At 43.0% G+C, this 144,179-nt stretch overlaps 1 protein-coding gene across 3 annotated transcripts; it reads right to left on the bottom strand.

The window, feature by feature from the left end:
• Positions 1-232: 232 nt before the first annotated feature.
• On the bottom strand, positions 233-58,915 carry faxdc2 (fatty acid hydroxylase domain containing 2). 3 transcript variants are annotated; one of them, XM_045688017.2, is made up of 9 exons: positions 58,632-58,915; positions 11,218-11,294; positions 10,685-10,779; positions 10,384-10,487; positions 9,665-9,786; positions 5,683-5,888; positions 2,390-2,495; positions 2,047-2,213; positions 233-1,449 (listed from the first exon to the last, which is right to left on the bottom strand). In XM_045688017.2, the coding sequence occupies exons 2-9, from the start codon at positions 11,290-11,292 to the stop codon at positions 1,293-1,295; spliced, it is 1,032 nt and encodes a 343-aa protein (XP_045543973.1). In that variant the 5' UTR covers positions 11,293-11,294; positions 58,632-58,915; the 3' UTR covers positions 233-1,292. The 3 variants fall into 3 exon arrangements, with proteins under 3 accessions (XP_045543973.1, XP_013979393.2, XP_045543971.1); XM_014123918.3 differs by lacking the exon at positions 58,632-58,915 and adding an exon at positions 12,786-13,076; XM_045688015.2 differs by lacking the exon at positions 58,632-58,915 and adding an exon at positions 11,740-11,761.
• Between the last annotated feature and the right edge of the window lie 85,264 nt (positions 58,916-144,179).

Below are 144,179 nucleotides of genomic sequence, written 5' to 3' on the forward strand. Positions count from 1 at the left end.
CCTGTAAATCACTCTGGATAAGAGCTTCTGCTAAATTACTCAAAATGTAATCCAGCTTTCTGGAACAGTCCCCTTATCTAGTCACATCACTGATGGATGATATTGTTTTGATGAATACTGTAGCAGACTACTGATTATGTGTGTGAAAGAGTGGAGAGAATGGGAGTAAAAAAGATGATTTACAGATGTGACGATGAATGCTGATTGTGTCAAAGCTTTGAAACAAATGAGATGTTTTTTTGTTAAGGTTTTATTCTGCAACAATGCACAGTTTATGAATTACAGGTCATGTAAAAATCTATACTGATTCCCAAATCTCAACCCAGGAGTCAGACTACAGAACACAACCCTTTAAGGACCAATTTATCAATCAATACAGATTGTACAAATGTTGACAAAGATGGGATGATTGTATGGTTTTCCATAGACCAGAATCCACAAATGTACTAATATAAGGTTTTCTCCAGTTACACAGGAATCACTCAAAAAAATGCATCTTTATTATCAAGTGCCAATTACAGTAATAAAGTGCCATCCAACAATCAGATTATAAAATGTAGGATTTATAATTAAAAAGAGATATGTCCCGTCCTTATCTCCAAGCAGCAAGTTTATACTTAACAGCGGAGAACAAGGTTAGACTGAAAAGGTAGAAAGTGCTACTGCTAGGAACAGTATAACAAGATGAAACAAAAGTCTTCTGATCAAGCAGGTAAAAGTAGTAAATTACCACGATGTGTTTCCAGTGTAATGAGGTGCTTTGTAGAGTCAGGGATATGACGTAGATTCAAAGTAAACAGCATATTGGGTCAACTTCCGCAACAACGAAGAGCGTTGAAGCATGAGGCTAAACTTCTCCCCTGTTTTTGTCCCGCGGCTACCACGTTGTAAGAGCGTGAAGCAAACCCGTGCACATGCGCAGATACTGTGTGTGACTGTGAGAGCAAAGTCTTGCATCTTGCTCATCACAATATCTGCGTTGCTGCTCGTGCATCGTCATTTTGCTGACTCTACCTTTAATAAGAACTCCACTGTCTCTACTACCAAGATTAGAAAGGAACAGTGGGAGAGGAAACATCCCAGTGCCAGACTTGAGGATGGGAATACTGATTGCATCTCTATAATCTCTCCTTTCTCTGTGCACTTGTTCACTTCATCATAGATTTTCCTCTAGCTCATGCTTACACCAATCCAATGCTTTTAACCGTATGGACGAGTGCACACTACAGGAGTAAGGAGAGATTATTGGGATGTAGCTGGATGTCAGAAGTGACGTTTGGGTTTGGGGAGAATCACTGGACCTTCTTGGGGGGGTCTGGGATGCTCTCGGTCAGAGGGGTGAGGCTGAGGAGCAGGGTGTGACGCTCGAAAGCCTTGGTCTTCTTGAAGTTGGCGTCGGTCCCGTGTAACCTGTCCAGAACCCCCAGGACTCCAAAGTTCTGGTTGAACCTGCAGAGATGGAGGGTAGAGTACATAATTACTACAAAATAAGAACAGTACACTGTTTTAACGTTTCCTCCTTTGAATTTGACATGTACATTGCCTGGCTAAAGCCACAGACTCGCTGTGTTTCAGGCAGGCTAACTTGTCCATGGAACAAATCCCAAACCAAACTCCACCCTTTTACACGTATCAACTCCCCTTTTCGGATCGGGAAGGATTACATTTAATAAGCGTAAGCAATATTACAGAAAATTTCGACCTAGCCTTCAGAAGAGATATGTGGAGGAGTTATTACCATACTTTTAAGATCTGCCATGGCCGGCAGAGTCAACAAAGTCCAAAGTACAAACAAAGAACTGGACATGGGTTCACAGTAATACAAATGAATATGCCAAGAACAGTGTGCACTATATCAGTTAACATACCAAAGTCCCCTCTGGGAAAATTAAATAATTCTGTGTATGTCCCAAATGGCACCCTATGCCCTTTAAAGTGCACTACTTTTAACAAAGTCCCATAGGGCTCTGTTCAAAAGTAGTGTGTTACATAGGGAAAAGGGTGCCATTTGGGACGCAAGCCTATCTTGCATAAGACAGGACTCACTTGAGGTGATGGTAGTCATGGAACTCGGGGGAGGGCAGGAAGGGGAGGTGGTAGCCACAGTGGGAGATGGTGGTGCTGACCAGAGCCAGAGCGTACCACAGGGTGGTTGTGACCAGGTGGGAACCCAGGATAACAGGGCCGATCAGGGCAGGCAGCATGTTGGACAGCTGGGGGTGGGGCAGGACCATCAGAAACATGGTTTTACATTGTTTAGAAATACGCTATATGGTTATAAATGATCTGCTTACAAGATTATCCACAATGCAGTGTTTCAAGCTACGGTCCCCTAGTTTGACTTTGAGAGAGAGAAAGAAAGAACAGTGGAAAGGCATAAAGTGCTCACCACGTGCTCCAGAGGATGGGCGTAGAGAGAGACCACTCCGATGGGAGCCGTCCACTCATGGTGCTGCTTGTGGAAATGCTTGTAGAGGGCAGGATGGTGAAACAGCCTGACAGGGAAGGGATCACAAGTTAAATGTCAGATGGTCAAAGATACGGTCAGGGTGAGTTGTATTTTTCACTCTCAGCTCTCTGACCAAAAATATAAAATGCAACATGTAAAGATAATCCATCCACCTGACAGGTTTGGCATATCAGGAAGCGGATTAAACAGCATGATCATTACACAGGTGCACCTTGTGCTGGAGACAAAATCCACTCTAAAATGTGCAGTTTTGTCACACAACACAATGCCACAGATGTCTCAAGTGTTGAGGGAGTGTGCAATTTGCATGCTGACTGCAGGAATGTACCAGAGCCGTTGCCAGATAATTGAATGTTCATTTCTCTACCATAAGCTGCCTGCAATGTCATTTTAGAGAATTTGACAGTACGCCCAACCGGCCTCACAACCGCAGACCACGTGTAACCATGCCAGCCCAGGACCTCCACACCCAGCTTCTTTATCTGCGGGATCGTCTGAGACCAACCACCCGGAGAGCTGATGAAACTGAGGAGTATTTCTGTCTGTAAAACTCATTCTGATTGGCTGGGCCTGGCTCCCCAGTGGGTGGGCCTATGCCCTCCCAGGCCCACCCATGTCTGTGCCCCTGCCGAATGATGTAAAATCTATAGATTAGGGCCTAATGAATTTATTTCAAATGACGGATTTCCTTACGTGAACTGTAACTCAGTAAAATCGTTGAAATTGTTGCATATTGCGTTTAGATTTTTGTTCAGCATAAGTTCTTTGCCACAGCATTGAATGTGCTTGTAACATTTCAATTCCTGCACTAGCACAAAACATAATCCTTTTTGTCGTTCCATATGTTATGTGATAATGCAATATGTTCATGTTGTCCCTTTACTCAGTGCATAGCCAATAAAGCACTAAAATGTAAAAATGGTATGTGTACCTTCTACAGGCTGATAAATTCTAGCTGCCTATTAAACCAGAGGTTGACCCCTCTCTGGTGATAGGGGTCACCAAAAAACAGCACTTAGAAAGCATTTAATACCCTAAGTGATATTTCTGGGGATAAAGCCGATGGCTGTAATTCAGCTATCGGCACTTTAAATTGATAGAGATGTCTTACATACAAATCATTAAAATCCAGACGGAAAATATTTACACAAGAAGCAACCTAATAGAGTTTGACTGTGTAATATTAGGTTGCTTCTTGTGTAAATATTTTCCGTCTGGATTTTAATGATTTGTATGAGCTGGTTCACTCTGGCCTTACAAGATGGCTTATGTTTTGACCTCGGCCCAGGCACTTGGAGGCAGCTGGAGAGTGAACAGTGATAAGGATGAGAATATACAGTACCTAACGAAAATGCACACCCTTTGAATTTTTCCACATTTTGTTGTGTTACAGCTTGAATTTAAAAATGTATTAAAGTTAGATTGTTTGGGGTCACTGGCCTACACACAATACCTGATAATGTGAAAGTGGAATAATGTTTTTCAATGTCATTTTTATTTTTTAAAGCTGAAATGTCTTGAGTCACTAACTATTCAACCCGTTTGTTATGGCAAGCCTAAATAAGTTCAGGAGTAAATATTTGCTTAACAAGTTACATAATAAGTTGCATGGACTCACTCTGTGTGCAATAATAGTGTTTAACATTATTTTTGAATGACTACCTCAACTCTGTACCCCACACACAATTATCTGTAAGATCCCTCTGTCGAGCACTGAATTTCAAACACAGATTCAACCACAAAGACCAGGGAGGTTTTCCAATGCCTCACCAAGAAGGGCATCTATTGGTAGATGGGTAAAACAAGACAAAGCAGACACTGAATATCCCTTTGAGCATGGTGAAGTTATTAATTAGACTTTGAATGGTGTATCAATACACCCAGTCACTACAAGGATATAGGTGTCCTTCCTAACTCAGTTGCCAGGGAAAGAAACCGCTCAGGGATTTTAAAACAGAGTGTAATGGCTGTGATAGGAGAAAACTGAGGACGGATCAACAACATTGTAGTTACTCCACAACACTAACGTAATTAACAGAGTGAAAGAATATATATATATATCCTGCATCCTGTTTGCCGGCAACTATTCACTTTTTGGCCTGAATACAAAGTGTTATTTTTTAGTCAAATCCAGTACAACACATTATGGTGTTCCACTCTTCATATTTTCAAGCATAGTGGTGGCTGGATCATGTTATGGGTATGCTTGTAATCATTAAGGACTGGGGAGTTTCAGGATTAAAGAAAAGGAATGGAGCTTGGCACAGGCAAAATCCTAGAGGAAAACCTGGTTAAGTCTGTTTTCCACCAGACACTAGGAGACAAATTCACTCTTCAGCAGGACAATAACCTAAAACACAAGGCCAAATCTACACTGGAGTTGCTTACCAAGAAGACAGTGAATGTTCCTGAATGGCCGAGTTACAGTTTTGACTTCAAAATCTACTTAAAAATCAATGGCAAGACTTGAAAATGGTGGTCCAGCAATGATCAACAACCAATTTGACAGAGCTTGAAGAATTTTGAAAAGATTAAATGGGCAAGTGAATGCACAATCCAGGTGTGGAAAGCTCTTAGAGACTTACCCAGAAAGACTCACAGCTGTAATCGCTGCCAAAGGTGATTCTACAAAGTATTGACTCAGGGGTGTGAATATTTAGTATATTAGATAATTCTGTATTTCATTTTCAAGAAATCTTCTAAAATGTAAAAAAAAGAAGGGGTATTGTGTGTAGATGGGTGTGAAAAAACAGCCATTTCCTCCATTTTGAATTCAGGCTGCAACAACACAATGTGGAATAAGGCAAGGGGTATTGGGTGTAAATGTGTGTGAAAAAACAGCCTTTCCTCCAGTTTGAATTCAGGCTGCAACAACACAATGTAGAATAAGTCAAGGGGTATTGTGTGTAGACGGGTGAGAAAAAAACAGCCATTTCCTCCATTTTGAATTCAGGCTGCAACAACACAATGTGGAATAAGGCAAGGGGTAGTAATACATTGTGAAGACACCGTCATGAGTATCTTGTCTTTGGAACCTCTCAGAGGAACGTGTCTGTTTCCCCATATGCATATGTCTGTCTATTGTTAATCTATTAAACATCGTAATCGTTCGCTTATCTTTGGGTACAGCATTTTCCACACCAATCAATTATTCCTGACAAGGCCCTGTATTGTATATGAGAAACCATGCTGCCCCCCTCCTCAGCCACTACCTGTGTGAGTAGTAGAACAAAAGCTCCTCCAACACGGCGCAGAAGGCCATCTCCAACAGGCCTCGGTGGAAGGTGGGCAGCTCTGGGCCGCAGGGATTCCCCCTAGAAAACATAACTGCCCAGCACACCACCACCATGGGAGCAGAGATGAAGAGCTGGTTGAGGACCACCGTCTTCACAGCGTGGCGCAGCTTCACTGGGTCAACCTACGGGATGGGGACAGTTTTAGTGGCAAATGTCAGGTCTCCGTTTTCTTCAAGTAATCAATTATCATCACCCATTTCTGCAATCATTAGTCTTCTTGTTTATTGTTCACTTAGTTGAACTTGTTTTGTTTACTTCAAAGTCTTCAATTTCTGATAGTTTTTAAGATGTAAGTAGGGGTCCTATTTCATTTTTTAACATCTTCCTGCGGCTACGCTCGTTTGTTGTGTACTTAGAATATAATTACTCTAGTTAGCACCATCAATCTTTCTTAGGAAACCACAACGTAGCAATAAAGTCATTTGTTGATAGTGTGTTCATCCGTCTGAAAGAATTTGGATGGTGTCCATGACAAATCCACAGATGTACAAATCAAACACCCGCTACATACATCACTGTATAGCTGATTTAGAGAGACCATAGTAACATCATAGTAATGTTAATTCAGAAATATATTTATTCCAAATGAATTAAACAGATCTACGCTTTATAAATCAGATAAAGAGGTTATGTCCAGTTGGTAAGAGCTTGACGCCTTGATAAGTTCCTTTCCTGAGGATGGCTCACCTCTCACAGTTCTGGGTGACTTTAACCTCCCCACGTCTACTTTTGACTCATTCCTCTCTGCCTCCTTTCCACTCCTCTCCTCTTTTGACCTCACCCTCTCACCTTCCCCCCTACTCACAAGGCAGGCAATACGCTTGACCTCATCTTTACTAGATGCTGTTCTTCCACTAATCTCATTGCAACTCCCCTCCAAGTCTCTGACCACTACCTTGTATCCTTTTCCCTCTCGCTCTCATCCAACACTTCTCACTCTGCCCCTACTCGGATGGTATTGCGCCGTCCCAACCTTCGCTCTCTCTCTCCCGCTACTCTCTCCTCTTCCATCCTATCATCTCTTCCCTCTGCTCAAACCTTCTCCAACCTATCTCCTGATTCTGCCTCCTCAACCCTCCTCTCCTCCCTCTCTGCATCCTTTGATTTTCTCTGTCCCCTATCCTCCAGGCCGGCTCGGTCCTCCCCTCCTGCTCCGTGGCTCGACGACTCACTGCGAGCTCACAGAACAGGGCTCCGGGCAGCCGAGCGGAAATGGAGGAAAACTCGCTTCCCTGCGGACCTGGCATCCTTTCACTCCCTCCTCTCTACATTTTCCTCTTCTGTCTCTGCTGCTAAAGCCACCTTCTACCACTCTAAATTCCAAGCATCTGCCTCTAACCCTAGGAAGCTCTTTGCTACCTTCTCCTCCCTCCTGAATCCTCCTCCCCCTCCCCCCCCCCCTCCTCCCTCTCTGCGGATGACTTCGTCAACCATTTTGAAAAGAAGGTTAACGACATCCGATCCTCGTTTGCTAAGTCAAACGACACCGCTGGTCCTGCTCACACTGCCCTACCCTGTGCTTTGACCTCTTTCTCCCCTCTCTCTCCAGATGAAATCTCGCGTCTTGTGACGGCCGGCCGCCCAACAACCTGCCCACTTGACCCTATCCCCTCCTCTCTTCTCCAGACCATTTCCGGAGACCTTCTCCCCTACCTCACCTCGCTCATCAACTCATCCTTGACCGCTGGCTACGTCCCTTCCGTCTTCAAGAGAGCGAGAGTTGCACCCCTTCTGAAAAAACCTACACTCGATCCCTCCGATGTCAACAACTACAGACCAGTATCCCTTCTTTCTTTTCTCTCCAAAACTCTTGAACGTGCCGTCCTTGGCCAGCTCTCTTGCTATCTCTCTCAGAATGACCTTCTTGATCCTAATCAGTCAGGTTTCAAGACTGGGCATTCAACTGAGACTGCTCTTCTCTGTGTCACGGAGTCTCTCCGCACTGCTAAAGCTAACTCTCTCTCCTCTGCTCTCATCCTTCTAGACCTATCTGCTGCCTTTGATACTGTGAACCATCAGATCCTCCTCTCCACCCTCTCCGAGCTGGGCATCTCCGGCGCGGCCCACGCTTGGATTGCGTCCTACCTGACAGGTCGCTCCTACCAGGTGGCGTGGCGAGAATCTGTCTCCGCACCACGTGCTCTCATCACTGGTGTCCCCCAGGGCTCTGTTCTAGGCCCTCTCCTATTCTCGCTATACACCAAGTCTCTTGGCTCTGTCATATCCTCACATGGTCTCTCCTATCATTGCTACGCAGACGACACACAATTAATCTTCTCCTTTCCCCCTTCTGACAACCAGGTGGCGAATCGCATCTCTGCATGTCTGGCAGACATATCAGTGTGGATGACGGATCACCACCTCAAGCTGAACCTCGGCAAGACGGAGCTGCTCTTCCTCCCGGGGAAGGACTGCCCGTTCCATGATCTCGCCATCACCGTTGACAACTCCCTGGTGTCCTCCTCCCAGAGTGCTAAGAACCTTGGAGTGACCCTGGACAACACCCTGTCGTTCTCCACTAACATCAAGGCGGTGACCCGATCCTGTAGGTTCATGCTCTACAACATTTGCAGAGTACGACCCTGCCTCACACAGGAAGCGGCGCAGGTCCTAATCCAGGCACTTGTCCTTTCCCGCCTGGATTACTGCAACTCGCTGTTTGCTGGGCTCCCTGCCTGTGCCATTAAACCCCTACAACTCATCCAGAACGCCGCAGCCCGTCTGGTGTTCAACCTTCCCAAGTTCTCTCACGTCACCCCGCTCCTCCGCTCTCTCCACTGGCTTCCAGTTGAAGCTCGCATCCGTTACAAGACCATGGTGCTTGCCTACGGAGCTGTGAGGGGAACGGCACCTCCGTACCTCCAGGCTCTGATCAGGCCCTACACCCAAACAAGGGCACTGCGTTCATCCACCTCTGGCCTGCTCGCCTCCCTACCTCTGAGGAAGCACAGTTCCCGCTCAGCCCAGTCAAAACTGTTCGCTGCTCTGGCACCCCAATGGTGGAACAAGCTCCCTCACGACGCCAGGACAGCGGAGTCAATCACCACCTTCCGGAGACACCTGAAACCCCACCTCTTCAAGGAATACCTGGGATAGGATAAAGTTATCCTTCTAACCCCCCTAAAAGATTTAGATGCACTATTGTAAGTGGTTGTTCCACTGGATATTATAAGGTGAATGCACCAATTTGTAAGTCGCTCTGGATAAGAGCGTCTGCTAAATGACTTAAATGTAAATGTAAATGGTAAAGTATAGTTATCCTCAGTCCGGTCTCATGTTTTCTGAGCTTTGCACCCTCACATTCAAAAATCATCACTGACCTTTGAAACTCACAGGGCAGTTCTTCAATATCTGGCTACATTATTTGGTGAGTATATCAAGCTGCATTTGGCATATATTATAAACAGGTAATGTTTATGACTGATAAGCGCTTTGAGTAACACAATGTCACTTAAGTATCTAATCTTCCACAGATTGCAGGAAATGGCAGGCTCGGGTAAACACTTTAAGTAACCAGCGGTAGTCAGTAATGGCAGTCGTTCTCTCACTAGTGTCCTGTAAAACAACATCTATTCATCAAACTCAGTAAGAGGACATTGGTCCGATCGACTGATGGACATGCCGTTCATAGAGACCTGAGTTTTTCCTGACTACGGGACCTGAACATGATCAGGAGAGAACCTCCTGGCCCTATTTATGATGACACTGAATTTCACAACACACATGCTAGTACAAACACACACGCACGTGAGAGCACACACACACACAACTCCTTTCACTAGAGTGAAATGTGAGGCTTTCAGAAGGATGATCATTTATTACAGTAGACAGGAAGGGCTCTAATCAGGAAGGTCATGGTGAGATACAGGTGTGTAAAACTGGATTAGACTGACTGTACCGGGTTGTTCTTGTCCACCTGTATTCTGTAACGGGTGATGAAGTTGGGCATTCCAGTGTAATCAACCAGCATGAGCAGAAGATTGGACCCCCAGAAAGCCGCAAAAGGCACAAACATCGCCCCTGTTCAGCACAACCAAAATCAATGCATTACATGCAATACAACAACCGCATCATGTACACATGAACCAATTCAAGATACAGCATGCCCTAACATTGTCTAAGAACAGCTCAGCAGGTTTCACTCAATCAGTACATTAACATCTCATAAAAATGATATAAAACCAAAGATGGTGACTGAAGTGCCAAAACAGTCACTATTTTGCCTTTATAGTGCACTACTTTTGACTAGGGCCCATAGGGCAGTATGTAGGGAATAGGGTGCCATTTCAGACCCAGCCTTTACAAATCACATGACATCATCTCTAGACAGATGTTTGTGCCTAATAATGGACGGAACATAAATATAGTTCACAACTCAATTCTGGGGAGAAGAAGAAAGAAGCCTGAACTTTTTACGTTGTTTGTCTTTCTTATATCACCCAGATATCAGAGCTGTGGAACATCAGAATTCCATGAGAGAGTTGTACTGGGCTGCTCACCACAGTCTATTTCTTCCTGTTCCTTTGTGCAGCATATAATACTTCCTTTAGTTTACGTCGAATGTTATTTCCAGCAGGACACCGGGCTTCAGATCCCACCAGTTACATTGTCTCTTACCGGCATAGAACAAGGCTGTCTCGTGTCCCTCCCACCTCCGGTGTACTTTGGTCCACTGGTTTTGCCAGAAGTCTCCTGATGCTCCCCAAAACCTCTGCAGATGCCTGGGAGGCACAGAGAAAAGGCTATGGTTACAACTAGTCCCACAAATCTGTGGTTGCAATAACAATTCAATATTGTTCTTATTACTCTAAATGGAACTAATTCATATTATTCCAGTGTTCACAGTGTAAATATCGCATTGGTTAATGTTTGCTCTGAAATCATCCCTGTCCCTACAGTGGATGTTTGTTGTTATTACCATGTTAAGGAGTTCCCAAAGGCTGCCAGGACAAAGAGGCCAGATCCAATGATGATAACCGCTTTCATCACTGAGTCCAACAGGCCTCCTTGGGCCTCCAATAGGAAGAGAAAACAACAATTATTTAAAAAATCTGCTCTCTGGCCCAACAGTCTCCACAACTCTTTACTTTTCAAGTCACCTTCTGCAATGATCACTATTCCCTCAACTCACATCATCATGTGTATAAACTGTATCTAGAATTCCCTCTGCACTGGATATAATGAAATGCAGTCCTACAAGTTAGACCTGTACTGACATGTATCCAGAGAAGTACAGTTAAGTAGCATAGGTCACTCCTTTTAGCCTGCTATGTGTCATTGCAAAACAATGGCACATGACACAGAGTACAAGGAGTGAAATGTTAGCTAAACAGACTGCTACCCAGGCTAGAAAGAGACTGTCTATGACTCAGTCTTACTTGTTCAACAAATGAATTGTAAACATCCAGATGTCAATTACACTGCATGATTGAGGGGGGGGGATGTTCTTACCTGTCTTTGACTGCTTGGGTTCCTTTGGACAGGGACCTGAACTTTGCTGTTCATTTGAGTGACTTCGCCCTTCATGTCTTAAAAGAAAACACATTTATTGTATAATGCAGGCTACCATACATGTTTTCTTTTCACAAGCCCTGGCTGGCACTTTTGTATTTTTGCTTTATCAAACTTTATTTGCCACATGTGCCGAATACAACAAGTGTAGACTTTACCATGAAATTATAACTTACAAGCCCCTAACCAACAGTGAAGTTCAAGAAGAAAATATTTACCAAGTAGACTAAAATAAAAAGTAATTATAAAAAGTAGCACAATAAGGAGGCTATATACAGGGTGCACCAGTACTGAGTCAGTGTGCAGGGGTACAGGCTAGTTGAGGTAATCTGTACATGTTAGATCAATTCCAATGTTTTATGATTGATTTATACTGTCCAAAGTCCTGTCTTATCATATGATTTTACAACAATAGATTGTGGCTGGAATGTACAGTTGCAGGTTGATGTATAATCTGATTACCATTCATTTGAGCTCGATTTTCAAACACATTCCTGAGGATAACAAGCAAGATTGGCATGCATTGTAACAAGATTAGTGAAAGCAATCTTACCGACAATGATTGTATAGAAGTGGGCTTCTATATTTTTTAAATGATAACGTGTTCTTATACAAAAGCTTGCAGTAAAAAAATGGCTAAATCCAATCAGGGTATATCTTTTGGATCAACCAGACAACAGTCTATTTACATTGGGCAACAAAAGCAGGCTAGTATAAATTCTGCATGCAAAGCATAGGCCTAACTAACCCAATATGTAGGCCTACTATTTAGGAGCCTAAACATTCCCCATACTTGTTAAGGTCCAAGGAACTTATTCAGTATGTTATTTTCAGAAGTAGACTGGCTCTGACAGCCATCTAAACGTGCATCGATTCTCAGTTGCGATACGGTTCTAGAAACATAAAGCACTTTACTTTCATATCACATCAAAATACACACACTGTAGGCTACACAGTTTTAACCGGCTTTATCACGGTGGCAGCCAACAGCGCTAACACATTTCTGGCAGCCTTCTTTATGTTACACACAGGTGTTTGGCTCGTACTGGATAGTTAATTAGCACAAGTGGTCCCTCCGTCTTCCACACTATAACGTGGAGATCGGCTATGGTCGTGTGGTAACAATAACCCTGTAAAGGTGTGTATCAATTTGAAGGTTTTGTTTTTTGAAAATTGTTTCTCGCTGATATGTTCCCAAAACCGTACCGCAAGCAACGCGTGTTAATATCCAGACCGAGCGTAGGGGCTCTTACAAAAACACTAATTACTGACGCCTTCCTCCAATGATGTGTAATGGAAATGAGAGTCATGATCAAGGAATAAAAATACAGTTTGCTAAATTGACTCAGACTGCCCTATTGGCTGACTATAATTATTTTTTACAGATTGCATAAGGCTCAGTGAAATTGATAGCCTGTAGAATACAGTAAACTCCAGATCAGTATCTAATCCAACGTCAATAGAAGGAGATGAGAGCAATAGGTAGATACCGGTCGCCGACTACTTACTGCTGTAGTTTCCTCGGACGATCGCAATCTACACAACTATGTTTCCAGTCGGTAGGCTATATACAGCCTATTATTTTACATAAAAGTCGCAGCTTCAATTTGATGTATTTACAACCCTATACGACTTATGATTGGTGGATAAATTGTCAGCTGACCATGAAAAAAGCACAAAGCTGCGATCTCCTTTATTTTCGTCTAGGTGATGGCTTTTGTAATCTTCTGTCTTCCACATGTATTCGGGTGAAGGTTGAACGAACTGTTAATGGCCTTTTGTTATCGCCTTTCCCCTCGAACCCTGGCGGGGTTGAGCGGGTGATGTTTATTTTTTTATTCCCTGGGAAACGTTATAGTAGCCTATACTGACTTCGCCTTATCCTCAGGTTAGAATCAAGATTGTGACTGAATTGGGCCACTGTCAATTCCAGATCTTAAATTGATCCGGTGTTTCTGGACCAGGCATGCAAAGGTTTAGTATAGAATAGAAAATAATTGTATTTTTCCTGTGAGGGTAGGTCTCATGTTGACTTTGTTGCACAACATTCAACAAGTGATAACCATAACTTTCTTATACAGGGAAAGGGTCTGAAAAATTCCGAGGTAAAGTTGGTTTCATATTCACACATTTGGACATTCAACAGACATTCGCCAAAAGCCATTTAAAATGGTAAAAATCAATAACTAATTGATTGTCACAGAAACATGAAAATGGATGTGGTTTATTCTATAAATGTCTAGCATACTTTTACAAACGTTGTTTTGAGGAAAATAATCCAGTTTTGACTTGATAGAGGGCATGTAGTTCGTCTAGAGGGCATGTGGTCAAAGTTCTAACGAGTCTGTTCCAGTTTCAACTGTTCTGCCTGCGACTATGGAACCCTGACCTGTTCACTGGACGTGCTACCTGTCCCAGACCTGCTGTTTTCAACTCTCTAGAGACAGCAGGAGCGGTAGAGATACTCTCAATGATCGGCTATGAAAAGCCAACTGACGTTTACTCTTGAGGTGCTGACCTGTTGCACCCTCGACAACTACTGTGATTATTATTATTTGACCATGCTGGTCATTTATGAACATTTGAACATCTTGGCCATGTTCTGTTATAATCTCCACCCGGCACAGCCAGAAGAGGACTGGCCACCCCTCATAGCCTGGTTCCTCTCTAGGTTTCTTCCTAGGTTCTGGCCTTTCTAGGGAGTTTTTCCTAGCCACCGTGCTTCTACACTGTCACGTCCTGACCAGTAAGGGGTCATTTTGTTATTGTAGTATGGTGAGGACGTGGCAGGGGTGTGTTTGCTTTGTGTGTTTAGTGTTTTTTGGGTTATGATCTGTAGTAGAGTTAAAATGGTTATTCCATCAAACTTCAAATTATTAGAATAGTACACAACGCAGAACAGAACAATCAGGTTGAGGGTCAGTGGCCAAAGCCCGCGAACAGGAATATTCCAAGTTCAGACAGAAGGGGGGAGTCAGATTGCTATGATCGCCAGGAACTTTACTTTTGGTTTCTAATTTTAATTGTTGCGCTACTGGTGATGCCTGTTGATGTTAGGTAGGCAGCTACAGTAGCTGAATGATGTTAACATCTTCGGGTTTTGTTTCATTAAATGTATTTTATTTAATCTGGGTGCTTACGTCACCTACTAACACCCTGGTACTACCCGTAGCTCCCGTTCAACTCAGTCTGATAAAACACTGAGAGAGAAAGGTATGTGTTGCAGATTACTCTTTTGTAGAAGTCCGTAATGTGAAATAAATAAAACGTCCCAAGGTTAATGCTGTAGATATTGTTATAAGGGAGTGTGAGACTATTGAAACACGTAACTTTCAGTTTTATTGTTGTTATTAATATAGTTTGCAGAGTGCTAAAAGTGTTGCTAGCTAGCATGCCTTTCTGTGATGCAGACGGCTAGCTGAGCTGCTGACTGGTGATGGTGTTGCATTATGGGAGATGTAGTTTTGGCCCTCTAAGGTCTGAATGGGATAAAGGCGATTTCACGTTGTAACTTGTTTGTGTTGCAGTGCTTTTGTACATGAGTTGTTGTATTTTGGTACTGTCAACACTGAAAGCACCTAGCAATGTATTGGAGATGTGAGACAGGATATGTGTTTTACCTTTCTTCATGCTCCTGTGTAGAACAGCTTGTCAGGTGGTGCATTGGAGACTGATGTGTTCCTGTCCTGTCTTTTCACAATCCTATTGCAGGTATGGTTCTATTGTCTAAGAATTAAGATTATACATTCTTTGTATTAAGGACTGGTTATTATTTTATACTATACATTATGGCTTTATGTATGAGTGTGATTGTGAGAGTCTGAGAAAACACTGAGAGAGAAAGAACAACTTGTCAGGTGGTGCATTGGAGACTGATGTGTTCCTGTCCTGTCTTTTCACAATACTATTGCAGATCAACATAAAAGACAGCCGTGGTGTCACTCTTCATTTCTTCAGATCTATGTTTAGAGGCAGCTGTTCCTCGTTGCCTCTAATTGAAGGTCCTATTTAGTAGGGGTGTTTTTTCCATGGGTTTTGTGGGTAGTTGTTCCGTGTATAGCTGTGAGCCTTACAGGACTGTTTTTCGTCGTTGTTTTTGAAAACGTTTTTTTTTTTTTTTCTTCTAATAAAAGAAGATGAGTATTCATATACCCGCTGCGTTTTGGTCCACTTTTTACGACGAACCTGACAGAACTACCCACCAAACGAGGACCAAGCAGCGGAGAAAGGAGCAGCAAAGGAGCTATAGGGAGTCATAGACCTGGGAGGAGATCCTGGATGGGGCAGGACCATGGCACCAGGCTGGGGAGTACCAACACCCTAAGGAGGATCTGGAGGCAGCCAAGGCGGAGCGGCGCCATTACGAGGCATTATTCGCACGGATTGGCGAGTGCGAGAGGCAGCCCCCCATGCTTATTATGGGGAGCAACGGATCATGAAGGCACCAAGCTATGCGAAAATACGCACCGCAGCTATCATGCCTCAGCACAGCCCAGTTCGCCCTGTGCCAGCACTCCGCCCGTGCCAAGCTATGTTAACAATCCAGCCAGAACGGGTTGTGCAGGTTGTGCGCTCCAGTGTGTAGTCAAGGCCCCGTGTATCCAGTTCCTGTTCCTCGCACTAGCCTTGAGGTGCATGTCACCAGCCTGGCACCTCCAAAGCCAGCCCCACGCACCAGGCCTTTAGTGCGCCTGCCCAGTCCGGTACGTCCTGTTCCTGCTCCTCGCACTAGCCCTGTGGTGCGCGTCCCTAGTCTGGCGGCCTCCAAAGCCGGCCCCACGCACCAGGCCTTTAGGGCGCAGTGCCCCGTCTAGAGCTTCCGGCGCCAGTGCCCCGTCTAGAGCTTCCGGCGACAGTGCCTACAGTCCGGAGCCGCCAGAGTCGCCCGCCAGTCCGGCGCCGCCAGAGTCGCCCGCCAGTCCGGCGCCGCCAGAGTCGCCCACCAGTCCGGCGCCGCCAGAATCACTCCTCAGCCCAGAGCCTTCAGCGGGGGTGGACAGGTTAGGTTGGGGACTAGGGCCGGAACCAGAGCCACCTCCGTAGGGGGGAGTTTGGGGAAGGGGGGGTGTTTGCACAGGAACAGTCGGTGACGGTGGCCACCCTCCCTTCCCTCCCTTTAGTTATTTTTTTTTGGGGGGGGGGTATTGTTGGGGTCTTTTGGTTAAGGTGCATTCGGGGTCTGCACCTTTGGGGGGGGGGGGGGTACTGTCACATCCTGACCAGTAAGGGGTCATTTTGTTATTGAAGTATGGTCAGGACGTGGCAGGGGTGTGTTTGTTTTGTGTGTTTCGGGTTTTTTTGGGTTATGATCTATGTTAATATATTTCTATGTTTGATCTATTTCTATGTTTAGTTTATTGGGCTGACCTTCAATTGGAGGTAGCTGTTCCTCGTTGCCTCTAATTGAAGGTCCTATTTAGTAGGGGTGTTTTTTCCATGGGTTTTGTGGGTAGTTGTTCCGTGTATAGCTGTGAGCCTTACAGGACTGTTTTTCGTCGTTGTTTTTGAAAAAGTGTTTTTTTTTTATTATTATTTTTTTTCTAAGAAAAGAAGATGAGTATTCATATACCCGCTGCGTTTTGGTCCACTTTTTACGACAGACCTGACATACACCTGCATTGGTTGCTGTTTGGGGTTTTAGGCTGGGTTTCTGTACAGCACTTTGAGATATCAGCTGATGTAAGATGGGCTATATAAATACATTTGATTTGATATCTTCTTAGAAGGAGCCTGGCATAAAATTCTGCATCTTCAGTCATATTAAATTAGATTACAGGAAAAAACTATGGGATGAAGGGATCAGGCCTGACTAACAAAGAAGACAGGTGGATGGATCAAGAGGATCAACATGGACATTCCACAGTGAGATAAGGAAAACTAACCATAACATACACTACCGTTGAAAAGTTTGGGGTCACTTAGAAATGTCCTTGTTTTTTGTCCATTAAAATAACATCAAATTGGTCACAAATACAGTGGTGACATTGTTAATGTTATAAATGACTATTGTAGCTGGAAACGGCTGATTTCTTTATGGAGTATCTACATAGGTGTACAGTACAGAGGCCCATTATCAGCAACCATCACTCCTGTGTTCCAATAGCTAATCCAAATGTATTATTTTAAAAGGCTAATTAATCATTCCAAAACCCTTTTGTAATTATGTTAGCACAGCTGAAAACTGTTGTCCTGTTGACCTGATTAACCTCCGTACCTTCAGGCTCTGATCAGGCCCTACACCCAAACAAGGGCACTGCGTTCATCCACCTCTGGCCTGCTCCCCTCCCTACCTCTGAGGAAGCACAGTTCCCGCTCAGCCCAGTCAAAACTGTTCGCTGCTCTGGCACCCCAATGGTGGAACAAGCTCCCTCACGACGCCAGGACAGCGGAGTCAATCACCACCTTCCGGAGACACCTGAAACCCCACCTCTTTAAGGAATACCTGGGATAGGATAAAGTAATCCTTCTAACCCCCCCTTAAAAGATTTAGATGCAGTATTGTAAAGTGGTTGTTCCACTGGATATTATAAGGTGAATGCACCAATTTGTAAGTCGCTCTGGATAAGAGCGTCTGCTAAATGACTTAAATGTTAAATGTAAAGAAGCAATAAAACTGGCCTTTAGACTTGAGTATCTGGAGCATCAGCATTTGTGGGTTCGATTACAGGCTCAAAATGGCCAGAAAACAAAAAGTTCCAAAACGTGTACTGACTGTAATAAACTCCAACGGGTATAAAAACTTGAACAGTCTATCTCCTTCCCCAGTTTCATCAAAAGTTTTGAAATCACACTTTTGCAGATGCATAGGGGTTTGTACCTAATAAAGTGACCACTTGATCTATAGACTTTCCAGAATGTGTTCTGGGAATACCCAGGGTATTAAACATTTGGCTTTAAGTGTTGAACAGTTGAATCTATTACCCCAGGAGATGGTACCATTCAGCTTGTCTGGGAATGACAAAGGACTTCAACAAAGCCAAAATAGCAAATAATTGGAAGTGGCCTCTTTGCTGTTAAATTAGAGACGTATAAATGACTGTTGTGCCTTGTAACTACTTTAAAATGTCCAACTGTTGCACTAAAAATGCAAACATTGATTTTGCATACAATTTAAGATTGTAAACATTGTTCAACTTTATATAAACATTGTCTGACTTCATATAGAACAAATTGCACTTGAAATGAACATTTCTTTAAAGTTATTGCAAATATATGCATATTTTCACTTTTTTTCTGTGACAATCACTGAATTAGTTCACCTGAAATTTTTTCCTCAAAACAAAGGTTGTAAAAGTATGCTAGACATTTATAGAATAAATCATATCTAGTTTGATGTTTCTGTGACAAACGGTGAATTGGTTAATGATTTTTACATTTGTAAATGGCTTTTGGCGAATGTCTGTTGAATGTCTGAATGTGTGAATATAAAACCAACTTTACCTCAGTCTGAAAAATAGGTATATGAGTGGAATTGGTTGCCTTGGCATGAGAGACTGATTAAACAGACTTTCGAACATAATCTATGTGAGAATATCAGGAAATGACAAGTCCTCTGTCTGCCCCAGCTGTCCTACTATGCCAGTTGCATGTGTTTAACTGAAAGTATTGCTTCTCCCAAGAGTTTATGGATTGATGTCAGATGACTATAAATCATCTGTATAACTCAATCTCTGTCATATTATGGAGATGTTTCATATTAGTGATTGAATGCAGTATAATTAAAGTGTACTCGACAAGTTAATATTTGCATTAGGGGAATAAATTATGTAAATGTCAGCATGTATTTGTATACCAGTTGGTAACCCCCGCCAACAAACACTACGTATGTAGTCAGACGTCTTTTAGAGACTGCTGAAAGAACAAAAGGCCACAACTTCTCTTTAAACGTTCACCTGATTAGCTTTGCCTAAATTGCCTTACAGGTAACTTGTCTGCTATATGGCATATTTTAAGTAGAGAAGCTCCAACGCACCTGCTTAATAACCTAATGTACTCTGGAGTGCATTTCACTACTGAAACATTGTACTGCAAGTACTGCAACGTTGTGTAAAATAATAATAACCCAGTCTATATTGGGGAAGACTGGGTTTGGGTGAAAGTTAATTCAATAATATGATGAATGACAGCCAATCTTCCAATTTAGCCAATTAGCACTTGACTTTCACTTTCTAGAATTTCATCTCTGACCTCTAACCCCAGACGGGTCACAGGAAGATCAAGGTCTTGTTCCAGGCAGACTATATTGCAGAAGTGGCATTGCATCAACCAATGATTGGATCAACCAATGGCAGGTGTCTGCAATGTAATCAGCCTAAAACGCAGCCTTCCCAAGTGTCTGGCATTGGGATGGCTGGACTGACTGTTAATATACTTTTGGTAGAAACTAGAAGTAGTATATTTTCTTAACTCTATTTCATGAGGTGTATTGTTGGTTTTAAGGGCTTGAAATTAAGCATTTCATGGTAAGGTTGTGTTGTGTTCGGCGCATGTGACAAATACAATTTGATTTGATTAGAGGAGTTATCAGACAGCACCTGATGTGGAAGTTCACCTCTTGCCTTATAGATTAGATGTCTTATTCAAAAGCCTAGATAATTGAGACTAGATCAGAAGACTGGTGGTGTTTCCAAAAAATCTATAGGAAAGAAGGCCATACCACATCAACCATGTGAAATTCTACAATCCTTTTACAATCCATTTGTTGGATGGTAATCTGCTCTTACCATATTTGTTTTATTAGCACTTATGTATTTGTTAATGCTTTAGTAAGTTTTTTGTGAGGGTCCGTATCAATGTAAGGGAAGACCCCCCTGAAATGGACAAAAATGAATGGGAAGATATTGGCACCGTACGAAACATATACACGATGTACAATACCACTCATTTGGACGCCGTTTCATTCAAAACATATTCCAAATGTCATATGGCAAACGCCAAGTGTCACACAACAAAAATCCAATAGATTGCGAGCGCGCTCCACCGTGAATTTTCTTATTGCAAATGTAACACAAGTCAAGACCCAAGAGTAAAATTTTGAAAATAGGATTTTTTTTACAAAAATGTATCACCCCCTTAAAAAAGTGCTTTCTGGACCGTTTTTCGAAATTCTTTAGATTTTTTTTTTACTTGTCCATAAGGCATATGTTTTGTCCATTTGCAATATGATTTCGTAGGAAGTCAAAAGTCACTTTGTTTTCTATTTTTTTGCCAAATGCCATAAGAAATGTCCAAATGCAATATGAAAGTATTGAATGTGCCAAATCAGGATGTTTTGTCCATTTGCCATGTATGATCATAGGAAGTCAGTTTCCAAACCCAAAAGTCAGTGAACCATGTCCAAATGGCATTTATACTGCCCAAATGATATATAGCCCTATGTTAAGCCATGAATCAACCTAGATGGTCTATTTGTCATGTATGATGAGGGAGAAGTGGGACTCTGTTTTTTAACTATTTTTTGAAAAACGTCCAAAATGACCAGGGGCGCCCCCTATATTGGATGGGCACAGGTGGGGGGTGCTTCCTACCCAATCGTAGACCCATTGCTCCGCCTAAAGGCATTAAAAAACATTTTAAAAATGTGCTTCTGATAACCCATTCCAATCACCAGGTGCACGGCTGTCCATTTGCAATATGTTTCAATGGGCATTTACCATCACGAATTTGACATGCTCAAAAATACTGATTCGCAGTTCATGATTGTTGCCTAATCACACATATGAAGTTGTGGAAAGATCTGACCTTTTTAACCCTTCGAAACAGCCCCTAGGACACCATTTTAAAGCCCTCCTGGTTGACACAGGAAGCTGAAAGTTAACACATATCTTCCTTGGGTTAGGCTCTTATAGAATATTGAGTTTTAAGTCTTTACGTTAACAACTGACTTATTTACAGAGGGTTGAATGAGTGTGTGTTATTTCAGAAAATCACAGAAATCTCGTAGAGCTCCGAAACCCGCCTTAACGGATTCATCTGAACACGCTGCAACTGGATCTGTAATTTTTGGAGATTTAAAAAAAAAAAATTTAACATGAACAATTGTACATTGTACGATTTCTCTTAAATTACGATAGATAAAAATCTGGTTATTTTTTTCCTGACACCGTAGGTTTATGTACTTTGACGTGAAGCGGTCAAATTGGTGCTCTATTTTCATTTTTGACCTTTAACCTCTCTAGGGTATGTGGGACGAAATCGTCCCACCTACTCAACAGCCAGTGGAATCCCGTGGCGCGATATTCAAATACCTTAGAAATGCTATTACTTCAATTTCTCAAACATATGACTATTTTACACCATTTTAAAGACAAGACTCTCATTAATCTAACCACACTGTCCGATTTCAAAAAGGCTTTACAATGAAAGCAAAACATTAGATTATGTCAGCAGAGTACCCAGCCAGAAATAATCAGACACCCATTTTTCAAGCTAACATATAATGTCACATAAACCCAAACCACAGCTAAATGCAGCACTAACCTTTGATGATCTTCATCAGATGACACTCCTAGGACATTATGTTATACAATACATGCATGTTTTGTTCAATCAAGTTCATATTTATATCAAAAAACAGCTTTTTACATTAGCATGTGACGTTCAGAACTAGCATACCCACCGCAAACTTCCGGTGAATTTACTAAATTACTCACGATAAACGTTCACAAAAAACATAACAATTATTTTAAGAATTATAGATACAGAACTCCTTTATGCAATCGCTATGTCCGATTTTAAAATAGCTTTTCGGGCAAAAGCACATTTTGCAATATTCTGAGTAGATAGCTCGCCATCACGGGCTAGCTATTTTGACACCCACCAAGTTTGGCCCTCATCAAACTCAGATTTACTATAAGAAAAATTGGATTACCTTTGCTGTTCTTTGTCAGAATGCACTCCCAGGACTTCTACTTCAATAACAAATGTTGGTTTGGTTCAAAATAATCCATAGTTATGTTCCAATATCCTCTGTTTTGTTTGTACGTTCAAGACACTATCCGAAGGGTGACGCGCCCGACGCGTTTCGTGACAAAAAAACCCCGAAATATTCCATTACCGTACTTCGAAGCATGTCAACCGCTGTTTAAAATAAATTTTTATGCGATTTTTCTCGTAAAAAAGCGTTAATATTCCGACCGGGAAACCCTGTTTTCGTTCAAAGATGAAAAAATAAAAACATGGTGTCGGCTCGTGCACGCGCGCCCCAGTCTCATTGTTCTCTGATCGACCACTATCCAAATGCGCTACTGTTTTTCAGCCTGGGACACCAGAGTCATCATTCAACGTTTTGCCGCCTTCTGAGAGCCTATGGGAGCCGTAGGAAGTGTCACATTACAGCAGAGATCCTCAGTTTTCCATAAAGAGAGTGTAGAAGGCCAAGAAATGGTCAGAGAGGGCACTTCCTGTAAGGAATCTTCTCAGGTTTTTGCCTGCCATATGAGTTCTATTACACTCACAGACACCATTCAAACAGTTTTAGAAACTTTAGGGTGTTTTCTATCCAAATCAAACAATTATATGCATATTCTAGTTTCTGGGCAGTAGTAATAACCAGATTAAATCGGGTACGTTTTTTATCCGGCCGTGCAAATACTGCCCCCTACCCTAGAGAGGTTAATCCCAGAAAAATGGCCTTAACTCAAAAAACGTTGAGGCCTCGACTCCATCTTGTTCGGGGCCAACTGCCCATTATGCCAAACCTATGCTCACCAAGTTTCGTCTTCGAAGTCTTTTCGTTTAGGAGAAAAGGCCACGTCGTGATTGGTGATGTTTTGTACATTTGCAATATGATTCTATTCACCCTCTGGTGGTATTTTCCGGGACAGTGGAAAAATTACCAAAATGTGAAAAATTTATAAAACGGAAACCGAATGTCCAAGAGACTTCGTTCGATGACTTCCCCGAAGATCTGGCCCCGGTGCATGGCCCGCCGCCGTCCGCGAATGTTTATATGGAGCTTCTCATCAATCATACAGCAAATGCCAAAATGTTCCCTTCGTGTATGGAAAAATATACAAGCATTTCCATCACCAGACATTATGCCAATGAAAATGTATATTCATGTAATAATGTACATACCAATGATAATATACACCCTCTCTCTCTCAATGCTGTAATGACTTCTAGTGTGGCAACAGTCTCACTATACCTGCACATGCTCATAAACTCAGCAAAAAAATAAATGTCCCTTTTTCAGGACGCTGTCTTTCATAGATAATTCGTAAAAATCCAAATAACTTCACAGATCTTCATTGTAAAGGGTTTAAAAACTGTTTCCCACGAATGTTCAATGAACCATAAACAATTAATGAACATGCACCTGTGGAACGGTCGTTAAGACACTAACAGCTTACAGATGGTAGGCAATTAAGGTCACAGTTATGAAAACGTAGGACACTAACACTAAAGAGGCTTTTTTACTGACTCTGAAAAACACCAAAAGAAAGATGTCCCCCAGGGTCCCTACTCATCTGCGTGAACGTGCCTTAGGCATGCTGCAAGGAGGCATGAGGACTGCAGATGTGGCCAGGGCAATAAATTGCAATGTCCGTACTGTGAGACACCTAAGACAGCGCTACAGGGAGACAGGATGGACAGCTGATTGTCCTCGCAGTGGCAGACCACGTGTAACAACACCTGCACAGGATCGGTACATCCGAACATCACACCTGCGGGACAGGTACAGGATGGCAACAACAACTTCCCGAGTTATACCGGGAATGCACAATCCCTCCATCAGTGCTCAGACTGTCTGCAATAGGCTGAGAGAGGCTGTAATGATGGCTTGTAGGCCTGTTGTAAGGCAGGTCTTCACCAGATATCACCATTAACAACGTTGCCTATGGGCACAAACCCACCGTCGCTGGACCAGACAGGACTGTCAAAAAGTGCTCTTCACTGACGAGTCGCGGTTTTGTCTCACCAGAGGTGATGGTCGGATTTGCATTTATCGTCGAAGGAATGAGCGTTACACCGAGGCCTGTACTCTGGAGCGGGATCGTCATGGTCTGGGGCGGTGTGTCACAGCATCATCGGACTGAGCTTGTTGTCATTGCTGGCAATCTCAACACTGTGTGTTACAGGGAAGACATCCTCCTCCCTCATGTGGTACCCTTCCTGCAGGCTCATCCTGACATGACCCTCCAGCATGACAATGCCACCAGCCATACTGCTCGTTTTGTGTGTGATTTCCTGCAAGACAGGAATGTCAGTGTTCTGCCATGGCCAGCGAAGAGACTGGATCTCAATCCCATTGAACACGTCTGGGACCTGTTGCATTGGAGGGTGAGGGCTAGGGACATTCCCCCCAGTAAAGTCCTGGAACTTGCAGGTGCCTTGGTGGAAGAGTGGGGTAACATCTCACAGCAAGAACTGGTAAATCTTGTGCAGTCCATGAGGAGGAGATGCACTGCAGTACTTAATGCAGCTGGTGGCCAAAACAGATACTGACTGTTACTTTTGATTTTGACACCCCCCCCCCCCCCCCCCTTTGTTCAGGGACACATTATTCCATTTCTGTTAGTCACATGTCTGTGGAAGTTATTCAGTTTGTCTCAGTTGTTGAATCTTGTTATGTTCATTCAAATATTTACACATGTTAAGTTTGCTGAAAATAAACGCAGTTGACAGTGAGAAGATGTTTCTTGTTTTGCTGAGTTTATGTAGCAGATGGGGATCTGTGAATCTCACTCCTCAGCCTGAAGTGTCTCCACTTGCGCTGGCGAATAGCTAGCTTTTCATAGGCACGACTGGGTAAGATGCTTTAGGGTGACTGCTGTGTGTTTGCTAGGCAGAGTTCCTGGGTTTGAGCCTTGGTATGAGCTGAATCAGGAGGAAGTGGTATGCCTACTCACTAAGCAAGCAGTGTGACATCCTTTACACATTAACATCCAAAATCCAACCTCTGTCAAGATGTTTGATATTAATAAAAAGGGGTTGATAGGCTACTATTGAATGCTGCAGAATCCCTCCCACATCAGTCACACATTTCCTGTAAAACTGCCCTTTTCATCCTGCTGTTGCGCTTGTTTACACTGAGCTGCACTGGAGTAAGCCACAGTGGTGCCGGCACGAGATGTCGGTCGGAAAACGTACCTTAATTTAGGGATGGGATATGCCACTGTTCTTCAAATTTTACCTTTATCCACACTGATACATCGAGAAGATTTTAAATGCTGCTAATTTCCCCGAAAACTGCCCTTTCATCTTCATGCTAGCTAGCAGTATCCACAGCAGCCATTATAGAATGGCAAGTCGCGTTAAACAACAAAGGATCTGATTGGCTGACACTGCCATTCCAAAATTGCTGTGGTGGCTACGACTAGCTAGCATGAGGATGAAAAGGGCAGTTCCAACCTCAGTACAACTCAGTGTAAACAAGCGTAATGGTAGGGTCAGAATCTTCTGGTAAGGGCTTAGGAATAAGGGCATGTGAAATGGAAATGGGTTTCCATGGCTGAGCAGCCGCACACAAGCGTAAGATCACCATGCGCAATGCCAAGCGTATTTGAGATTCTTCGAAGTTGCCACCCTTTGCCTTAATGACAGCTTTGCACACTTTTGGCATTCTCTTAACCAGCTTCATGAAGAATGTTTTCCAACAGTCTTGAAGGAGTTCCCACATATGCTGAGCACTTGTTGGCTGCTTTTCCTTCACTCTGCGGTCCAACTCATCCCAAACCATCTCAGAGTTGGGTTGAGGTCGGGTGATTGTGGAGGCCAGGTCATCTGATGCAGCACTCCATCACTCTCCTTGGTCAAATAGCCCTTACACAGCCTGGAGGTGTGTTTTGTGTCATTGTCCTGTTGAAAAACAAATGATAGTCCCACTAAGTGCAAACCAGATGGGATGGTGTATCGCTGCAGAATGCTGTGGTAGCCATGCTGGTTAAGTGTGCCAGGAATTCTAAATAAATCACAGACAGTGTCACCAGCAAAGCACCCCCACACCATCACACCTCCTCCATGCTTCACGGTGGGAACCACACATATGGCGATCATCCGCTCACCTACTCTGCGTCTCACAAAGACACGGCAGTTGGAACCAAAAATCTAAAATTTGGACTCATCAGACCAAAGGACAGATTACCACCAGTCTAATGTTCATTGCTCGTGTTTCTTGGCCCAAGCAAGTCTCTTCTTCTTATTGGTGTCCTTTAGTAGTGGTTTCTTTGTAGCAGGTCGACCATGAAGACCTGATTCACACAGTCTCGTCTGAATAGTTGATGTTGGGATGTCTTCGTTACTTGAACTCTGTGAAGCATTTATTTGGGCTGCAATTTCTGTGGCTGTTAACTCGAGTGAACTTATCCTCTGCAGCAGAGGTAACTCTGGGTCTTCCTTTCCTGTGGCGGTCATGAGAGCCAGTTTCATCATAGCGCTTGATGGTTTTTGCGACTGCACTTGAAACGTTCAAAGTGCTTTAAATTTCCAGATTGACTGACCTTCATAACTTACAGTAATGATGAACTGTTATTTCTCTTTGCTTATTTGAGCTGTTCTTGCCATAATATGGACTTGGTCTTTTACCAAATACAGCAATCTTCTGTATACCACCCCTACCTTGTCACAACAGCCTTCCCTGTAGCTCAGTTGGTAGAACATGGTGTTTGCAACACCAGGGTTGTGGGTTCGTTTCCCACGGGGGGCCAGCACAGAAAAAAAATGTATGAAATGTATGCATTCACTACTGTAAGTCGCTCTGGATAAGAGCGTCTGCTAAAATGACTAAAATGTAAAAAAATGTAAAAAATGTAAACACAACTGATTAACCTGTTTAGGATAGGGGGCAGTATTTCCACGGCCGGATAAAAAACATACCCGATTTAATCTGGTTATTACTCCTGCCCAGAAACTAGAATATGCATATAATTGTTTGATTTGGATAGAAATCACCCTAAAGTTTCTAAAACTGTTTGAATGGTGTCTGTGAGTATAACAGAACTCATATGGCAGGCCAAAACCTGAGAAGATTGCATACAGGAAGTGCCCTCTCTGACCATTTCTTGGCCTTCTATAGCCTCTTTATGGAAAATAGAGGATCTCTGCTGTAACGTGACATTTTCTAAGGCTCCCATAGGCTCTCAGAAGGCGCCAGAATGGGGAATGATGACTCTGCAGTCCCTGGGCGAAAAACAGTAGCGCATTTGGATAGTGGTCGATCTGAGAACAATGACACGGGCGCGCGTGCACGTGAAGAGTCCATTTTACATTTTCAGTCTTTGAACGAAAACAATGACTCCCGGTCGGAATATTATCGCTATTTTACGAGAAAAATCTCATAAAAATTGATTTTAAACAGCATTTGACATGCTTCGAAGTACGGTAATGGAATATTTCAAATTTTTTTGTCACGATACGTGCCGGCGCGTCACCCTTCGGATAGTGTCTTGAACGCAAGAACAAAACGCCGCTATTTGGATATAACTATGGATTATTTGGAACCAAAACAACATTGGGTATAAACTAGAAGTGCATTCTGGGAGTGCATTCTGACGAAGAACAGCAAAGGTAATCCAATTTTTCTTATAGTAAATCTGAGTTTGGTGAGTGCCAAACTTGGTGGGTGTCAAAATAGCTAGCCATGATGGCCGGGCTATCTACTCAGAATATTGCAAAATGTGCTTTCACCGAAAAGCTATTTTAAAATCTGACACCGCGATTGCACAATGGAGTTCTGTATCTATAATTCTTAAAATAATTGTTATGTTTTTTGTGAACGTTTATCGTGAGTAATTTAGTAAATTCACCGGAAGTTTCGGTGGGTATGCTAGTTCTGAACGTCACATGCTAATGTAAAAAGCTGGTTTTTGATATAAATATGAACTTGATTGAACAAAACATGCATGTATTGTATAACATAATGTCCTAGGAGTGTCATCTGATGAAGATCATCAAAGGTTAGTGCTGCATTTAGCTGTGGTTTTGGTTTTTGTGACATTATATGTTAGCTTGAAAAATGGGTGTGTGATTATTTCTGGCTGGGTACTCTCCTGACATAATCTAATGTTTTGCTTTCATTGTAAAGCCTTTTTGAAATTGGAAAATGTGGTTAGATAAAAGAGAGTCTTGTCTTTAAAATGGTGTAAAATAGTAATATGTTTGAAAAATTGAAGTTTTGGGATTTTTGAGGAGTTTGTAATTCGCGCCACGCCCTATCATTGGATATTGGAGCGGTGTTCCGCGGAACACCTAGATGTAAGAGGTTAATGCTTTTGAGCGAACTTTTAACAAGGCACACCTGTTAATTGAAATGCAGTCCAGGTGACATGAAGCTGGTTGAGAGAATGCCAAGAGTTTGCAAAGCTGTCATCAAGGCAAAGGGTGGTTACTTTGAAGAATCTCAAATATAAAATATATTTAGATTTGTTTATCACTTTTTTGGTTACTACCTGATTCCATATGTGTTATTTCATTGTTTTGAAAATAAAGAAAAACCCTTGAATGAGTAGGTGTTTCCAATCTTTTGACTGGTACTGTATATGCCGTGGCAGAGCCAGGGGAAATTCCCCTTTAAGTAACCATCTGTATTATGTTGCCATACCAAACGTAACATATCATACTCATTTCAGTGTCACGGATTTACATTTACTATCCAGCTAATGACACCAATGGCTCTCAAACTGAACTTGGATCCGCGTTAAGTAGCAATGGTATCTTTTACCACCGTCGTCTTATGACAGATATCACATTTTATTTGTCACATGCTTCGTAAACAGCAGGTGTGTTCTAACAGTGAAATGCTTACTTAAGGGCCCTTCCCAACAATGCAGAGAAAGAAAATAGAGAAATAATAGAAAAGTAAAAAACGTAATAAGAAAAGTAATAATAGATACACAATGAGTAATAATAACTTGGCTATATACAAGGGGTACCAGTACCGAGTCGATGTACATATTAGTATGAGTTAATTGAGGTAGATATGTACATATAACTAGGAATAAAGTAACAGATAGTAAACACTAGCAGCAGCTTATGTGATGAGTTAGTAAAAAAGGATCGAAGCAGATAGGCCAAGTATCTATTTGGCAGTCTTTAGCAGTCTTATGGCTTGTGGTTAGAAGCTGTTCAGGGTCCTGTTGGTTCCTTGGTGCATCTGTACCGCTTGCTGAGCGTTAAGGCATCAGCATGGTTCAGTTCGGCTGGTGCCTTGCGCCTAGTGAACCGTACGAGTGTGCTCGCATACTCCCTTAAAAGACCTTTGGCGTAAAAAACTTGAAAAAAGCGCCAATAGTACTGTACCCATTTTGAGACGCCGTAGCTAGTATATTCTTCCTCAAAATAGTCTGAATTAATCTAAGATAACTAAAGAAATATGTCATTAAAGAAAGGTTAAATAAAAAAATAATTCAGAAGATATCTTTGTCGTGCAATTTTACGTCTGACTAGGATGTTTGGTGCAGTATTTCTCAAGTGAAAAAATGTGCATGAGGACGAGTTGTCTCTCGTTGAATTATAATAGGCACTTCATTGAAGAATCACTACTGTTGACCAATACCCAACGAGTGGGCGTAGACTTGTCATGTGCCCGAACAGCCGAAAAGAACCCTTGCCAAAGTCCAAAATGAACAAAAATGTTGTCATAATATATGCACAAACGGTTCCGAACTGTTTAGGCTGGGAAGCATGCGGATGCCTTTATTAGAGAGAACAGTGTATGAATTGGGTGGCTGGAGTCTTTGACAATTGTAAGGCCTTCCTCTGATCTATGGCCCATGCCAAATCTTTTCAGCCTCCAGAAGGGGAAGAGGCATTGTTGTGCCATGTTCACGCCTGTGTTGGTGTGTTTGGACCATGATAGGTCCTTAGTGATGTGGACACCGAGGAAGCTTTCGACCCGCTCCACTACAGCCCTGTCAATGTGAATGGGGGCGTGCTCGGCCCTCTGTTTCCTGTAGTCCACGATCAGCTCCTTTGCCTTGCTGACGGTGATGGATTGGCACCACACTGCCAGGTCTCTGACCGCCTCCCTATAGGCTCTTATTTGTCATCGGTGATCAGGCATACAGTGCCTTCGGAAAGTATTCAGAATCCTTTACTTTGTTACAGCCTTATTCTAAAATGGATTAAATAAAAAAAATCAATCTACACACAACACCCCATAATGACATAGCGAAAACAGTTTTTTTATGTTGTAAATGTATTACATATGAAAACAGATACCTTATTTACATAAGTATTAAAACTCTTTGATATGAGAATCGAAGTTGAACTCTGGAGCATCCTGTTGAGATGTTCCTACAACTTGATTGGAGTCCACCTGTGGTAAATTCAATTGATTGGACATGATTTTGAAAGGCACACACCTGTCTATATAAGGTCCCACAGTTGACAGTGCATGTCAGAGCAATAACCAAGCCATGAGGTTGAAGGATTGTCTGTAGCACTCGGAGACAGGATTGTGTCGAGTCACATATCTGGGGAAGGGTACAAAAACAATTCTGCAGCATTGAAGGTCCCCAAGAACACAGTGGCCTCCATCATTCTTCAATGGAAGAAGTTTGGAACCACCAAGACTCTTGAGCTGGTCGCCCAGCCAAACTGAGCAATCAGGAGAGAAAGGCCTTGGTCAGGGAGGTCACCAAGAACCCGATGGTCACTCTGACAGAGCTCTAGAGTTCCTCTGTGGAGATGGGAGAACCTACCAGGACAACCATCTCTGCAGCATTCAACCAATCTGGCCTTTATGGTAGCGCATAGATACAGTTGAAGTCAGAAGTTTACATACACTTAGGTTGGATTCATTAAAACTCATTTTTCAACCACTCTACAAATTACTTGTTAACAAACTCTAGTTTTGGCAAGTCAGTTAGGACATTTACTTTGTGCATGACTGTCACGACTTCTGCCGAAGTCGGTTCCTCTCCTTGTTCGGGCGGTGTTCGGCGGTCAACGTCACCGGTCTTCTAGCCATCGCCGATCCATTTTTCATGTTCCATTTGTTTTGTCTGGTTGTCACACTCACCTGGTTTCAATTCCCTAATTACATGTTGTATATGTTCCCTTTGTTTCCCCAATGTCCTTGTCGGGAATTGTTTATTTGTAAGTACGTGTGCTTTATGTGACTGGTGCGATACGGGTTTTGTTGCCCATGTGTTTTTTGTTATTTTTGTATGCCGGTAGTTATGTACATTAAACGGCTCCAGCTATTTACCAAGTTCTGCTCTCCTGCGTTTGACTTCCATGCCACCAGTTACGCACCCCTGACAGAATGAACACCCGACTATGGAGTCAGCGGGAGCAGGTGCCCCTGGTATAGGGGTCGAGGAGCGCATCCAGGAGCAAGTGAACATAATCCAACAGCTCGGCGCCATCATGGATCAAGTTATCCAGACCCTGGACCGTTGGGAGAGACAGGGAAGTCCACCAGCGCGTTCAACAACGCAACCCGAACCTCCACTACTCACTCCTTCTGCAACTGGTCCAAGTGGGATGCATCTCGCCCTTCCCGGGGAGTATGAGGGGACGGAGGCACGGTGCCAGGGTTTCCTGTTACAGCTGGACCTATACCTACGCACCGTTTACCCAGCTCCCTCGGGAAGGGAGAGGGTGTGTCATTTCGTGCCTCACAGGGAGAGCTCTGGAGTGGGCCAACACCGAGTGGGGAGAAGGAGAAGCAGCGTTGGAGGACTTCACCGAGTTCACCCGCCGTTTACAGGCAGTCTTCGACCACCTGCCCGAGGGTAGAGCAGCGGGTGAGCACCTCTTCCAGCTGAGGCAGGAGACGAGGAGCGCCCAGGAGTTTTCCCTAGAGTTTAGGACCCTGGCTGCCGGCGTGGGATGGAACGACAGGGCCCTGATCGACCACTACCGCTGCAGTCTGCGCGAGGACGTCCGTCGGGGGTTGGCCTGCAGAGACACCACCCTCACGTTGGATCAGCTGGTGGACCTGTCCATCCGGCTGGACAACCTGATGGCTACCCGCGGACGTTCGGATCGGGGTCTGGTGGTTCCATCCCCTCGCACCCCCTTTCCTGAACCTATGGAGCTGGGAGGGGCGGTGCGTAGGAAGATCGGAGGGGGTTCCAGTTCGTGCACCATCTGTGGCCGCAGAGGACACACTGCCGGTCGGTGCCGGGTTGGTCCCTCTGGGAGTCGAGGCAGCAGGCAGGGCACTCTGGCGTCATCCCAGGTGAGTCTGCACCACTCTCATCCAGAGTCCTCTGTTGTCCAACTGGTTGTACCTGTTTGTTTTCCTGTTTTTTTCCCCCGCATTCCCAGCGTAAGGCGCTAGTCGATTTAGGCGCAGCTGGGAATTTTATTGACAGAGCGCTCGCTCGTAGTCTTATGATCCCCATTATCCCTGTGGCTAGACCTTTCCCAGTTCACGCTCTGGATAGTTGACCATTGGGGTCCGGGCTAATCAGGGAAGCCACTATCTCCCTGGCCATGGTGACGCAGGGGAGTCACGAGGAGAGAATCAGTCTCTTTCTCATTGACTCCTGCATTTCCCGTGGTACTGGGCCTTCCCTGGTTGGCTCATCATAACCTCTCTATTTCATGGCAACAGAGGGCTCTCAAGGGGTGGTCGCGAGAGAGCTCGGGGAGGTGTGTAGGGGTTTCCGTTGGTACTACCACGGTGGAAAGTCCATACCAGGTCTCCACCGTGCGCATCCCTCCAGAATATGCCGATTTGGCTCTCGCCTTCTGTAAGAAGAAGGTGACTCAATTACCACCCCATCAACGGGGGGATTGTGCGATAAATCTCCTGGTAGACGCTGCACTTCCCAGGAGTCACGTGTATCCCCTGTTGCAAGCAGAGACATTGGCTATGGAGACATATGTCTCTGAATCCCTGTGTCAGGGGTACATTCGGTCATCCACTTCACCCGTCTCCTCTAGTTTCTTTTTTGTGAAGAAGAAGGATGGAGGTTTGCGCCAGTGCATTGATTATCGAGGTCTCAATTAAATCACAGTTAGGTACAGTTACCGCTACCTCTTATCGTCACGGCAAATTGAGTCAATGCACGGGGTGCGCTTCTTCACAAAACTGGATCTCAGGAGCGCATACCACCTGGTGCGTATCCGGGAGGGAGACAAGTGGAAGACGGCGTTTAGTACCATCTCAGGGAATTATGAGTACCTCGTCATGCTGTACGGGTTGATGAATGCTCCATCAGTCTTCCAATCCTTTGTCGATGAGATTTTCAGAGACCTGCACGGGCAGGGTGTAGTGCTGTATATCGATGACATTCTGGTATACTCCGCTCCACACGCCGAGCATGCGTCTTTGGTGCGCAAGGTACTTGGACGACTGTTTGAGCATGACCTGTATGTCAAGGCTGAGAAATGCCTGTTCTTTCAGCAAGCCGTCTCCTTCCTAGGGTATCGCATTTCCACGTCAGGGGTGGAGATGGAGAGTGACCGCATTTCAGCCGTGCGTAATTGGCCGACTCCCACCACGGTAAAGGAGAAGCAGCGATTTTTATGGTTTGTAATTTCTACCGGAGATTCATCCAGGGTTTTGGTCAGGTAGCTGCTCCCATTACCTCACTGCTGAAGGGGGGTCCTGTACGTCTGCAGTGATCAGTTGAGGCGGACAGGGCTTTTGGGCAACTAAGGGCTCTGTTTACTTCGGCGCCCGTGCTGGCCCATCCAGATCCCTCTTTGGAGTTCATAGTGGAGGTGGACGCGTCCGAGGCTGGGATAGGAGCGGTGCTCTCTCAGTGCTCGGGTACGCCACCGAAGCTCCGCCCCTGTGCTTTCTTCTCGAAGAAGCTCAGCCCGGCGGAGCAAAACTATGACGTGGGGGACCAGGAGCTGTTGGCTGTAGTCAAGGCTTTGAAGGCATGGAGACATTGGCTTGAGGGGGCTAAACACCCTTTTCTCATCTGGACTGATGTTAAAGGAATTTTATATCTTGATGATAATAATCAATAATCAATTCGCCTTGACTAATGCCCAAGGTTTGTAAGACAATGGGTTAAAATAATTAGGCAAGGACTCAGCTTTCTGCAAAAGGTTTCTGTAGCTTTATTCAGAGAACGTTCTGCCGTCAGGATAACAAAACAGTCATTATATAGTTCTTGCTTACTTACGCACATGCATTTACACACAATCTGTTGGTGACCTGCAACCCCCATAAACTTCTCACACTGTTTATCACCTTCTGGCTCAGCCTGTTCCTTTCCTTCAAGGTTAGGAACTCTCTGAAGTTTTACTCCCTTGACCATCTGCTTCTCTATCTCTCTATACTAATTGCATACACACATTTCTTTCCCTCTCCAGTGGTTCCTGGACTTTCCGGAACTAATCAGACTAATCAATCCCTACATTGATCATTACATTGATTATTCATTAAACCTGCTGTATGACTAATAATTCATCATGGTTTATTGATTCATTTACATTTATTAGATAATTCTCTTATCAATTGACCACCGTAATCTGGAGTACATCCGGTCAACGAGGAGACTGAACCCTCGCCAGGCAAAGTGGGCCATGTTTTTCACCCGTTTTGTTTTCACCCTTTCCTACAGACCAGGTTCCCAGAACGTTAAGGCAGACACACTGTCCCGGCAGTATGACACAGAGGAGCGGTCCATGGATCCCACTCCCTTACTCCCCACCGCTTGTTTGGTGTCGCCGGTAGTGTGGGGAGCATGGATGCGGACATTGAGCGTGTGTTACTTGCAGAGCCCACTCCCCCTCAGTGTCCAGCTGGGCGTCTGTATGTTCCGTCTGCTGTCCTCGACCGATTGATCTATTGGGCCCACACATCACCCTCCTCTGGTCATCCTTGGATTTGTCGGACAGTGCGCCGTCTTAGTGGGAAGTACTTGGCTAAGGATGTGAGGGTTTATGTTTCCTCCTGTTCGGTGTACGCCCAGTGTAAGGCTCCTAGGCACCTGCCCAGAGGTAAGTTACAACCCTTACCCATTCCACAGTGGCCGTGGTCGCACCTGTCGGTGGATTTCATAACCGATCTTCCACCTTCACAGGGAAACATCCCGATCCTGTCGTCTCCTCCCTTTGCCCGGTCTCCCTATGGCCCTACAGACTGCGGAAGCCCTGTTTTCTCACGTCTTCCGGCACTATGATGTGCCTGAGGATATAGTGTCTGATCGGGGTCCCCAGTTCACTTCGAGGGTCTGGATGGCGTTCATGGAACCTCTGGGGGTCTCAGTCAGCCTTACCTCAGGTTTTCACCCCGAGAGTAACGGGCAGGTGGAAAAAGTTAACCAGAGTGTGGGTAGGTTTCTGAGGTCTTATTGCCAGGACCGGCCGGGGGAGTGGGCAGCGTTCGTGCCTTGGGCAGAGATGGCCCAGAACTCGCTCCGCCACTCCTCCACTAACCTCTCTCCCTTTCAGTGTGTGTTAGGGTATCAGCCAGTTCTGGCTCCTTGGCATCAGAGTCAGACCAAAGCTCCTGCGGTGGATGACTGGTTCCGGCGCGCGGAAGAGACATGGGACGCCGCCCATGTTCATCTTCAGCGCGCCGTGCTGCACCAGAAAGTGGGCGCAGGCCGTCACCGCAGTGAGGCCCCGGTGTTCGCACCGGGCGAACGGGTCTGGCTCTCGACCCGGAACCTGCCCCTCTGCCTGCCCTGTCGCAAGCTTTGTGGGGCCATTTAAAGTCCTGAATAGAGTGAACGAGGTATGTTATAGGTTACAGCTTCCTCCTGATTACCGCATTAACCCCTCGTTCCATGTGTCTCTCCTCAGGCCGGTGGTGGCTGGTCCGCTCCAGGAAGCTGAGGTGCGGGAGGTTCCTCCGCCCCCTCTGGACATCGAGGGGGCCCCGGCGTACTCCGTTCGATCCATCCTAGATTCGAGACGTCGGGCGAGGGGCCTTCAATACCTCGTGGACTGGGAGGGGTATGGTCCGGAGGAGAGATGCTGGGTTCTGGAGGAGGACGTGTTGGACCCTTCTATGCTGCGGGATTTCCACCATCTCCGTCCGGATTGCCCTGCGCCTCGTCCTCCGGGTCGTCCTTGAGTCCGGTGTCGGCGCGCTGCTGGAGCCGGTCGTCAAGCGGGGGTACTGTCACGACTTCTGCCGAAGTCGGTTCCTCACCTTGTTCGGGCGGTGTTCGGGGGTTGACGTCACCAGTCTTCTAGCCATTGCCGATCCATTTTCCATGTTCCATTTGTTTTGTCTGGTTGTCACACTCACCTGGTTTCAATTCCCTAATTACATGTTGTATATTTTCCCTTTGTTTCCCCATGTCCTTGTCGGGAATTGTTTATTGTAAGTACGTGTGCTTTATGTGACTGGTGCGATACGGGGTTTGTTGCCCATGTGTTTTTGTTATTTTTGTATGCCGGTAGTTCTGTACATTAAACGGCTCTGGCTATTTACCAAGTTCTGCTCTCATGCGTTTGACTTCCATGCCACCAGTTACGCGCCCTTGACAATGACACAAGTAATTTTTCTAAAGATTGTTTACCGACAGATTATTTCACTTATAATTCACTGTATCACAATTCCAGTGAGTCAGAAGTTTACATACACGAAGTTGACTGTGCCTTTAAACAGCTGGAAAATTCCAGAAAATGAATTGGGGAAAATCAAAAGAAATCAGCCATGACCTCAGGAAAAAAATTGTAGACCTCCAAAAGTCTGGTTCATCCTTGGGATCAATTTCCAAATGCCTAAAGGTACCACGTTCATCTGTACAAACAATAGTACGCAAGTATAAACATCATGGGACCACGCAGTCATCATACCGCTCAGGAAGGGGACGCGTTCTGTCTCCTAGAGATGAACGTACTTTGGTGCAAAAAGTGCAAATCAATCCCAGAACAACAGCAACGGACCTTATGAAGATGCTGGAGGAAACAGGTACAAAAGTATCTATATCCACAGTAAAACGAGTCCTATATGGACATAACCTGAAAGGCCGCTCAGCAAGGAAGAAGCCACTGCTCCAAAACCACCATAAAAAAGCCAGACTACGGTTTGCAACTGCATATGGGGACAAAGATCGTACTTTTTGGAGAAATGTCCTCTGGTCTGATGAAACAAAAATAGAACCGTTTGGCCATAATGACCATCGTTATGTTTGGAGGAAAAAGGGGGAGGCTTGCAAGCTGAAGAACACCATCCCAACCGTGAAGCACGGGGGTGGCAGCATCATGTTGTGGGGATGCTTTGCTGCAGGAGGGACTGGTGCACTTCACAAAATAGATGGCATCATGAGGAAGAAGAATTATGTGGATAAATTGCAAGCAACATCTCAAGACATCAGTCAGGAAGTTAAAGCTTGGTCGCAAATGGGTCTTCCAAAAGCACAATGACCCCAAGCATACTTCCAAAGTTGTGGCAAAATGGCTTAAGGACAATAAAGTCTAGGTATTGGAGTTGCCATTTCAAAGCCCTGACCTCAATCCTAATGAAAATTTGTGGGCAGAACTGAAAAAGCGTGTGCGAGCAAGGAGGCCTACAAACCTTACTCAGTTGCACTAGCTCTGTCAGGAGGAATGGGCCAAAATTCACCCAACTTATTGTGGGAAGCATGTGGGAGGTTACCTGAAACGTTTGACCAAAGTTAAACAATTTAAAGGCAATGCTACCAAATACTAATTGAGTGTATGTAAACTTCTGAACCACTGGGAATGTGATGAAAGAAATAAAAGCTGAAATAAATAATTCTCTCTACTATTATTCTGACACTTCACATTCTTAAAACAAAGTGGTGATCCTAATTGACCTAAGACAGGACATTTCATTAGTATTAAATGTCAGGTATTGTGAAAAACTGAGTTTAAATGTATTTTGCTAAGGTGTATGTAAACTTCCAACTTCAACTGTATATTCAGCACCCCCAACCCCCGCCCCCCCCCCCGAGAAATAAGACAAAGGAAAACAGAAAGCATTAATGCATAAAACAAAAGACATCAAGGACAACAAAAATCATAACTGCAAGGCCAACTGAATATGTTTCAGTGTATGTATGGCACTATTTACGTACATGTGTGTATGTGTGCATTTGAATGAAAGTTTGTGTATATGCATGTGTACAAACACCTGCACGGCATCAGTCTCAGGCAAACCGGCATTAGCTGTAAAAACACTGCCCCTCAGTGTCATTCAAACACACCTTTTGTTATGTTATTTTTTTTTTACTTTTATCTTTGACCGTCATTCTATCCCCCGCCCAGCAACTCCACTCTCACTTGTCACCAATTCCACATCCCAACCCTCGGGTTCCCTCAGCCCATCCCACATATCTCTGCTGGCCACCCTCTTCGGATTTCTTCGCACCATATATCTTTCAACTATGCTGTGATGTTTAACACTATTTCAACCTATCTAATAGAATTGAATTCACAGATTGCGTGTTGAAGATAAATTATTTTACTAAGACTATTAGTAATTGACTGACCTGGTCTCTCCAGATCTCCCAACAGTACTATTTCTAGGGTACATTTTTGATCAATATTATGCATTTTCAGCCATTCCTGAACCTGAGACCAGAATCAGACTACCTGAGGGCAATACCAAAATAAATGTATTGATTTTGTATCCTCACAACAAAATCTGCAGAGCTTCGATGACTGTATGCCCCAAATATTCAACATTTTGTTGGTGGCAAGAATTCTATATAATAATTTCAGCTGAAAAGCACAAAGTCTTGATTGTTGCGTAATTTTATATATCAACTCATACACCCTGTACCATTGAATCGGTACATCAAAAATCTCTTCCCAACTATTTTGCAATATTTATGGCCGTCAACATCCTGGTCCTCAAATGAAACTGGTACACTTTCCTATTTATGCTATTTTTATTCCTCCGCCAGTTCTGATCCTTTATATTTGGCAGTCAGACCTGTTCCCTATCTCCTCCCGCTGCCACCTGCCTCATCCATTTTTGGGGTAATGCTGTAATCAAATGATTGTACTCTTGGATTGAGCAGACCTACCCGTACAATTCTGATAACTCCATGAAAGACAACTCTACCATTCCAATTTACAACATAATTTAGGAACAAAATACCCTTTTCAAACATTTTTCTATAAATACAGGTCTTTTTTATTAACCAGCACATTTCAGTTCAGCCATAATATTTGTTGTAATATTTGTTCTATCTTTTCAAGGGGATGAAATTGTAGCCACCTCTACAATGCATGTTTGAAAATGAGAGATACTTTGAAAAAATTATAATTTTCAATTAATCAAAAATGAGACATGGCAATCTGCACAAAGGCAAAAAGGCCATTTTTAAACCATGAATGAGCTTTTCTTAGTAAACTACTTTAGAACCATTTAGGGTTCAAGTAAAAGTTTTTATTAAGTGAAGCTTTTATAGAGAGGTTTAGTGCTTTTATATTTAATAATTTCAACCCACCAAATTCATATTCATTATATAAATAGGCACGCTTTATTTTGTCTTGTTTCGTGTCCCAGATGAAGCAAAATATTTTTTACCCATATGATTTGAAAAACGAATCATCAGGAGTAGGCAGCACCATATGTAAGTGAGTAAACTGAGATATGACTAAGGAGTTAATCAAGGCAATTTTTTCATAAATAGACAGGTATTTACCTCCATGGTTGTAGGATCTTGTCTATTTTTACAAGTTTTTTATTGAAATTCATTGTGGATAGCTCATTTATGTATTTTGTGATATGAATACGAAGTATGTCTACTTCACCATCAGACCATTTTATAGGTAAACTGCAGGGTAATGTAAAAGTTGTATTTTTTAAAAGATCCAATACGTAATATTGTACACATATAATTATTAGGTTTTAATCCAGAAAAGTTATCTAGATCTTCAATGAGACATTGTAGGGATCTAACTTGTGGACTTTATATAAAACTTGAGACATCGGCATACATGGACACCTTTGTTTTTAAGCCTTGGATTTCTAATCCTTTAATGTTGTTATTGGATCTGATTTTAATAGCTAGCATTTCGATGGCCATAACTAATTGATATGGTGACATCAGACAGCCTTGTTTAACTCCTCTTGACAATTCAAAACTCTCAGAGAAATAGCCACTATTTACTATTTTACACCTGGTGTTGCTATACATTACTTGTACCCATTTTATAAGAGAATCACCGAAATTGAAAAAAAATCCAGGCATTTATAGATAAAATCCAGTCTTTATCAAAGGCCTTTTCAAAATCTGCTATAAATACCAGGCCTGGCTTCTTAGATGTTTCATTATGCTCTATTATTTTTAGTAATTGTCGTATATTATCTCCAATGTATCGTCCATGTAATAACCTGTCTGATTAGGGTGAACAATACCTGGTAAAACCCTTTTAATTCTGAGTGCTATGCATTTTGCTAGTATTTTTGCATCATAACATTGAAGTGTAAGAGGCCTCCAGTTTTTTAGATAGACTGGATCTTTTATATTTGCCATCTGGGTCTTGTTGTAATAATAGAGAAATCAGACCTTCCTGCTGAGTACCTGACAGACTACCATTTCTATAGTTAAAACAATCTAACAATGGAGTTTGAGTATATGAAAAAAGCCTTGATATACCTCCACTGGTATGCCATTAAGCCCTGGGGTTTTTCCAGACTGAAAGGATTTGATAGCCTTAAAGTTCTTCCTCTGTAATTTGGCCTTCGCACTGATCTTTCTGTACATTTGTTAATTTTACATCTGGAGGAAACCTGACACCATCCCTACAGTAAAGCATGGTGGTGGCAGCATCATGCTGTGGGGATATTTCTCAGCGACAGGGACTGGGAGACTAGTCAGTATCAAGGCAAAGATGAACAGAGCAAAGTACAGAGAGATCCTTGATGAAAACCTGTTCCAGAGCGCTCAGGACCTCATACCAGGGCGAAGGTTCACCTTCCAACAGGACAATGACCCTAAGCACACAGCCAAGAACACTCAGGAATGGCTTCAGAAAAAGTCTCTGAATGTCCTTGAGTGGCCCAGCCAGAGGCCGGACTTGAACCCGATCAAACTTCTCTGGAGAGACCTGAAAATAGCTGTGCAGCAACGCTCCCCATCCAAGCTGACAGAGCTTGAGAAGATCTGCAGAGAAGAATGGGAGAAACTCCCCAAATACCGGTGTGCCAAGCTTGTAGCATCATACCCAAGAAGACTCGATGCTGTAATCGCTGCCAAATGTGCTTCAACAAAGTACTGAGTAAAGGGTCTGAATACTTATGTAAATGTGATATTTCCTTTTTTTCTTTTTAACCTCTTACATCTAGATGTTCCGCTAGCGGAACATCACTCCAATATCCAAAGATAGGGCGTGGCGCGAATTACAAACTCCTCAAAAATCCAAAAACTTCAATTTTTCAAACATATGACTATTTTACACCATTTTAAAGCCAAGACTCTCCTTTATCTAACCACATTGTCCGATTTCAAAAAGGCTTTACAACGAAAGCAAAACATTAGATTGTCAGCAGAGTACCCAGCCAGAAATAATCAGACACCCATTTTTCAAGCTAGCATATAATGTCACAAAAAACAAAACCACAGCTAAATGCAGCACTAACCTTTGATAATCTTCATCAGATGAGACTCCTAGGACATTATGTTATCCTGTTGGGGATAGGGGGCAGTATTTTCACGGCCGGATAAAAAACGTACCTGATTTAATCTGGTTACTACTCCTGCCCAGAAACTAGAACATGCATATAATTATTGGCTTTGGATAGAAAACACCCTAAAGTTTCTAAAACAGTTTGAATGGTTTCTGTGAGTATAACAGAACTCATATGGCAGGCAAAAACCTGAGAAGATTCCTTACAGGAAGTGGCCTGTCTGACAAGTTCTTGTTCTTCTTGGCTCTGTTTATTGAAAACTGAGGATCTTTGCTGTAACGTGACACTTCCTACGGCTCCCATAGGCTCTCAGAACCCGGGAAAATGCTGAATGATGTAATTCCAACCTCTGGCTGAAAAACATTAGCGCGTTTGGATAGTGGCCGGTCAGAGTACCATCAGACAGATGCTCGTGCACGAGTCGACCCCAAGTTTTATTTTCTTTCGTCTTTGAACGTAAACACGCTTTCCCGGTCGGAATATTATCGCTTTTTTACGAGAAAAATTGCATAAAAATTGATTTTAAACAGCGGTTGACATGCTTCGAAGTACGGTAATGGAATATTTAGAAATTTTTTGTCACGAAATGCGAAACCCTTCTTTACCATTCGGATAGTGTCTTGAACGCACAAACAAAACAGGATATTTGAACATAACTATGGATTATTTTGAACCAAACCAACATTTGTTATTGAAGTAGAAGTCCTGGGAGTGCATTCTGACGAAGACAGCAAAGGTAATAACATTTTTCTTATAGTAAATCTGACTTTGGTGAGGGCTAAACTTGGTGGGTGTCTAAATAGCTAGCCCTGTGATGCCGGGCTATCTACTGAGAATATTGCAAAATGTGCTTTCACCGAAAAGCTATTTTAAAATCGGACATAGCGAGTGCATAGAGGAGTTCTGTATCTATAATTCTTAAAATAATTGTTATGTTTTTTGTGAACGTTTATTGTGAGTAATTTAGTAAATTCACTGGAAGTTTGCGGTGTTTTGTTCAATCAAGTTCATATTTATATCAAAAACCAGCTTTTTACATTAGCATGTGACGTTCAGAACTAGCATACCCCCCGCAAACTTCCGGGGAATTTACTAACAATTTACTAAATTACTCACGATAAACGTTCACAAAAAGCATAACAATTATTTATATGCATATTCTAGTTTCTGGGCAGGAGTAATAATCAGATTAAATCGGGTACGTTTTTTATCCGGCCGTGAAAATACTGCCCCCTATCCATAACAAGTTAATCATTGTATCACAATTATGTTTCCATATAGCATTGTTAATCAATGTGTATTATTAGTCATTTAAGGGTGGAATGATAAGATAATGATCTAATGAAGGTAAATGAATCAATAATCCATTATGAATTAGTAGTTATGTAGCATGGATAAAAAACTGTAAGTCAGTGTGCACAACGTTAGTCCCATCAAGTCTAGACATGGGTGTGTGAGATACCGGGAGGAGCCTTCAAGGTTCTCCTAATCTATGGGGAAAGGAACAGGCAGTGCTGGAACAGTGGTAACAGGTCAAGGAAGAGATACTGTTCACCTACTGTCTGTGCGTATGTGTGTGCATAGGTTATCTACTTTTGGGTGTGGATGTGTGTGCGTAAGCGGAGAGAGAATAAAATGAACATCTTTGTGTATGTTGGGCAGAACGTTCCCTGAATAAACTGTACAAGACCTTTTGCAGAAAGCTGAGTCCTTGCCTAATTATGAACCCAGTGTCTTACAAACCCTGGGGATTAGTCAAGGCTTATTGATTGTTAATTTATAGCATTAGGATAGAAAATTCCTTTGACAGTTACTGAATTCATAAAAATATTTGCTGCCAGTGTAGTAAGGTTGGTAATACGAGAGGTCTTCGGACTTACCATGTTTGTATTATTTTCTTTGAAAGAACAACTAGTGGGTTTTGAGTGCTTCTCCTCTATTTGGGAAGTTGGTCTGCCTGCTCCTCAGTCTGAGAGAGATATTCTGAGAGCAAGTTTGTGTCTTCTTCCTCTGTATATAAAAACTGTTTAAAACTGTATAACACAATAGTGTTTTTGGAAAAGTGGTTCATATATCCTAGTCAATAGCGAATGTGGCTATGTATATATTTATTTTGCCGTTAATGTATTGAAGACCTATTTCAGCAAGTTAACCAAGTTTTTGCTGGCTTAACTAGCCATGTTAATGACGAGCTAACTAGCACCATTGGTCACTGCACAACAATGTCACGCTAGTTATTGCCAGCAGGTGATTTGCTAGCAGGTGACTTATTGAAATATTAAGTGAATGTTTATTTTCTTACTACCTTAAAAGGTTTATATGAAAGGGTTGTGCTCTGTATTTATGGATTAATATCACTTCACATTGAGAGTATGTATCACTACTGTTGCTCCTATCTAAAAGATATCTTGTGTCCTACCTAACCAGTGAATGTGTAGCTGTGACCGCCCTGTCAATGCCTGTCATCACTGTTTGATATCTTTTACTGCAGATAAAAACCGAGTCAACCTGAAGTGTGGGTGTACGTGTGCCTTTCTTCTGGGGGGCTATGTGAAGTTGGTTACACAAGTAACAGACACATCTCAACATCAACTGTTCAGAGTAGACTGCGAGAATCAAGCCTTCATGGTCAAATTGCTGCAAAGAAACCACTACTAAAGGACACCAATAAGAGGAAACTGTCAAGAAACACAAGCAATGGACATTAGACTGGTGGAAATCTGTATTTTGGTCTGATCAGTCCAAATTTGAGATTTTTGTGGGTGAACTGATGATCTCCACATGTGGTTTTCACTTTGAAGCATGGAGGAGGAGGTGTGATGGTGTGGGGATGCTTTGCTGGCGACACTGTCTGTGATTTATTTAGAATTCAAGGCACTCTTAACCAGCATGGCTACCACAGCATTCTGCAGAGATACGCCATCCCATGTGGTTTGCGCTTAGTGGGACTATCATTTGTTTTTCAACAGGACAATGACCCAAAACACACCTCCAGGCTGTGTAAGGGCTATTTGACCAAGAATGAGAGTGATGGAGTGCATCATCAGATGACCTAGCCTCCACAATCATCCAACCTCAACCCAATTGAGATGGTTTGGGATGAGTTGGACCGCATGAATGAAGGAAAAGCAGCCAACAAGTGCTCAGCATATGTGGGAATTCCATCAAGGCTGTTGGAAAAGCATTCCTCATGAAGCTGCTTGAGAGAATGCCAAGAGTGTGCAAAGCTGTCATCAAGGCAAAGGGGTTTACTTTGAAGGTTCTAAATTTGTTTAGAACATTGATTTGTTTAACACTTTTTTGGTTACTACAAGATTCCATATGGTTTATTTCATAGTTTTGATGTCTTCACTATTATTCTACATTGTAGAAAATAGTACAAAATAAATAAAACCCTTGAATGTATATGGCGGACCAATCCAAACTCATCTCTCGGCATTTCCATCCCACTCATTATCTCAGCCAATCATGGCTAGCGGGAAGGTTGCTGCCTTCTTCTATGGCTAAACCAATCAGGCTCGTAATTTAACATTTTTATTTGTATTTACAGATGGCATACAAGTTTGTTATTAAGCCAATGTTCCAGAAGGCATTTCTCTTTCTCTCCTGTCTTTCTCCTATCTCTCTCCTGTCTTCCTCTCTCTCTCTCTGTCTCGCTCTCTTTCTCTCATATTCCCCTCTCTCTCCTGTCTTCCACTCTCGCTCCTGTCTCTCTCTCTTTCTCCTGTCTTCCTTACTCTCCAGTCTTCTTCTCAAATTCAAATTGGCATATAAAACATACACCTATCAAGGCAATGAGGACGCAGATAGATAATAACAGGAAAAAGAATAATACTCATTGAGTAGTAACAACTACAGTAAGAAATGAATGAGGACAATAATGAACTAGTGAGAAACACACAGGTAGTAATGTTAATGCTCTGGTTGGTTGTTCCACTGGCTGTCCCTACGGGTGAAACACACAGGTAGTAATGTTAATGCTCTGGTTGGTTGTTCTACAGGCAGTCCCTACGGGTGTGATAGGAAGTTACATATTATGGCACAGAGGTGTTTTTCTCCTAATAGATTTAGGATTTTCTCCTTTTCTGTTTTGGTTTCAAAATGTTTGTATTTGCTCCAAAAATGTTTTGAGTACAGTATACTGCCATCCACTTGGTATAAGTCTATAGTGAATCCCATTCCCAAATCTTCAAAAAATGAACTATAGAGGCATACGTTTTTTAAGTATGGTTTATAAATTATATTAATCCATCCTCAACAATAGGCTAATTACATTTTTGGAGGACCAAAACATTCTGGTGGAAGAACAAAATGGTTTCAGTAAATCCAGAGCCTGTATAGATCATATCTTCTCGGTCTGTACAATAATCAGAAATAGATTACATGAAGAGAAGCCTACTTTTGGATGTTTCATTGATTTCCAGAAAGTTTTTGATTTTGTAAATAGGGATATTTTAGACTATAGTTTGTTAAAGACAGAGGTTGATGGGAAATTGTATCATGCAATCCAGTCTCTTTACAAAGTACCTATTGCTTGTGTCCGTGTTAATGAATATCGTACAGATTGGTTTCTCACACCGTCGGGTGTAAAACAAGGAAATGCCTTTTCACCGACTTTGTTTGCTTTGTTTTTTAAATGATTTGGCAAAATAAAATAAGCAAGATAAATATTGGAGTAAGATATAATGACGAAATGCTAAGTATCCTATAAAAGGCTGATGATATTATTCTGATTGCAGAAACTGAACAAGACCTGCAGAACATGTTATTATGTGCAGTCACTTGGTGTATAAGATGGAGACTCATGATCAACCAGACTAAAACACAGATAATGACATGGTGTAATCAACTGGAGACTCATGATCAACCAGACTAAAACACAGATAATGACTTGGTGTAAAAGATGGAGACTCATGATCAACCAGACAAAAACACAGATAATGACTTGGTGTAAAAGATGGAGACTCATGATTAACCAGAAAAAAGGCAGATAATGACTTGGTGTATAAGATGGAGACTCATGATCAACCAGACAAAAACACAGATAATGACTTGGTGTAAAATATGGAGACTCATTATCAATCAGACTAAAACACAGATACAACTTTGTGTAAAAGATGGAGACTCATGATCAACCAGAGAAAACACAGATAATGACTTAGTGTAAAAGATGGAGACTCATGATTAACCAGACTAAAACACAGATAATGACTTTTAGAAAACCAGCTACTAAGAGAAGTGTTTTGTTTTGGTGAAGACATTCTTGGAGTTTACTAGAAGTTATAAATATTTGGGTCTTTTTATTGATGAACATATTACCTTTCTTTTCAGAACATCTGCCCTGGCCAACTCAGCAAGTAGAGCTCTTGGAGGAGTTATAGGAAAAACACTCAAAGATATTGGTTTTGTTGCGTATTCCAAACTGCATCAGACATGCATGTGTCCTGTTCTGAACTATTCAGCAGGAGTGTGGGGTGCTAAGAGGCATTTTAAAAACAAATATGTCCATAACAGAACAGTACATTACTTTTTAGGTGTCCACATGTTTGCACCTCCGCTTGCAATAACTGGGGACACCGGTGCTGGGATCCCTGTGAGGTGAGATGAAAGGTGTGTATGGTGAGACTTTGGAATAGACTGTTGGATATGCCAACTGACAGAATAGCTAGTAAAGTTTTCAATGGGACAGAGGGAGCCTGGGCAACAGAAATGTCTGACATTATTCAACAGTCTGACTGTGAACATCTCTACGAAAACCAAATTAAGGGAGACATAGATATGATTAGAAAACAACTATTGATGCAATATGAAAAGAAATGGGTGGAGGAGATTAATCATAAACACAAATTGAGAACCTTTTGTTTGATTAAGGGTGAATCTGTGTGTGAGAGAAATATTATGTTTAACCTACCTAAAAGCAAGAGATCGCTATGTGCACAGGTGCGATCAGGGATATTGCCTCTGCGTATTGAAACAGGTAAGATCAGAGATATTGCCTCTGCGTATTGAAACAGGTCAGATCAGGGATATTGCCTCTGCGTATTGAAACAGGTCAGATCAGGGATATTGCCTCTGTGTCTTGAAACAGGTAAGATCAGAGATATTGCCTCTGCGTATTGAAACAGGTCAGATCAGGGATTTCGCCTCTGCGTATTGAAATAGGTCAGATCAGGGATATTGCCTCTGTGTCTTGAAACAGGTAAGATCAGAGATATTGCCTCTGCGTATTGAAACAGGTCAGATCAGGGATATTGCCTCTGCGTATTGAAACGGGTCAGATCAGGGATATTGTCTCTGCGTATTGAAACAGGTCAGATCAGAGATATTGCCTCTGCGTATTGAAACGGGTCAGATCAGGGATATTGCCTCTGCGTATTGAAACGGGTCAGATCAGGGATATTGCCTCTGCATATTGAAACAGGTCAGATCAGGGATATTGCCTCTGTGTCTTGAAACAGGTAAGATCAGAGATATTGCCTCTGCGTATTGAAACGGGTCAGATCAGGGATATTGCCTCTGCGTATTGAAACAGGTAAGATCAGGGATATTGTCTCTGCGTATTGAAACAGGTAAGATCAGAGATATTGCCTCTGTGTCTTGAAACAGGTAAGATCAGAGATATTGCCTCTGCATATTGAAACGGGTCAGATCAGGGATATTGCCTCTGCGTATTGAAACGGGTCAGATCAGGGATATTGTCTCTGCATATTGAAACAGGTCAGATCAGAGATATTGCCTCTGCGAATTGAAACGGGTCAGATCAGGGATATTGCCTCTGCGTATTGAAACGGGTCAGATCAGGGATATTGTCTCTGCGTATTGAAACAGGTAAGATCGGAGATATTGCCTCTGCATATTGAAACAGGTCAGATCAGGGATATTGCCTCTGCGTATTGAAACAGGTCAGATCAGGGATATTGTCTCTGCGTATTGAAACAGGTCAGATCAGGGATATTGCCTCTGCGTATTGAAACAGGTCAGATCAGGGATATTGTCTCTGCGTATTGAAACAGGTCAGATCAGAGATATTGCCTCTGCGTATTGAAACAGGTAAGCTCAGAGATATTGCCTCTGCGTATTGAAACAGGTCAGATCAGGGATATTGCCTCTGCGTATTGAAACAGGTCAGATCAGGGATATTGCCTCTGCGTCTTGAAACAGGTCAGATCAGGGATATTGCCTCTGTGTATTGAAACAGGTCAGATCAGGGATATTGCCTCTGTGTATTGAAACAGGTCAGATCAGTGATATTGCCTCTGCGTATTGAAACAGGTAAGATCAGAGATATTGCCTCTGCGTATTGAAACGGGTCAGATCAGGGATATTTACTCTGCGTATTGAAACAGGTAAGATCAGGGATAATGCCTCTGCGTATTGAAACAGGTCAGATCAGGGATATTGCCTCTGCGTATTGAAACGGGTCAGATCAGGGATATTTACTCTGCGTATTGAAACAGGTAAGATCAGGGATATTGCCTCTGCGTATTGAAACAGGTCAGATCAGGGATATTGTCTCTGCGTATTGAAACAGGTCAGATCAGGGATATTGCCTCTGCGTATTGAAACGGGTCAGATCAGGGATATTGTCTCTGCGTATTGAAACAGGTAAGCTCAGAGATATTGCCTCTGCGTATTGAAACAGGTCAGATCAGGGATATTGCCTCTGTGTATTGAAACGGGTCAGATCAGGGATATTGTCTCTGCGTATTGAAACAGGTAAGATCGGAGATATTGCCTCTGCATATTGAAACAGGTCAGATCAGGGATATTGCCTCTGCGTATTGAAACAGGTCAGATCAGGGATATTGTCTCTGCGTATTGAAACAGGTCAGATCAGGGATATTGCCTCTGCGTATTGAAACGGGTCAGATCAGGGATATTGTCTCTGCGTATTGAAACAGGTAAGCTCAGAGATATTGCCTCTGCGTATTGAAACAGGTCAGATCAGGGATATTGCCTCTGCGTCTTGAAACAGGTCAGATCAGGGATATTGCCTCTGTGTATTGAAACAGGTCAGATCAGAGATATTGCCTCTGCGTATTGAAACAGGTAAGATCAGAGATATTGCCTCTGCGTATTGAAACGGGTCAGATCAGGGATATTTACTCTGCGTATTGAAACAGGTAAGATCAGGGATAATGCCTCTGCGTATTGAAACAGGTCAGATCAGGGATATTGCCTCTGCGTATTGAAACGGGTCAGATCAGGGATATTTACTCTGCGTATTGAAACAGGTAAGATCAGGGATATTGCCTCTGCGTATTGAAACAGGTCAGATCAGGGATATTGTCTCTGCGTATTGAAACAGGTCAGATCAGGGATATTGCCTCTGCGTATTGAAACGGGTCAGATCAGGGATATTGTCTCTGCGTATTGAAACAGGTAAGATCGGAGATATTGCCTCTGCATATTGAAACAGGTCAGATCAGGGATATTGCCTCTGCGTATTGAAACGGGTCAGATCAGGGATATTGCCTCTGTGTATTGAAACGGGTAAGAGCAGCAATAAAAAAACTATAAAACCTACCTATAATTAAGTAGTAATAATATTTATCTTCTATGTGGTAAATGGAATGGGTATATAGATTGTGTATAGGCTTGTCTCCAATGTGAATCTTCTCTTTGTGCCAGACTGGGTTCAAATGACTTCTCTTTCTTTTTTCTTTTTTCCTGTATTTATTTATCTGTACATGTTATGTATGTATGTATATTATTTTACTGCTCTAGGGATGTAATTTACTATTATGTATTGATTGACTTTTTATTTTTCACTCTTTATGTGATGCGCAATGCAGAGAACACACGAAGAATAATGATCAATTAATTACCATAGTGAATTATTGTTTGTTTATGTGTCAATTAATCCAATAAGGGACGGGTTGCCAATTGGCAATTTGACACAAAAAAAAAAGTTTTTCATTCATTCATTTCATCCATTGTTTTCAGTTTTGGGAAAGAAAATTACCCGTAAGTCTGTATTGTTCTGGCGTTGTAAAAAAAAATGCAGCTCTGTCTCGACTTCTCTCTGAGGGCAGAATGAGCACAACCTGTCCTCTCTGGGTAGCCAGATTTGTCTGTGACGGCTGGTTTCAATGGCCAGGCTGTGCTCACTGCTCAGTGTTTTTCTCAGTTTTCTATCAGTCATGGTGGTTAGTCTGTTAATAGCCAAATAGCGTTGAAGTTTACTTGAATTGTTTTGTGGTGTCTTTCCAATAGGTGATATATATAGTTTTTTTGCTTTGTGATGATTTGGTTGGAACGTATTTTCTGAGTGCTATCCTGAGGCTTTGTTGGGTTGGTAGGGGTTAGTGAACTGAGCCTGAGAATCAGCTGGCTGAGGGGAATCTCTTCTGTAGTCAGCTCTTAGCATTTGAGCCCTTTGTAATGGTAGGCATGGGGGTCACTTGTTTTTAATTAATAATCAGAAGATGGAATTGACCTAATTCTGCTCTGCATTCGTTGTTTGTAGTTTTTCTGTGTACTCTGAGGATGCTCTTACAGAATTCCACATGCGGGGTTTCAGTTGGGTGTTTGTGTCACGTCCTGACCAGTAAAAGGGGTTATTTGTTATTGTAGTTTGGTCAGGGCGTGGCAGGGGGTGTTTGATTAGTGTGTTTCGGGGTTTTTAGTTTATGTTCTATGTTTTCTATTTCTATGTGTTTATCTAGTTTTTCTATTTCTATGTTGGGGTTTTGGAACGACCTCCAATTAGAGGCAGATAGTTGTCGTTGCCTCTAATTGGAGGCCATATTTAAGTGGGTTAGTTTTCTCTTGTGTTTGTGGGTGGTTGTTTCCTGTTTAGTCTGAGCACCTTACGGGACTGTTTCGTCATTTGTTTTGTTTATATGTTTTTCCTTCAATAAATTAAGAAGATGATAAATGTAGCGGGTTTCTTATGCACCACAGGAGAAGGAAGAAATGAAGAGCGACACCACAGCTGTCTTTTAGGCTTTTATGTTGATCTGCAATAGTATTGTGAAAAGACAGGACAGGAACACATCAGTCTCCAATGCACCACCTGACAAGTTGTTCTTTCTCTCTCAGTGTTTTCTCAGACTCTCACAATCACACTCATACATAAAGCCATAATGTATAGTATAAAATAATAACCAGTCCTTAATACAAAGAATGTATAATCTTAATTCTTAGACAATAGAACCATACCTGCAATAGTATTGTGAAAAGACAGGACAGGAACACATCAGTCTCCAATGCACCACCTGACAAGTTGTTCTACACAGGAGCATGAAGAAAGGTAAAACACATATCCTGTCTCACATCCCCAATACATTGCTAGGTGCTTTCAGTGTTGATAGTAGCAAAATACAACAACTCATGTACAAAACCACTGCAACACAAACAAGTTACAACGTAAAATCGCCTTAGAGGGCAAACAAAAACGACATCCCCCATAATGCAACACCATTACTAGTTGGCAGCTCAGCTAGCCGTCTGCATCACAGAAAGAAAGGCATGCTAGCTAGCAACACTTTTAGCACTCTGTAACTATATTAATAACAACAATAAAACTCTGAAAGTTACGTATTTCGATAGTCTCACATCCCCTTATAACAATATCTACAGCATTAAACTTGGGACGTTTTATTTATTTCACGTTACGGACTTCTACAATGGAGTAATCTGCAACCCGTACCTTTCTCTCTCAGTGTTTTCTCAGACTGAGGAGAGCGGGAGCTATGGGTAGTACCAGGGTGTTAGTAGGTGACGTAAGCACCCAGATAAAATAAAATACATTTAATGAAACAAAACCTGAAGATATTAACATCATTCAGCTACTGTAGCTGCCTACCTAACATCAACAGGCATCACCAGTAGCGCAACAATTAAAATTAGAAACCAAAAGTAAAGTTCCTGGCGATCATAGCGATCTGACTCCCCCCTTCTGTCTGAACTTGGAATATTCCTGTTCGCGGGCTTTGGCCATTGACCCTCAACCTGATTGTTCTGTTCTGCGTTGTGTACTATTCTAATAATTTGAAGTTTGCTGGAATAACCATTTTAACTCTACTACACTCACCCCTTCTTGATTTCAGCAAACTTTAAGACATAAGGTAAGAGTTCTTCCTCCACAGGGGTAACCTTGACCAAGAGTCGTCCAGAAGGACAGCAAAGAGACTTTGCCAGGTAGAAATATGCCCATATACATACAACCTATGACCCCCTAATAAAGTATTTCTCATTTCCTTAATCTATCCTCTGGCTTCTGTGTCACTGGGGTACTGTCACTTCAACAAAAGTTGATAAGGCTTTAATCAGGGCGGCTAGATGCTTTCTTTTGTCCAGCTTAGCAATCACTTGACTCATTGACTCTAAAAGTCTTCTGACAGGCTTCACAACTCTTCCAGTTCGAGTTCTCAAAGTGCCTTCACTTGGTCTCAGGACTGTATCAGTGAGCTCAGACGTCTGGCTGTTTCTGCGCTCTACCTCTCTCTGGTTACTCATTCTCTTCTTAGTAGATCTTATGCATACAGAGCCGCTGACTGATGAACTTCTACTGCTGATGCCATCTAGACTGCTCACTGACGTTGCTTTTCTACTTGTGTCATCTTCAGGAGGATCACTTGAATCATCACCAGGCATCATTGAGGAGCTTCCTGTGCTTGATTTAGCTGCTTGTCCTGAGATCATGTCCTTCGCTGGGCTTTGAGGAGCAGCTTCTCTCATGTTCACGCCATCTTCCGGTCCCGAAGATTTTTGACCTTCAGCTTCCGTGGGCCCCTCAGGGTTCTGGCCCTCGAGAATCCAGACAGCAGTCCTTCGATCCTCTGAATCCTCATCCACATCGAATACCGGTCTTTCGTCACCGCTGTCTGGTTCGGGCAAGGAAACGCATGTGCCAGCTTCGTAAAATAATCTGTGATGACGAGTACATCAACGCTCTCTCCATCCCTTCCTTCTGCTGACCAGAAGTCTATGCACACCAGTTCCAACGCTGTGCTGGTCTGAATAGATTCCAACGGTGCCCTAGCCTCTGCCTCCATTGTCTTGCCAACCACACAGCGCTTACAGTAGGAGACATACTTCTTCACTTCCCCTTCCATTCCAGTCCAGAAGAACCTTTGACGTACCAAATGGAGTGTTCTAGTCTGGCCTTGGTGGCCGGCTTCATCATGGGTTCCCCTCAGAACGATGGCTTTAAGGGAGTCTGGCACCACCAGCTGGTACCTCTTCTTGACAACTCTGTCCTTAGATCTTCGGTAGAGGATCTCATCATTGATTTCGAGTTTATCCCAATGCTTCAGCATTCTCAACACTTGGGCAGTCTCATGAGCCCGCTCTCTCCGCGAAGGTCTCCTCCTCCTCTCAACAAAGTACGCCACTCGGGCCAGCACCTGATCCGCCTTCTGTTTTCTCCGTATCACATCAGGAGAAAGGACTGGAAGAGTAGCCACTCCCCCTTCATGCTGAAGGATGCTGGCAGAATACTGGGCTAATTGGAATTTGCGCACTGGCACACTCGCATCCCACTCCAGACAGGATTCCAAAACTGCTTTCACTCCTTCAGAAGAGACTTGAGCCAGGATCTCACCACCTTGGATATTGACTGACAGTTTGAATGCGTCCTGGATGGACTCTGAAGTCACATACTCTGGGAACTCACTTGCCTTCCTAGCTCCAACGAACGGCTGTCGACTAAGCAGGTCTGCTGGGACATTCTGGGGCCCGGGGATGTACTTCAAGTCAAAGTCGAAGGGGGCCAGTTTAGAGACCCACCGCTGCTCACAGGCATCTAGCTTTGGTTTCGTCATTATATATGTCAGGGGGTTGTTATCTGTTAGGACTGTGAATCTATTCCCCTTCAGCCAATGGGTGAACTTATCACACACAGCCCACTTAAGAGCGAAGAACTCTAATCTGTGTGCTGGGTAACGGGACTGGGACCTCGACAGAGTCTTGCTTGCAAAAGCTACTGGTCTGGGCCTACTCTCACCCTCAAATGTCTGGCTAAGTACTGCACCTAAGCCATCCATTGATGCATCTGTTGATAGGAGAAATGGTCTGTTAACCTGTTAGGGCTAGGGGGCAGTATTGACACCTTAAAAATGCTATTACTTCAATTTCCTCAAACATATAACTATTTTACAGCATTTTAAAGACAAGACTCTCGTTTATCTAACCACACTGTCCGAATTCAAAAAGGCTTTACAACGAAAGCAAAACATTAGATTATGTCAGCAGAGTACCCAGCCAGAAATAATCAGACACCCATTTTTCAAGCTAGCATATAATGTCACATAAACCCAAACCACAGCTAAATGCAGCACTAACCTTTGATGATCTTCATCAGATGACAACCCTAGGACATTATGTTATATAATACATGCATGTTTTGTTCAATCAAGTTCATATTTATATCAAAAAACAGCTTTTTACATTAGCATGTGACGTTCAGAACTAGCATACCCCCCGCAAACTTCCGGGGAATTTACTAACAATTTACTAAATTACTCACAATAAACGTTCACAAAAAGCATAACAATTATTTTAAGAATTATAGATACAGAACTCCTCTATGCACTCGATATGTCCGATTTTAAAATAGCTTTTCGGTGAAAGCACATTTTGCAATATTCTAAGTACATAGCCCAGCCATCACGGGCTAGCTATTTAGACACCCAGCAAGTTTAGCCTTCACCAAAATCAGATTTACTATAACAAAAATGTTATTACCTTTGCTGTTCTTCGTCAGAATGCACTCCCAGGACTTCTACTTCAATAACAAATGTTGGTTTGGTCCCAAATAATCCATCGTTATATCCAAACAGCAACGTTTTGTTCGTGCGTTCTAGACACTATCCGAAATGGTAAATCAGGGTTACGAGCATGGTGCATTTCGTGACAAAAAAAATCTAAATATTCCATTACCATACTTCGAAGCATGTCAACCGCTGTTTAAAATCAATTTTTATGCAATTTATCTCGTAAAAAAGCGATAATATTCGGACCGGGAATCTGCGTTTCGGTAAATAGAGGAAAAAAAAGAAAGACGGGGCAACCAGTGCACGCGCCTAAGCCCACTGTCCCCTGATCGGCCACTTGAAAAAGGCGATAATGTGTTTCAGCCTGGGGCTGGAATGACGACATTCAGCTTTTTCCCGGGCTCTGAGAGCCTATGGGAGCCGTGGGAAGTGTCACGTTACAGCAGAGATCCTTTGTTTTGGAAAGAGATGTCAAAGAAAGCCAATAAATGGTCAGACAGGCCACTTCCTGTAAAGGAATCTCTCAGGTTTTTGCCTGCCATATCAGTTCTGTTATACTCACAGACACCATTCAAACAGTTTTAGAAACTTTAGGGTGTTTTCTATCCATATCTAATAAGTATATGCATATTCTAGTTACTGGGTAGGAGTAGTAACCAGATTAAATCGGGTAAGTTTTTTATCCGGCGGTGTAAATACTGTCCCCTAGCCCTAAGAGGTTAAGCCCAACTCTTCCAACTTTTGTAGATACTCCTTCTTTGCCCTTTTTCCACTAACTGAACATTCTTCCCCAGCTTGGGTGACATTCTGAAGGGCAGACTGGACCTTACTGGGGTTCTCAGCATAGCTGGCATAGAGCTTTAGGTCTTCTAGGGCTAGGCATGGGTGCACATCGGCCAACTTGGTGTTACGGCGGAGAATAATAGGGTGGTCCAACATGTTGATCACTTTCATGGGGACCCACTTGTCACCCCTCAAAGGACATACAGTGCGTCCTACTAGGACATTTCTTGGTGCAGATCGTGCTGTAGTGGCCTCTATGACTACAGTACTACCGACTGATAGCGCCACCTTTTCTTTCAGTTTTCCCCAGACCAAATGTTCATGTTGAGGCATGAGAGTCACACTCTGCTTGAGCATTACAGTTCCCACTTTGTCTGGTATTTTGTCACCGTGCCAACGGTTCACGTTGGCTAGCATGCTGAGTAAAAGTCCATGTGAATCTCCTTTGGCAGGTTTGGAGAGGCTGTCCCAATACCACTTTGTTTTCTTAACCGGTTGCATTATGTGTTTTATGGCATTCGATCCAACTATCATGTCATCTGTCTGTCCAGGTACAAATAAAACAGACACTGCCATCTTGCAATCTAAAAGATCAATGTTCAAGTCATATACATACTTAGGCTGTGCCTGGTTGCCCCCACAGCCTACAAGAACTACTTGAGTTGGCTTTCTAGACTCTGGTTTTATCACATTACATCTCAGAAGTGTGTCTTCAGCTGACTCACTTAACGTACAGGTCATAGACCCACTATCTATCAGAGCTTGAAGTTCTACAATTTCTTGCACCATTACTGGAACATAGAAAATACTATCATTACTCTCTATTTTCAGATAAATCACCTCGGTTTTCATTGTGTTTCCAGTCCTTATATCTGTAGTGTTCTGTGGAGGTGTAACATGTTCGCCCACACCGCCCCCCTCTTGGCGTGAGCATGTTAGTTTAAAGCGGGGCCAGGGGGAGCCTCGGCAGTTGCCTCTCCAACTTGTTTTCTTGCTGGACATTCAAAGCCTCTGTGGCCTGTCCTGTGACACTTGAAGCATAACCCCTCCTTAAAGCAGTGCGACTGAGTTGAATGGTCTGAGGCCTTACAAATTCTACAGGGACCAGCAGCAGTATTAGTTTGTGGCGTTCTTAAGTTCTCCTTTGATTTTGTTCCTGGGTTGACAGGAGCTTTTCCAGGAGAGAAATCACTTTGTTCAATGGAGCCTGATCACTGTTAGTGGGTGTGGCTGATTTATTTTGACCGACTGCATGTTGTTGAGTCATACACCAAGCGTCGGGGGTCATCACAACTTCTACCTTGGCAGTACTTTGCGCCCTGTGTCTGGCTGATTGTTTGTCTCGGTGATGGCTGTCAATCATTGCCTGCAAATCTCCAACGGTCCAATTTTCAATAGGCCTGCACCTAAAAGCGGCATATAGTGCCGGATCAGGGCAGTGCTTAACAAACATCATGGTCACCTCGTGACCTGGATCATCCACTCTTTTTCCCTGTCTTTGCAAGCACTCATTGGCAAGGTCAATTGCTTTGTTCAGTCTAACCCAATAATCCAAGCAGCTCTCTGACTGTCTTGGTAAGGTTTCATAGAAGTATCCTAATGGGATTGTTGATGAGATTGCCTCTCCAAAGTGCTGCCTCAAGATATTGTATATGGCTTCAGGATCTCTGCTTATGTTAACAAGAGGGTTTCCACGGAGCCCAATTCTGACTATGTCTTTAGCCCGCCCCATCAGTCTGTCCTGTATTTCTTGCCCCTGTTCTGATATACTGCATCCCTTATTTTTCAAGTAAGCTTGCATAAGTTCTTGCCATTCAGTCACTGTGCACTGGTCTGTGCTATCACCCCGGAAGTGGGGTGGTTCTCTGACGTCTGACTTCAGAATTAGGTTGACCTTTGACCAATCAGGTATTTCTACTATTGGTTGGGGAGGGGAAGTGCTTGGACCAGCCCCTGCTAGACTAGCGGCAACTTGATTACCTATTTCACTGCCCAGTTGTTTGACTAACTCTGCTAGGGCTTGCAATTGGGTTCGGTTTTCATTTTCACCCCCTATGGCCTTCTGGGACTCTTCACTGTCATCGTTGCCTGGTTGGCTACTGCTAACATGCTCTGGTTGGCTACTACTAACACTTGGCACTCTAGTGTCGACTGCTGGGTATCTAAGAGGACTGGCTCTAGCACTATGTTCCACCATACTGGCCAACTGAGCCCCCCGCCCCACCCCAGTGGCCATACCTTGTGAACCTCTCACAGTAACACCAACCGGAATAACATGTACATTGTTATCACCAACACCTGATATGTCTTCTCTCTCCTGTTCTGTAATCTCATACAACTGAGGTATACGCAACATATTGTCCAAAGTTCACCTTGCCCTCAAATGTTTTAAACGTGTGATGTCGATCCAGTTCTGTGTAGGAGTCCCCCGGCGATCTGCTGCAGCTGATCTGTTGATCCGGGTCACGGCACCAATCTGTAGCGGGTTTCTTATGCACCACAGGAGAACCAAGAAATGAAGAGCGACACCACGGCTGTCTTTTAGGCTTTTATGTTGATCTGCAATAGTATTGTGAAAAGACAGGACAGGAACACATCAGTCTCCAATGCACCACCTGACAAGTTGTTCTTTCTCTCTCAGTGTTTTCTCAGACTCTCACAATCACACTCATACATAAAGCCATAATGTATAGTATAAAATAATAACCAGTCCTTAATACAAAGAATGTATAATCTTAATTCTTAGACAATAGAACCATACCTGCAATAGTATTGTGAAAAGACAGGACAGGAACACATCAGTCTCCAATGCACCACCTGACAAGTTGTTCTACACAGGAGCATGAAGAAAGGTAAAACACATATCCTGTCTCACATCCCCAATACATTGCTAGGTGCTTTCAGTGTTGATAGTAGCAAAATACAACAACTCATGTACAAAACCACTGCAACACAAACAAGTTACAACGTAAAATCGCCTTAGAGGGCAAACAAAAACTACATCCCCCATAATGCAACACCATCACTAGTTGGCAGCTCAGCTAGCCGTCTGCATCATAGAAAGAAAGGCATGCTAGCTAGCAACACTTTTAGCACTCTGTAACTATATTAATAACAACAATAAAACTCTGAAAGTTACGTATTTCGATAGTCTCACATCCCCTTATAACAATATCTACAGCATTAAACTTGGGACGTTTTATTTATTTCACATTACGGACTTCTACAATGGAGTAATCTGCAACCCGTACCTTTCTCTCTCAGTGTTTTCTCAGACTGAGGAGAGCGGGAGCTATGGGTAGTACCAGGGTGTTAGTAGGTGACGTAAGCACCCAGATAAAATAAAATAAATTTAATGAAACAAAACCTGAAGATATTAACATCATTCAGCTACTGTAGCTGCCTACCTAACATCAACAGGCATCACCAGTAGCGCAACAATTAAAATTAGAAACCAAAAGTAAAGTTCCTGGCGATCATAGCGATCTGACTCCCCCCTTCTGTCTGAACTTGGAATATTCCTGTTCGCGGGCTTTGGCCATTGACCCTCAACCTGATTGTTCTGTTCTGCGTTGTGTACTATTCTAATAATTTGAAGTTTGCTGGAATAACCATTTTAACTCTACTACATAAATATACCCGCTGCATTTTGGTCTACCTACAACGACGCTTGTTACAGTTTGTCCCATTTGTCAAATTCTTGCTTTGTAAGTGGACCCCACACTTCACTGTCATATTGTGCAATTGGTTCTATTATTGATTAGAGTATTTTGAGCCAGATCCTAATTGGTATGTCTAATTTCATAGGTTGTTTAATGGCATAGAAAGCCCTCCTTGCTTTGTCTTTCAGTTCATTCACGGCCAGGTTGAAGTTCCCTGTGGAGATACTTTTTTGTCCCAAATATGTGTAGGTGTGTGTGTTCTAAATGAGTGTAGCCTAGTAAAAAAGTATATTAGTTTCCCTGACATCTGGACCTTTTCTGGAATATGTGACTCATTTCAGGAAACTAGGCATATGTGGCAAGTCACAACTTCACAGGAGAGGCATTTGAATGTTTATTTTAGATTTTTGTATCAAAATGTAGAGGCAGAGTATGATAAGAAGATCAAGACAATTCTGGCGTTTGATTGCAAATGCAGAGGGAGTTGAAAAGAGAACACAAAAGGCTGTTGTATAAAACTCCTGTCTCAAACTAAGGGCAACCATGTCATCCGTGACAGAGAGGGGAGAAAGATCTGATGATTCTTATGGCATTTCCTACAGTCAGTGTGAACCAGAGTGCCTTGACACAACGGGCAAAGCAAGCTGTACAAACAAAACGGAAATGACACAAGACGTCTTATTTAATGAAAGGGGTTGCAGTCTGCCGTGAAGTCTTCATCCATCGGTTAAGAGTCTAGCTACACTTCCAGATATAATAAGTTTCTAATTTTGTCAAAGTTGTTTTCATGCAAGTTAAAGCTTACTGTTAGCTAGCTAGCAGTAAGTGTATAGCTGGTTTCAGTGTATAGCTGGTTTCAGCTGTGCTCGGTGTGGGGGACTGTGTGGGGGGTGGTCGGCTGTACTCCTCTCTCAGCTGGGGGTCTCTGGGTGCATGTCTGCTGTGGTGTGGGGCTGGTCTCTGCAGGGTCGGGGCTGCTCTGCTGCTCCTGTTGGATGTGGTGGGCTGGGGTCCTAAGGCGACGTTCTTCAGTGTCCTGGTGAAGGTGGGGACTTCTTTTTGTATAGATGTACGTGGTCATAGAAACCGTCCAGGTTGAGGGTACGATAGTGGGCCAGGTGTACATTTGGCTGTCATTGATCCATTGTATTGTCTCTCTCCTGTCTTCCTCACTCTCTCTCTCACCTGTCTTGCTCTCTGTCTTCCTCTCTCTCCCATCTGTCTTTTTCTCTCTTGTCTTCCTTTCTCTCTCACTATCTCTCGCTCTCTCTTATTTGGGAGTATTTCTCACAGTAGCGATAAAAGTGCATCTTTGACCACGTACTGTAAGCGCTCCTCTGGGTAGCCATGTCTTTTTGTGTCTCCCTTTTTCTATAGCCAATTGGTAGTCACTGAGTCTGTACTTGGTCAAGATCTGTCTCTGTTTTGTATCTCTGACAGGGTAGAGATATTCTGCTAATTTAGATGGCACTGTTTCCCTCACGGTGTCAGTACTGGGTTCCATTCAGAATGTTTTAGCTAGAAATGTATTCTAGCTGACATGATTGCCTATTCTACATGACAGAGAAATGTCTGTTTCTATCTGAACGTTCTGTAATATTGCGCCCCACTGAACAAGGCCCTGGTCCGTCACGATGGTGGTACTTAAGTTATATGTGCTAATTATTACTTAAGTTCTATGTCCTAAAACATAAGGAGAGTTGCATTCCAAGTGTTTGCAATACTGTAGTGTTTGTGAGGAGGAAAGGAAGCATGTCATGACATATTTTTTGTGTTTGTACTGTGTCTTTGCACTCATCAATGTGCCTCTTTTTACTGGAACAGAACATTTTATGTTCATTATGTGTATCATTAATGGTATATACTGTACTAGATGGAGTGTATGCAAAATGTTTTTTTTATTCACACACTGACAACTCTAAAAGAACAACTTATTTGAAAATAAAACGGTTATTTGGGTTTTATTTAGTTTTAAATCTATTGATAGCATGTAGCATTTTGTTTAAGGAGTTGTAAGAAGCTGTCCAGGTCTTTGCTCAGGGGCATTTCATCCTCTCTCTCGCCAGTAGATGGCTCCCTATTGTCAGGTATGACGTCTTCACAGAGCTATTTTGTTTAAGGAGTTGTAAGAAGCTGTACAGGTCTTTGCTCAGGGCCATTTCATCCTCTCTCTCACCAGTAGATGGCTCCCTTCGTCAGGTATGGCGTCTTTCACAGAGACATTTTGTGCTGGAAAGACCTTTCATTTAAATGTCTAAAATCAAGTGGCACTTATGTGGATCAGAATAGATGCTGCATTAACTAATGGCTGTAAGCACCATGCCTTTGGAATTTTCAATATCTTTCTAATGATGACATGTCTTGAAGATAAAAAAAAAAATAAGTCTTAATATTGCTAGAACTATCCAATCCGCTAATAAAATGTATTGAAAACATGAATCTGTTTTTAACTAATGTCACCGTATCAGAAAATGTAGTAGCCTACATTGTTGAGTAAAGTCTAATTCTATTGTGTGTGTGATGCGTGTCTGTGTGTATGTGAATGAGAGAGTTTGTGTGGGAATAGTTGTTGTAGGCTACTAATGTTTAGGTTGTGTGTAGGCGGTGGGTGCAGAGACCCCAGGCCTCTGTCTCATCCTGGGGCTATGTGGGCAGGGATCTCTGAGGACCAGGAGACAGGTGGGGGTCACTTTCCCAGTGCCGCAGCACATAACAGGGAGGCAGGGGCCTCCTCGAAGGGCGTCCATCTGACGACTAATCCCCACAAAAATACAGGCAGGTTTACCCTGCTCTCCCTCGCAGGGAAAGCTCTGTAAATTCAAAGCATCTGTACAAGGCCGGGCCAGTCCTCTGTCCTGCAAACAGGGTTCCCATCGAGGAAAAAACAAAATACAGTTAAACAAACACTGCAGAAGATCAAGGAGGATAAGAAGCTGGTCATCAAAGATCTTGCCCGTGTTTATGAAAGGAAGGTAATATGTCCCTCATGGCGCTTTGAGACCCTCTCTCAGATATGTACACCAGCCCTGTTCAAACCACCGGTGATATACCTTATTTACTCATACTGCTAAAGTATTTGGGTTCAACTGTATTGTTTTCTGTAAATGTATGCAAGCGTCAGTCATTTCAAAGACCTGGATATCCTTGGTTGTGAACCTGGAATTAAGTTTGAGCTGATCCTTGGTCTGTGTCATGTGAGGGCTTGGAATGTTCAACAAAGTTGTATTGTATTCCCCTGCATCATGTTCTGTTCCAAATGGCAATATGAATGGAGAACCATCTCTTCCTGAATCCCCAATCAAATTAAAGTTTTGAAAAGGAAGGCCTATCTTAGTGGTAGAGCCAAGTAGCACAGTCGGTGGCTTAGTAACAGTAGTAGTAGTAGTTGTTCTATCCAATATGGCTGCTCTGCTCAGATAGAAACAGTGCATTATTTCACTACACTTGAGAACATATCTGATCTACTGCGCTTTTATGGAACTCCACAGCCAATAGGATGGGCCAAAGGAAGAGTTACATGAAAGCTGTGAGTGGCACTTCTCAGCAACTGTCACTCTACCATGTCTGCCTGTTCAGAGATTCAGATTCAGAGAGTTTAATAGTCACCTGTATAGGGTTGCAACTGTGATTACAGCGTACAGTGAAAATCTTAGGCTTTGAGCGCCACCATGCAGGACTAAGTGAAATAAAGTATCGCAAATGGTAATAAAAAACAACATACATTAAATAGAAATAGCACTATATACATAACAACTGTGGCAGTCTCCACCCATTGTGGTGGAGGCAGAGTAGAGACTGTTGAGGGGATGGGGTGGAATGACCATAGGGGGAGCAGCAGCATGACCACTGAGTGAAATAAGAACAATAAAAATGTTAATAAAAAAATGTTATATACATATTAACAACTGCAACAGTGATGAATGTTGTTTGGGGGGGGGGGTTCAGAGTAAAAGTCTGTTGGGGGTGGGATGTCCATAGGGGGAGTACTGGTGGGGCAGCCGGATATATTATGTCCATAGGGGGAGCAGCAGGTAAGGTAAGTGAGAGTTGTGGGGGGAAATGTCTAATCGGGGGAGTAGTGGGGGGCAGGGCAGGTAACTGACTAGTGGTGGCTATTCAGCAGCCTGATGGTCTGAGGGTAGAAACTGTTGGCGGCCAGTCTTTCAGTTTTTGCCACACCGCACTGTGGACCAGTTAGCACAGGAAACCTGATAGTTTTGTTCCTTTTGGTGGCCCTGCTTACAAGAATAAATGAAATGCAATCCCAGCTAGGCTTCAGCTGCACTGAAGGGGCATACTGATGTATTTTTTCTTCATCTGGGGAGCTTAAAGCAAACCTCTCTTCCCTCCTCCTACCCCCCTGGGCTCAGTGTTAGAACATACATGCTCCCTCAGGATTCTGAGTGACACCGATGTGGAATATGCAGCCCTGATCCGGTTAAACAATGCAGCAGACCCAGAGAGAGCCACTAGTTTTATGCTAGGGGAGAATAACAGCCCTGTAATATGTGTTTAGACTGCAGATCTTGGGCTGTTGCCGTCCACGCCCTGTGTGACTGTAGAGCGGCGTTGGGAGAATAACAAGCTGCGCAAGAACAACAAGCACTTGGGTACCCATTTACTGTGCTGGAGAGAGACTAACACTCCCAATTAGTGTTGCCGCCTCCTTGGCTGCCACAGCACTGGCTGTGCTTGTCTTGATGGCACACTCACTCAGTCAATGAGAGACAAGCACAAACACTGGAGGTGTACCGTACCGTATGTACTGCATGATGCAAGAGGAGGTGGGTGGTCTTGCACTACTACACCATCATCTAGGGTTTGGTTGTGAGCCAAAATGGAACTGAGTCGCATTTGAATAGGATAAAGCTACCTAATCGTATCCACCTTGTTTATTAGGGAAACTATGCCTCATTTGATGTATTTTTTTCCAAGTGTTCCAGAGCTGACTTATACTGAAAGGCCAGTACAGAGCAACATACTCTATGTTTTGTTTTTAGGTTGTGTGTAATTGTTGAATTTCAGTGGCCAGGGTTGTTACAGGAATCTTATGAAGTAACTGTTGAAGTAAGCAAACAACCTTGCCCAAAGTTAAGTAATCAAGACTCACCTTCAAAATGTTTTTCCAAAGGTAATGTGATATCTATAAAGCATTACTTTAAGTGGCCAGGGTTGTACCACAGTAACTTCATGATCTCACCTTCCATCGTTGTTTCTTATGAGGGTACACACTGGGCACAGATGCCAGTTCAACGTCTGGTTGAGTTGTCAACTAATGTGGATTTAACATGAAATCAACCAAAAAACTCACCATGCCATTGGATAAAAGTTGGGTAAGAAAAATGAGAAATGCCCTTACATTGATAACTTTTTGCAAATCTAATCAGTTTTCCACATTGATACAACGTTGTCACATTGATTTTTTTGGGTTGAAATGACGTGGAAACAACGTTGATTCAACCAGTTTTTGCCCAGTCGGTAATGTGATATCTATAAAGCATTACTTTAACCGCTTTCCAGATAATAACTTATAAAAACATATATAGCAATCAACATTTTTTCTCAAGAAAAAAAAAAGATACATTTCAATCATAATGCTGCCTTAGTGAGCTTCGCCCTATGACTAAGGCAGAGCTCTCCTGCTTGTTTTAACACATCAAAGCAGTACCTGACCTATACCCAGGCACCTCTCCCAACCTCATGGGAATACCACAACGGGTCAAGTAATGTATCACTGCTGGAAAGTAAATTGTTTACTTGCCAGGGTTAGATTTGCCAGGGTCTTAGGGGTTAGGCTGTGGTTTCTGAGCAGAGCAGAGGAGCCAGAGAAGATTCCGCCAGCAGATAGGGAGGATTTGTTCAAACTGTCCTTATCAACCTTGTTGTCAGTCACCCACAGATGGAGTTACAGACAGATGCAGATATTCTGTCACTCCCTTATGAGTTGATACACCCTCCGGTGCAGAAATTACTGCCACTTGGAGGCCCAAGAGATAAAAGAACAATACTTTACTCTGACTGACAGGAAGGGATCTGTGCTGCTGTTTTATGACTACCAAATTATTATTCCCAGCTTTGTAGATATTTCGTAGATTCAAAATATTCAGTAGGCGGAAGAATGTCTCTGCTTTTTCGAGCGGAAATATTTTGAATGAACGCAACAAACCGTCTTGTTTGCTCGATTTGGAATAAATGCCTTACACAATGTATGGCGGCACAGATAAATGGAATGTGTCATCACCGTTGACAGGCTAAATGAAGGGTATCAAAGCGTGGAAGGTCGGCATAAAGAGCAAAATTCAGCACACTGAAAAGAGGCTCACCCTTGAACTTATTGGATCATTGACAGTGAAGGAATTCATTAGTCTCCATGTGGGGTGATACCTGTGTACGATGTATGCTGAGACCGTGGAGAGAGAGAGAGAGAGAGGGAGGGGTGGGGAGAGGTTGCCCCTGAGCTAATTGGGAGCTCACCCTTCTTTAGTCTGGAGCTCACCTCTGTGCTTTGACACCTCAGAGGAGGACAGGTGATGCCGGGACACCCCATCACCTAGGGTGTGAGAGGAAGGTGAGGGTGAGGGTGAACCTAGGGACAGGCAGGGTGCCGGTGTCAGTTTAGGTGTGTGATGAGTGTGGGTGTGGAAGTGGAATCCTGGCTATTGTGATTAGTGATGAAGAGACGCGACAGACTGGGTGAGTCCATCACCAAAACCATCTAGACCAGCCCTAATAATAACAACAGTGACGGTCCACACTGACTCCCAACACCAATGGATGGGAGTCAGATATCAACAAATGGCACCCTATTCCCTTTACAGTGCATTACTTTTGACCAGGGCCCATAGGGTCACCAGAGCCCACAGGGTCACCAGGACCCATAGGTTCTACAGGGCCCATAGGGTCACCAGGGCCCATAGGGTCACCAGAGCCCACAGGGTCACCAGGACCCATAGGTTCTACAGGGCCCATAGGGTCACCAGGGCCCATAGGGTCACCAGGATCCATAGAGTCACCAGGGTCCATAGAGTCATAGGGTGACCAGGGCCCATAGGGTCACCAGGGCCCACAGGGTCACCAGGGCCTATACGACTTCATGAAACAGGAGCACCTGCAAAGGGTTACAATTCTCAGAGGCTTATCCAAAGTAAATCTTCTCATACACCCACAGCCAATATGAAGGGACTCAAAAGAGGATGTCGAGGATATTTGTTGAAAGATTGACTCGGTAACACAGTGGGTAAATTACATTTTAAATCAACAGTGGTCTCAATCCTGCCTTTCTTTTAAAAAAAAAACATTGATACAGTGGATCAATGGTTAGTGCCTTCAGTATGAACCAGGGACCAGCCTGAAAATCACACAGTAGGTACAGTTGAAGTCAGAAGTCTACATACACCTTAGCCAAATATATTTAAACTCAGTTTTAAACAATTCCTGACATTTAATCCTAGTAAAAATTCCCTGTCTTAGGTTAGTTAGGATCACCACTTTATTTTAAGAATGTGAAATGTCAGAATAATAGTAGAGAGAATGATTTATTTCAGCTTTTATTTCTTTCATCACATTCCCAGTGGGTCAGAAGTTTACATACACTCAATTAGTATTTGGTAGCATTGCCTTTAAATTGTTTAACTTGGGTCAAATGTTTCGGGTAGCCTTCCACAAGCTTCCCACAATAAGTTAGGTGAATTTTGGCCCATTCCTCCTGACAGAGCTGGTGTAATTGAGTCAGGTAGGGCTCCTTGCTTGCACACGCATTTTCAGTTCTGCCCACAAATTTTCTGTAGTATTGAGGTCAGGCCTTTGTGATGGCCAATCCAATACTTTGACTTTGTTGTCCTTAAGCCATTTTGCCACAGCTTTGGAAGTATGCTTTGGGTCATTGTCCATTTGGAAGACCCATTTGCGACCAAGCTTTAACTTCCTGACTGATGTCTTGAGATGTTGTTTCAATATATCCACAAAAATGTCTTTCCTCATGATGCCATCTATTTTGTGAAGTGCACCTGTCCCTCCTGCAGCAAAGCACCCCCACAACATGGTGCTGCCACCCCCGTGCTTCACGGGTTGGGATGGTATTCTTCGGCTTGCAAGTCTCTCCCCTTTTCCTCCAAACATAACGATGGTCATTATGGCCAAACTGTTATATTTTTGTTTCATCAGACCAGAGGACATTTCTCCAAAACGTACAATCTTTGTTCCCATGTGCAGTTGTAAACTGTAGTTTGGCTTTTTGATGGCGGTTTTGGAGCAGTGGCTTCTTCTTTGCTGAGCAGCCTTTCAGGCTATGTCGATATAGGACTCGCTTTACTGTGGATATAGATACTTTTGTACCCATTTCCTCCAGCATCTTCACAAGGTCCTTTGCTGTTTTTCTGGGATTGATTTGCACTTTTTGCACCAAAGTACGTTCATCTCTAGGAGATAGATCGCGTCTCCTTCCTGAGCGGTATGACGGCTGCATGGTCCCATCGTGTTTATACTTGGTTACTATTGTTTGTGCAGATGAACGTGGTACCTTCAGGTGTTTGGAAATTGCTCCCAAGGATGAACCAGACTTGTGGAGGTCTACAATTGTTTTTCTGAGGTCTTGGCTGATTTCTTTTGATTTTCCCATGATGTCAAGCAAAGAGCCTCTGAGTTTTAAGGTAGGCCTTGAAATACATCCACAGGTACACCTCCAATTGACTTAAATTATGTCAATTAGCCTATCAGAAGCTTCTAAAGCCATGACATAATTTTCTGGAATTTTCCAAGCTGTTTAACCCCTGGTCGGGCTCCGTCCCGTAAATCCTATCGCCATTAGCATAACGAAATGTAATATATATTTTTTCAAATATAGGACTATGTTATATCGTTTTATAGATACACCTCTCCTGAATCGAACCACGTTGTCCGATTTCAAAAAGGCTTTACAGCAAAAGCAAAACATTAGATTATGTTAGAGGAGTATATCGTAAAAGTAGCCACATAGCCATTTTCCGACCAACCACATGCATCACAAATAACCAAAAAACAGCTAAATGCAGCACTAACCTTTGACAATCTTCATCAGATGACACCCCTAGGACATCATGTTACACAATACATGCATTCTTTTGTTCGATAAAGTTCATATTTATATATAAAAACAGCATTTTACATCAGCGCGTAACGTTGACTAACTATTTTCCCTCAAATGCATCCGATGAAACAGAGCTACAATTTACTAAATTACTATTCGAAAACATTTTAAAAATGTAATATTGTCATTCTAAGATTTATAGATGAATATCTCTTGAAAGCACCTGTAATGCCAGATTTAAAAATAACTTTACTGGGTAATCACACTTTGCGATAAAATGGGATGCGATACTCAGAACAATAGGCTAGCAATAGCAATAGGCTAGCCATCTTGGAACAATCGCATATCACATCTAGTCTTGTATACTATTGTCAATAATCCCTTACCTTTGGTTGTCTTCATCAGAAAGCACTTCCAGGAATCCCAGGTCCACAACAAATGTATTTTTGTTCGAAAAAATGACTCCTTTATGTTCCAAGAGCTTGTTCTTGTTATCGCGTCTGAAGGCTGATCCAAATGCTTCGTCGGCCACGGCACAGCCATTTCGAGAAAAAGCATTTTTTCCCTATTTAGGTTCATTCAAACATGTCAAACGTTGTATAACCTCTATGGGCTAGGCGGGACGAATTCGTCCCACCTACGTAACAGCCACTTGAAGCCTGTGGCGCGATTTTCAAAACCTTAAAAATCCTATTACTTCAATTTCTCAAACATATGACTATTTTACAGCTATTTAAAGACAAGACTCTCGTTAATCTAACCACACTGTCCGATTTCAAAAAGGCTTTACAACGAAAGCAAAACATTAGATTATGTCAGCAGAGTACCAAGCCAGAAATAATCAGACACCCATTTTTCAAGCTAGCATATAATGTCACAAAAACCCAGAAGACAGCTAAATGCAACACTAACCTTTGATGATCTTCATCAGATGACAACCCTAGGACATTATGTTATACAATACATGCATGTTTTGTTCAATCAAGTTCATATTTATATCAAAAAACAGCTTTTTACATTAGCGTGTGACATTCAGAACTAGCATACCCCCCGCAAACTTGCGGGGAATTCGCTAACATTTTACTAAATTACTCACGATAAACGTTCACAAAAAGCATAACAATTATTTTAAGAATTATAGATACAGACCTCCTCTATGCACTCGATATGTCCGATTTTAAAATAGCTTTTTGGTGAAAGCACATTTTGCAATATTCTAAGTACATAGCCCAGGCATCACGGGCTAGCTATTTAGACACCCGGCAAGTTTAGCACTCACCATAATCATATTTACTATTATAAAAGTTTGATTACCTTTTGTTGTCTTCATCAGAATGCACTCCCAGGACTGCTACTTCAATAACAAATGTTGGTTTGGTCCAAAATAATCCATCGTCATATCCGAATAGCGGCGTTTTGTTCGTGCGTTCCAGACACTATCCGAAATGGTAAAGAAGGGTCGCGCGCATGGCGCAATTCATGACAAAAAAATTCTAAATATTCCATTACCGTACTTCGAAGCATGTCAACCGCTGTTTAAAATCAATTTTTACGCCATTTTTCTCGTAGAAAAGCGATAATATTCCGACCGGGAATCTCCTTTTCGGCAAACAGAGGAAAAAATCACAAAGACGGGGGCGGTCAGGTCACGCGCCTAAGCCCAGAGTCCCTTGATCGGCCACTTGAGAAAGGCGATAATGTGTTTCAGCCTGGGGCTGGGATGACGACATTCAGGTTTTTCCCGGGCTCTGAGCGCCTATGGACGACGTAGGAAGTGTCACGTTAGAGCAGAGATCCTTAGTAAAAGATAGAGATGGCAAAGAAGTTCCAGAAATGGTCAGACAGGCCACTTCCTGGAAAGGAATCTCTCAGGTTTTGACCTGCCATTTGAGTTCTGTTATACTCACAGACACCATTCAAACAGTTTTAGAAACTTTAGGGTGTTTTCTATCCATATGTAATAAGTATATGCATATTCTAGTTACTGGGTAGGAGTGGTAACCAGATTAAATCGGGTACGTTTTTTATCCAGCCGTGTCAATACTGCCCCCTAGCCCTAACAGGATAACATAAATCTTCAGGGCGTTTTTCAACAAGAGAGCCAATAAGATTCGAGGGGGACGATTGCATTGTGTTTCAAAACGTTTCGAAAGGGGAGGGTAACCAGGGGCGCCGGCGTCATAATCGTGATGGCCCTCTCCGTGTGACCACGTTCCACAGCGTCTCATTCATTCAATTTTAACAGTAGAAGGCTCAAACCAATTTGTGAAGACTGGGGACATCTAGTGGAAACAATAGGAAGTGCTCAATGAACCATAGCTCACGGAGTGATTAATAGGCAACGTGATGAAGTTGAGTTCGCAATTCAGAATTTCACTTCCTGTTTCCATCTGTCTCGGGGTTTTTGACTGCCATATGAGTTCTGTTATACTCACAGACACCATTCAAACAATTTTAGAAACTTTAGGGTGTTTTCTATCCACAAGTATTAATTATATGCATATCCTAGCTTCTGAGTTTGAGTAGGAGGCCGTTTAAAATGGGCACGAATTTTTTTCAAAAATCGCTTTAGCGCCCCCTATCCTAGGGGAACGCCAAGAGGTTAATGACTCCAACCTAAGTGAATGTAAACTTCCGACTTCAACTTTATTTGATCCACGACTTAGTATTGTATCTATCTTAGGGATATGTGATTACTGAAAGCAGTGATCTGAGGATCCAACCAAGCACACACATTTCACTTATTGTACTACTTATAATGTACTGTATGAACCGTTCAATATTACAGCAAATTTTACATTTAGACACACATACTCCCTCATAGCATGGGCAGGATAAACTGTGCTGAGCAATCACACACACAACAACAAATGTCTAAAAAACAATGTTGAGGGAGGCCCAGTCAAAACATTTCATCTGGAGCTGGTCTGTCTGTGAGTGTGTGTTTGCACAAGCCTTGCAATAATTCTACCCCCTGAGTGCCTTTATAAAGCAGGCCATCCTGCTTTGCGTTGCATGGCACATTTGTCACATCCTGTCAGGGAGGCCTGGTGAAGACAGGGCCATTGATCCTTTAAACCATGTCATAAAGTAACGCGTGATCTGACGTCCATGATTATAGACACATATGTGCTGCAGGGAGCAGAGACCTCTTCAGACAGGCTGGTCTGACAGACAGACATACATCATGAGCTAAAATGCGGCCAGAGCTGCGTTGGACTGAAAAGACAGATTATGTCTGGGGCTGTCTTCACAGACCGGGAAGACAGACAGAAAGACAGAGAGGTGCAACAGACCTGGTGGTCTTGGGTCGGGGGGGTTGAGGACGTAGAGGGCTGAATCAAAGAGACGTTGGGGTAGGTTAGGGGGGGTTGATCAGGGCCTTCCCTGACAAGTCCTGACAAAGGGACTGGGGCTTTTCTCTTGCTGCCACACAGTCTCAGGACTCTGTCTTCTCTGCTTGGCCCCAGACACCAGGCCAGGGGTGTCATTCAGTTCAAAGTCCACCAGAACAATGAATAGCAATTAGGAGCTTAGGGGGGAATCTAACATGTCAAAGGGCTGATGGATACTGAAAGAGTGGTCTGACTAAAGCCTCCTCTGAAGACATGTTGGGGATTTCAGTTCAGAAAGTAGGGAAATACAGTTAATCAGGGATAATGGAAGTGTCAGGAGTGCCTAGAGCAGTTGGGATCAGGGCAAGGCTTTCTCTCCATTAGTGTAATTCATTCTGGTGGTAGGTGGTCGTGTGGTAAGGACATTAGATGATATCCTTATTGCAGAGGAATCAGAGTTTCTGAATGTTGATTATAATGTATGATCTGGATGAGTTGACACCTTTATGGTTGGTTGCCAAAAGACACTGTATTTGAATTTGATCAGTCCGGTTTAGGAACTTTCTGTACTTGAGTGTTGGCTGAGCCTGACAGATGATCTTTGAGACACACCCTAGATGACGTTTCACCTCCTCCCCCCTTGCTCTGAAAAGAGAATTCCAGCAGCTACATCCCCCCACCTCCCAGTACAGACAAACATGTAGACCTACATATACCCCCAGTGTAGTGTAATACTATTACCTGTGTCCCAAATTGCACACTATTCCCTATAAGTCTGTTACTTTTTGACCAAGTAGTGCAATGTATATGAAACAGGGTGCCATCTGGGACGCAGCCGTAATGTAGTGTCCCTTCCACTCTGGTCGTGTCCACGGGTCCTGTGAGTGTCTTTGTCTGAGCCTAATGTAACAGAAACCTTGTCTAGCCTGTCTGGCTACTGCCTATAATCCTCAGAAACATCCAGCTGAATCAATCAGAAACCTGAGAGGGGACAGTCCCCCGTCCGTCCCCCTGTTAATGTTTGTGGAGGAAGGCTTCCCTGAATTCATTAAACAATCGGGGTCTGAGCACACACACACACACATACTACACCCGATCTCAACCGGTTGGCCCGAGCAGAGGCATTGGGTACTTAGTTTGTTTGTCTGTGTGAGTGTACAGTGCAGCCCTTAGGGAATGCCAGTGTCTCGCCTGACCCCAGACAAGAACCTGACCCTGAGGGATGGGTGACTGGCTGGACTGACATGGTGGACGTGTGGTTATGATACCCAGACATGGCATGCTGCTGCTGCTTCAGTCTCCATTCAGAAGATGTTCCTCTCATCTTTCAGCCCCAGATACTGGACATTCCTGTACTGGGGAAACACATAGAACTTCAAACCAATCTGTGGAGTTGATGAGATTTAAGGAGATGGCTGACCACATGACTCTGACTGTTGAGTGGCTGTTGAGTGGCCTGGATGGAGAGAAATGCTACATGGATGACGTTTTTTCAAGTCAAGTATCAAGTAATGTAAAAACCTATACAAGCAATGATTTGTTCAATTACAAATCATGTTCTATTTATTGAGGCTACCAGACAGCCCTTTTCATTATTTTGTCTTCAACATATTTTGATTGTGTAATAATTAATTTTGACAACAGATTCCAAATGCATAGATAAATAATCAATTTAAAGCAATGTATAGGCTTATGCTAGTAATTGTTGCTTGATGCCCAGGTGCTGGTGAGCTTGCAAAGTAAAGAAATTCATATTCTTGATCACCAAACTATTTTTGGAGTTGCATATTTATTTATGGAAATCCTCTCTCCCTACAATTTGATGTTTGCGCTGCACCGATCCAAATCAGCAATCTGTTCACTGTCAAACTTTTTGACCTGCGACCCCCAAAATGCAGTGGTTGAAAGCTTGCGACCCCCTTGCACGTGCGTTTTTGCGCACACAATGGCGGCGCAAATGTAGCCTGTCACTACAGCTATAAACAGCAATGCATTTTCAAAACTGTAATTTATATGGATAATAAATTATAAATGTAGGCCTACTTTGTTTGTGTCAAGCAAAGAAAATGAATGAGTCCTTTCTAGTCACTAATCTGGATATGCATGCCCGCTTTTCTGCGCCAACGCTGGTTATTGGTCAACTTTTTAGTTCTGAAGCACAGTTGATATGTTTTTAAGACAATACGTTAGTGCAATACCGTAGGCCTTTATTTGGAACCAGATCAAATAGGTAAAGATATATATATATCAAATACAAATGTTAGGCTATATGTAGCCTGTTAAAATATGTATGAAAAATATATATTTTCCCATTCAGTTTCCCACTGGCTGTAATGAATGTCATTCATTGGATGTAACCCGCTGTGGGTGTGCTTTCATGACATGGTGTCAGAAGTCAAAACGGGATGAATAATTTACAAAAAAGTGAATAGTTAGCTTCGTTAGGTTGGGAGAATACTGACGAGAGTTAACAACGGCAAAGTTCCCACCGCCAGAGGGGTTTCACTTTGAAAAGCCGAGTGAATGGCTTCAGTGGAAACAGCATTTCATGTGCTATCGAACGGCTACTAAGCTAACACAAGATGATGGTGACGTGCAGCTTAGCTCATAGATACAGTGAGGGAAAAAAGTATTTGATCCCCTGCTGATTGTGTACGTTTGCCCACTGACAAAGAAATGATCAGTCTATTATTTTAATGGTAGGTTTATTTGAACAGTGAGAGACAGAATAATAACAAAAAAATCCAGAAAAACGCATGTCAAGAATGTTATGAATTGATTTTAATTTTAATGAGGGAAATAAGTATTTGACCCCTCTGCAAAACATGATGTTGTACTTGGTGGCAAAACCCTTGTTGGCAATCACAGAGGTCAGACGTTTCTTGTTGTTGGCCACCAGGTTTGCACACATCTCCGGAGGGATTTTGTCCCACTCCTTTTTGCAGATCTTCTCCAAGTCATTAAGGTTTCAAGGCTGACGTTTGGCAACTCGAACATTCAGCTCCCTCCACAGATTTTCTATGGGATTAATGTCTGGAGACTGGCTAGGCCACTCCAGGACCTTAATGTGCTTCTTCTTGAGCCACTCCTTTGTTGCCTTGGCCGTGTGTTTTGGGTCATTGTTATGCTGGAATACCCATCCACGACCCATTTTCAATGCCCTGGCTGAGGGAAGGAGGTTCTCACCCAAGATTTGACGGTACATGGCCCCGTCCATCGTCCCTTTGATGCGGTGAAGTTGTCCTGTCCCCTTAGCAGAAAAACACCCCCAAAGCATAATGTTTCCACCTCCATGTTTGACGGTGGGGATGGTGTTCTTGGGGTCATAGGCAGCATTCCTCCTCCTCCAAACACGGCGAGTTGAGTTGATGCCAAAGAGCTCCATTTTGGTCTCATCTGACCTCAACACTTTCACCCAGTTGTCCTCTGAATCATTCAGATGTTCATTGGCAAACTTCAGACGGGCATGTATATGTGTTTTCTTGAGCAGGGGGACCTTGCGGACGCTGCAGGATTTCAGTCCTTCACTGTGTAGTGTGTTACCAATTGTTTTCTTGGTGACTATGGTCCCAGCTGCCTTGAGATCATTGACAAGATCCTCCCGTGTAGTTCTGGGCTGATTCCTCACCGTTCTCATGATCATTGCAACTCCACAAGGTGAGATCTTGCATGGAGCCCCAGGCCGAGGGAGATTGACAGTTCTTTTGTGTTTCTTCCATTTGCGAATAATCGCACCAACTGTTGTCACCTTCTCACCAAGCTGCTTGGCGATGGTCTTGTAGCCCATTCCAGCCTTGTGTACAATCTTGTCCCTGACATCCTTGGAGAGCTCTTTGGTCTTGGCCATGGTGGAGAGTTTGGATTCTGATTGATTGATTGCTTCTGTGGACAGGTGTCTTTTATACAGGTAACAAGCTGAGATTAGGAGCACTCCTTTTAAGAGTGTGCTCCTAATCTCAGCTCGTTACCTGTATAAAAGACACCTGGGAGACAGAAATCTTTCTGATTGAGAGGGGGTCAAATACTTATTTCCCTCATTAAAATGAACATCAATTTATAAAATTTTTGACATGTGTTTTTCTGGATTTTTTTGTTGTTATTCTGTCTCTCACTGTTCAAATAAACCTACCATTAAAATTATAGACTGATCATTTCTTTGTCAGTGGGCAAACGTACAAAATCAGCAGGGGATCAAACATTTTTTTCAAAGGATTGTCATAGGACTTAGAGATAAATCACACTGACCAGAGCAATTCAAACGGCACGTAACCACAAGCTAATTAAGAGTCAGAATACAGAGCAGTCATGTGACATGCAAGTGGAATAGCTGGAGTTTCTCAAGGAACAATGGCAGAGGTTTCAAGTAAGAGACATTCAAACAGAAACTAGCACAGGGCAATGGTGATTAGAAAATGGAGTAGATGCAATAGAGAGCACAGTCAGAAGCAATACTGCCCAGCTAAAAATGCTGAAAGTCGGAAATGGAAAACAATGGGGCATTTTGCTGCTGCTTGCCAAACTAAAGTGATGCATGAAGTGACAACAGATGTAGACACAGAGATGGAAACAGTTTTTCTTGTATCAGTCCAGAGTGAAAGTGAGACTACACCATCTTGGAGAGTTCATTTGAAGATTGAAGGAAAAGTGCTTAATTTCCAGATAGATTCAGGGGCGGACGCTGCTGTCATATCAGAGGTAAGCTACAATAGCCTGGAAAACAAACCAGAGCTATGCAAAACAAATGTCATCCTGAGCAACCCAGGAGGAGTACTATAGTGTGTAGGTCAGTTGAAAACCAAAACTATAGTGAAGAATAAGAGGTTCAACGTTAACATCTTCGTGGTCATAAGAGCTATGGGAGACAATCTCCCTAGTCACAGCCATAGCAATGGGCCTGCTCAAGAGAATCGGGGAAGTGAGAGAGAGCATGTTTGGTTCAGTGGGCCTCTTGAAATGTGTGCCACTGAAAATAGTACTGAACGACACTGCAGAACCATACAGTGTCAATGTGACCAGGAGAGTACCCATCCCATTGCTCCCAAAAGTTGAAAAGGAGCTGGAGAGAATGGAATAGCTTGGTGTGATAGAGGAAATATCCAAGCCTACTACATGGTGTGCTCCGATGGTGCCGGTTGTCAAGAAAAATGGCGACATCCGCATCTGTGTGGGCCTACAGCGGCTAAATGAGGTCATGGTGTGTGGGGATTACGTACTGCCAACGTTGGATGACATCATTCCAGAGCTGACAGGAGCCACTTTTCTCCAGTCCGAAAGCTGCGAGTGGGTTTTGGCAAATTCCCCTGGATGAAACTAGCAAGAAGCTAACAACCTTAATTACGCCATTCAAGAGATACTGCGTTCGCAGACTTCCCTTTGGAATAACCAGCACACACAAAATATTCCGAAAGAAGATGACGGAGCTGTTGAGTGGCCTGGACAGAGAGAAATGCTACATGGATGACGTTTTAGTTTATGGACGCTCAAAGGATGAGGACGACCAGAGGCTAGCAGAAGCCTTCAGAGTGATAAAAGCTTCAGGACTGAAGTTGAATAAGGAGAAATGTCGTCTGAACCAAAGTGAGCTCACCTTCGTCGGACACCGGATCAGCAAGGATGGGGTCAGCCCTGACCCAAAGAAAATAAGGGCAATTCAAGAACTGGTAAAACCACAGAACATAACAGATACTAGGCATGGCTAACTATTGTATCTAACAAGGCAAGTCAGTTAAGAACACATTTTTATTTACAATGGCAGCCTAGGAACAGTAGGTTAACTGCCTTGTTCAGGGGCAGAATAGCAGATTTCTACATTGTCAGCTCGGGGATTCGATCTAGCAACTGTTCAGTTACTGGCCCCATGCTCTAACCACTAGCCTACCTGCCACCCCTATCTATGCAGATACTTACCAAACGGTTCCACTGAACTGCGACCACTCAACAAACTTCTGAAGCAAGACGTAATCTGGTCCTGGGGGAGAAGCCAAGACAAGGACTTCAGAAAAGTAACGGGCATGCTAGTGTCAGCACCAATACTAGCATTCTACAATGTCTCGAGACCCACAGTCGTGAGCGCTGATGCCAGCGGTTATGGCATTGGAGGAGTACATTTACAAGAGCATGAAGGGAAAATGCTGGCCGTAGCCTTCTGCTCACGTACCCTTTCTCCTGCTGAGAGAAGATATGCCTAGATAGAGAAGGAGTGCTTGGCATCAATTTGGGCATGTGAGAAGTTCTCACGTTACCTGTGTGGCCTGGAGTCTCAAACTGCTAACAGACCACAAACCATTGGTGCCGTTGTTTAACTATAAAAACCTGGATGAGGTTCCTCTGTGCTGCCAGTGATTGCTTATCATAATGATGAGGTTCAGCCCTAAAGCTGAATAAACCCCAGGCAAGATGATGCTCATTGCCGACACTCTCTCCAGAGACCCGTCGATCCGCCTAGAGAGCTCAGAACTGGAAGAAGTTGCAGCCTTCATCTCAGCAGTGAACGTGCACAGACCATTTTCATCACAGAAGCATCACCAGATTGCGCAAGCAAGTGGTGAAGATGAGGAAATACAGACAGCACTGAAGTGCACATATGTCCAAAACACATCAAAACAGTGGCTGAGACAATACCTACTGTAGCGAGCCAGTCAATAACTACAAAAAAAGAATACCTACTTTAGTGAATCAGATGGACTACTGAGAGAGAATCTTGATTCCAAAGGTTGTGAGAAGCGAGATTCTCAGCAAGATCCACGAGGGTCACAAGGGCCTCACAAAGTGCAGGGAACGTGCTCGACTCTCAGTGTGGCAGCCGGGAATCAGCATGGACATAAAGGACAAAGTGAGTCAGTGCAAGCAGTGTCAAACTACCAAACCATCGCACCGCAAAGAACCGTTGATAACGGCCGAGTTGCCAGATAAATCTTTGCAACGCATCGCAGCCAATCTATGTGAGGTTGACAGACCTGGTTGTTGTCGATTACTTCTCAAGATTCATAGAAGTGGTACACATTCTAGATACATCAAGCAAAAGAGTGATCGGGAAGCTGAAGAGCATATTCGTGAATTTTGGAAAAGCTGAGGTCTTGGTGTCAGATAACGCAAGGGAGTTCTAGTCCTTCAAGGAAGAGTATGGCTTCAATCACGTGACCTCCAGCCCTCACTTTCCACAAGCTAATGGTGAAGCTGAGAGAGCAATCCAGACGGCTAAGAAAATCTTAAAGCAAGAAGATCCCTTTCTCGCTCTTCTTACCTACAGAGCGACACCGATTGCGGCTACAGGCTATAGCCCAGCACAGCTACTCATGGGGCATCAGTTACGGAAAACGCTTCCAAACCTAGTAAAGACCCTAGAACCTAGGTGGCCTGACTTGAAGAAGGTTGTCAAGCAAGACTCTGAGGCAAAATAATCCTACAAGACCTACTACAACAGGCGACACTACATCCAGACCCCTGCCACCGTTACAGCTGGGTGAGTCTGTGTGCATGAAGTCAAAGGCTGGATGACAACAGTAACAGTGAAAGGTCAAGCTGAACAGTCCAGATCATACATTGTGGATACTGAGCGTGGAGAGTTCAGGAGAAACCAGAGATACCTCCAAGCTACTCCTGAGGACAGACACCACACAATGGAAACCCACAAGGCGAGTCTGATGTTCTAGTAGAATGTCTGTCGTCTGCAAACCACACTGGTGATCCTCCAACCACACCAAAAAAAAACAAAGTCTACAGAGTCACCAAAGGTTACCACCGGGTATGGATGACCTGTGAAGAGAGCGGTCATATAATGGTGAAGAGAAAAAAAAACACCAATAAAGGTTAAAAAAAATTTAAAAGGAAAGTACATTGACAGTAAATGGACAATTGAAGAAAAGTTGAATGTTGAGACTTTGATTTTAGTTTGAAATGAACGCTCAAAAGTTAAAGTTGTTATTATTGAAACTATAAACAGTTTTAGTTAAGCATCCTAACAAGTTAATACATTTAATTTGGAACTACTTTAGAAGAAGGGAGATGTAATGAATATCATTCATTGAATGTAACCTGCTGTGGGCATTACTTGAAATGTGACGTAATGTAATGTAATTTGTTTTGTTCAGTAAACAAATTGAACCTGACATGACTGTGTGCTTTTATGACACTGGCAACCCCCCAAAACCTTCTCCCCACTTTAAGAACCACTGCGCTAGCTCACCTGACCTGTATTGATTGACAGGTTGCTGGTCCAATCAGAGGGCCGAGTGTGCGTTACACTAGCCAATCTGTTGCAAGTTTTTTTGAAAGTGCGTGCTGCATCTACTGTCTCTGGCTAGGTGGAGAGTAATCAATGGAGACTGTGCCACAAAATGAGTGTCGAAATATTACAAAACCTGCCCAGATAATTTCAAGTCATCTGTCTTAAGTCAAAGTCCAGTCCTGAGTCTTGTGGCTCCAAGTCCAAATCAAGTCCCATGTTATTTTATTTTCCATCAAGTCGAGTCCCAAGTCATCTGACTCAAGACCACACCTCTGGGAATAGGGTGCCATTGGCATACAGATCCTGTCCTCCTGGATGCAGCCACCTGGCACTCACCAGGCCCACTGAAGGGGATAAATATAAACACAACAACAGAGCAGTCACAGAAACATGTCATCATACCACAGCAGCATAACAACTCATAAATCGGGATCAGCATGAACAAGCCTGTGAATCCCCCTGTCACCCGCCCGTGTGTTCTACACTGGAGACTGATGTTCTGACTGCCTATTTATTACCCTCAGTCACCAAATATAAACAGGCAGTATGTGGGTCTTTGATTGGGGCCTGCTCAGATGCAGGGAGGGTGAATGTGTAACTGATGTCATGATGATGGCTGGTAATGAGGGCTAGATTTATCATACAGTGCATAGAGCCTGTGTCCCTCATGGGACCCTATTCCATATATAGTGCACTACTTTTGACCAGGGCCCAAAGGGACAATGCAGATACACAGTCTGGTACCTAGAGCTGAAACCACATACTGTAGGCCTACTGTACTTTTATCTTCTATGAAACGCACATAGCACTTTAGGGGGCTAGGAGTGGCCATCTAATTACAGTAAAGCTACTCCCTCCCTATCTCATGGGTGTCATTAGTACACAGCAAATTGGCCAGTGTCGATTTGTCAGTGTGACATTTCTAGTTAAATTCACTCTGTAAAAGTAAAATTAACACTCAGTGGTGTAAAATAACCACCAGTGTTGGTGTTAATAACCAGAGTTATTGTTTTACATTGGGGAGAGTAAAATAGTCCCATCAAAACCACACCCATCATTATCGCAGTTCCCAGAATGCTGTACTGCAAGTACATCTTTTGGGATTGTTTTTAATATCGATGTTTTTGCATGTACATTGATTGATTGATTAATCTTATACTACTCAAAGATCAATAACATACATTGTTCTAAACTAATCCAATCAGTTAGTTAAATATGTTGCACCCGTTACTGAAATGGTTGTTCAGGTTTAAATGGTTTATGTAGTCTTTGTTATGTTTCAAAACCCTGACAGTCTTTCTGAATGCAAATTGTGGGTGAATAAAAATTCCAACTTGGTTTATCAGCATATTACTGTAAAGAAGTGGGTGGTAATGCTATAATTTACTCGAAAAAACACCTTGGGTAATATGCAAATTAGGCTTTACACCATAAAGTATTAAAACAACATCCAAAATGATTACTGTAACAGTGTTTTTGTTTAACACTAATAGGAGTTAACTCTAGATCAACACTGAGTGTTAATTACCTCATAGTGTTACATTTATACAAAAAATACACTGGCAAGTGTAATGCAGTGGTCATTTTGTACACTATGGAGTGTTACATTAACACTCAAAATGTAACACTATATTCAGAGTACTTTTACACTGTAGACCATATGTATTCTAAGATAGTTCAAATGAGCTCGTTAAGCATTGACTTAACTGGAAAATGTACTGTGTAGACTTGCACCTCAGATTTTTGCACACACTTCGGAAGGATGGAGGATTGACTGATGTTTACTCTACGACAACCTCCCACTTCCCTCCATCAGCCTCTTTTCACTTTTAGCCCTGTTGTTCCGACTGCTTGTTTTCCAGTGTATATCCATCCTACTCCTATATATCCTACCCCAGCAGGCTGGTTCCATTTCTCTGGACACGCTGACATGAGAGGTCAGATGTGTATATTTGACTAAGGGCGCCACTCAACGCCGGAGAAGATACACCAACACTCCTTTCATCCCTCTTTCCTCCCTTTTTTCCCTCCTCCTCCTCCTTCTCCTCCTCCCTTCTCTCCTCACTGCCACTACTGTATGAGGTCATACATCTTAGTGAGGAGGAAGTGGGTCCTCTGAGGTTGACCCTGTATACACACAGCACTTCCTCTGTCTACCTCACTTCGCTGAGCACTCACCAGGGGTGCACACACACACACACACACACCCACACCCCCACACCCACACCCACACACACACACACACACACACCTACCTACCTACCTACCTACCTACAGTTGAAGTCAGAAGTTTACATTCACTTAGGTTGGAGTTATTAAAACTCGTTTTTCAACCACTCCACAAATTTCTTGTTAACAAACTATAGTTTTGGCAACAACTGTGTGCATGACACAAGTCATTTTTCCAAAAATTGTTTACAGACAGATTATTTCACTTATAATTCACTGTATCACAATTCCAGTGGGTCAGAAGTTTACATACACTAAGTTGACTGCCTTTAAACAGTTTGGAAAATTCCAGAAAATTATGTCATGGCTTTATAAGCTTCGGATAGGCTAATTGACCTCATTTGAATCAATTGGAGGTGTATCTGTGGATGCATTTCAAGGCCTACCTTCAAACTCAGTGCCTCTTTGCTTGACATCATGGGAAAATCAAAAGAAATCAGCAAGACCTCATCAAAAAAAATGTTGGCCTCCACAAGTCTGGTTCATCCTTGGGAGCAATTTCCAAAAGCCTGAAGGTACCACATTCATCTGTACAAACAATAGTAACCAAGTATAAACACCATGTGACCATGTAGCCGTCATACCGCTCAGGAAGGAGACGAGATCTGTCTCCTAGAGATGAACGTACTTTGGTGTGAAAAGTGCAAATCAATCCCAGAACAACTGCAAAGGACCTTATGAAGATGCTGGAGGAAACAGGTACAACAATATCTACATCCACAGTAAAGCGAGTCCTATATCAACATAACCTGAAAGGCCGCTCAGCAAGAAATTTGCCACTGCTCCAAAACCGCCATAAAAAAAGCCAGACTACAGTTTGCAACTGCACATCGGGACAAAGCTCGTACTTTTTGGAGAAATGTCCTCTGGTCTGATGAAACAAAAATAGAACTGTTTGGCCATAATGGCCATCATTATGTTTGGAGGAAAAAGGGGGAGGCTTGCAAGGAGGGACTGGTGCACTTCAAAAAATAGATAATGAGAAAATAAAATGATGTGGATATATTGAAGCAATATCTCAAGACATCAGTCAGGAAGTTGATGCTTGGTCGCAAATGGGTCTTCCAAATGGACAATGACCCAAAGCATACTTCCAAAGTTGTAGCAAAGTGGCTTAAGAACAACAAAGTCAAGGTATTGGAGTGGCCATCACAAAGCCCTGACCTCAATCCTATAGAAAAGTTGTGGGTAGAACTGAAAAAGCATGTGCGAGCAAAGGAGGCCTAAAAACCTGACTCAGTTACACCAGCTCTGTCAGGAGGAATGGGCCAAAATTCACCTAACTTATTGTGGGAAGCGTGTGGAAGGCTACCCAAAACATTTGACCCAAATTAAACAATTTAAAAGCAATGCTACCAAATACTAATTGAGTGTATGTAAACTTCTGACCCACTGGGAATGTGATGAAAGAAATAAAAGCTGAAATAAATCATTCTCTCTACTATTATTCTGACATTTCACATTCTTAAAATAAAGTGGTGATCCTAACTGACCTATGACAGGGAATTTTTACTAGGATTAAATGTCAGGAATTGTTTAAAACTGAGTTTAAATGTATTTGGCTAAGGTGTATGTAAACTTCCGACTTTAACTGTACCTACCTCTGTTGCATTTGATACCTCTGTGGAAATCCATGCTTTAAGGTCTCTCTATCTGTGTGGGGAACTGATTGTCCATTGAGCTGAATGGGCAGTCAACAGTGACCTGACCTCTCAGTTTGATCAGATCAGTTTTTTCCCCTCATCCTGTCCTGAATGGATGGAATAGTCCTTTGAAATGTAGCTCGGCGTCTGGCATGTGCGTCAGTCAGAAGGGCTCTTTTCTCTATGGCAAACAACAATAATAAGGTAGAAACGGACGCATGTGTGCGGCTTCGGTTGTAACCAGAGATCACACAGAAAGGGTCTTCAGAGTCTGGATCTGAGGCTGAATCAGGCCGTAATCACACACCGGCCCATCTTGTTGGAAATTGCACTATTTGTAATTAACGCTCAATTAAATCTGACATGGCCGCCCCAAATCCCTGTAAATTAATGGATTAGTCGGCGCAGCTGGTCTGCATTGGACTGCTGATACAGCAGATAGAATTACCTTGTTAAGGTAGATTCCTTTCAATGATAGTATTTATAAGATTTGTTTCATCCCTTCACCGAACCTCTTCGCCCCCACCACCAGCCACGAAGACCAGTCCCAAAGAAACAGAGAAAGCAGGGCCAGAGAGAGGGAAGGAAGTGCAGGGCTCTAAAGACATATTGTGGTAACTTCACCATTTGATTACACTGTAGCAATCACACGATGGAGGAAGGAATGTGAGGAATCTATGTGCAGATGTTTTCATCTGAGTGTGTATTAAGTTTTTATTAACAACACATGGTGACTGGGGGGAGACAAGCCTCGCTTTCAGCTGCAGAGCGTAAGAAAAGGGAGGGGAGAGGAAAGAGTCAAGAGAGGTGGAGGGTGAGCGAGCTTATCCTTCAACATTGCCTCGTCTGTGTGCATTGAGATTTGAGGCACAAATATTTATTGAAGGGCGAGAGAACCTTTATCTGGTTTGTGGAGGCGGAGGGCTTTGTCCATGGCTCTTCCACAATTTGACGTGAAGTTATCAGTGTACTGCAGTTATACTGCAATTTTTTTGTAAAAAACACAAATGTACGCAGTGGCCTGTTGACTCTGGTGAATGATCAGCCAGCCGCCTGGCGGTGTGGCAGCACAAATGACCCAGACCCAAGTTACTGCAGTCACCTGCAGTCAGCTCTCATTACAAACACATAAGCCATCGATTGAGGGGGCAGTTAAGGTGATCATTACCGATTGCTTGCTTGTATCTCAGATAAAGTGAGAATGTTGATGAGGGGCACAGGTGCTACGTATGGTGATAGGTAATTGGTAAATTCTTTCCCCATTGTCAAAGTTGGAATCATTCATCTGGAAATGATGTATTGATTAAAATTAATGACCAGGTGTGCGGCAGGTCCAGTGGCAGGTTTCTGTTGTGGCATTTTCCATGCCACTCCTCCTAGCTGCCATTTTGTGTCGTCACGGCGTTGCTCTGAAGCTGCTCTCTCTGTTTGGACAGTAATGACATTCAATCTGTTTGCCTGTCTCTGACACCATAGCAACCCCTACATTCTCTAAACAACAAGCACACAGCAGATAATAAAATATGAATTTGCTGGTACTTCTTTTTCCACGCAAGGAGCTAGTAGTTAGTTACTGTCAAACAGGATTAATTTAAACAGACAGAGAGGCCTGAGATGACAGTGGTTTTGACTGTAAACCTGTAGCTCTAATTAATAATGAAACAGTCACACTCTACATCAGCCTTCTAACAATCAGACTTATTGGTGGGATTCTCACCAGCATCAAGCTTCTCCAAAACACACTTCATTTTCTAATAATATGTCAGACATGCTTGAGAGATATGCTAGTTATGAATGCAAACCTTACGTCTACATATACCAGAAGCTCTCTATAATGAATGTGTCATGCCTCCATATAATCTCTCTGACACTGACAGACACTGCTCTCCCGCTATCTCTATCTTTCTCTCTCCATTTGAGCTGATGATGCTCAATACTGTGAGCTGGTGAAAGTCAGTCAGTTCAGTCAGTCAGTTCGGACAGGAGAGGCTGTCAAAGCAGCATGATTATTTTCAGCTCCCGAGGTGTTAAAAAGCAGTGACGCGTCGTCGGAGGGAAACGCGTCCCTGGGGACCTCCTGACAGACTGGCTGTCATTGGTTGCGTTCAAGATGGCATCCTATTCTTCCCTATTTAGTGCACTTCTTTTGACCAGGGGCCAAAGGGGCCTTATGCTCTATAAGGACTAGGATGCCATTTGGGATGCACATGTTGTCTCTGGGGATAACAGCAGAAGAGATTGTGAAAGGTGTTAGTAGCTTCCCATTCCTGCCATTGTTTGACTAACAGATTTGCGAGACACTTTAAGTCTTGAGTCTTAAGTGAGGGTGGAAATGTTGTCCTTACCTGATCCATTTGTTAACATGGGGTTACAATACACTGTCAACTTCCTTAAAGCATGTCAGGGAGGAATTGAAATAATCTCAGGTAGCTGGCTATTATCTCATCTGGCCTCCCAATGAACAGGGATAATTTACGTTCAGTATGTAGCCAAGGCACCATTGTTTTAACACAGTGTGTCAATTAAATGGAAGTTCAAGTAAAACGACATATGCAGTGTTTACCGGGAATGCAATCTCCAATAACACGGGAACATTGCCTTTAAATTTCAATCACGCTGTAGTGCCAGATTTCAGCTGACACACTCCAGCCACATGAGGTCTAGCATTGTCTTGCATTAGGAGGAACCCAGGGCCAACCGCACCAGCATATGGTCTCACAAGGGGTCTGAGGATCTCATCTCGGTACCTAATGGCAGTCAGGCTACCTCTGGCAAGCACATGGAGGGCTGTGCGGCCCCCCAAAGAAATGCCACCCCACACCATGACTGACCCACCGCCAAACCGGTCATGCTGGAGGATATTGCAGGCAGCAGAACGTTCTCCACGGCATCTCCAGACTCTGTCACGTCTGTCACATGTGCTCAGTGTGAACCTGCTTTCATCTGTGAAGAGCACAGGGCGCCAGTGGAGAATTTGCCAATCTTGGTGTTCCCTGGCAAATGCCAAACGTCCTGCACGGTGTTGGGCTGTAAGCACAACCCCCACCTGTGGACGTCGGGCCCTCATACCACCCTCATGGAGTCTGTTTCTGACCGTTTGAGCAGACACATGCACATTTGTGGCCTGCTGGAGGTCATTTTGCAGGGCTCTGGCAGTGCTCCTCCTGCTCCTCCTTGCACAAAGGCGGAGGTAGCGGTCCTGCTGCTGGGTTGTTGCCCTTCTACGGCCTCCTCCACGTCTCCTGATGTACTGGCCTGTCTCCTGGTAGCGCCTCCATGCTCTGGACACTACGCTGACAGACACAGCAAACCTTCTTGCCACAGCTCGCATTGATGTGCCAACCTGGATGAGCAGTTGTCTATTCCATTTGCACAACAGCATGTGAAATGTATTGTCAATCAGTGTTGCTTCCTAAGTGGACAGTTTGATTTCACAGAAGTGTGATTGACATGGAGTTACATTGTGTTGTTTAAGTGTTCCCTTTATTTTTTTGAGCAGTGTATTTAGTGCAACAGGTTTCCTCAAAAGTGTTGAGTAATGACAGCACCAGTGGTGTAAAGTACTTAAGTAAATATACTTTGAAGTACTACTTAATTTGTTTTTTGGGGTATCTGTACTTTACTATTTATATTTTTTCCAACTTTTACTTTTACTTCACTACATTCCTAAAGAAAAGAATGTACTTTTTACTTCATACATTTTCCCTGACAACCAAAATTACTTAAATTTCGACAGGAAAATGGTCCAATTCACACACTTATCAAGAGAACTGTAACGATCGTCCAAAGGAGTAGACCAAGGTGCAGCGTGGTATGTGTTCATTTTGATATTTATTAGAACACTTAAACAAAAGAATGAACAATGGAACACGACCGTCACGTCTTGCAGGCTTTACACAGCAGTACAAAAATAAGATCCCACAACACGAGGGAAAAAGGGCTGCCTAAGTATGGTTCCCAATCAGAGACAATGATAGGCAGCTGCCTCTGATTGGAAACCATACCTGGCCAAAACATATAAATATAAACCATAGAATGCCCACCCCACACCCTGACCTAACAACATAGAGAAATAAACCGTCTCTCTCAGGTCAGGGCATGACAGTACCCCCCCCCCCCCCCAAAGGTGCGGACTCCCGGCCGCAAACCTGAACCTATAGGGGAGGGTCCGGGTGGGCATCTATACTTGGTGGCGGCTCTGGTTCGGGGCGTAGCCCCCACACCGCCCGCTGCTCCCCCCGCTTCTGTGTCGCCGGAGGAACCAGACCGTGGATCATCGCCAGAGGCTCTGAACTGCCGACCGCCGCTAAAGACTCCGGGCTGCGGACCATCGCTGAAGACTCCAGGTTGGGGAGGGTCGCTGGAGGCTCCGGACTGGGGACCTTCACTGCAGGCTCCGTGCCATGGATCATCACTACAGGTTCCGCACCATGGATCATCACTGGAGGCTTTGTGCCATGGATCATCACTGGAGGCTCCGGGCCATGGATTATCACTGGAGGCTTCGTGCCATGGACCATCTCTACAGGCTCCGGGCCATGGATCATCCCTACAGGCTTCTTGCCATGGATTATCCCTACAGGCTCCGGGCCATGGATTATAACTGGAGGCTTCGTGCCATGGATCATCCCTACAGGCTCCGGGCCATGGATCATCACTGGAGGCTTCGTGACATGGATTATCACTACAGGCTCCAGGCCATGGATCATCACTGGAGGCTTCCTACGTGGAGCTGGAACCGGTCTCACAGGGGAGACGCACAGGAGACTGGGTGCGCAGAGCAGGCGCAAGGTATACTGGGCTGTGGAGGCGCACTGGAGGTCTGGAGCTTAGGACTGGCACACCCCGTCCTGGCTGGATGGTTATTTTAGCCCAGCAAGAGCGGGGCGCTGGCACAGGACGAACTGGGCTGTGCTGGTGAACGGGGGGGTACCATGCGTAGAGCTAGCGCAGGATAACCTGGGCCGAAGAGACGCACTGGAGACCAGGAATGCTGAGCCGGCACACTTCTTCCTGGCTGACGGCCAACTCTAGCACGGCAACGGTGAGGAGCTGGCACCGAGCGCACCGGGCTGTGAGTGCGCACTGGCGACACAGTGCGCATCACCGCATAACACGGTGCTTGCTCGGTCACTCGCTCCCCACGGTAAGCATGGGGAGTTGGCTCAGGTCTCAACCCCGACTTCGCCAATCTCCCTGCCCCCCCCCCCAAAAAAAAGTTTTTGCGCTGCCTCTCGGGCTTCCGTTGTTCCTCCCAGTATCGCCGTTCCGCTTTCGCTGCCTCTATCTCCTCTTGCGGACGGCGATACTCCCCAGGCCTTGTCCAGGGTCCTGCTCCATCCAGGATTTCCTCCCAGGTCCAGTCATCCTTCCCACGCTGCTTGGTCCTTTGGTGGTGGGATCTTCTGTAACGATCGTCCAAAGGAGTAGACCAAGGTGCAGTGTGGTATGTGTTCATCTTGATATTTATTAGAACTCCGAACACTTAAACAAAAGAATAAACAATGGAACTTGACCGTCACGTCTTGCAGGCTTTACACAGCAGTACAAAAATAAGATCCCACAACACAAGGAGCGAAAAAGGGCTGCCTAAGTATGGTTCCCAATCAGAGACAACGATAGGCAGCTGCCTCTGATTGGAAACCATACCTGGTTAAAACATAAAAATATAAACCACCCCACCCCACACCCTGACCTAACAACATAGAGAAATAAACCGTCTCTCTCAGGTCAGGGCGTGACAAGAACATCCCTGGTCATCCCTACTGCCTCTGATTTGGCCGATTCACTAAACACAAATGCTTAATTTGTAAATGATGTCTGAGTGTTGGAGTGTGCCGCTGGCTATCCGCCAATAAATAAAGAAAAGAAAATGATGCCGTCTGGTTTGTTTAATATATGGAATTTTAAATGGTTTATACTTTTACTTTTGATACTTAAGTATATTTTAGCAATTCCATTTCCTTTTATACTTAAGTATATTTAAAACCAAATACCTTTAGACTTTTACTCAAGTAGTATTTTACTGGGTGAGTTTCACTTTTACTTGAGTCATCAATTATGACAATTGAGTACTTTTTCTACCACTGGGGTTTACAGTGTACTCTCTCTATTGCTCCTCTATTCCATTAAAGGACTTTGTTTTAATCCGTCAGGGATTCCACTGTCCCTAGTGCCCTATAGGTCTTACTGTAAGAGATAGTACAGGGCAGGGATGGTATGAGCGCTGGGAGGCAAGCACAAACAGTGCTAAAACAACCGCGGCATTTCAATCCTGTGAGCAAAGACAACAACATACCTGTTTGATGAATGGGAGTTCCTTCCTTTGAACACTTAGTCATCTTAGCATAAAAACACACATAGCTACAGTATGTGTAAATGCGACAGAAATAAGGTTAGCGTATGGAGTGTAGGGTAGAGGTTGCAGAGAGACTCTGTTAATGTCAAGAAGATGAGCTGGCCTTCCACACCCAATTACACTCATACAGAAAGGATACCACACACTACTGTTAGCATTCCACCCATTACTCACTGTGAGAATGCCACACAGAATGTTAAATTGGTCAGTTCAAGACTCCACAGAACTGTCAGAACCCCAGCAGAGTACACTGTAATCCACCCATAACTCAAAACTTTTGATGAAAGCCGCTACACTTAATATATCTGAGTACAGTTACTTGAAGTGATCTTGTAGTCATTACTTCAACAGATAAAGTCACTGTGACCCTGTAGGGGGTCCAGATTTGAGTTGTGTCAGCTTGAACATTTTGAGTAAGGCCATAACTAAACCACACCTCCAATATCATTTCCCAGTGTGCCTTGCCTTTTTGAGTGAATTGTAGAGTTACCACCCATGACTGTACTTGTTAGTGACAGAGAAATCATTGTTGAATTTGTGCATTTTCAGTCCTATGGCCTTCACTAAGTGAGTTCCTAGGCAAAAGTTATCATTATAAATTAAACTCTTCGTAACAATACATTACATATCTTATAAGGCTTTATTTTGAGGCCTAGTTTTACCCTAATATAGTTGCCTGAAACTCATGGTTTACAGACCACATCAGGCCTGCAAGTAGGATTGCAAAATGCCATTAACTTTCCCCAAATTCACAGATTAAAAACAAATCCTGGTTGAAGGATTTCAAGGAATCTTCCAACTGGGATTTCTGGAAGACCTGGGAAATGTACAATCATTTTCAAATGAAATCAAATTTTATTTGTCACATACACATGGTTAGCAGAGGTTAATGCAAGTGTAGCGAAATGCTTGTGCTTCTAGTTCTGACCATGCAGTAATATCTAACAAGTAATCTAACCTAACAATTTCACAACCCTACCTGCAAGTCACATTATCCTGGCTTGCAAAGTGATGAGTCATTTCTATTGGAGTTAGGATAGCCAATAGTTGCCATTTTTATTCACCCGCAACCTCTATTCATAATGACTCCCAGGGTTAGAAACAGTGTGAGGATACTACCTAAGCCATTTCAACTGGAACAACCATTTCAGTAACAAGTGCAAAAGAATCTAACAAAATTATTGGATTAGTTTAGAAAAATGTATGTTTTTGTAGTATAAGATTAATCAATCACCTAATGTACTAAAAAAAACAGATATTAAAAACAATTTGAAAATATCAACCTTCAGTAGAGCATGCTGGGAAAGAAAACTGCTATCGTAACTTACATTTTTTGTTGTTGTGGTGACTTCTCATTTAGTTGAGTCAGTAGCAGATAACGATTTTAAGTAATAATGACTTTTCATTGACTTTGAGTTCAACTTAATATAAGTATTTGAGTTTAAAATGCCATGGGTTTACAGTGTAGTTATCATGTTCATACTGTAGTCATCATGCAAGTGAAAGATAGTATTTAGACTACATGTCACATCGATGGATGTGATGGGCAGATATTGTATGATTGTTTCTAAAATGCTAATATAAAGTTTCATAACTAATAGAAAGTTTCATAACGATGATACCCCTTTGTCACACAATTGCAACATAAGACAAGTAAGGTCCATACAATGTATGCACACCTGCATTGCTGACGTATGGTAGTTTCTTCGCGTGGGAACACCTTTTACGTCTTGAACTGAGAAAACGTTTGCCTATAGAGCAGAGTCACAATACTAGGGGTGTCTCTCGCCCATAGGGTTTGTTTAGCCTGGTTTTCATTGATTACATCCCAAATAGCTCCCTATTCCCTTTATAGTGCACTATAAACAGAATAGGGGGCCATTTTGGAAGCAACCCCTATGTGACCTGTGTGAACGAGCCTGTGCAGCTGGTCAGCGACGTGCCAAATGTCTGTCTGTGTGACAGCAGCAGGGATGATGTATTATGGGACTGTTGTGTCAGGACGGGAGGACCAACTGTCCATGGTCAACTTCCCTAGAAAATGTTGTTCAATAGAAAAACAAGTTGGATCAAAAAAACATCTAATCTAATTGTTTAAAATGTTCCCCATAACCATCTTTATACAAACATTTGTGATCAATAAACAAAAAAAATCAAGCTGGGTAGGACATTTCAGAAACACGTCACAGTCTGTGTCAGCATGTAAAGATCTATCTGGAAACGTAATATCAGGAAACAATACATAACGGATTGGAGAAACTGATTATTATGCAACACCATTATTGTCAAAAATATGTATTGCTGTTGTGCTTTGTTAGCACTGTAGGGCTGTACGTAATGACTTCTATATTTATTTGGTGGCTGCCATGGATACTGTTCAAAAGTCTTGATATATGGAGAGCTGTATACTTTGAGAACATCATTCTCTTTATTGACACATCATGCAGTGTTTTGCGAAGAAGATGTGTGTTTGAGTATTCAACCATGAAACAGGCTGCAGCAACAACCCCAGCTAAGCAGGGCTCTGTGTGGTGCTTTGAAGTACATTTCATCAACAGATTATCTGAAGGCACAGAAGAGGAAGAAAAAAGATTAATTTAAAAAGGAGCTTTTTCACTCTGTATAAACACACTGAGGCCAACAGCATGCAATACATGAATAACGGACAAAAGGCAGTCACTAATATCCATCAGTCAACACTCCTCTTCTCTTACTGTATTGGAAAACGTTCAAGTGAACAAAAACCAAGCAAAAAGGCACTCAACAATCTCCCAAACTCGTTTTGACCAGATTTGTCATTTGTTTTTCCAGAGAGTCTCTGGTGTCTACGGTGCCTCTGGTGTCTTTGCTGGCCGATCCCATGTTTCAGTATTTCAGTGTTTCAGTATCTCATCTGAGCCGCTCCGTAAGAGAGATGTGTCTGTCTAAATGATGGTTTGAAGTGCAGGCAGGCTTTGATGTTGGCCTAATATGGCTTGTAAAAAGGGGATGCTGCACTTTGATGTGTTGGCTGAGGCTGTCCAGGCACACACAGACTGGGCAGGCAGGCTAGCACCACTTGTCCTGTTTCTGCTGGCTGTCTGTCATCCCTGGGCAGTAAAAGACATGTAAACATTCGGAGAGGCTAGTTACGGAGCGTCGTGTGGGTCTGTGAGGAGAGTTGGGGTTGCGTCCCAAATGGAACTCTATTCCCTAGGGCTCTGGTCAAAAGTAGTGCACTAAAAAGGGAACGCAGCCAGGTCTCTTGTCAAAAATAGTGCACTAAATAGGGAATAGGGTGCCAGAGAGAGAGGATCTGGGACACTGGAGGGGAATGGGAATAGGAATGGAACATCTATCTATATGCTGCCTGGCTGTCACATAAAGACAAACTAAGGCTAAGTACTGTGTGTTTATTTCCCATCCCTTCCTTTGCCACTGTGTGCATCAAGTGAGAAAGGAGTGGATATTTTTATACAGTGCATTCTGAAAGTATTCAGACCCCTTCATTTATTCCAAATTTTGTTACGTTACAGCCTTATTCTAAAACTGATTAAATATATATTTTTCCTCATCAATCTACACACAATACCCCATAATGAAGAAACAAAAACAGGTTTTTAGAAATTATTGCACATTTCTTAAAATAAAACACTTAAATATTACATTTACATAAGTAATCAGACCCTTTACTCAGTACTTTGTTGAAGCACCTTTGGCAGAGATTACAGCCTCGAGTCTTCTTGGGTATGACACACCTGCACACCTGTATTTTGGGAGTTTCTCCCATTCTTCTCTGCAGATGCTCTCAAGCTCTGTCAGGTTGGATGGGGAGTGTTGCTGCACAGCTATTTTCACAGCAATTTTTTTTCTGACGTGTCTCTCAGTCCCTGAAAAACATAACCACAGCATGATGCTACCACCACCATGCTTCACAGTAGGGATGATGCCAGGTTTCCTCCAGACGAGAGGCTTGGCATTCAGACCAAATAATTCAATCTTGTCAGAATCTTGTTTCTCATGGTCTGAGAGTCTGTAGGTGCCTTTTGGCAAACTCCAAGTGCGCTATCATTTGCATTTTACTGAGGAATGGCTTCCATCTGGCCACTCTACCATAAAGGCCTGACTGGTGGAGTGCTGCAGAGATGGTTGTCCTTCTGGAAGGTTCTCCTATCTCCACAGAGGAACTCTGGAGCTTTGTCAGAGTGACCATTGGGTTCTTGGTAATCTCCCTGACCAAGGCCCTTCTCCCCCTATTGCTTAGTTTGACTGGGCGGCCAGCTCTAGTAAGAGTCTTGGTGGTTCCAAACTTCTTCCATTTAAAAATGATGGATACGACTGTGTTCTTGGGGACATTTTTTGGTACCCTTCCTAAGATCTGTGCTTTGACACAATCCTGTCTCGGATTTCTACAGACAATTCCTTCAACCTCATGGTTTGGTTTTTGTCCAGACGTGCACTGTCAACTGTGGGACCTTATATAGACAGGTGTGTGCCTTTCCAAATCATGTCCAATCAATTTAATTTACCACAGGTGGATTCCAATCAAGTTGTAGAAACATCTCAAGGATGCGTAATGGAAACAGGATGCACCTGAGCTCAATTTCGAGTCTCATAGCAAAGGGTCTGAATACTTATGAAAATAAGGTATTTCTGTTTTTTACTTTTAATACATTTGGGGTATTGTGTGTAGATTGCTGAGGAAAGAAAATATTTCATACATTTTAGAAAAGGCAGTAATGTAACAAAAAATATATAAAAAGTGGTCTGAATACTTTCCGAAGGCATTGTACATAGCAATTAGTGAATGACGGATCAATTGAAATTCAGGTCTTGACAGATCCTACATAATCAAAAATAAACAAATTGTATCATATCTCAGTGATGTACTTTTGTATGATTGTTAATCAAGACTGATTCATAATGATGACTAAATAGTGTTGTATTATGTTACGAATAAACCTCCACTTCCTTCCATTCTGCTAGCAAATGTGCAATCTTTGGACAATAAAATAGATTACCTACGCGGACGATTAAACTACCAACGGGACATTCAAAACAGTAATATCTTATGCTTCACGGAGTTGTGGCTGAACGACGACACTATCAACATACAGCTGGCTGGTTATACGCTGTGTCGGCAGGATAGAACAGTGGCGTCTTGTAAGACAAGGGGCGGCGGGCTATGTATTTTTGTAAATAACAGCTGGTGCACGATGTCTAAGGAAGTCTCAAGCTATTGCTCACCTGAGGTAGTGTATCTCATGATAAACTGTAGACCACACAACATACCTAGAGAGTTTTTATCTGTATCTTTCGTAGCTGTTTACATACCACCACAGTCAGAGGCTGGCACTAAGACAGCATTGACTGAGCTGTATTCTACCATAAGCAAACAGGAAAACACTCACCCAGAGGCGGCACTCCTAGTGTCCGGGGACTTTAATGCAGGGAAACTGAAATCCGTTTGCCCAAATTTCTATCAGCATGTTAAATGTGCAACTAGAGGGAAAAAACTCTAGATAACTTTATTCCACACACAGAGATGCATACAAACTCTCCCTCGCCATTCATTTGGCAAATCTGGCCATAATTCTATTCTCCTGATTCCTGCTTACAAGCACAAATGAAAGCAGGAAGCACCAGTGACTAGATCAATAAAAAAGTGGTCAGATGAAGCAGATGCTAAGCTACAGGACTGTTTTGCTAGCACAGACAGGAATATGGCATTGTGGAGTACACCACATCAATCATTGGCTTCATCAATAAGTGTATCGATGACGTTGTCCCCACAGGGACTGTACATACATGCCCCAACCAGAAGCCATGGATTACAGGCAACATCCGCACTGAGCTAAAGGCTAGAGCTGAAGGACTAAGATCGAATCGTACTCTGATGCTCGTCGGATGTGGCAGGGCTTGCAAACCATTACAGAATACAAAGGGAAGCACAGCCGAGAGCTGTCCAGTGACACGAGCCTACCAGACGAGCAAAACTACTTCTATGCTCGCTTCGAGGCAAATAAAACTGAAACATGCATGAGAGCACTAGCTGTTCTGGAAGACTGTGTGATTACGCTCTCGGCAGCCGATGTGAGTAAGACCTTTAAACAGGTCAACATTCACAAGTCCGCAGGGCCAGACGGATTACCAGGACATGTACTGCGAGCATGAGCTGACCAACTGTCAAGTGTCTTCACTGATATTTTCAACCTCTCCCTGTCCGAGTCTGTAACACCAACATGTTTTAAGCAGAATACCATAGTGCCTGTGACAAAGAACACTACGGTAACCTGCCGAAATGACTACTGACCCGTAGCACTCAAGTCTGCAGCCATGAAGTGCTTCGAAATGCTGGTCATGGCTCACATCAACACCATTATCCCAGAAACTCTAGACCCACTCCAATTTGCATACTGCCCCCAACAGATCCACAGATGATGCTATCTCTATTGCACTCCACACTGCCCTTTCCCACCTGGACAGAAGGAACACCTATGTGAGAATACTATTCATTGACTACAGCTCAGATTTCAACACCATAGTGCCCTCAAAGCTCATCAATAAGCTAAGGACCCTGGGACTAAACACCTCCCTCTGCAACTGGATCCTGGACTTCCTGACGGGCCACCCCCAGGTGGTAAGGGTAGATACATCTGCTGCGCTGATCCTCAACACAGGGGCCCCTCAGGAGTGCATGCTCAGTCCCCTCCTGTACTCCTTGTTCACTCATGACTGCACAGCCAGGCACGACTCCAACACCATCATTAAGTTTGCCGTTGACACAACAATGGTAGGCCTGATCACCGACAACGACGAGACAATCTATAGGGAGGAGGTCAGAGACTTGGCCGGGTGGTGCCAGGACAACACCCTCTCTCTAAACGTGATCAAGACAAAGTTGATGATTGTGGACTACAGGAAAAAGAGGACTGAGCACGCCCCCATTCTCAACGACAGGTGGAGTAGATTGAGAGATTCAAGTTCCTTGGTGTCCACATCACCAACAAACTGACATGGTCCAAACACACCAAAACTGTTGTGAAGAGGGCAAGACAAAACCTATTCCCCCTCAGGAGACTGAAAAGATTTGGCATGGGTCCTCAGATCCTCAAAAGGTTCTACAGTTGCACCATCAAGAGCATCCTGACTGGTTGCATCAGTGCCTGGAATGGCAACTGCTCTGCCTTCGACCGCAAGGCACTACAGAGGGTAATGCAAACAGCCCAGTGCATCACTGGGGCCAAGCTTCCTGCCATCCGGGACCTCTATACCAGGCAGTGTCAGAGGAAGGCCCTAAAAATTGTCAAAGACTCCAGCCACCCTAGTCATAGACTGTTCTCTCTGCTACCACACGGGAAGTGGTACCAGAGTGCAAAGTGTAGGTGCAAGAGGCTTCTCAACAGCTTTTACCCCCAAGCCATAAGCCTCCTGTACACGTAATCAAATCGCTATCCAGACTATTTGCATTGCCCTCCCTCTTTTACACCGCTGCTACTCTCTGTTGTTATCATCTATTCAATGTCACTTTAATAACTCTACCTCCATATACATATTACCTCAACTATCCGGTGTTGAGACTCATGGGACATGCACTTTAAATGAATTATGACCTGACAAAATTATTTGCGATTGTAGCAATCTAATATTTTCTGGTCCCCCTCCAAGGCTGGGTGTGGTGTGGAGCTGATGTATATACAGTTGAAGTCGGAAGTTTACATACACTTAGTTTGGAGTCATTAACACTTGTTTCTCAACCATTCCACAAATGTCTTGTTAAACAAACTATAGTTTTAGTAAGTTGGTTAGGACATCTATTTTGTGCATAACACAAGTAATTTTTCCAACAATTGTTTACAGACAGATTATTTCACTTATAATTCACTGTATCACAATTCCAGTGGGTCAGAAGTTTACATACACTAAGTTGACTGTGCCTTTAAACAGTTTGGAAACTTCCAGAAAATGATGTCATGGCTTTAGAAGCTTCTGATAGGCTAATTGAAATAATTTGAGTCAATTGGAGGTGTACCTGTGGATGTATTTCAAGGCCTACCGTCAAACTCATTGCCTTTTTGCTTGACATCATGGGAAAATCCAAAGAAATCAGCCAAGACCTCAGAAAAAAATTGTATACCTCCACAAGTCTGGTTCATCCTTAGGAGCAATTCCAAATGCCTGAAGGTACCACATACATCTGAACAAAACAATAGTACGCAAGTATAAACAACATGGGACCACACAGCCATCATACTGTGCAGGAAGGAGACGCGTTCTGTCTCCTAGAGACGAACGTACTTTGGTGTGAATAGTGCAAATCAATCCCAGAACAACAGCAAAGAACCATGTGAAGATGCTGGAGGAAACAGGTACAAAAGTATCTATATCGACATAACCTGAAATGCCACTCAGCAAGGAAGAAGCCACTGCTCTAAAACCACCATAAAAAAGCCAGACTATGGTTTGCAACTGCACAACAAAGATCATACTTTTTTGGAGAAATGTTCTCTGGTCTGATGAAACAAAAATAAAACTGTTTGACCATCATTATGTTTGTAGGAAAAAGGGGGAGGCTTACAAGCCAAAGAACAAAATCCCAACCGTGAAGCACGGGGGTGGCAGCATCATCGTGTGGGGTGCTTTGCTGCAGGAGGGACTGGTGCACTTCACAAAATAGATGGCATCATGACGATGGAAAATTATGTGGATATATTAAAGCAACATCTCAAGACATCAGTCAGGAAGTTAAAGCTTGGTCGCAAATGGGTCTTCCAAATGGACAATGACCCCAAGCATACTTCCAAAGTTGTGGCAAAATTACTTTAGAACAACAAAGTCAAAGTATTGGAGTGGCCATCACAAAGCCCTGACCTCAATCCTATAGAAAATATGTGGGCAGATCTGAAAAAGCGTGTGTGAGCAAGGAGGCCTACAAACCTGACTCAGTTACACCAGCTCTGTCAGGAGGAATGGGCCAAAGGAGGGATTCTGAAGGAGTTCACCCAACTTTTTGTGGGAAGCTTGTGGAAGGCTACCCGAAACGTTTGAAACAAGTTAAACAATTTAAAGGCAACGCTACCAAATACTAATTGAGTGTATGTACACGTCTGACCCATTGGGAATGTGATGAAAGAAATGAAAGCTAAAATAAATCATTCTCTCTACTATTATTCTGACATTTCACATTCTTAAAATAAAGTGGTGATCCTAACTGACCCAAGACAGACAATTTGTACTGGGATAAAATGTCAGGAATTGTGAGAAACTGAGTTTAAATGTATTTGGCTAAGGTGTATGTAATCTTCCGACTTCAACTGGATCATTATGTAAGAAAAGGTGAGGGCCAGCGCATCTAACTATTCTCCTGATTGTTATGAAGGGATTTAGGTCAGCAAACGTCGGGCCACTTCATAAATCATGCCGGTTTGCAGTGTCTCTCTTCCAAAGGCATTCTCTTTGATCTCCCGGGTGTAAATCACATACCTGGCCTCAGCTCTTTAGACGGGGGGGTGTGTGTGTGTGTGTGTGTGTGTGTGTGTGTGTGTGTGTGTGTGTGTGTGTGTGTACACATTTTTTCATCATCTTCACATAAAAAAAACCCTTGCTTTTAATATCAAAATTGATTTGAAATTAGTACGTATTGGTAACTAACTTCCACTGCGACCTACCATTCCAGACTCCCCTCTGTCTGGTCTCTCAATTTAAGGCTGAGACCTACAGGTGGCAGTAGCTGGCTTGATTTTCTACTGCAATGTTTGCTACAAATTACAGCATACACATAGGATTATGAGTGAATGCACCATCATCAAAACTAATCTAAGGACTTCGGTCACTTCAAGATCTTCTATCATCTTAATCTACTTAGTCATATAAATAATCCAAGAGACAGTTTGCAGTTCTACTACACTGACTAGATCAAGTATTTCAAACCGAATGCATGTGCGGTTTTCCTTGATAGAAATGTATCATTCATGGAATATTTATTTTAGATATTCATCAAAGGCATAGCTGATGTTTTATAATTTGAATAAAAACGTTTGGTTTATTTGTACTTTTCTACATAGCTGTCAACAAGAGATCTTGTTTTAATATTGTTGTTTATGTTTCACAGTACACAACTTGTTTCACAGTACACAATAAATTCACCAAACTAAATAACCAACTTTTAATACAGAATACAATGTAATGATTTCGGTAGCAGCTATCTGTGAGATCAAGCATTCTGCATTAGCATCGAATTGCCCCTGTGATATGCAACTTTTCAGGGAAGTTAGGAACAAATATACACAGGCAGTTAGGAAAGCTAAGGCTAGCTTTTTCAAACAGAAATTTGCTTCCTGTAGTACTAACTCAAAAAGTTCTGGGACACTGTAAAGTCCATGGAGAATAAGAGCACCTCCTCCCAGCTGCCCACTGCTCTGAGGCTAGGAAACACTGTTACCACCGATAAATCCATTATAATTGAGAATTTCAGTAAGCATTTCTCTACCGCTGGCCATGCTTTCCACCTGGCTACCCCTACCCCAGTCAACTGCCCGGCACCCTCCACAGCAACCCGCCAAAGCCCCCACCATTTCTCCTTCACCGAAATCCAGATAGCTGATGTTCTGAAAGAGCTGCAAAATCTGGACCCCTACAAATCATCCGGGCTTGACAATCTGGACCCTCTCTTTCTAAAATTATCTGCAGAAATTGTTGCAATCCCTATTACTAGCCTGTTCAACCTCTCTTTCGTATCGTCTGAGATTCCCAAAGATTGGAAAGCTGCCGCCGTCATCCCCCTCTTCAAAGGGGGAGACACAATAGACACAAACTGCTTGAGACCTATATCTATCCTACCCTGTCTTTCTAAGGTCTTCGAAAGCCAAGTTAATAAACAGATTACCGACCATTTCGAAACCCACCGTACCTTCTCCGCTATGCAATCTGGTTTCAGAGCTGGTCATGGGTGCACCTCAGCCACGCTCAAGGTCCTAAACGACATCATAACCGCCATCAATAAGAGACATTACTGTGCAGCCGTATTCATCGACCTGGCCAAGGCTTTCGACTCTGTCAATCACCACATTCTTATTGGCAGACTCGACAGCCTTGGTTTCTCAAATGACTGCCTCGCCTGGTTCACCAACTACTTCTCAGATAGAGTTCTGTGTGTCAAATCGGAGGGCCTGTTGTCCGGACCTCTGCCAGTCTCTATGGGTGTGCCACAGGGTTCAATTCTCGGGGCTACTCTCTTCTCTGTATACATCAATGATGTTGCTCTTGCTGCTGGTGATTCTCTGATCCACCTCTACGCAGACGACACCATTCTGTATACATCTGGCCCTCCTTTGGACACTGTGTTAACTAACCTCCAGACAAGCTTCAATGCCATACAACTCTCCTTACGTGGCCTCCAACTGCTCTTAAACGCAAGTAAAACTAAATGCATGCTATTCAATCGATCAATGCCCGCACCTGCTCGCCCGTCCAGCATCACTACTCTGGACGGCTCTGACTTAGAATACGTGGACAACTACAAATACCTAGGTGTCTGGTTAGACTGTAAACTCTCCTTTCAGACTCACATTAAGCATCTCCAATCCAAAATTAAATCGAAAATTGGCTTCCTATATCGCAACAAAGCATCCTTCACTCATGCTGCCAAACATACCCTCGTAAAACTGACCATCCTACCTATCCTCGACTTCGGTGATGTCATCTATAAAATAGCCTCCAACACTCTACTCAACAAATTGGATGCAGTCTATCACAGTGCCATCCGTTTTGTCACCAAAGCCCCATACACTACCCACTATTGCGACCTGTACGCTCTCGTTGGTTGGCCCTCGCTTCATACTCGTCGCCAAACCCACTGGCTACAGGCTATCTACAAGTCTCTGCTAGGTAAAGCCCCGCCTTATCTTAGATCACTGGTCACCATAGCAGCACCCACTCGTAACACGCGCTCCAGCAGGTGTATCTCACTGGTCACCCCCAAAGCCAATTCCTCCTTTGGTCATCTTTCCTTCCAGTTCTCTGCTGCCAATGACTGTAACGAACTGCAAAAATCTCTGAAGCTGGAGACTCATATCTCTCTCACTAGCTTTAAGCACCAGCTGTCAGAGCAGCTCACAGATCACTGCACCTGTACGTAGCCCATCTGTAAACAGCCCATCTATCTACCTACCTTATCCCCATACTGTATTTATTTATTTATTTTGCTCCTCTGCACCCCAGTATCTCTACTTGCACATTCGTCTTCTGCACATCTACCATTCCAGTGTTTAATTGCTATATTGTAATTACTTCGCCACCATGGCCTATTTATTGCCTTAACTCCCTTATCTAACCTCATTTGCACTCACTGTATATAGACTTTTTGTTTTCTTTTGTTCTACTGTATTATTGACTGTATGTTTTGTTTATTCCATGTGTAATCCTGTGTTGTTGTATGTGTCGAATTGCTATGCTTTATCTTGGCCAGGTCGCAGTTGTAATTGAGACCTTGTTCTCAACTTGCCTACCTGGTTAAATAAAGGTTAAATAAATAATAAAAAAATAATAATAAAAGTGGATTTGGCGGCAACTGTGGCTAGTCCCTCATTGCCAAACACAATATTCAGAGCTCCCTCAGTCACTTTAGCCCAAACATACACCTAATCCCCCAGGACCCACCAGATTAAACCGAATAACATACAATCGAGTTTAAAAATAGAGAGGACAAAGGTCAAATCTACACAGGGATTTATGGTCTTACCATTATCACGCAACAGCTGGCAGCTCTGAGAAAGTAGTACCCCAGCCACAAGAAAGGCACAAGAAAAAAGATTTTGTGTGGAAGTGAATTCCGAAGTACCCAAAGTGAGGACACCGTGAAGCAGTTTGAAGTGTGCATATTTAGAAAAGCCACTCATGGTTCAGTGGGAGGGAGGCTGAGGAAAGTCAAAAGAGAGTGTGTATTTACCCAGCTGATTTCATAGAGAAAATGATATTTGCAGATCATAGGCGTAATCCGAGAAGAAACAGCTGAGGTCGACCATGGGAGAATTGCTGATAATGACATGAAAGAGAAGTTATCTGTCTGTTCCCTCACACTGCACCCAAGTCGTGGCTCAATCATGGTGCCTCATGTGCACAGAGGTGATGTTATGAATGATACCCAATATGAAGAGCACTTGTGGTGTGATGAATTACACTTCAGAAGGCCCATTTATGCCATTATGAGAGGGATCCAAACATGTAAAGGTAAAGTCTGCTACCAGGGACTTTTTCTTCAGATCTGGACAGCTCTGATCTCTGATCATGGACTTTCTTTGTTGTCCTGGGAAAAATACATTCCACTCCATCGCTGACCTTAACTGAATTGGTCGCATGGTGCTATGATTTTATGATAATCGAATAATGCATAATAAGCCATTATGATTAAATGACCTAAGAAACTTCTGAGAATTTGTAATAAATGTTCAGACAATTTCAAGACACTGTAGGCTGTCTCCCCAATCCACAGTAAGTAGCAGGATTGATCCACACCTTGTAGGTTATTACACTGTATACAAAGTCATTACCGACATGAAAAGAACTAAGCTCCTTGAAGGAAAAAAGGGCGTTTTGAAGCTTGATAAAAATCTATGTTATTTCAAGGGAAGTCGGAGCATGGGTTTATTGTTAGCTTTTGGCCACCAAAGTGGAGACAGAAATGCTTTAAAGCAAACTCCAAAGCAGACCTTTTCGGCTCAATCAAAAACAGGTTTGGCTAAATGAGGTTGGCGGTGCTTAAGCACACTGAAGCGGGAGACTGAGAATTTACCGTGGTGCATTCCGATAGGGCTATACTAAAATGGCACAAAGGAAAGAATGAAACACATTAAAGACTGAAAAGGAGATGGCTTTGTCATTGGAAAAAGAGGGAAATAACTTGTGTTTTGTCATTGAGGAGGGAAGGCTTGGACAATATCCCAACCTGAACACTGACATGCTGTATCCATAGCATTTTTCGGACTAATTCTTGAGTAGCCTATACCTGGGTCTTTTGTTATTTCCCCTCTAACTTTTAATTTATTTTATTTTGATGCGTTCAATAGGCCTAGATGTATGAATATGTCCATGTTTGTAACTGGCATTCATTACACTAGTGATTCTCGCTGTAATAATTGTGCTTTCTTTGCCTGTTAGGGTTGTACCATGTAAAACACATGAACACAGTATAGGTAGGATATAGGCCTGACATTATAATATACATTCTAAATCTTAAATGGGAAGCAGTAGGCCGTCAATTTTCACAACAATAATTACACATAAAAGAGAAAAGCATCAATCCATGAGACACAAAATAATCATGCCGATGTAAATATTTTCTCCAAATATAATTATTTTTAATTCATAAACGCTCACAAGCATATTGCACTCACAAGCATATAGGCTAAGCCTATCAATTCCGAGAGGAACATGTTTTGAAATGAAATTTATTGAAATGAGTGACTCACAATTGCAAATGCATCAAATCCTAGACCTTGAGGCTAATTAATTTAAATATATTTGCCCTGGAGTTAAGTGTATATTTTCTTTATGAGTAGGTAGTCATGCACTCCCAAAATCTGAGGGGGAACAAGGTAGGCTACATGAGGATGGCTGGGGGGTGATCCGGGGGGGCTAGGTCAAACCTGAAACAGCTTTTTCCTGCAATCTAGAGCCATAATCATTATGCTTAATTCTATGTAAAAAATATGTTTATTTCTCTGCATATCTAAGCATACCTCTTGAGCTGTTTGTATCCTCCTGACTGATGGTTCTTTTTAAAGAAACTAAATATGCTTCTCTGCTTCTCTGCCAAAATCTGGGTAAAAGATTGAAAGGAATGAATCTAATTCAGTACATTTAGTTATTGCTTGCTTTTCGAAAGTCTACCAAACTTACCAGCAGGCTTGCCAGCTAAATCACTCTAACTTGATTGATAGCCTGAAATGGCTTCTTGTTAACTAGATTCGAGGTTGGGAGATTGGGAACATATCTGAGCTATCTTAAGCCAACTTCATTAAATTGCAAGGTGGCTATTGGTATTACAGAAAATAAAATATTATTACTATTATTATTATTATTAAAAAAAAGGACAAATCTGAGGGGCACGTGTCCCTGTGCCCCCTAAGGGAATGACGTCTCTGGTTTTGAGCCACATGCACCGTATAAACACGGGTGTTGGGTCAGTGTTGGATCAATAACTGAAAGGTTGCTGGTTTGATTCCCAAGCAGACGAAGTGGAAAAATCTGTCAATGTGCTCTGGATAAGAGGGACTTATTTTAATGCCTAACATGTAAATGTGAAAAGATGGAACACATGGCTTTTGACAACAGCATATCCTAACTTTCTAATTTAAGGCAAGAGAATAAATGCACATTATTCTCAAGTAAGCTTACTGTAAATTACTGTAATTTATACCATGTTTCAACCTATTCTCTACAAATATTGTTTTCAATTATTATTTTATTTATATTTCTTAGACAGGTTCCATAGTGATAAAGTGAATGCAGAAAAACTTAAACTTCTATTTATATACAGTAGCAGTCAAAAGTTTGGACACACCTAATCATTCAAGGGTTTTTCTTTATTTTGACTATTTTCTACTTTGGTGAATAATAGTGAAGACATCACAACTATGAAATAACACATATGGAAATATTGTAGTAACCAAAAAAGTGCTAAACAAATCCAAATATATTTTAGATTTTAGATTATTCAAAGTAGCTACCCTTTGCCTTGATGACAGCTTTGCACACTCTTGGCATTCTCTTTGTTGAATTACAATTAAATCAACCCCAATTCAATGATACATGAACTGAATTTAAATGTGTTTCTTTGTTGAATTACAATTAAATTAACCCCAATTCAATGATACATGAACTGAATTTAAATGTGTTTCTTTGTTGAATTACAATTTAATCAACCCCAATTCAATGATACATGTAAAATATTTTCGAGACAATTGAGACTTTTTAAATCATGATCAAATTTACAATAACCATTCTTTGCTAAGATTTGGCATTATAGCAACCATTATTAGAGAAAAACCAAGACCAAGTTGATTGCAATGTTGAGAGTATTTCTAGAAAACGTCATCTACAGTACCTACTCAAGAAGTGCTTTGAGTAAAAGGCTACAAACCCTGCTACAGTCTACTCTACGCCATGAGTAGTAAAGACCCTATTAGAGTGGCTCCCCAGCCTCCCAGCCTCCACCTCTAGCCCTACTACAACAGGAGAGCACGGAGGGAGCAGCATTGCGCGAAGATGTGGGGTGGCCAGGCCTTGCAGCGCTGCAGTCCAACACAATGGTGGGTTAGGATTACAGCTGCAAATAGGCCTCACAGAAAGCCAGGGGCCTAACAGCTAACGCAGCCAATTAAGGGTAATCCACTGATGTAGCATTGTCTCAGACAGATAACATAGCTGCTAAGTGCCCCTGCTAATGAGAATAGCGGAGGATAGGGCAAAAGCATCCTCAGAGACCCTGGACGACAACAACAACAGCAACAACATCTCAGATACATTTCCTCACAATGTGACGGCTGTGTGTGTGATTTTAGGGACCATTGTCTTGTGGATGCTGACATAATTGCTGACATAATTGTAGATGCATCGACGAGATACAGTGTTGCATATCTTTGCTCCTCCCTGGATGGGTTGTGCTGTAGTGTAGTGAATCCCTTCTCTGCAGAGGCAGAGGGAGTACATAGAAAGTAAACAACATCATAAACTGTATTTCCTAAGTGACTACTTTTCGTCACAGTAATATAGGTAGATATATTATTAAAAAAATTATGAAACATTTCTTCATCCAGATTAGTCTTATTAATTAAGATAGAAGAGTTTCAGGGTAGGAGTGCTGATCTTGGATCTGTCAATACAATCTTTACATTTACATTACATTTTAGTCATTTAGCAGACGCTCTTATCCAGAGCATACATTTCATTAAAAAAAATTCTCCGTACTAATGAATACTATCTTATTCATTATGACCTAAAAGACAAAGCTGATCCTAGATCCGCACTCCTGATCGCGTTTAGACAGATAGCCCAATTCTGATCTTTTTTTCCACCAATTGGTCTTTTGACCAGTGACATCAGATCTTTTCAAATCAGATATTTTTCAGAGCTGACCTGATTGGTCAAAAGAAATGGGCCCTGATCCAAAAAAACTGCTTCAACAGACTTCAGTCCCATCAGATATTCTAAAGCATTATATAGTAGTAGTCAGGCATTTGTAAGTTCTTCAAGAATCAATGGCTATATATTAATAATTTAAATGTCAAAAATGGATGTACTGTATCAATCCCAGATTGCCCCTTTAATGTAGTTTCAGTTTCCTCAGGGTCCACCCTCATTGAAGCTTTTATACTTCTGTACTAACATAGGGCTATGGTCACCTGGTAGCAGAAATGTGATTTTCACACCTGAGGAGGGAAAAGAGGTGCCAAGTCTCTTCACACCAAAACCAATTGAACTAACACTAAAATTTGATGGGCTAATTGATAAATTAGGTGTTGGATCAATTAGGTCCAGACTGCAAGTGTTTAGAAAGCTGTATTTTGGGCAGGAGTCATGTGTTGCAGAATAAAAAGCTGTATCTGTGTGGAAAATACCTCTGGATTACGGTGAATTTCTCATTAATTATTCCGGATTTGGTTTAATGTTCACATAATGAGACCCTTGCCCACAAAAACACTGCGGTGTCAGAAGCCCATTTATTGTAAGACATTGGCTCCCACCATAGAATTAGAAGGAATATAATTATTAGAACTATGGAATTGTATTCTATTTCCATTGCTCCAACCAAACCTCTGAATAATTCCGCTATGAAGAATGTAGCTGTATATATATATATATATATATATACACTGCTCAAAAAAATAAAGGGAACACTTAAACAACACAATGTAACTCCAAGTCAATCACACTTCTGTGAAATCAAACTGTCCACTTAGGAAGCAACACTGATTGACAATACATTTCACATGCTGTTGTGCAAATGGAATAGACAACAAGTGGAAATTATAGGCAATTTGCAAGACACCCCCAATAAAGGAGTGGTTCTGCAGGTGGGACCACAGACCACTTCTCAGTTCCTATGCTTCCTGGCTGATGTTTTCGTCAATTTTGAATTCTGGCGGTGCTTTCACCCTAGTGGTAGCATGAGATGGAGTCTACAACCCACACAAGAGGCTCAGGTAGTGCAGCTCATCCAGGATGGCACATCAATGCGAGCTGTGGCAAGAAGGTTTGCTGTGTCTGTCAGCGTAGTGTCCAGAGCATGGAGGCGCTACCAGGAGACAGGCCAGTACATCAGGAGACGTGGAGGAGGCCGTAGGAGGGCAACAACCCAGCAGCAGGACCGCTACCTCCACCTTTGTGCAAGGAGGAGCAGGAGGAGCACTGCCAGAGCCCTGCAAAATGACCTCCGGCAGGCCACAAATGTGCATGTGTCTGCTCAAACGGTCAGAAACAGACTCCATGAGGGTGGTATGAGGGCCCGACGTCCACAGGTGGGGGTTGTGCTTACAGCCCAACACCGTGCAGGACATTTGGCATTTGCCAGAGAACACCAAGATTGGCAAATTCGCCACTGGCGCCCTGTGCTTTTCACAGATGAAAGCAGGTTCACACTGAACACGTGACAGATGTGACAGAGTCTGGAGACGCCGTGGAGAACGTTCTGCTGCCTGCAACATCCTCCAGCATGACCGGTTTGGCGGTGGGTCAGTCATGGTGTGGGGTGGCATTTCTTTGGGGGGCCGCACAGCCCTCCATGTGCTCGCCAGAGGTAACCTGACTGCCATTAGGTACCGAGATGAGATCCTCAGACCCCTTGTGAGACCATATGCTGGTGCGGTTGGCCCTGGGTTCCTCCTAATGCAAGACAATGCTAGACCTCATGTGGCTGGAGTATGTCAGCAGTTCCTGCAAGAGGAAGGCATTGATGCTATTGACTGGCCCGCCCGTTCCCCAGACCTGAATCCAATTGAGCACATCTGGGACATCATGTCTCGCTCCATCCACCAACGCCACGTTGCACCACAGACTGTCCAGGAGTTGGCGGATGCTTTAGTCCAGGTCTGGGAGGAGATCCCTCAGGAGACCATCCGCCACCTCATCAGGAGCATGCCCAGGCGTTGTAGGGAGGTCATACCGGCACGTGGAGGCCACACACACTACTGAGCCTCATTTTTACTTGTTTTAAGGACATTACATCAAAGTTGGATCAGCCTGTAGTGTGGTTTTCCACTTTAATTTTGAGTGTGACTCCAAATCCAGACCTCCATGGGTTGATAAATTGGATTTCCATTGATTATTTTTGTGTGATTTTGTTGTCAGCACATTCAACTATGTAAAGAAAAAAGTATTTAATAAGATTATTTCTTTCATTCAGATCTAGGATGTGTTGTTTAAGTGTTCCCTTTATTTTTTTGAGCAATATATATATACAGTATATATATATCTCAACTGAATAATTAATTAATGTACTCATTATTTGGTGTTATTTTTACATTTACATTTTAGTCATTTAGCAGACGCTCTTATCCAGAGCGACTTACAGTAGTGGATGCATACATTTCAATTCATTTAATAATTATATATATATTTTTTCCTCTTACTGGCCCCCCGTGTTATATGTATTCAGACATTAAATATTTTGTGGTATTAAAATAATGATAATTTCAAATTTACAAAAATAGAAAGACCCACACTCGTTTAGGATCGCACATGCGGGCACAGAAATTCATTGCAGCAAGAAAATGTAGTTCACTCTACAGTGAGCAGCTGAAGGAGCATAATGATTTTATTGTTTGGGTGAAAGCCTCCTTCCCACTATTTACAACCTCTGGGTATAATCCAGATGTCTGGATCTGTGTCAGTGTGTCCTCACACACATGGGCATCCTGACACTAGAAACCCCAGGCTTTACTCCAGCATGTCTCCTACTAACCCATGGTGCTTGGCAGGGTGTGTGTGTGTGTGTGTGTGTGTGTGTGTGTGTGTGTGTGTGTGTGTGTGTGTGTGTGTGTGTGTGTGTGTGTGTGTGTGTGTGTGTGTGTGTGTGTGTGTGTGTGTGTGTGTGTGTACGTGCATGCTTCTCTATATGTGTGTGTCCACCTATTCCTTGTCATTTGATCACACATTAGCTGAAAAAGTAAAAGCGTTGCAAGATTCACATGTAATGTAACCGTAGTAACATTTTGTAAGCTTTTCTAGAAAAATAGTACTACGGTTATATTACATGTGAATTTTGCAATGCTGTTTCGGTGTAGTGTGGGATCAATGAATGAAATGACAAGGAGTAGCCTTGTACGGAAAAGCTTTGCTTTGCCTTGACTCCTAAGATCATGCCTCTTTTATTGCTGGATAAATGTTGTCTTTGACATAGTGTAGGGAAAGAGAGGGGCGGTTGGCCTACTTGTAATTGGCCGCATTAGCATCGTTATTGCTCACTGCCGGCCCCTGCCCCTCTGTCTCCGTCTCCTCTTCTCTCATTGGCCGTCGCTACATTCCAGTGAATTTACAAGCTACCTGGGGATGTATTTTTTTCCCTTCTCTGTACTGCCAGGGCCTAATGAGCGGCCCTGTCCTGTCCTGTGTGTTATTGTATTTGTGTCCAGAATGAAATCCTATTCCCTTTACAGTGCACTACTTTTGATCAGTGCACTACTTTTGATCTTTCAAGGAGGCGGACTTTAACCCAGACTACACCAGCACCGATGCTCATCAAATGTGGCAGGGCTTGCAAACTATTATGGACTACGAAGGGAAGCACAGCCTCGAGCTGCCCAGTGACACAACCCTACCAGACGAGCTAAATTACTTCTTTGCCTCCTTTGAGACAAGCAACACTGAAGCATGCATGAGAGCATCAGCTGTTCCGGACGACTGTGTGATCACACTCTCCGTAGCCAATGTGAGTAAGACCTTTAAACATGTCAACATTCACAAGGCTGCAGGGCCAGAGAGATTAACAGGATGTGTACTCCGAGCATGCACAGACCAACTGGCAAGTGTCTTCACTAACATGTTAAACCTGTCGCTGACCGAGTCTGTAATACCAACTTGTTTCAAGCAGACCACCATAGTCCCTGTGCCCAAGAACATCAAGGTAACCTGTCTAAATGACTACTGACCCATAGCATTCACATCTGTAGCCATGAAGTGCTTTGAAAGGCTAGTCATGGCTCACATCAACAACATTATCCCAGAAACTCTAGACCCACTCCAATTTGCATACCGCCCCAACAGATCCACAGATAATGCAATCTCTATTGCACTGCACACTACCCTTTCCCACCTGAACAAAAGGAACACCTATGTGAGAATGCTGTTCATTGACTACAGCTCAGCGTTCAACACCATAGTGTCCTCAAAAAGCATCACTAAGCTAAGGACCCTGGGACTAAGCACCTCCCTCTGCAACTGGACCCTGGACTATTTGACGGGCCTGACCCGGGTGGTGAGGATAGGTAACAACACATCAGCCATACTGATCCTCAACACAGGGGCCCCTCAGGGGTGCGTGCTCAGTCCCCTACTGTACTCCCTGTTCACCCATGACTGCATGGCCAAGCACGACTCCAACACCATCATTGAGTTTCGTAGGCCTGATCACCAACAACGAGACAGCCTATAGGGAGGAGGTCAGAGACCTGACAGTGTGGTGCCAGGATAACAACCTCTCCCTCAACGTGATCAAGACAAAGGAGACGATTGTGGACTACAGGAAAAGGAAAACCAAGCATGCCCCCATTCTCATCGACGGGGCTGTAGTAGAGCAGGTTGAGCGCTTTATGTTCCTTGGTGTCCACATCACCAACAAACTATCATGGTCCAAACACACCAAGACAGTCACGAAGAGGGCACGACAACACCTTTTCCCCCTCAGGAGACTGAAAAGATTTGGCATGGGTCCTCAGATCCTCCAAAAATTCTACAGCTGCACCATCGAGAGCATCCTGACCGGTTGCATCACTGCCTGGTATGGCAACAGCTCGGCCTCCAACCGCCTGGCACTACAGTGGGTAGTGCGTACGGCCCAGTACAACACTGGGGCCAAGCTTCCTGCCATCCAGGACCTCTATACCAGGCGGTGTCAGAGGAAGGCCCAAAAAATTGCCAAGGACTCCAGCCACCCTAGTCATAGACTGTTCTCGGCAATCGATACCGGAGTTCCAAAACTAGGTCCAAAATGCTTCCTAACAGCTTCTACACCCAAGCCATAAGACTCCTGAACAGCTAATCATATAGCCTCCACATTGACTCTGTACCGGTACCCCCTGTATATAGCCTCCACATTGACTCTGGACCAGTACCCCCTGTATATAGCCTCCACATTGACTCTGTACTGGTACCCCCTGTATATAGCCTCCACCTTGACTCTGTACTGGTACCCCCTGTATATAGCCTCCACATGACTCTGTACCGGTACCCCCTGTATAAAGCCTCCACATTGACTCTGTACTGGTACCCCCTGTATATAGCCTCCACATTGACTCTGTATCGGTACACCCTGTATGTAGCCTCCACATTGACTCTGTACCGGTACCCCCTGTATGTAGCCTCCACATTGACTCTGTACTGGTATGCCCTGTATATAGCCTCCACATTGACTCTGTACCGGTAACCCCTGTATGTAGCCTCCACATTGACTCTGTACCGGTCCCCCCCTGTATATAACCTCCACATTGACTCTGTACTGGTACCCCCTGTATATAGCCTCCACATTGACTCTGTACCGGTAACCCCTGTATGTAGCCTCCACATTGACTCTGTACCGGTACCCCCTGTATATAGCCTCCACATTGACTCTGTATCGGTACCCCCTGTATATAACCTCCATATTGACTCTGTACCGGTACCCCCTGTATATAACCTCCACATTGACTCTGTACTGGTACCCCCTGTATATAGCCTCCACATTGACTCTGTACCAGTAACCCCTGTATGTAGCCTCCACATTGACTCTGTACCGGTACCCCCTGTATATAGCCTCCACATTGACTCTGTACTGGTAACCTCTGTATGTAGCCTCCACATTGACTCTGTACCAGTAACCCCTGTATGTAGCCTCCACATTGACTCTGTACCGGTACCCCCTGTATATAGCCTCCACATTGACTCTGTACTGGTAACCTCTGTATGTAGCCTCCACATTGACTCTGTACCAGTAACCCCTGTATGTAGCCTCCACATTGACTCTGTACCGGTACCCCCTGTATGTAGGCTCACTACTGTTACTTTATTGTTGCTCCTTAATTATTCGTTTTTTTCTTCATATATTTATATATAAAATATTTTTTACTTCAACTTATTTTAGAAAATACATTCTACACTATTTTTCTTGAAACTGCATTGTTTTTGTGTAAGCATGTGGATATGAAGAACTTGCAACAAACAAGCTCCAACATTAATTAACATAACCATAGACCACGTAAACTGGTACAACACTTGCATTCACAGGTGGCCCAAAAAAAACTAACTGCAAGCCACGCCCCCACTAAGCCACACCTCCAATATAATTTCCCAGTGTGCCTTGCTTTTTCACTTGGACTGTATTTGTTAGTGACAGAGACGTGTGTAGATTTCGTTCATTGTCAGTCAAGTGGAGTTCACCAAGTGAGTTCCTAGTTTAGGCAAATGTTAGCATTAAAATGTAACTGTTTATGACAATATATTATATATATATATATATATCTCACAAGGCCTTACTTTAATGGCCAAGTCTTACCCTAACACAGTGGTGTTACGAACGTCATGGTTTAAAGCCCACATCAGGCTTGTAAAGTCTCATTATGCTGATTTACAAAGTGATGTCTAATTCCCATTGGAATCCAGCCAGAGTTAGAACATCCAACAGTTGGAATTGTTATTCACCTGAACCTGCATTCAGAATCACTGTCAGAGTTAAGAACATTGATAAAGGAGACCACCTAATCCATTTAAACGTGCAATATGCCGAAATCGCTCCACCTTTTCCTGGTTGCTCAAATTCTAATAGGTCACCTAATTTCAGTTTATGTGGCAAAACAAGCAAAGTGGAGAATCATTGTATCATCTAAACCGTTTTAAAATATATTTTCAATAACCAAAAATATTACATTTTCAGCTGTTTGAAGATTGTGTACAAAACCGAAAGTAAAAGAGGCAAAAATGTAAACTTATTAAGAACGAGAAGCATAGAAATAACACTTATAGAACAGATCTACAACTTACTAGATTTACTTTCTATGTGAAGATTCCCAAAAAGGTTAGATATTTCAGCTTTAAATGGGATCAACCATTTCAATAACTGGTGCAATAAATCTAACTAACTGATTGGATTAGTTTAGAAAAATGTATGTTATTTATCTTTGTGTAGCATAAGATTAATCAATCAACGGGGCGGCAGGTAGCCTAGTGGTTAGAGCATTGTGCCAGTAACCGAATAAAACAAATTAAACTGACGCAATAATTCTCTCACGCCAGTTACTAACACCAACACTGGGGTTACTAACACCACTGAGTGTTAATTTCACTCTTACTAGTTTGAATCCCCGAGCTGACAAGGTAAAAATCTGTTGTTCTGCCACTGAACAAGGTAGTTAACCCACTGTTTCTAGGCCATCATTGTAAATGTCACGTCCTGGCCAGTATAAGGTTAATTGTTTTTGTAGTTTGGTCAGGACGTGGCAGAGGGTATTTGTTTTATGTGGTTCGGGGTGTTGTGTTTGTGTAAAGGGTGTTTGATTTAGTATTTCCGGGTTTTGGTTTATGTTTAGTTAATTCTAGGGTTAGTCTAGTGTGTGTGTTTCTATGTTTGGTTGATTGGGGTTGGGACTCTCAGTTGAAGGCAGGTGTTGTCTATCTGCCTTTGATTGAGAGTCCCATATATTAGGGTGTGTTTGTATGTGTTATTTGTGGGTGATTGTTCTGTGTTTCGCCTTGTGCCTTACCAGACTGTTTTTGTTGATCGTTCGTGTTTTGTTATTTTGTACGTTCATTTTGAAGATAATTAAAAATCAAGATGAGCATTCACGTACCTGCTGCGTTTTGGTCCTCATTCACCGACAACAGCCGTGACAGAATCACCCACCACTCAAGGACCAAGCAGCAGAAGAAGGAGCAGAGGGAATTCGAGTTGGACTGGCGGGAGAAATGGACCTGGGAGGAAGTTCTGGACGGGGCCGGACCTTGGCACCAGGCTGGGGATTATCGACGCCCGCAGTGGGAAATTGAGGCAGCCAAGGCAGAGAGGCGGTGGTACGAGGCCAAGTACGCGCTGAAGGAGAAGCACGAGAGGCACCCCCAATAATTTTTTTTGGGGGGGCACACGGGTAGTTTGGCTAGGCGTAAGAAGAGCCGGAAGCCAGCTACTCGTGGTTATATGGAGGAGCATATGGGGTGGAGAGCGCTATGTTTCGCTGAGGAGCGCACTATCTCACCCATACGCACGCACAGTCCGGTGCGCGTTATTCCAGCCCCTCGCAGGTGCCGTGCTAGAGCGGGCATCCAGCCTGGTAAGAGGATGCCTGCGCAGCGCATCTGGTCGCCGGTACGCCTCCGAGGACCAGGCTACCCAACTCCCGCTCTACGCACGGCTACCATCAGGCCCCTGCACAGCCCAGTCTGCCCTGTACGGGCACCCCGCTCGTACAGGGCTACTAGTTCCATCCAGCCAAGACGGGTTGTGCAGGAGGTAAGATCGAGACCGACTGTGCGCCTCCATAGCCCTGGGTTTCCAGCTCCTGTCTCTCGTGCGGACCCGGAAGTGCGTCAACCCAGTCCGACTCGTCCTGTTCCCGCTCCCCGCACAAGCCTGGAGGTGCGTGTACATAATCTGGTAAGCCCAGTACCAGCACCACGCACCAGGCTACAAGTGCGTCAACCCAGCCTCGCCAGTCAACAGTCTTCATCAGAGCTGCCCGCCAGTCAACAGTCATCATCAGAGCTGCCCGCCAGTCAACAGTCATCATCAGAGCTGCCCGCCAGTCAACAGTCATCGTCAGAGCTGCCCGCCAGTCAACAGTCATCGTCAGAGCTGCCCGCCAGTCAACAGTCATCGTCAGAGCTGCCCGCCAGTCAACAGTCATCGTCAGAGCTGCCCGCCAGTCAACAGTCGTCAGAGCTGCCCGCCAGTCAACAGTCGTCAGAGCTGCCCGCCAGTCAACAGTCGCCAGAGAGGTCAGACTGCGCTGAACTGCCGGAGTGGTCAGACTGCGCTGAACTGCCGGAGTGGCCAGACTGCGCTGAACTGCCGGAGTGGCCAGACTGCGCTGAACTGCCGGAGTGGCCAGACTGCGCTGAACTGCCGGAGTGGCCAGACTGCGCTGAACTGCCGGAGTGGCCAGACTGCGCTGAACTGCCGGAGTGGCCAGACTGCCCTGAACTGCCGGAGTGGCCAGACTGCGCTGAACTGCCGGAGTGGCCAGACTGCGCTGAACTGCCGGAGTGGCCAGACTGCGCTGAACTGCCGGAGTGGCCAGACTGCCCTGAACTGCCGGAGTGGCCAGACTGCCCTGAACTGCCGGAGTGGCCAGACTGCCCTGAACTGCCGGAGTGGCCAGACTGCCCTGAACTGCCGGAGTGGCCAGACTGCCCTGAACTGCCGGAGTGGCCAGACTGCCCCGAGTGGCCAGACTGCCCAGACTGTCCCGAATTGCCAGACTGCCCAGACTGTCCCGAATTGCCAGACTGCCCAGACTGTCCCGAATTGCCAGACTGCCCAGACTGTCCCGAATTGCCAGACTGCCCAGACTGTCCCGAATTGCCAGACTGCCCAGACTCTCCCGAATTGCCAGACTGCCCCGACTGACCCCCGGCGATGCCAGACTGGCCCGACTGCCCCTCGGCGATGCCAGACTGGCCCGACTGCCCCTCGGCGATGCCAGAGTGGCCCGACAGCCTGGAACGGCCGGAACCAGAGCCACCTCCAGAAATAGGTGGGTTGGGGAGGGGGGGTGTAGCACAGTGCCGTCGTTGACGGCAGCCACCCTCCCTTCCCTCCCTTTAGAAAAGGGGATTTTTTTTTTTTGGTGTTGCTTGGGGTTATTTTTTAAGGTGCTTCTGGGGTAGCACCTTTAAGGGGGGGGTACTGTCACGTCCTGGCCAGTATAAGGTTAATTGTTTTTGTAGTTTGGTCAGGACGTGGCAGAGGATATTTGTTTTATGTGGTTCGGGGTGTTGTGTTTGTGTAAAGGGTGTTTGATTTAGTATTTCCGGGTTTTGGTTTATGTTTAGTTAATTCTAGGGTTAGTCTAGTGTGTGTGTTTCTATGTTTGGTTGATTGGGGTTGGGACTCTCAGTTGAAGGCAGGTGTTGTCTATCTGCCTTTGATTGAGAGTCCCACATATTAGGGTGTGTTTGTATGTGTTATTTGTGGGTGATTGTTCTGTGTTTCGCCTTGTGCCTTACCAGACTGTTTTTGTTGATCGTTCGTGTTTTGTTATTTTGTACGTTCATTTTGAAGATAATTAAAAATCAAGATGAGCATTCACGTACCTGCTGCGTTTTGGTCCTCATTCACCGACAACAGCCGTGACAGTAAATAAGAATTTGTTCTTAACTGGCTTGCCTAGTTAAATAAAAAATAAATCAATGTACATGCAAAAACACAGATATAAAAAAACAATCCCATAAAATCTATCTGCAGTAGAGTATGCTGGGAAACATGAAAATGATGGGTGTGGTTTTGATGGGAACGTTTTACTCTCCACAGAATAAAACTGACGCAATCATTCTCTCACGCCAGTTACGAACACCAACACCGGCGTTACTAACACCACTGTCACGTCCTGACCAGCAGAGGGAGTAATTGTATTAGATTTTGGTCAGGACGTGGCAGAAGGGTATTTGTTTTATGTGGTTTGGGGTGGTGGTTTGTTTAGTAAGGTATTTGATTTATGTATTCCGGTGGTTTTTGGGCACTGTTCTATGTTAGTGTATTTCTATGTTCTGTCTAGTCTTTTGTATTTCTATGTTTTGTTAATTGGGGTTGGACTCTCAATTGGAGGCAGGTGTTTTCTAGTTGCCTCTGATTGAGAGTCCTATATATAGGTGTGTGTTTGTTGAGTACTGTGTGGGAGATTGTTCTGTGTATAGCCTTGTGCCTTACCAGCATGTATACAGTCATTGTGTTTTTGTTGTGTATGTGTTTATTTTTGGTTCTCCTTCTTCACCAAATAAAAGAAGATGAGTGCACATATTCCTGCTGCGTTTTGGTCCACTTTATCCGACGACAACCGTTATAACCACTGAGTGTTAATGTCACTCTTACCCTTACAAAAATGAATTTGTTGCTACAAACTTCTGTCATCATGAAGCGCTTTGAGAGACTAGTCAAGGATCATATCACCTCTACCTTAGCTGACACCCTAGACCCACTTCAATTTGCTTACTGCCCCAATAGATCCACAGACGATGCAATCGCCATCGCACTGTACACTGCCCCAAACTATCGGGACAAGAGGAATACCTATCTAAGAACGCTGTTCATTGACTATAGCTCAGCATTCAACACCATAGTACCATCCAAGCTCATCAGTAAGCTCAAGGCCCTGGGTCTGAACCTCACCCTGTGCAACTGGGTCCTGGACTTCCTGACGGGCTGCCCCGAGATGGAAACAACACCTCCACTTTGCTGATCCTCAACACTGGGGCCCCACAAGGGTGCGTGCTCAGCCCCCTCCTATAATCCCTGTTCACCCATGACTGCATGGCCACGCATGCCTCCAACTCAATCATCAAGTTTGCAGACAACACAACAAGAGGCTGAAGAAATTCGGCTTGGCCCCTAAGACCCTCACAAACTTTTACAGATGCACAATTGAGAGAATCTTGTCGGGCTGCATCACCATCTGGTACGGCAACTGCACCGCCTCAACAACAGGGCTCTCCAGTGGGTGATGCGGTCTGTCCAAATCATCACCGGGGGCACACTTCTGCCCTCCAGGACACCTACAGCACCCAATGACTGTTCACCCCAGAGCAGGAGACCCACATTGTAAATGTGGTCATTGCAAATAACTGCATCAGACTCAGAGAGCTGCAGGACCACATAATGGCAGATAACACCATATTCCAAAACGTCAACAGAGTGAGTCTCTCTGCACTGTCTCATCTACTGAAACGCAATAGAATTAGGATGAAGCAGCTGTACAGAGAGAGTCCCTTTTGAAAGAAACTCAGACCGTGTAAAACAACTGAGATATTAATATGTGCAGATAGGATAGTATAGCTTATCATTGGTACCGGATCTGGAAGTGTATGGTGCTACATCAAATTGACTGATCCCTGTCTTTTCGTACTGTGCTACATTGTTTTGTCTTGTCTCTTTCAGAGAGTCATGGAGCTAGAAGCAGATGCAGTGCATCATGAGCTAATATATGTGGACGAGGCAGGTTTCAACCTTGCAAAAACAAGGGGCAGTGGCAGAAATATCATTGGACACCATGCCATCATCAACGTCCCTGGACAACGTGGTGGTAACATAACAATGTGTGCGGCTATTAGTCAAAACGGCATCCTTCACCATCATGCAATCCTAGGCACATACAACACTGCACACATTATCACATTTCTGGACACCCTCCACAACAGACTAATGACCAGGGGCCAGAGCAGCCCAGGTATGTTTTCATCTGGGACAATGTTAGTTTCCACCAGGCTGCTGTGGTCCACAATTGGTTCACAGGTCACCCACTTTTCATCGCACTCAATCTCCCCTCATACTCTCTGTTCTTGAATCCTATTGACGAATTCTTCTCTGCATGGTGTTGGAAGGTGTATGATTGCCAGCCCCACCAACCCCTTCTACGGGCAATGGAGGAGGCTTGTGGAGACATGGATCAGGGGTCATGCCAGGCGTGGATACAGCACTCCAGGCGATACTTTCCACGCTGCCTAGCTCAAGACAACATTGCATGTGATGTGGATGAAGTCTTATTTCCAGACCCACAAAGTAGCCACATTTGTTTTCTGCTTTTTTTTCCTCTAGCACAAATATTTTTGTTTTCTTCTACTGCGTTTATGTTGTTTGAGGAGTGTTAGAACATTCTGAATTTAAAAAAAAAATCCCTTATTTGTATTAATAGTGTGTTATGTTCGGAATACACATCCATACTTTACACATTTGGATACCTGTGTGTATGTGTGTTTACTACATGTATGACTAAACTTTCTTGCAAACTGCTATGCCCTGCACACAGAAAAAGCAAAAGCTACAAGTATTTTTCATTTATACTATCAGTGCCTAGTTGGTGCTTCGTGTGCTTATTCAAATGATGGTTTGTGTGTACTGTATTGACCCAAAAACACAATCCCTAGCCGGCTATCACCCGGTTGCTCAACTCGGCACCTTAGAGGCTGCTGCCCTATATACATAGACATGGAATCACTGGTCACTTTAATAATGGAACACTAGTCACTTTAATAATGTTTACATACTGCTTTACTCATCTCATATGTATGTACTGTATTGTATTTTAGTCTGACATTGCTCATCTTAATATTTATATATTTCTTAATTCCGTTCTTTTACTTTTAGATTTGTGTATTGTTGTGAATTGTTAGATACTACTACACTGTTGGAGCTAGGAACACAAGCATTTCACTACACCCGCAATAACAGCTGCCAAATATGTGTATGTGACCAATAAAATTGGATTTGATTTGAAAATAATTTGCATGTGGAGATATGAGCTTGCTTCAAATTTCTGGCAAATTGGCCAAAGGTTTGCCACAACTGTTTGCCAGAACCCTGTTTTTTTTGGTAAGGTTAGAGATTGAAAATTTGAATTTAACTGGTGAATCAACACTAGAAAAGTTACACTGAGAAATCAACACTAACACTGGCCAATTTGCTGTGTAGCAACATTATGAATATCATAGATCCGGTAAATGGTTGTAATGTGCTTTCTATACTGTAGGCTTTGTAATTGTTGTCTTTCCATGACATCTGTGTTTGATCCTCATTGAAATGTATTGTTCAATAATGCATAATCTGGTCCAACCATGTTCCTGGAGCGCTACTATCGTGTAGGTTTTCACTCCAACCCCAATCTAGAGCACCTGATTCTAATAATTAGCTGGTTGATAAGCTGAATCAGGTTCATTACAACTGGAGTTGGAGTGAAAACCTACAGGAGGTAGCTCTCACGGAACAGGGATATGGAGCTAAATTGCTGACTTATGCACAGCAAATTGGCCAGTGTTGATTTTTCAGTGTAACATTTTGAGTATTGATTCAGGAGTTAAATTCACTCTGTAAGAGTGAAATTAACACTCAGTGGTGTATAATAACTCCCAGTGTTGGTGTTAATAACCAGAGTTATTGTTTTACACTTTGGAACAGGGATAGGCAACTCCAGTCCTCTGGGGCCTGATTGGTGTCACACTTTTGCACCAGTCCCAGGTAACACACCTGACACCAACACTAAACTAATCATTATCTTCAGTTTAGAATGCAATTACTTTAATCAGCGGTGTTTGCTAGGGAACGGGGGAAAGTGTGAGGACTGGAGTGTCCCATCCTTGCTTTGGAGAGTAAAACAATCCCATCAAAACCACGGCCATCATTATCATATTTCCCTGCATACTCTATTGCAGGTAGATTTTTTTTTTTTGGGGGGGGATTGTTTTTTATATCTGTCTGTTTGCATTTACATTGATTGATTAATCTTATGCTATACAAAGATAAATAACATATATTTTTTCTAAACCAATCCAATCAATTAGATTTATTGCACCCGTTACTGAAATGGTTGTTCCAGTTTAAAGGTTCTGAACAGTCAAAATCATGATATTTTCTATTAAATTTGATGATATTTGGATGAACCCAGATCAACGTTTGAATACCAAACGATGAAAAATGACTGCTGTGTCTAAATTGATAATATTTGATCATAGAGTTACTGGTCTCCTGCCATAATTCAAACACTTGAATTCAGGAAGTGGGATTATTAAAGGGATGGGTGACATCGCCATAACTCTCATTTTAATAAACAAATGGTAACGTGATATTCTCTTACCTATAAGTACCGCCTTGTAACCAATATCAGAGAAGGCGTATTTGCAGAGGGGCGTAGTCTCTCTCTCTCTCTCTCTCTCTCTCTCTCTCTCTCTCTCTCTCTCTCTCTCTCTCTCTCTCTCTCTCTCTCTCTCTCTCTCTCTACAGTGGGGCAAAAAAGTATTTAGTCAGCCACCAATTGTGCAAGTTCTCCCACTTAAAAAGATGACAGACAAAATGAGATTTTTTTTTACAGAAAATCACATTGTAGGATTTTTTATGAATTTATTTGCAAATTATGGTGGAAAATAAGTATTTGGTCATCTACAAACAAGCAAGATTTCTGGCTCTCACAGACCTGTAACTTCTTCTTTAAGAGGCTCCTCTGTCCTCCACTCGTTACCTGTATTAATGGCACCTGTTTGAACTTGTTATCAGTATAAAAGACACCTGTCCACAACCTCAAACAGTCACACTCCAAAATCCACTATGGCCAAGACCAAAGAGCTCTCAAAGGATACCAGAAACAAAATTGTAGACCTGCACCAGGCTGGGAAGACTGAATCTGCAATAGGTAAGCAGCTTGGTTTGAAGAAATCAACTGTGGGAGCAATTATTAGGAAATGGAAGACATACAAGACCACTGATAATCTCCCTCGATCTGTGGCTCCACGCAAGATCTCACCCCGTGGGGTCAAAATGATCACAAGAACGGTGAGCAAAAATCCCAGAACCACACGGGGGGACCTAGTGAATGATCTGCAGAGAGCTGGGACCAAAGTAACAAAGCCTACCATCAGTAACACACTACGCCGCCAGGGACTCAAATCCTGCAGTGCCAGACGTGTCCCCCTGCTTAAGCCAGTACATGTCCAGGCCCATCTGAAGTTTGCTAGAGAGCATTTGGATGATCCAGAAGAGGATTGGGAGAATGTCATATGGTCAGATGAAACCAAAATAGAACTTTTTGGTAAAATCTCAACTGTGTTTGGAGGACAAAGAATGCTGAGTTGCATCCAAAGAACACCATACCTACTGTTAAGCATGGGGGTGGAAACATCATGCTTTGGGGCTGTTTTTCTGCAAAGGGACCAGGACGACTGATCTGTGTAAAAGAAAGAATGAATGGGGCCATGTATCGTGAGATTTTGAGTGAAAACATTCTTCCATCAGCAAGGACATTGAAGATGAAATGTGGCTGGGTCTTTCAGCATGACAATGATCCCAAACACACCGCCCGGGCAATGAAGGAGTGGCTTCGTAAGAAGCATTTCAAGGTCCTGGAGTGGCCTAGCCAGTCTCCAGATCTCAACCCCATAGAAAATCTTTGGAGGGAGTTGAAAGTCCGTGTTGCCCAGCGACAGCCCCAAAACATCACTGCTCTAGAGGAGATCTGCATGGAGGAATGGGCCAAAATACCAGCAACAGTGTGTGAAAACCTTGTGAAGACTTACAGAAAACGTTTGACCTGTGTCATTGCCAACAAAGGGTATATAACAAAGTATTGAGATAAACTTTTGTTATTGACCAAATACTTATTTTCCACCATAATCTGCAAATAAATTCATAAAAAATCCTACAATGTGATTTTCTTTAAAAAAAATTCTCATTGTGTCTGTCATAGTTGAAGTGTACCTATGATGAAAATTACAGGCCTCTCTCATCTTTTTAAGTGGGAGAACTTGCACAATTGGTTGCTGACTAAATACTTTTTGCCCCACTGTGTGTATATATATAAATAACCTTTATTTAACTACGCAAGTCAGTTAAGAATAACTTCTTATTTACAATGACGGCCTACAGGGGAACAGTGGATTTAACTGCCTTGTTCAGGGGCAGAATGAAAGATCTTTACCTTGTCAGCTCAGGGATTCAATCTAACAACCTTTCGGTTACTGGCCCAACGCTCTAACCACTAGGCTACCTACCTATATAGCTAGATAGCTACTCTACTGGTGCCAAAAGTTGACTGTAGGGTAGCGCATATATAATTACAAGTTTACACTATTCATATATGGCAAAGATACTTACATGTATATGTTTCCCCTTTCATCTGTGTCTGGTGTTAGCTAGTTGCTGGCTAGCTAGGGCTTCAGCCAGCATGGAACAAAAAGGGGGGGGGGGGAGTGTTGGTCAAAACTCTGAGGCAGTTGTCATGTCAAGACATCTGTGAGTGCTGCTGAGAATTGCATTAAGAGACATGCTAAACAGGATATGTAAAAATGTTATATCATTAACCACTGTTTTTATGTGAGTGAAGTCATACCCTATTTAAAAAAAATCACAACAGCTGTGATGAAAGCAGGAAGTTTCATAAAAAAAAAGTAAAGTGCATGGTGATCTTGACGTTCCTTTCCAATAAGTATCGAGGGTCTGATTCTGGTGACATGATGATCCATGCTTGACGGCCTTTTAACAAATACAAATATTCTCGCTCTTATCCATACCCACACAGTATGTGCAAGCTGTTGGCTAGAGCACACATTCCAAGACTAGAGTAGGCACATTTGCCATTTAACGCAATAATTTTTAAGACAATACTACTGGTAGTGTTGAAAATGTTGTACATGAAAACCTACACGAAAAAGTACATTTTGTGTGCACTTCATCATCACGCACTGATTTCTATCTGCAAAAAGTCTGTTTGGTAGAAACACACCACTGGTGGGAAAAGGCACATTTTTTTCATTATTTGGATTCTAGAATATTCCTATGAAAATCTGTTGCTAATTGGATGGAAACCTAGCTAGTTATGCAATTTCAATGTTGTTTGAGTTGCTCTGTGTATCACCAAATTTGTTTGAGATTTTCTTTTACTACAACACTGTTCACTGCATCCATGTTTCTTGACATAGGCGTTTCAAAGAGATGTCAGTCAAGGCGAGCTCATGAATATAAGATCCCCACCCACTCCGCCTGTCTTTATAAACTGTTTGGTAGACAGCCATGAGAGAAAGTACTCCTCTTGAGGATACCCTAGGATAGGGGGCGCCACAGCGCATTTTGAAAAAAAATCGTTCCCATTTTCAACGGCCTACTAATCAAACTCAGAAGCTAGGGCATGCATATACTTATTATATATGGATAGAAAACACCCTAAAGTTTCTAAAACTGTTTGAATGGTGTCTGTGAGTATAACAGAACTCAAATGGCAGTCAAAACCCCGAGACCGATTGAAACAGGAAGTGGAATTCAGAATTGTGGACTCGACTTCTCATCTTTCCCTATAAATCACACCGTTAACCATGGTTCAGTGAGGACTTCCTATTGCTTCCACTAGATGTCGCCAGTCTTTTCACAGTGGTTTGAGCCTTATACAGTCGAAACTCAGTGAATGAGACGCGTTGGAAATTGGTCACAGGGGATGGGCCATCACCATTATGACGCCGGCGGCCATGTCTACCCCCACCTTTGGAAACGGTTTTAAAGGCAATGAAATCATCCCCCTCGAATCTTATTGGCTCTCTTGGTGTTACAGGCCCTGAAGATTAATGTTTTACAACGTTTGACATGTTTGAACGAACCTACAGGCGGGAGAATCTCATTTTATCCAGAACTTCAGCCCTGCGCTTGGAGAGAGCCCTAGGACGCGCTACCAACAGCAGGCTAATGGAACGTGAAGTATGGACTTTTTCGACCGAAAATACATCTGTTGTGGACCTGGGATGCTTTCTGATGAAGACAACTAAAGGTAGGCGATTATTGACAATATTATACAAGATGAGATGTGACATGCGATTGTTTCCAAGATGGCGCCGAGCTCTGTATATTAGCTCATTTTCTGAGTATCGCATCTCCTTTTATCGCAAAGTGTGATTACCCAGTAAAGTTAATTTAAAATCTGGTATGACAGGTGTTCTCAAGAGATATTCATCTATAAATGTTAGATTGACAATATAAATGTAAAAAATCGTTATCGGATAGTAATTTAGGGAATTGTAGCATTGTTTACCGGGACGCATTTGAGGGGAAATTATTTAGTCAACGTCAGACGCCGATGTAAAATGCTGTTTTTATATATAAATATGACCTTTATTGAACAAAAGAATGCATGCATTGTATAACATGATGTCCTAGGGGTGCCATCTGATGAAGTTTGTAAAAGGTTAGTGCTGCATTTAGCTGTTTTTTGATTATATGTGATGCAAGTGGTTGGTCGGAAAATGGCTATGAAGCTGCTTTTTACGATGGACTCATCTAACATAATCTAATGATTTGCTTTTCCTGTAAAACCTTTTTGAAATCGGACGACGTGGGTCGATTCAGGAGAGGTGTATCTATAAAAAAAAAAATATATATATTATTATTATTTTTTTTTAATTATGATTTTTTTTTAATGCTAATTGGCGATATGATTTTTCGCTGGATTTTGATCCCGCTGACGGCATGAGACGCTGGAGAGGTTTTAAAAAAGCATTTATATGACTCAAAAAAATTATAGATTACATTTTAGTCACTCAAAAGGCTATTTTAAATGGGAATCAGATTGACTGTTCTACATGGGAATCAGAATGAATGACTGTTCTATATGGAAACCAGAATGACTGTTCTACACGGGAATCAGAATGACTGTTCTACATGGGAATCAGAATGACTGTTCTACATGGGAATCAGAATGACTGTTCTACATAGGAATGATAATGACTGACTGTTCTACATAGGAATCAGAATGACTGTTCTACATAGGAATCAGAATGACTGTTCTACATGGGAATCAGAATGGCTGTTCTACACGGGAATCAGAAGAATGACTGTTCTACATGCAAATCAGAATGACTGTTCTACATGGGAATCAGAATGACTGTTCTACATGGGAATCAGAATGACTGTTCTACATGGGAATCAGAATGACTGTTTTACATAGGAATCAGAATGACTGTTCTACATGGGAATCAGAATGACTGTTTTACATAGGAATCAGAATGACTGTTCTACATGGGAATCAGAATGACTGTTCTACATGGGAATCAGAATGACTGTTTTACATGGGAATCAGAATGACTGTTCTACACAGGAATCACAATGACTGTTTTACATAGGAATTAGAATGACTGTTCGACATGGGAATCAGAATGACTGTTCTACACGGGAATCAGAATGACTGTTCTACACGGGAATCACAATGACTGTTTTACATAGGAATTAGAATGACTGTTCGACATGGGAATCATAATGACTGTTCGACATAGGAATCAGAATGACTGTTTTACATGGGAATCAGAGTGACTGTTCTACATGGGAAGCAGAGTGACTGTTCAACATGGGAATCAGAGTGACTGTTCTACATGGGAATCAGAATGACTGTTCTACATGGGAATCAGAATGACTGTTCTACATGGGAATCAGAATGACTGTTCTACATGGGAATCAGAATGACTGTTCTACATGGGAATCAGAATGAATGACTGTTCTACATAGGAATCAGAATGAATGACTGTTCTACATGCAAATCAGAATGACTGTTCTACATAGGAATCAGAATGACTGTTCTACATGGGAATCAGAATGACTGTTTTACATGGGAATCAGAATGACTGTTCTACATGGGAATCAGAATGACTGTTCTACATGGGAATCAGAATGAATGACTGTTCTACATAGGAATCAGAATGAATGACTGTTCTACATGCAAATCAGAATGACTGTTCTACATAGGAATCAGAATGACTGTTCTACATGGGAATCAGAATGACTGTTTTACTCGGGAATCAGAATGACTGTTCTACACAGGAATCAGAATGACTGTTCTACATGGGAATCAGAGTGACTGTTTTACATGGGAATCAGAATGACTGTTTTACATGGGAATCAGAATGACTGTTCTACACGGGAATCAGAATGACTGTTCTACATGGGAATCAGAGTGACTGTTTTACATGGGAATCAGAATGACTGTTCTACACGGGAATCAGAATGACTGTTCTACATGGGAATCAGAGTGACTGTTTTACATGGGAATCAGAATGACTGTTCTACACGGGAATCAGAATGACTGTTCTACATGGGAATCAGAGTGACTGTTTTACATGGGAATCAGAATGACTGTTTTACATGGGAATCAGAATGACTGTTCGACATGGGAATCAGAATGACTGTTCTACATGGGAATCAGAATGACTGTTCTACATGGGAATTAGAATGACTGTTCTACATAGGAATCAGAATGAATGACTGTTCTACATAGGAATCAGAATGACTGTTCTACATGGGAATCAGAATGACTGTTCTACACGGGAATCAGAATGACTGTTCCACATGGTAATGAGAATGACTGTTCTACATGGGAATCAGAATGACTGTTTTACATGGGAATCAGAATGACTGTTCTACATGGGAATCAGAATGACTGTTTTACATGGGAATCAGAATGACTGTTCTACATGGGAATTAGAATGACTGTTTTACATGGGAATCAGAATGACTGTTCTACACGGGAATCAGAATGACTGTTCTACACGGGAATCAGAATGACTGTTCTACATGGGAATCAGAATGAATGACTGTTCGACATGGGAATCAGAATGAATGACTGTTCTACATGGGAATCAGAATGAATGTTCTACATGGGAATCAAAATGCCTGTTCTACATCGGAATCAGAATGACTGTTCTACATAGGAATCAGAATGAATGACTGTTCTACATGGGAATCAGAATGAATGACTGTTCTACATGGGAATCAGAGTGACTGTTCTACATTGGAATCAGAATGACTGTTCTACATGGGAATCAGAATGACTGTTCTACATGGGAAGCAGAGTGACTGTTCTACATGGGAATCAGAGTGACTGTTCTACATGGGAAGCAGAGTGACTGTTCTACATGGGAATCAGAGTGACTGTTCTACATGGGAAGCAGAGTGACTGTTCAACATGGGAATCAGAGTGACTGTTCTACATGGGAATCAGAATGACTGTTCTACATGGGAATCAGAATGACTGTTTTACATGGGAATCAGAATGACTGTTTTACATAGTAATTAGAATGACTGTTCGACATGGGAATCAGAGTGACTGTTCTACATGGGAATCAGAATGACTGTTCTACATGGGAATCAGAATGACTGTTCTACACGGGAATCACAATGACTGTTTTACATAGGAATTAGAATGACTGTTCGACATGGGAATCATAATGACTGTTCGACATAGGAATCAGAATGACTGTTTTACATGGGAATCAGAGTGACTGTTCTACATGGGAAGCAGAGTGACTGTTCAACATGGGAATCAGAGTGACTGTTCTACATGGGAATCAGAATGACTGTTCTACATGGGAATCAGAATGACTGTTCTACATGGGAATCAGAATGAATGACTGTTCTACATAGGAATCAGAATGAATGACTGTTCTACATGCAAATCAGAATGACTGTTCTACATAGGAATCAGAATGACTGTTCTACATGGGAATCAGAATGACTGTTTTACATGGGAATCAGAATGACTGTTCTACATGGGAATCAGAATGACTGTTCTACATGGGAATCAGAATGAATGACTGTTCTACATAGGAATCAGAATGAATGACTCTTCTACATGCAAATTAGAATGACTGTTCTACATAGGAATCAGAATGACTGTTCTACATGGGAATCAGAATGACTGTTTTACTCGGGAATCAGAATGACTGTTCTACACAGGAATCAGAATGACTGTTCTACATGGGAATCAGAGTGACTGTTTTACATGGGAATCAGAATGACTGTTTTACATGGGAATCAGAATGACTGTTCTACACGGGAATCAGAATGACTGTTCTACATGGGAATCAGAGTGACTGTTTTACATGGGAATCAGAATGACTGTTCTACACGGGAATCAGAATGACTGTTCTACATGGGAATCAGAGTGACTGTTTTACATGGGAATCAGAATGACTGTTCTACACGGGAATCAGAATGACTGTTCTACATGGGAATCAGAGTGACTGTTTTACTCGGGAATCAGAATGACTGTTTTACATGGGAATCAGAATGACTGTTCGACATGGGAATCAGAATGACTGTTCTACACAGGAATCAGAATGACTGTTCTACATGGGAATCAGAGTGACTGTTTTACATGGGAATCAGAATGACTGTTTTACATGGGAATCAGAATGACTGTTCTACACGGGAATCAGAATGACTGTTCTACATGGGAATCAGAGTGACTGTTTTACATGGGAATCAGAATGACTGTTCTACACGGGAATCAGAATGACTGTTCTACATGGGAATCAGAGTGACTGTTTTACATGGGAATCAGAATGACTGTTCTACACGGGAATCAGAATGACTGTTCTACATGGGAATCAGAGTGACTGTTTTACATGGGAAGCAGAATGACTGTTTTACATGGGAATCAGAATGACTGTTCGACATGGGAATCAGAATGACTGTTCTACATGGGAATCAGAATGACTGTTCTACATGGGAATCAGAATGACTGTTCTACATAGGAATCAGAATGAATGACTGTTCTACATAGGAATCAGAATGACTGTTCTACATGGGAATCAGAATGACTGTTCTACACGGGAATCAGAATGACTGTTCCACATGGTAATGAGAATGACTGTTCTACATGGGAATCAGAATGACTGTTTTACATGGGAATCAGAATGACTGTTCTACATGGGAATCAGAATGACTGTTTTACATGGGAATCAGAATGACTGTTCTACATGGGAATCAGAATGACTGTTCTACATGGGAATCAGAATGACTGTTCTACACGGGAATCAGAATGACTGTTCTACATAGGAATGATAATGACTGTTCTACATAGGAATCAGAATGAATGTTCTACATGGGAATAAGAATGACTGTTCTACATAGGAATCAGAATGAATGACTGTTCGACATGGGAATCAGAATGACTGTTTTACATGGGAATCAGAATGACTGTTCTACATGGGAAGCAGAATGACTGTTCTACATGGGAATCAGAATGACTGTTCTACATGGGAATCAGAATGACTGTTCTACATGGGAATCAGAATGACTGTTCTACATGGGAATCAGAATGACTGTTCTACATGGGAATCAGAATGACTGTTCTACACGGGAATCAGAATGAATGACTGTTCGACATGGGAATCAGAATGAATGACTGTTCTACATGGGAATCAGAATGAATGTTCTACATGGGAATCAAAATGCCTGTTCTACATCGGAATCAGAATGACTGTTCTACATAGGAATCAGAATGAATGACTGTTCTACATAGGAATCAGAATGACTGTTCTACATGGGAATCAGAATGAATGACTGTTCTACATGGGAATCAGAATGAATGACTGTTCGACATGGGAATCAGAATGACTGTTCTACATTGGAATCAGAATGACTGTTCTACATGGGAAGCAGAGTGACTGTTCTACATGGGAATCAGAGTGACTGTTCTACATGGGAAGCAGAGTGACTGTTCTACATGGGAATCAGAGTGACTGTTCTACATGGGAAGCAGAGTGACTGTTCAACATGGGAATCAGAGTGACTGTTCTACATGGGAATCAGAGTGACTGTTCTACATGGGAAGCAGAGTGACTGTTCAACATGGGAATCAGAGTGACTGTTCTACATGGGAAGCAGAGTGACTGTTCTACATGGGAAGCAGAGTGACTGTTCAACATGGGAATCAGAGTGACTGTTCAACATGGGAATCAGAGTGACTGTTCTACATGGGAAGCAGAGTGACTGTTCTACATGGGAAGCAGAGTGACTGTTCAACATGGGAATCAGAGTGACTGTTCTACATGGGAATCAGAATGACTGTTCTACATGGTTTAGGTTGTCTTTTTTTATTAACTTTCCTAACCCTGACACTCATTCTGAATGCAGGTTGCGGGGTGAACAAAAATTCCATCTGTCGGATAGCCTAACTTTGGCTGGATTCCAATAGGAATTACACATCACTATGCAAGGCAGGCAACATAATGTGATTTGCAGGCCTGATGTGGCCTTTAAACCAGTAGTTTCCTAACACCACTGTGTTAGGGTAAAATTAGGACATCAAATTACGGGCTTATGAAATGCTGTATGTATTGTCATATAGTTACATTTTAATGATGATGATGGTATTTCCCTAGGTACCCACTTGGTGAAAGCCACAGGCCTTTAAAATGAAATAATTTGATAACCATGTCTCTGTCACTAACAAATACAGTCATAGGTGGTAACTGTACAATTCACTTGAAAAAGAAAGGCACCATAGGAAATATGCAAATTAGGCTTTGCATTATACAGTGTTAAAATTCCACTCCAAAACTATTTACTGTAACACTACAGGTGTTAATGTCTTACACTGAGAAAACAGTGTCAGCACTAAGCAAAGTGAGACCAGTTTACTCTACATCATGGGTTATAATTTACACTGTAGGTGTTGCATATTCCTCTACAGTAGAGATACGCAAACACCACAATCAAGTTAATTTGAACACTGTAAGAGTTGAATTGGGAACCCTGCAACAAGGTTAAATATTCAAAAGTGTTATTTTAACACCAGTACAGTGGGTCTCGTGTTCACTGAAAATAGCTTAAATGTAACACTTTCAGAGTGAAATGTACACCATTGATTTTGCTGTGTGCTACAGGGAGGATGTTGGATCAAGTAAAGCCCGCTTAATGTCAAACTGTGCTGAGCCATGAATGTCAAGCTTGCTGCTTAGTCTTGTTTCACTCACAAACACACACACACACACACACACACACACACACACACACACACACACACACACACACACACACACACACACACACACACCACACACACACACACTTCATATTATGGCAGCCACATTCTCCATCTTTGGACAGAGATGATAACCCCAGAGCTGATTTCTCTGCTCATATGCCTTCCCTGGAACCCCCAACCAGCCATATCCTTACCTCACTCCTTCATACCAACAGCTCATACTACTACTCATACATTCACCTTCTATTCCCCTCACCACACACATGATCCCACGAGACCAGAGTGCTGTATGTGTGCACGTGTGTGTGCGTGCCTCCATGCCTGTGTGTGTGTGTGTGTACCACTGCTGAGTGGAGGACGGCTCATTATACTGGCTGGAATGGAGTAAATGGAATGGCATCTAACACATGGAAACCATGTGTTTGATCTGTTGGATACCGTTCCATTTATTCCATTCCAGCCATTACTATGCGCTTGTCCTCCCCAATTAAGGTGCCACCGGCTGGCTGCCTGTGGTGTGTTCGCCTATGGAAACCTAATGGATTTCTGCTGCTCCGTCTCAATGAAGCTGCCATATATCGTTACTCCCTCCCCGCAGACACACACCAGGGCAAATTCAGATTGCCCATCGAAGATTTGAGAATTATACTCCTTCTCTCTCTTGCGGAGACTCAGTGCGCCACCGTGGGAGAACCAACCATACTGTCAATAAACTTGACCCACAGCCAGATCCTAATGGTACTGTACATCTATGTTGACGAAGAGCTTACTAAACATACAATTAGTAAGTTTATGTTATGTTTGGTCTGACTGCTTATGTTTTACCAGATATAAGCAAATGTATATCCTGTTGGGTCTAGGGGGCAGCATTTGCACGTCTGGATAAAAAAAATGTACCCGATTTAATCTGGTTACTAATCCTACCCAGTAACTAGAATATGCATATACTTATTATATATGGATAGAAAACACTCTAAAGTTTCCAAAACTGTTTGAATGGTGTCTGTGAGTATAACAGAACTCATTTGGCAGGCAAAACCCTGAGACATTTTCTGACAGGAAGTGGATACCTGATGTGTTGTATTGACTTTAAACCTCTCCCATTGAAAAACACAGGGGTTTAGGAATATTTTGGCACTTCCTATTGCTTCCACTAGATGTCACCAGCCTTTACAAAGTGTTTTGAGTCTTCTGGAGGGAGATCTGACCGAACAAGAGCCATGGAACGGTGATGTCCCATTAGACACCTGGCGCGCTACTTCATGTTGGGTACCCTCGTTCCAATACGTTATAAAAGGCTATGCATTCGTCCACCTTGAATATTATTCATGTTCTGGTTAAAAAAGGCCCTAATGATTTATGCTATACAACGTTTGACATGTTTGAACGAACGGAAATATATTTTTTCCCCTCGTTCATGACGAGAAGTCCGGCTGGCTTACATCATGTGCTAACGAGACGGAGATTTTTGGACATAAATGATGAGCTTTTTTGAACAAAACTACATTCGTTATGGACCTGTGATACCTGGAAGTGACATCTGATGAAGAGAATCAAAGGTAATGGATTATTTACATAGTATTTTCGATTTTAGATCTCCCCAACATGACGTCTAGTCTGTATCGCAACGCGTATTTTTCTGGGCACAGTGCTCAGATTATTGCAAAGTGTGATTTCCCAGTAAGGTTATTTTTAAATCTGGCAAGTTGATTGCGTTCAAAAGATGTAAATCTATAATTCTTTAAATGACAATATAATATTTTACCAATGTTTTCTAATTTTAATTATTTAATTTGTGACGCTGACTTGACTGCCGGTTATTGGAGGGAAACGATTTCCTCAACATCAATGCCATAGTAAAACGCTGTTTTTGTATATAAATATGAACTTGATAGAACTAAAAATGCATGCATTGTCTAACATAATGTCCTAGGAGTGTCATCTGATGGAGATTGTAAAAGGTTAGTGTATCATTTTAGCTGGTTTTATGGTTTTGGTGACCCTGTCTTTGACTTGACAAAACATTACACACAACTCTTGTAAATGTACTGTCCTAACATACTCTAAATTTATGCTTTCGCCGTAAAACCTTTTTGAAATCGTAAAACGTGGTTAGATTAAGGAGATGTTTATCTTTCAAATGGTGTAACATAGTTGTATTTTTGAAAAATTTGAATTTTGACATTTATTTGGATTCAAATTTGCCGCTCTTGAAATGCACCTGCTGTTGATGGAGTGCACCACAGGTGGCACGCTAGCGTCCCACCTAGCCCCAAGAGGATATGGGACCAACTGGAGAGTATTTGAGCAGCTCCATGCTAGAGTGGCAGCGTTGATGGCAGACAGTAGTGTTCTTTACTGCGATGATGCCGCGCTCTGCAGATGTCCCAACTTGTGTAATCTTAGCAAATCTGGAATCCACTTGTGATGATCTGTTCATGCCTCACTCTGTCTTTAAGGTCTGTCCCTTCATAGGGTTTTGACACTTTGTTGTATTTTGATTAGTTGTTGTCTTAGCGCAGGGTTAGAGTCATTGACTGAAGGAACGTGGTCGGCTCTGGGAGGTCCTGAGAGTGAATGGAGGTACTGTTAGGAGTCTCTGATGTGTTTCAATCTTCAATAGGCAGGGCCTGTGTTGGCATTGGGGATACAGTTGCAGATTGATCTGATGATGAGTAAAGAGAAGATGGATGTGGACACACTGGGAGAGGTCATCTTTTGACCTGTTCGGTCCTGTTCTACCTTGAGATTTGAGATGTCTGGTAGTCAAATTCACAGTACGACCACCATGCAGAAGCACTGATCTTATTCAAAAAACAACATTCACTTAAGTCTATTAATGGTACCTGAAACAATACAACTTTACTATGTAGAGTCATTACACAAATGTGTCAGACAATATGTATGTACAATATACAGTTGAAGTCTGAAGTTTACATACACTTAGGTTGGAGTCTTTAAAACTCGTTTTTCAACCACTCCACAAATTTCTTGTTAACAAACTATAGTTTTGGCAAGTCGGTTATGACATCTACTTTGTGCATGACACAAGTAATTTTTCAAACAATTGTTTACAGACAGATTATTTCACTTATAATTCACTTCATCACAATTCCAGTGGCTCAGAAGTTTACATACACTAAGGTGACTGTGCCTTTAAACAGCTTGGAAAATTGCAGAAAATGATGTCATGGCTTTAGAAGCTTCTGATAGGCTATTTGACATCATTTGAGTCAATTGGAGGTGTACCTGTGGATGTATTTCAAGGCCTACCTTCAAACTCAGTGCCTCTTTGCTTGACATCATGGGAAAATCAAAAGAAATCAGACCTCAGAAAGAAAAGTGTAGACCTCCAAAAGTCTGGTTCATCCTTGGGAGCAATTTCCAAACGTCTGAAGGTACCGCGTTCATCTGTACAAACAATAGTACGCAAGTATAAACACCATGGGACCATGCAGCCATCATACCGCTCAGGGTGGAGACGTGTTCTGTCTCCTAGAGATGAACGTACTTTGGTGCGAGAAGTGCATATCAATCCCAGAACAACAGCAAAGGACCTTGTGAAGATGCTGGAGGAAACAGGTACAAAGTATCTATATCCACAGTAAAACAAGTCCTATATCGACATAGCCTGAAAGGCCGCTCAGCAAGAAAGAAGTCACTGTTCTCTGGTCTGAAGAAATAAAAATAGAACTGTTTGGCCATAATGACCATCGTTATGTTTGGAGGAAAAAGGGGGAGGCTTGCAAGCCGAAGAACACCATCCCAACCGTGAAGCATGGGGATGGCAGCATCATATTGTGGGGGTGCTTTGCTACAGGAGGGACTGGTGCACTTCACAAAATAGATGGCATCATGAGGATGGAAAATTATGTGGATATATTGAAGCAACAAGACATCAGCCAGGAAGTTAAAGCTTGGTTGCAAAAGGGTCTTCCAAATGGACAATGACCCCAAGCATACTTCCAAAGTTGTGGCAAAATGGCTTAAGGACAACAAAGTCAAGGCATTGGAGTGGCCATCACAAAGCCCTGACCTCAATCCCGTAGGATATATGTGGACAGAACAGAATTTGCGAGCAAGGAGGCCTACAAACCTAACTAAGTTACACCAGCTTTGTCAGGAAGAATGGGCCAAAATTCACTCAACTTATTGTGGGAAGCTTGTGGAAGGCTACCCTAAATGTTTGACCCAAGTTAAACAATTTATAGGCAATGCTACCAAATATTGAGTGTATGTAAACTTCTGACCCACTGGGAATGTGATGAAAGAAATAAAAGCTGAAATAAATAATTCTCTCTACTATTATTCTGACATTTCACATTTTTAAAATAAAGTGGTGATCCTAACTGACATATGCCATGGAATTTTACTAGGATTAAATGTCAGGAATTGTGAAAAACTGAGTTTAAATATATTTGGCTAAGGTGTATGTAAACTTCCAACTTTAACTGTATGTTCATTTGCCTAAGCAAGTGATACTGTGCATGTGCATAGTCACTTTAATATATCTACCTACATGTACATATTACCTCAATTACCTTGACTAACCAGTTTCCCTGCACATTGACTCGTTACCGGTACCCCCTGTATATAGCCTTTCTATTGTTATTTTACTGCTGCTCTTTAATTTTTACTTTTATTGTTTTGTTTAGGTATTTTTATTAAAACTGCATTGTTGGTTAGGGGCTCGTAAGTAAGCATTTCACTGTAAGGTCTAAACCTGTTGTATTCGGCGCATGTGACAAATAACATTTGATTTGATGTGCGCATCTTCATGTTTATGTGTCTTTGTGTGCATGCATCTGTGTGTGCCTTTGTATATGTACTCATATTGGTGTGTTTGTATGTGTCTGTACATCTTAGTCCTTTAATCAAACAGAGCTCATATGGATATCCACTGACGTATGAAGACAGAGAAGATCCATAGAGAGAAACCATCCTTATTACCAACCCAGGTTACCTTTACCCTGGTTCTCCCTCACAATCACTGTTTGATGTTCTGGGTGAGAGCCTCTGTTGGTTCATTCTAGCTGCAGCCTGCCGCTGGGAAAGACCTGCCCTTTATAAGCACCACAGGTTGTGTCATGTCTAAAGGCCCGCCCAGACTACGATTTTAACCATCTTTTGCCACAATTTTGCCGTCCCAGACAAAATTTCCACCTTGTGGGCAAATTCTTAGGTGGTAAACGATTGTCGGATGTCTTGGCTCATTCAGTGTGAAAGGGTCTAGGTCTGACTATTAAGTACCACTATATGGGACCTTAGACTCCAACAAAGTTCTGGCAAGGTGTCAGAATTGTTTTGCCTTTATCGTGTAGTGTGGCTGATCCTGCTGACTGACCAAAGGGAAAACGTCCGGCACTGAATATGCACACAATAATACGATTATTGTAAATAGTCAGATTTATATAATAGTTTGATATAAACATTTACATGCTTTGCAAAAATAATGAATTCCCTACTAATCTTGTTTACATGACACATCTTAAATCAGGCTACCTGATGGGATTTTGATGAATGCACAAAATTTGCCAAACAAAATAAACGTTCTACAACAGCGACCATGTTATTTTTGAGAAGCTTATTTGATTCTGAGTTTGAACATCCTCTTAGAGGTAAAGTCCCCTGTTTAGGGGTGTCACGTCCTGACCAGTATAAGGGTTATTTGTTATTGTAGTTTGGTCAGGACTTGGCAGAGGGTATTTGTTTTATGTGGTTCGGGGTGGTGGTTTATTTAGTAGGGCGTTTGATTTATTATTTCCGGGTTTTGGGTTATGTTCTATGTTTTGTACTTCTATGTTCTTTCGGGGTTGGTGTATTTCTATGTGTAGGTTAACCTGTTAGGGCTAGGGGGCAGTATTTACACGGCCAGATAAAAAACGTACCCGATTTAATCTGGTTATTACTACTGCCCAGAAACTAGAATATGCATATAATTATTGGCTTTGGATAGAAAATACCCCAAAGTTTCTAAAACTGTTTGAATGGTGTCTGTGAGTATAACAGAACTCATATGGTAGGCAAAAACCTGAGAAGATTCCTTACAGGAAGTGGCCTGTCTGACAAGTTCTTGTTCTTCTTGACTCTCTTTATTGAAAACTGAGGATCTTTGCTGTAACGTGACACTTCCTACGGCTTCCATAGGCTCTCAGAACCCGGGAAAAAGCTGAATGATGTAATTCCAGCCCCTGGCTGAAAAACATTAGCGCCTTTGGTAAGTGGTCTATCAGAGGACAATGAGACTGAGGCGCGTGCACGAGGAGAACTCATGTTTTTATTTTCTCTCTCTTTGTACTAAAACACAGATTCCCGGTCAGAATATTATCGCTTTTTTACAAGAAAAATGGCATAAAAATTGATTTTAAACAGCGGTTGACATGCTTCGAAGTACGGTAATGGAAGGGTGACGCGTCGGGCCCTTCTTTACCCTTTCGGATAGTGTCTTGAACGCACGAACAAAACGCCGCTATTTGGATATAACTATGGATTATTTTGAACCAAACCAACATTTGTTATTGAAGTAGAAGTCCTGGGAGTGCATTCTGACGAAGAACAGCACAGGTAATAAGATTTTTCTTATAGTAAATCTGACTTTGGTGAGGGCTAAACTTGGTGGGTGTCTAAATAGCTAGCCCTGTGATGCCGCTCTATCTACTTAGAATATTGCAAAATGTGCTTTCACCGAAAAGCTATTTTAAAATCAGACATAACGAGTGCATAGAGGAGTTCTGTATCTATAATTCTTAAAATAATTGTTATGTTTTTTGTGAACGTTTATCGTGAGTAATTTAGTAAATTCACCGGAAGTATGCTAGTTCTGAACGTCACATGCTAATGTAAAAAGCTGGTTTTTGATATATGAACTTGATTGAACAAAACATGCATGTATTGTGTAACATAATGTCCTAAGATTGTCATCTGATGAAGATCATCAAAGGTTAGTGCTGCATTTAGCTGTGGTTTGGATTTATGTGACATTATATGCTAGCTTGAAAAATGGGTGTCTGATTATTTCTGGCTGGGTACTCTGCTGACATAATCTAATGTTTTGCTTTCGTTGTAAAGCCTTTTTGAAATCGGACAGTGTGGTTAGATTAACGAGAGTCTTGTCTTTAAAATGGTGTAAAATAGTCATATGTTTGAGACATTGAAGTAATAGCATTTCTAAGGTATTTGAATAACGCGCCACGGGATTCCACTGGCTGTTACGTAGGTGGGACGAAATCGTCCCACTGGCCCTAGAGAAGTTAATGGGGGGTTGGACTCTCAATTGGAGGCAGGTGCTTTCTCGTTGCCTCTGATTGAGAGTGCTATATATGGGTAATTGTTTGGTGTAGTGTTGTGGGAGATTGGTTCTTGTTTTGCGTGTGTGAGCATGACAAGACTGTTTTGTTGATCGTTCGTTCTTCATTTTGTTATTTTGTTGTTTTCTTGGTTTAAAATAAAATACAAGATGAGCATCCACATTCCTGCTGCGTTTTGGTCCTCCATTCCAGATGACAACCGTTACAGAATCTCCCACCACAAATGGACCAAGCAGCAGAGTAAGGAGCAAGGGGAATTCGATATGGACTGGCGGGAGAAATGGACCTGGGAGGAAATTCTGGACGGGGCTGGACCTTGGCACCAGGCTGGGGAATACCGTTGCCCACGGGAGGAAATTGAGGCAGCCAAGGTGGAGAGGCGGAGGTACGAGGCCTTGTACACGCTGAGGGAGAAGCACGAGAGGCACCCCCAATCATTTTTTTGGGGGGGGCACACGGGTAGTTTGGCTGGGCCAAGGATGAGCCATAAGCCAGCTACCCGTGTTTATATGGAGGACCGTATGGAGTGGAGGGCGTCGTGTTTTGCTGAAGTGCGCACAATCTCGCCCATACGCACGCACAGTCCGGTGCGAGTTATTCCAGCCCCTCGCAGATGCCGTGCTGGAGTGGGCATCCAGCCTGGTAGGATGATGCCTGCGCAGCACGTCTGGTCGCCGGTACGCCTCCTAGGACCAGGTTACCCTACTCCTGCTCTACGCATGGCAACCATCAGGCCCCTGCACAGCCCAGTTCGCCCTGTACCAGCACTCCACTCGTACAGGGCTACTAGTTCCATCCAGCCAGGATGGGTTGTGCAGGAGGTGAGATCAAGACCGCCTGTGCGCCTCCATGGCCCGGTGTTTCCAGTTCCTGTCTCTCGTGTTGACCCGGAAGTGCGAAACCCCAGTCTGGCACGTCCAGTACCAGCACCACGCATCAAGCTTCCAATGAGTCAGGCCAGTCCAGTACAGCCTGTTCCTGCTCCTCGCACTAGCCCTGAGGTGCGTGTTCCCAGGCTGATACCTCTAGTACCAGCACCACGCATCAGGTTTCCAGTGCGTCAACCCAGTCCGACTCGGCCTGTTCCCACTCCCCGCACTAGCCCTGAGGTGCGTGTCCCCAGACTGGCACATCCAGTACCAGTACCACGCATCAGGCTTCCTGAGAGTTTGGCAACAGTGTGCAGTCCAGAGTATCCGGCAACAGTGTGCAGTCCAGAGTATCCGGCAACAGTGTGCAGTCCAGAGTATCCGGCAACAGTGTGCAGTCCAGAGAATCCGGCAACAGTGTGCAGTCCAGAGTATCCGGCAACAGTGTCTAGTCCGGAACCGGGGGAGAACCGGGGGGGTCTGCCTGCGACCCAGAACCGGGGGGGTCTGCCTGCGACCCAGAACCGGGGGGGCCTGCCTGCGACCCGGAACCGAGGGGGTCTGCCTGCGACCCGGAACCGAGGGGGTCTGCCTGCGACCCGGAACCGAGGGGGTCTGCCTGCGACCCGGAACCGGGGGAGAACCGGGGGAGTCTGCCTGCGACCCGGAACCGGGGGAGAACCGGGGGAGTCTGCCTGCGACCCGGAACCGGGGAGGTCTGCCTGCGACCCGGAACCGGGTGAGTCTATCAGCAAACCAGAACTGAGTAAGTCTATTGACGATCCGGAACTAAACATGAGTAACTGTTTCTAATGAGTCTGCCTACAGTGTGGAACGGAAGAGGTCTGCCTACGATCCGGAACGAGGGGAGACTGCCTACGGCCCGAAACTGAGCAAGTCTGTCTGCATTCTGGAGGACAGTAGGCCGGAGCCAGAACCACCTCCAGTATAGGTGGGTTGGGGAGGGGGGTGTAGCACAAGTGCCGTCGGTGACGGCAGCCACCCTCCCTTCCCTCCCTTTAGTCGTTCCTCCCTTTAGTCGTTCTTCATTTTGTTATTTTGGTGTTTTCTTGGTTTAAAATAAAATACAAGATGAGCATCCACATTCCTGCTGCGTTTTGGTCCTTCCATTCCAGACGACAACCGTTACAAGGGGACCTGCGTGGTCCCGGTACTAGTTCCGACCGACATGTTCTCTTAAAAATCGATCTGTGGACAACGTAGATCGAAATAACTTGCATATCCTGGTAGCCCTGGTTCTCACGGACACAGGAGTATATATTGTCCACCTGTGTGACGTAGGATGTGAAATCTGACACCGCTTGAAGCTGGGATGTCCCTCTTACCATTTCATTCGCTCTTCTGACTGTCCATCTCTTGGCTGAACCCTACATCACAGCCACTGACAAAGCACATGCTTTAGGAAATATGCACATTTTCTCTAACACTAAACATACAAATATTTATTTTACAGATTTAATGAAGGTGAAATCTTACAGTAGCCATTTCATAATTTTCTTATACTATATTTAGAAAACATAAATCATTTCAAGGAAATGCATAATATAAAATATATATTTTTTGCATATTTTTACTTTGTACATGAGCTTGTGTCCTCAAAAGTGACTTCACCTCAGCAATGTATAGCTATTTTTTACCAGAAAGGTGAGATTCTAACCTTTCTTGGAGTATGTAGCATTACTAGTTATTGTTTATGGTCATCTCATGATAAATAATTACTTTTGGGGATTTCTTAGGTTACATTTTAGATTACATTTAGTTAGATTTAACTGGTTTTAAAGTTTGTATGTGAACTATTTCTAAGACTCTAAGACTTTCAGTTTTTCAGAACTGACTTGGGAGGCTTGTGCTGCTGGTGCTGGCACATGCCCAGATCAAGTACACTGTTGCAGTTGACAAAGCCTTCGTCGGCTGATGTAGCCTCGCAGGCCAATCACAGAATGAGACAACAGAACTGAAGCAAATCATAGAATCTGGCCAGGTAGATATCAAGATTGTAATTTGGGAACATCAGACAGTTAGCCGTGTAATAAAAGACTGAATCCGACGTACAGTGTGGGAAGACCTTAACTGCTGTAGCCTACATCATGCATTACCTAAGGTACATAGTCATCATGGGAGGTGGATACAGTACACACTAACTGGCTTGACTATGCTATCCAGTATCAGTGGAGTACAGTGTACAGAAAATGTACTGGACAGATCATTCAACTATAGATAATCAAAGTAAGCGTGGCCAAAAAGAAAACATCCTTTCTGTTGGATTAACAGAAAACAATAATAACGATAATTATATTTACCTTTAACCTTTTATTTAAAGGAGGATTATTTGAACATGTACAGTATGTTGACCTATATTTGATAAAAGAAAATGGGTTTCTAAGCAACAAAATATATGTCATTACTGAATGAAAAACATTGACAATGAACGTCATGACTCCACACAAAATAAAACAAAACACTTTCTCTATACAATCATGAGAGAAAGTACACACCATTGGAATTACCTACAGTAAATTCTTCTTCTTCGCTATCTCGTTTGGCCTTATTTACCC

The sequence above is a fragment of the Salmo salar genome, chromosome 10 (genome assembly GCF_965601325.2).
Source record: "Salmo salar chromosome 10, fSalSal1, whole genome shotgun sequence".
NCBI classification, from domain to species: Eukaryota; Metazoa; Chordata; class Actinopteri; order Salmoniformes; family Salmonidae; genus Salmo; species Salmo salar.

What these genes read in the sequence shown, in the direction of transcription:
- faxdc2 (XM_045688015.2), bottom strand. An exon ending in AGGTGGACAAGAACAACCCG is followed by an intron (nt 5,889 to 9,664) that starts GTACAGTCAGTC and finishes CCCATCCCGTAG; the next exon opens with GTTGACCCAGTGAAGCTGCG. An exon ending in CATGACTACCATCACCTCAA is followed by an intron (nt 1,450 to 2,046) that starts GTGAGTCCTGTC and finishes CCATCTCTGCAG; the next exon opens with GTTCAACCAGAACTTTGGAG.